The sequence below is a fragment of the Cupressus sempervirens genome, chromosome 3, assembly GCF_028749045.1.
Source record: "Cupressus sempervirens isolate cs-2001-9-10 chromosome 3, ASM2874904v1, whole genome shotgun sequence".
NCBI classification, from domain to species: domain Eukaryota; kingdom Viridiplantae; phylum Streptophyta; class Pinopsida; order Cupressales; family Cupressaceae; genus Cupressus; species Cupressus sempervirens.
The window spans coordinates 479,654,554-479,798,732 of record NC_143120.1 but is presented as its reverse complement, the minus strand read 5'-3'; positions in this window follow the sequence as shown (position 1 = coordinate 479,798,732).

The window sequence follows — 144,179 nt, the reverse complement described above, 5'->3', positions numbered from 1 at the left end:
TAATATTTATTTAATTTAATAATAATAAATTTAGAGTTCATTTTTAAATAAATGCTAAATAATATTATTATTTAAGTTAATAAATATTTTATCAATTATACATTCAAAAATAAATTAAGAAGTGAAAAGATATTAATTTATTAAAAGTTTCAAGGTTGCATGGTGTATGCATGATATTAAAATAAAAGAAAATTAATTTAAAATATAAAACACGTGAATTTAATAAAGATATTTTAATTCAATAAAGTACGCATGAGATTAAAATTTAATAAATTAATTTAAAAAGAAGTCAAGTGAAAATTAAATAGAGATATTTAATAATTCAATAAGCGTGCATGGAAAAGAAAAAAGAAAAGAAAAAGAAAAGATAATGAGTAAAGTCTGGTGAGCAGAAAGTTCTTTGGGGTGAATGCACAATTAGTGCCCCAATTTTAGAAGAGAACTCCATATCACAATTTGGGGGTTCATTTTCGAAGGATGGCAAATCTTGGAGGAGGAAGAAATTTTTAAAAAGGAGAAGGTTCTGAGAGGAGAAATTTTCTCTATAGTTTCTTGGGGCATAGCAATTAGCATCAGTGTCTAAGTAGACGCTTGTGATTTTTGCATATTTTAATATGTTCTTTCTTTCTTGTCTTCATCGTGTCTGTTGAACATTTTTTTGAAGAATTTCTGTAAAGAACGTTTCAATATTGCTTTTTGGTATATATGTTGATTTTCTATGTACGTAGAGATCGAAAAAAGATAAACTCAATTAGAAACCCTCATTTTGGTAGATGAAAGAAATAAAAAAATTATTATGGGAAGGGTTTGAATTAAAATGAAAATTTTAAACTAAAAATTTGATGGGTTCGCTATATTTTTCCACCAGATTAATGCTGGGATTGTTTATATATATATATATGGGAGGGGCTTGACTGTTTTATTTTTAAACAAAATTCTGTTTTATATAAATTATATATGTATTAAATCTAATAATTTTTTTTTTTAAATTAAAAAATTAATTGAAATCGTTTTAGGAAATGGGTCTTTGTTTATTGATTTTAAAAAAATATATATTTTTTAAAAAATAATATTAATTTAAATTAGGGAGGGGTGGGTTTTACCCACCCCCTACCCCCTTACTTTAACACTAAAAGCTATAAAAGTTGACAACAGTTGTTTGCAACCGTACCTGCAACTATGGTCGTAGTACGACTTTGATAGCAGCTGTATTGTTATGACTTGCTGTGATTTTTTATTGCATTGGAATTTGTTTATATATATATATATATATATATATATATATATATATATATATATATATATATATATATATAATATTATAAATTTTTTAAATATTATTTATTAATAATTTTAATAATAAGTTTTATTTAATTATTAATTTAGTTATTATAAAATTTAATTAACAGTTATAAACAATATTAATAATAATTTTTTTAATATCATTATTAATTATTATTTTAATTGATAATATTTATTAACAAGATTTTACTATTACTTTATTATTTAAATAATATTTATTAATAAAGTTTTATTATTGTTTATTAATTTAAATATTAATGCATTTAAATATAGTTCATTTTTAATTAATGAAAATATTGATAATTTTATTAATTATTAATGACTGGTAGTTATTAATATTTTTATATAGTTATTTATGTAATTATTAATTAATTTAATTAATTGATAATTAAAGTTTTTCAATGGAGTTTTAATCTATTTAATTATCGATAATACTGATTTTAATATAATTGTAAATTATTTTATTTAAAAATTGATAGGTATTATTTAATAATTTTAAATAAATAATTACCTTTGATTATTCTGGAAAAAAATACTTAAATCAAATAGAGGTAATTGCACAAAATATTTAAAATAAGAATGGGTTAACTCATAGGGTAAACTGAGAATCTCTTTTACCTGAAATGTACTTTGAAACAAAAATTAAAACCTTACTTTTAACTCAACCCCGTGTTTTCAAATCAAACCAAAACTTTGATGCCTACACTCTGTTTTATGTGTGTTGTTTGTGTTTTGGGTTTGGGTTGACTAGGGTGTTGACCAGTTTAGGACATCTACCAGAGGCTTGGGAGTTATGTGATTGTGATGTTATGATGTTTGATCTCAATCTTTTATACTCAACCATGGTAATGTGTCTGGTATGCTCTATGAGATGTTTTGATGCATTAATTGTTATTTCTTTCCAGTGTTCTCTTGTGAAACTAAGGTAAAATGTATGACCTACTTTACTTAACCATTTTTGAGTCCTCAATCAGTTATATTTGACTTTTTTCCTAGTCATTTTGATAGGATTAAGGTGTTTGTTTTCTTTTTTCTTGGTGATGTCATGTTATGACATATTTGACTTAACCATTATGAGTCTTTGATCAATATTATTTTTGAGGATGTTTTTCAGTTGCTCGTATAGAACTGATGTGATTATTGTGAATTATCTTTTGATGCTTTCCAATCACTTGTATAGGATAGAGGTGACTTTATATGATTATTTGATTTGTGATTTTTTGAGCCTAGGGTAGGTTATCTATATGTATGTTGAGAAGTGGCTTGCAATGGGGGTCAAGGCCCTAAGTGGCTGCCAAGGTAACCCATTGTAAGTTGTTTAATAAGTGAAAACACTACACTAAATGGGAATAAAATGAACCTAATAAGAGTCTTTGTATGTTCTCACCCATGCCTCAAGTGCTAGTACAAACTAGGATGGGAGTAGAGAGAATGCTTGGTTGCAACCTTGCATCCGTAGTATGCCTTGTCAGTACGAGAGGATACTAGTGGTCGCATAGGGATCACTAAGGGGTTGGGGTCCTCAGAGACTACTAGGGTAACTCTAGTATGATTTGTGTGATGACACTTGACCACTTACATAGTAGCTTTCTTATGTGTTCTATGTGCCTCTTGATTTAGATATCGACTCCTAGACTTAGAGAGTACTTTTGATATTTGGTTTGATATCCTTTTTGGGACTTGAGACTATCTCCTCAGCATGGTGGACTGGGCCATTTAGGTTCCATGCAGTTGGGTGGTAGTTCTTTTTACTCTTACCATTGAGATTCGTCTGTGGTCACCATGGCTGGAGCATTCCTTGTCTACATTTCCTTTCATTCTATCTATGTATTATTATGATAGATGGTTATATTTCATGATGGATGTTTATATCTTTTATGATGGATGGATGTATCATGTATGGTGGATGGTTTCATTTGTTTTATTGTACTTTTATCATGGATCCGAGGAGGATGATGTAATTCTATTTCTACATATATATATACTTTTAAGCCTTTCATACCCTATGACATGTATAGTGGATGATTGAGTATTTCAAATTTCATTTTCCAAGAGGCATTTAGAAATAATGTATATTATTTAAATGGACATTGGAATTTTTAATTATTCTTTCATATAGATGCGGTATTTGATGGACTTAGCATTAATTAAATTTAAATGTGATTCAACATCTTGGGATCCTTAAGAAATGTAACCTGTTATGTATGCTTTTAGTTGAGTGTATGTTATTGCTTCCGCTACTATGTGTTTGATGTGTATTATTTATCTTTCTTGTTCAAAGAAAAAAAATGCTACCAAACTTAGTAAAACTTTAACTTATTTCTTTTGGATCCCTTGGCAAGGCGTTACATTTGGTATCAGAGTCTGAGTTTCTACATTGGAAGCTCTGGGTATATTGGAACGCCACTAGTGTTATCTAGTTGAACAAAAATAAAAACTTTAAACTATTATATATATATATCTATATCACATTGAAAACTTGAACTAGTTGAACTGAAATAGAACTTAAACTTTTAGTTGTATATTTTTCATACTTAACACTTAAACTTCAAAACTGAAAAATTATACTTAAACCTAAATATAGGAAAATTGAAAATTGAAACTTTTTTTTTTTTTTCAAAACCATGTCTCTTTTATATAGATTCTTATAGAAGTATGCTTTATGGTTGTTTTAGTATCTTGTATCTTGGATATTATTGTAGGATGGTATCTAGGATGAGACCTTCTATTAGAGGTTGTAGCCTTGGCCATGGTAGAGGCTATGGACAAGGTAGCTATCAATATACATGAGTCTATCCATGAAGGCCCCATTCAGGAAGCGAATAGGGAGGAGCATATTAGTGAGCATCAAGAAGAGAGCCATAGAGAGTAGCATACCAACTCTAAGGAGATAGATCTAAGGAAAATTATGTGAACCATCATTGATTACCTATCTCCTATTCATGATTAGGATAGAGAACATCAGGTAGGACATGAGTGTAGACCTAGGTCTAGGAGCCCTTGGAGGGATCATCATAGATCCATAGTATCTACTCAGATGAAGGACCTTATGAGGTCCAAAGTTAAGCCCTTTAATGGGCATGGTTCGGGTTATGTAGCTGAGCAGTGGCTTATTGCTCTTGACAGAGTTTTCGCTATGCAAGAATTTGACAGTAATGTCAAAGCAAAGTTTGCTATTATGAACCTAGAAAAATTTGGAGCCACTTGGTGGACTATCGAGGAAAAGAAGTTGGGCATAGACATGAACAATGTTACATGGGAGATATTCTTGGAGAACTTCTGTGAGTGATTCCTACCAGAGGAATGGAAGAAACATAAGGCAGATGAGTTCTATAACCTGAGATAGTATACTATGACCATTGTAGAGTATGAGAGCAAGTTCTATGAGCTCATGCCCTTTTAGGGATTCATTAACAACCCAATATAGCTAGCACAACATTTCATTAGAGGCTTGAACAACCGTATAGTTGGGGGTGTTAAGGTGTTTGAGCCTAAAACCCTCAAAGATGTGGTACATCGAGCCATCCTTTTAGAGTAGAGTGTCAACCTTAGACATGAGTGTTTTGTGGGAGTGCCTACAACATTAGGATCTAAGGGAAACCATAACTCAGGTGGAAATAGGAAGCCTCCTTTTCCTAAGGGAAATCAGAACTAGCAGTAACCTCAATATTCATAGCAACAGAAGGGATCATACCCTCAAGCACAGAGTGGTGGCAGTAGTTCTAACTCCAAGAACAACCACAATGCATAGCACAATAGGTGAAACTAGTACACTCAGCCTACGTAGAGTAGCCAATCTTTTGCTAGTAGGGATAACCACTAGAGGTTGAATGCACCTCCTATAGGGAGAGGATCTATTAGAGGCATAGGATGTTATACATGTGGGTAGGTTGGACACATTGCAGCCCACTATCCATAGAGAGCACTTCAATATTCAGGTCCTAGGCTAACAACATCTGAGCCAACAATCAAAGATGTAGGTAGAGGTCATAGGGTTTTTGTAGCAGTTGGTCACCATTAGGCAGACCATCAGGGGACTATGATTGAGACTACATGAGCTATCTAAGGTACACTTCTCTTTGTATTGTTTGATTCAGGTGCCACAATTTTTTTTATTTCACCATCTCTAGTTGCTAAGTGTAAGTTGGAAGTGGTTAAGAAAGATCGAGGTTGGCAAGTTGAACTAGCCTTAGGCACTAAGGTTTCCACAAATTTTGTAGTTCATAAGTGGAAGCCTGGCATGGGAGGGTTTGTGACATCAGTTGACCTTCAAGTTATTCCTCTTGGATCCTATAATGTGGTCTTAGGTATTGATTGGCTTAGCTCTCATAGAGCTAGTATAGACTACAAGAAGAAGACCATTGTGTGTCAAGATGACCAAGGGAAGGATATGGAGATTGTGGGGATAGTGAGACCTATATCACTATGGATGATTACCACTATGCAATTAAAGCAAATATTTTGTAAGGAATATCAAGTATTTACTATTATGGTAAGTGAGCTAGATGAAGAAGATCCTACAAGAAAGACTTTGGACCACCCTATTCTAGAGGAGTATTTGGATGTCTTTTCGAGTGAGATTCTGGGCATGCCCCCAAAGAGAGATATTGATTTAAGAATTGACCTCACACCAGGAGTAGAGCCTATTAATAGAGCTCCTTATCATATGACCACTTAGGAATTGAGTGAGTTGTGCCTACAGCTAGAGGAACTTTTGGCCAAGGGTAGTATCTAACCTAGCATATCACTATGGGGAGCTCCAGTGCTCTTTGTGAAGAAGAAGGATGGTTCTTTATGCCTTTGTATTGATTATAGACAACTGAATAAGGTGACAATAAAGAACAGGTATCCATTACTAAGGATTGATGATTTATTTGATCAGATCAAGGGAGCTATAGTGTTCTCCAAGATCGACCTTAAGTTAGGATACCATCAGCTTTGCATCAAAGAAGCTGTCATTCATAAGACCACCTTCTAAAATCACTATGGGCACTACAAGTTCACAGTGGTACCTTTTGGGCTGACAAATGCTCCATCAATTTTCATGTGTCTGATGAATGGAGTGTTATGTTCTTATCTTGATAGATTTGTACTCATGTTCCTTGATGACATACTGATATATTCTAAGTCCTAGAAGGTGTAGACACCTAAAAAATCCTTTAGAAAATAAAGTATTTTTATTTTTTTGAAAAAGTTTCTGATGACATCATCATTAATTTATTTATTTATTTATTTTTATGTCATTAAATCCCTTTATCTTAATTAAAAATATTTAAGTAAGGAATCCCTCCCAAAAATATTCAAATCTTATTTAAATATTATTTCCTTATTTATTAATTATTTAATTAATAAATTGACCAAAAATTCTAAAATAAATAATTTATTTATTTTTTGCTCAAACTTGGTCAATTTCTTTAAGACCACTAACCTCTTCCAAAATCTTCTAATCCTTCTTTAATTTCAATTAAAGGCTAATCCCATCATTTTCTACCCCTAATATCAACTCAAAATATTTAATTAAGATTAAATATTAATCCTCATATTTACTAAAAATGTTTTAATGAATATCTCCTCAACCCAAACCTTTAAGATAAATAAACTTTATTTATCCTCATCCTAGAAAGTTCTAGACCCTTCTAGAAGGTCTTCATCCTCATCCTAAACCTATCTCTGAACCTCCATTTTAGCCTATTCCACCCCATCCACCCATACTAACCAAGCTTAGCTACTAACTCACCCACCCTCATTGAATGCCATCCACTTGCATATCTCTAACATCCCTAATCTAATTCTAAATCACCTCTAATCCCCCCTAACCTTGTCACATTCCCTAAGCAAGCTTAAGACTTTCCTAAACCAAGCAAAGTCAACAATCTCAACTCCCTCCAAAATATCTCAACCACCCAACCATGAATGCTCTTACAAGGTCATAAAGACTCTTACAAGCCCATTCATTGCTCTTACAAGTCATTATAAAGATATTATCCCTTGAGCCTCCTTTGTTGACTCATTCTTGCCCTTTCCTCCATCCACTCACTCTATGACATGTGTCACTCCCTGATTGATTGTAAGGAAGCACAATCCATGTGCTCTCCTCTCATGCAATCTGAGCCCTCCATGATCTTTTTCCCATCCTTGCATCTTAGGCCTCAAACCCTCAAGCCATTAGGCTATAAATTGAATCCCCTCCTAAGCCATTTCATCACAATCCTTGAGTTAAAATTATAATGCTAGTTTGAGAAGCTAAAGCCCTTAACCATACCCTTATAATGCCAAATTGAGAACTCACAAAGCTACCAAATTGCCATTACCCATCCCCACTATTGAAGAAAACTTGAAGCCCTTTGAGCATACATACCAATCTTTTACTTAGACTCATCTACAAAGTAAAGAGCTAATTCCTATTGGGAGAGTCCATTCATTTGGCTCACATTCCTAATTAAGGTTTCCTCTTTAGTCTCTCATATATGTTATATTGATCTTGTTAGTTAATGCTTTGTTTTTTTAAATAGATTAGTGTTTCTTGCTAACATATCAGTGTATACATTTTGGCATGCCTAGTGGGACCCCACTATGGGTCATTCATTTATCCATTTCAATCCATGTTTTATTGTTGTAAACTAACAATCTAACATTTTTTGTTGTTTGAGTGGGTTGTAGGGTGTTTCTCTTGTTTTTGCAAGTTGAAGAACGCATTTGGGAAGACAAGTTACCCTCTAAAATCTAAAAATAATTTTTTTTTAAAAAAAATTTGGAAAAAATTGTGCCCATAAGTTTTGTTCACGCGCAGTGTCATCTACGCAGATTGGCGTCTACGCCTGGTGAACTGTCGTCTCCGCTAGATCAACTGTCATTTTTGCAACTTCAACTGGCATCTCCAAAGTTTGGCATCTCTGCCTGATGTCCTGTTGGCTGCGCCACCACCAAACTATCATCTCTGCAACCTCAACTGTCATCTCCGCAGTTCAGCGTCTCTGCCTACTTTTCGGTTGTCTACACCACCAACTCAACTATCGTCTCTGTAGTTCAGCATCTCTGCCTACTTTTTGATTGTCTGCGCCACCAACTCAACTATCGTCTCCACCTACTTTTCGATTGATTGCATTGCCAAACTAAACTGTCATCTCTACCTCTCTCTCTATCGTCTCTGTAGATTAGTGTCTCCATAGTTCAACGTCTCCGCAATTTGGCATCTCCGCCTGGTGAACTGTCATCTCTGCCTATTATTGTTGCCTATCTGCACCATCATCATTTTTTTTTTAGCATCTCTGTTCCTACACTTTTTATTTTAAAAAAAAGAAAAAGAGTATAAATCAAATTTTAACTTTTGGTGGTTCCATAGAGTAGAGGTTTTTCTAAGCATTTTTATGCTTAGGAAAAAGAATAAAAAAAGTTAATTTTATTTTCCTCATAGTTAAGCTTCAATTTTTTGAAATTTTTGGGTTACTAATCAAATTGGCTTTTGTAGCTTTACAGATTAGAGCATCTATTAAACCACTAATCATGTTTCTTGCAGGTTCTCCTTACATGGTTTAATGCTCTTGAAAAATGAACTTGAATGTTTAAACACTTGTCTTTGAATGCATGTTGCTAAGATGAACTTGCATGCTTAAACACATTTTTCTTTGAATGAATGTTGCTCAAACAAAATCTTGAATGTCATAGATTAAAATCAAATTTTTTCTTGGAATGCATGCTTAAAACAAATAAACACAATCTTGAATGCAAAAAATCAATTAACCATTGCAATATCTCACACTTCAATTTTTGGGCATAAAAAGAACCTAACTCCACATTTAAATTTTTTTTTAAAGTTATAAAAACTAATAAAAATGCTTTGAGTGAGTTTTTTGTTGGAATCACCTTCTTTAATCACCCATCATTCTAACCATTGGTTGCAATCTTAGTGCCATCTATGGGGATGGGTCTACCTAAGAAGGTGTTAAGTGCTCCATAAAAATCAAACTCCACTTGTGTTTTTATTAGTTTTTCTAAGTTAGAAAATTATTTGAATGCACATTAGTCTCGCTAACACTTCATTTGAGCATAAAAAAATTGAACAAATCTTGACGTGGAGGGCCTCCAGGTGTGCGCTTGAAATCGAATTTCACACATCTTTGTTTTGGGCTTAAAACAAACTCACACTCAATCTTGAATACCTTAAAGAAAAATCAATCGATACTTGACGTGGAGGACCTCCGAGAGCGCAAGTTTACTTTTGTTGACCCTAAATCTTCTTGGTGTATTCATTCTTCGATCAATTTTACTTTTGTTAATGCTTCAAGTTGGAATTGAACATTTGCATCCTAAACATGTGTGTTTGCAAGGTCTAGATCAAAAAACTTAAGCGTCAGTTGGAAAAGAATTCTGTCTTTTAGCCCAAGATCATCCAAGTCTTCTCTCCCCTTGTCATCTTTCGAGGCCATCTTGGGTGCATAAGATTAAGATCCAAAATCTTGTTTAAGTTTTAGGAGGCCTGCTTGGAGATTTCATCACCCCTTGGGATGACCTCAACTCCAGCATTCTGACAGAGTATAAAGATTGGGAGGTGAATCCAAAGACACCTCTCTTGGAATCAAGATTTTGTCGCTTGGGCTAAGCCGCAAAGAACTTTATACCCTTGAGAAGTAAAAGAGGAGAAGTGGGTTACCTCTCCTCTCGGCTGTGTGACATCTTTTTGGTTTCATTTACAGATTTGAGCCTTACGTACCTTGGGTATATCGAGGACTCCCTAGCTAAACCAACTGTCAACCTTGTAGACTCGAGTGTTAATGTGTTTGAAGTGACTGATCGAAACATTTGTAAAACATACACACTCCTTGGCGCAAGTATCACATTCTGAGAATCAAAAACTTCTATCTAGTTTTTCCTATCTATTGCTTGATTTTTTTATTTGTTGAATGAATGTTTGCCAAACTTGGTCAATCCTAGCTTAGGGCATACTTAGCATAGTCACTGCCTATTTCAAAAAGTTGAACAAGTTGAAGTAAAACAACCGAGATCTCTCAAAGCCAAGAAAATTTAGGAATTTATGTTAGAACAACCCAAACCCAAACAGAAGTTTCAGAAAGCCAAACTCAAGCCATCTCAGGTATACCAAGAAATTGCAGCTAAGAAGAAGGAAGTAACACCAAGCCCTTGAATTGCCAAGCTCCACAAAGCAGAAGACAAAGCTGCCAATGAAGCCCTTCAAGAAGCCTGGTTAGATTGCATTATCAAATTTAGCAAACATCTAGGAGTTAACCCTGCTTATGCCTTACCAACTAGGCATGATTTCTATGATTAGACCCCCTTATTTCTCCACATCTTCTTGCATAAGCTTCACTTTAGAGTCATCTTTGTAGGAAAGCTAGCCATCTTTAGTTCTCCCCTTAAGCATTTTAGCTCATCCATCTCATTTAAAACCAAACCATCTAGCTAGCAATCCAAAAACTTCACATCCAAGCCTTCAAAATTCTTGTCACCTTGCCAAAAGTTTGCCATTCCTACCATCTTGCCAATCCACCAATCTCACCAAGGTTATCCCTTTGACAAAGCTTTGTCTAGGGTAATCTAGCTTTGTCACTTGTTATCCCTCATCACCTTGAGCTAATCCACAAGTGGTCAATCTCATGTTTTTCCTAAAAGATCATTAGTCTATCCTTAAAGTTGACATAATCACCACCAAGCTTGCACATAGGAAAGTAGATCTTTCATGCTTTGGCAACATATCTTTGAAGTTAGAATCCCCAACCCAATCCTCCTTAGGTTTGTCATATAGCTTTGCCTCAACTTAGGAAATCATTTGCATAGAAAAGCCTTCCCCCTTTGCATCCATCGGCATTGTTGCATCTCATCCCTAGGAACATTTTCATGCCACCCATCACTCACTTAGCCAAGAAGAAGAAGGAAACAATGGAGCCCTATCATTTGGATCAAACAACATCGCTCCCCTTGAGCACTCAACTATCCCTCAACCCAAAGAACACTATACCATCACCTACTGACATTGAAGCTTTCATGAACCAACCAGGAACTACAGTATTGGTGAACACCATTATAGACAAGAACAAAGAAACAATCATGGCTAACTTTCGAAGGGACAACATAGGAGCCTTCAACTTTGGAAGACCTCCTCCCTTATCAGATCCATCTCACCCATTGTTTGGAAAACTCCCACCACCCATAGGCCCTTATGATTCAAATTATCCTCAATATGTGCCAAAAGAAGAGTCTCAACCCACCCCATATGATCCAACAGACCCAGACATACCAGCCTCCACCCAAGTTGAAATCTCCATTCCACAAGCCAATCCAGCTACCACCACTCCACCATTGGTCCATACCACTCCATCCCAAACCCCCTTTGCCCAAAACACCTCATCATTCACTCCCTTCACTATTGTTGCTGCTGCTCTCCAACCCAGCCTTCCAAATCCACCCATCTCCCAAATCAATGCCAGTATCTTTGGCCAACCTCAGCAATATACAATCGGGATGCCACCCATGGGGCCAAGTAATCAACCTTTCATCATCCCCAGCTTGTTTACCTCAACTCAGAGCACAATTCCATCATTTCCACTAGGTCCTTGGAGCTCAATTCCATCAGCCACAAATCCAAAAGCTACTACCCTCACTCCACAAAGCTATGAAACCCCACAAGCTACTAACAATGTTCTGCCAAGCTCTCATGTGACCCAAGCTCCTGCCACCACTCTACCAAGCTTTCAAATCTAGCCACCAAGCTATCAAACCCCATTAGTTCCATTTCCAAGCTTTCAATTCCCACCACCTCCACCACCAACTAATCCATTACCTCCTATTACTAACTATTTTTCTATGCCACTTCTAGGAGGAAATCCACCACCACCAATTACTTGGCCTCTTTTTCCATGCAGATACCTTCCCAAATGGGGGCACAACCCACATATATTGGTCAAACTCCTCAAATCCAAAGTCAAGTTCCACAAGCTCCCCGATCCTTTCCCCAAGCTTCACAACCATCTTATACCTTACCTCCACAAAGAAATCCATTTATCCCACAACCAGCCTACATCCGTCAATCCCTATCCCAAATTCCATACCAGTAGCAAGCCTTGCAACACATGCACCAATATGTGCCACCTCCACCTCAGCAACCCATCATCCACCATTCAGTTGCCCAAGCAATGTACAATCCCTACCAACCTATACCTCAAAGCCATCCATGTTCCATTGCCCCATCTAGCACATACCTACCTCAGGGCATTCCTAAATTGGGGGCACCCCAGCCATCACCCATTAATTTAGAACGGGAAGCCATGAAGACAGCTTTGAAGAACATCCAAGAGGGAAATGATCCAAAAATCTTTAAGTTTGAGAATGTGTTTCCTTACCTATTTGACAGAGCCACTACCATGACATCGTTTCCCGAACACTTTGAGATACCCAAGTTTGACAAATTCAGAGGAAAAGGAGACCCTGTCACACATATCAAAGAATTTTACATGCACTGCCAAGAAGTGGCATATGGTGATGTCTTCCTCTTGCATCTCTTTCCCAAAAGCTTGGTCGGACCAGCTCTTGAATGGTTTTATAGAATCCCATATGGCACAATTAAAAACTTTGCTGAATTGTCTGAGGCATTTGTAGCCCAATATGCACATCTTGTTGAAACAGAGCTATCAGTAGTTGATCTTGTCCACACTAAGCAAAAAGGTGGAGAAAGCCTTCCCGAATATCTGCAAAGATGACAAACCCTTACCACCCGCATATCTTGCACCTTTCCAGAGCACCATTTGGTGAAAATATTTATTGATAATGCCCATCCCAGCTTGGCTCACCACATGACCATGAACTGTTTGCAGAACTACAAAGATATCAAAGAAAAAGGAATGATCCTTGAGCAAGGACTCATTAAAGATGGTGTGGTCAAGATTTACAAAGAAGCCAACCAAAATCAAACACATTTAAATGACAAGTCTAGATAATGGAACAAAAACAATCACGTTGCAAGAGATGGGGTTATCGATACGAGACATGTGAATATTGTTGGTCCTTCCCAAAACCAATCCAACCCACCTTATCAACCAAACAATCAAAAAGCTATCAACTACCAAAAATAGAATAACCAAAGCTAACAAAACCACAATCCAAGATCCAACTTTCAAGGGTCTAGCAATCAAGCTAATGCCATCAATGTAGCTACAGGGCAAAAGCCCAGATTCCAACCTGCACCTAGAAATTGTAGGAGTTGATGAAATCCAACTCCGCAGTCGCCAAGATCACCTACATGCAAATAGCTTGCTGAAGAGAAACCGAAAGAGCAAGAGCATGAAGCAAACAATGCAAGAGGAAATATTTCACAATAGGAAAATGAGATTGCTATGTGAATGGAATCATTTACAATGAGAGAGAGACCGTTTAAAAAGGCCTCATGGAAGCTTGTAGAACAAGCTGGAAGGAGGTAGAGGACAAAAACGACAACTCAGCACATATCCTCAAAAAGTGGAATATGCTAAAAAAGGAGAAAACTCCCGAGTTGTCAACAACAACCACTACATGCATTAAATACTAAATATGCATTAACCTAAGTAAGCTTAAGTAATAGAATAAATAATTAATAATTAATTATTTACTCTAACACCCCCCCTTAAGTGCAACTTAGGGGAATGCCTTAAGCTCCTAAAACTAAGATGAAATGCATAATGGGTCCCGACAATGAGGCCATGTTAGGTACCCATGTACAATGCAAGAAGAATGCAACCTCTGTAAGCGAGGAAAGAGAGAAAACCACATGGGAAAAACCCTCCCCCAAAAAAGAGGTAAAAACAACATGCTAAAAAAAAACATGAAGTGAAGGAAGGAAGGCCTCAACCAATCCCCCCAAGGACAACTTCCGCCAGAAATGTTTCAAGAGACTCTCTCAAAACCATAAGTACAACCAGCCCCCCCAAGAGAATAGACACCAAGCCCCCCCCATAATGATGGAGCTCCTGTAGAAATGATCGAACCAATGAAATTCCAATTCGGAAGGAACAAAGGCACGAAACAAGGAAATCCCTGTGTGAGAGGAGCAATTGGAAAGCCTAGCTGATGTCCAGAAGAGAATGTATGAGGAACCAAAAAGGGAATCCCCAAGGCAGGTGTGATGACATTGTCATGAATGTCCACTGAAGTATCTGCAACAAGTGTACCTGGAGTCTCAATAAATGAAGCTGGAAGATCAGGTAGAGCGGAAGGAGAATCTTGTAGAGAGGAAAAGCCCTCATCTAGTTGTGGTGTGGCAGTCAAAATAGGGATCTCAGGAACAATACAAAGGTTCAAGTGTCCTGACTGCACCACACGATGCTCCTGCGAAGGAGATGGTGGACCAAAGTGTGAGAAGGTATAGAGATGAGTGGAAGGATCAACTGCCCCTGTAGCAATAAGATCTCCTGTAGCACGATCTCGAATGAAGACTGAATCAGTAGTGAACTCAACTGTCTTCCCTGATCCACTGCGTGTAATCTGAGAAATTGAGAGAAGGTTGGCAGACAAAGATGGAACATACAATACATCATTGAATATACCATCTTGGATGTGAACTGAACCTTTCCCACAGACTGGTAATGCAGTGTTATTCCCCATGAGAATGTGAGGAATAGGAGAAGCCTCAAGAGTGGAGAAGACACCTTGAGAAGATGTCATATGGTGAGAAGCACCTGAATCCAGTATCCAAGGAACCTGTGAAGAAGATGCAATAGAAGCCTGTAATGCATGACCCTTTCCAAGATCTGATGTAGATGTTGAAGAGGTGGAAGAAGCCTGAAAAGAAGACCCTTGTGAGGTAGAAGAGGATGGAGAGGAAATAGTGCTCTTCTGAAAGAGAGCGTGCAAATCAGCAATCTGTTTCTCATAGCCATCACATCTCTTCTGAAAACAACGTGCCTCATCATGAGATCCTTTCCCACAATAGGAACAGGTAGGAGTTGCGGTCTTCTTTTTCTCCTTCTTGTTAGAAGATGATGAACTAGTAGAAGAGGGATCTGATAGCTGCTTCAACTTCTGTTCCTGTGTAACCTTGGAAAGAAATACCTGTGACTGAGAACTTGAAAGTGAATCCATTTGAGTAATCTTCGATTGTTCACGGGTTAACCGATTACAAAATATCTCAAATGAAGGCATCCTATGTCTATCACCCAAGGCATCCATAGTGGAGTAGAAAGTGGAAGAGAAGATTTGATACTGTCCCTTTAACTTTGAGAGTACCAAAAAGATACACTCATCATCTATTTTGTTCTTCCCACAGCACTGCAAAAGTGTACGTAGAGATTTGAACTTCATCAAGAAGTCCTCAATGGTGGGAAAGTGATCAGGTGTCAAAGAAGTCAATTCTGCATCTAGCTGAAGTGCCTGAAACTCATTTACTTGTCCAAACAAAGTCTGAAATCTTAGACAATAAGCCCGTGGAGTAGTCAAACCATCCAAGTGAAACAACAAGCTGTCTGAAATGTTGAGTGCAATAAGCCCCATGGCTTCATCCATCTTGTTCCTGTGTTGTAGAATCTCAAAAGGTCGTTGGAGATTAGGTTGATGCTCATCCAAACAAGACCATAGACCTCTTGACATTAGAAGTCTAGTCATTTGTGCCTTCCATGTGTGGTAGTTGTGTGGTGTGAGACGGGATATAGATGGATCCGCCATTGAGAGAAAGAAGAAGACAGAAGTAGAAGGGTCTTAACTGAAGTAAATGACAGAAAAGAAAGATACCCCCCCACAAACGTACAAAAATATCTCCCAAATACCACAAAAAAACAACTAAGGAAAGCAAAAACTGGAAAGGAACCTGGATTTGTTGATGCAGAATAGGAAATAGAAGCCTTTACTTTGACACAAAAAATGGAAGCTCAAACGAACTCAAAATCGTGCAAAACTAGTACCAATGTGTCCGGCTCTGAGTCAACTTTCCGACGCTTCTTTTGGATCGGAAAAAGACCTCCGTATGCTCAAGTTATAGCCAAAAAACCAACTGCTGCTCCAAAAATACACTTGCAGGAAAATTACAGATACTGGCATAAATTTGACGGCCGTATGCCCGTCACAGACCAGTTGCCGGCAAAAAAAATCCGATTACCGGCAAGGTGATGTCATATGCTGGGAAAGTGATGTCAGCGCACCGGAATATGACGTCAGCACATCGGTTAGCAGCCACGTGGCGGTCGGTGGTTGGAGAGGCCGCAGGGCGGCGGAGCAGCGGAAACCGCTGGTGGCGGTGGCGCCCGGGAGGAAAACCCGGCGGCGCCGCTGTCTACGATGGTGGAGGCTGCTGCGCCCGGGCGGCGGACAGGAGGAGGCCGGGCAGCGGCGGAGCCGGGAGGAGCCGCGGCAGAGCGCGGGCGGCGCGCGAAATTTTTTTTTTTTTAAAAAAAAAAATCCGCGCTGCGTCCGTACGATCCGTACGGCAGCGAACCCGGGATCCTCAAAAAATCGCCAAAATTGCCCTGTCTCCAAAAACGAAAAGCTTTATATGAATCCTGACTGCAAACGGCCTTCTGGATCCAATGGTGATGCCCGTTTGGGCTGAAAGTGCTCCAAAAATTCGCTCTAGCCCTGATTTGAAGAAAAAATGCACAAACAAACTAGGGTTTGTGACTTCGAATCACGGCTTCACAAATCCTTCAAACAAGAAGCAGCAGGGAGGCTCTGATACCATGTAGGAGTTGATGAAATCCAACTCCGCAGTCGCCAAGATCACCTACATGCAAATAGCTTGCTGAAGAGAAACCGAAAGAGCAAGAGCATGAAGCAAACAATGCAAGAGGAAATATTTCACAATAGGAAAATGAGATTGCTATGTGAATGGAATCATTTACAATGAGAGAGAGACCATTTAAAAAGGCCTCATGGAAGCTTGTAGAACAAGCTGGAAGGAGGTAGAGGACAAAAACGACAACTCAGCACATATCCTCAAAAAGTGGAATATGCTAAAAAAGGAGAAAACTCCCGAGTTGTCAACAACAACCACTACATGCATTAAATACTAAATATGCATTAACCTAAGTAAGCTTAAGTAATAGAATAAATAATTAATAATTAATTATTTACTCTAACAGAAATTATACACCCCTTGGTGAACCTTTGGATGTCATTTTTGAGAAATTGACTAAGGAAAACCTCATCAAATTTCCTCCTACCTAAAAAATTGACCCAAGCCAATCCAAAGATGCATGGTACAAAGACAATGAGTACTGCAAATTTCATAGGGTAAAAGGTCACACCACCGTTAGATGCATGAAACTAAAAGATTATGTCCAAGACCTCATTGATTGAAAAGAAATCACCGTTGGTGCCCAAACCTCTCCCAATGTAGGCTTACAGATCTATCAAAATGCTTTTCCTCCTTACAACAACCAAAATCTTAAAAATCACCTATCCAAACCAACAATAACAACACCAACAACTGCCAGCCAAACCAACAGCATGGGAAGAACAATGACCACACTTCATCCTATATAGACTATGGTAGCCTCATAGGTTGTATATCCAAGAAAGAGCCTTTTGTCAATGTTATCAATATCTAAGGACCAAACAATGAGTGTGCAGTCACCACTAGAAGAGCGCAATTTAACATCACAAGCCCACCCATTTCACTAGCACCATCAGCTCCATCAAAAATCTAGTACAATATCTTGGAACACCTCGGGAACATGCCAGCCCAAATCTCCATTTTAGACCTTCTTTGCACTAGTCCTATGTACAAGAACATCCTTGACAGTTCTCTCATAGAATCTTGTGTCCCTTTAGATATCAATGCTATTGATTTTCGTAATCTTGTTGGACACCTTTCATCCTCATGTGCCCTATCATTCAAACCCACCGACATACCCGCGGTCGAGCCAGATCACACCCTTCAGCTCTGCATAGCCATTATGGTATCCAATTTTTTCATAAAAAGAGTAATGATAGATAATGGATCAGCCTTGAATATTTGCACCCTAAAATTCATAAAACAAGCTAGGTATACTGAGGTAGATATCATTAGTGAGGTTATCACCATCAAAGCTTATGACAACTTGGAAAGAACCACAGAAGGAACTATTTTGCTGCCAATCAAGGTTGGGCCAGTCATCCAAGAAACAATTTTTCATGTTATTGATCTAAACCTACCATTAAACATCCTCCTCAGTCGCCCATGGATTCATGCCATGAAAGCCATTCCATCCACTTACCATCAGTGCATCAATTTTTTGCATTAGGGCACTAAAGTAACCATCCATGCCAATCTAGAACCCTTTGCTTACTGCAATGCAGTGAAGCTTCATATGCAAACCATTTCCCTAGAATTGATATAGGCACAGCCATCGCTAGCTCATCCCACACTTGTAATGACCCAAAAAGCATCCTCGCCTCCACCCTATCTAACGTAAAGATCAATAACAAAGGTTGTGGAGAGTATAGTCTGTCAGATGCATTTGCTATCAGGGCACTCCCACTTGATCCACACGCCCATGGATGACTGACATATCACAAAGCTAAGGATATTCCACCTCCTCGATACAAATAGTTTTACCCAACAACCTTTGTATCCTTGAAAATCCCTCTTCATGAGGAGCTCACCCCAGATATCAACAATTGGTTACATAAGGATGCACCTCCAAGAAATCAAGCATGCCTTGATCACTTTAGCCAGAAGTATCCCCAAGAACATAAGCTCATCACTAAAAAAATGGAACTATCAAGTTGGTGGTCTAGGACCAGAAGAAAGAGGCATGCAGTGCCCCATCGAAACACACAAGTGGGAAACGAAGTCAGGTATTGGCTTTGGCATACCCATAACTAGGGCACCAATATGGATAGTCACGCTTTTTTGAACATTCATCGTACCTTGTTGAAATCGAAGACATTCCTGAGGAAGTTGAAAAGAGAGCCTACGATGATATCCCAGACCAAATATTCCTTGGAGACTCTGTTCTCCAAGAACTATCCATCCATTTCATTGACCTACCACTCGCCCATTCACAACTCATAGATTGGGACCAACCAAGCATCATACACATTGATGAGTTCACATCAGAAGAAGCACTTTTGAGATTCATGGGAGCTGAAACTCCTCACAAGAAAACAAAGCCAAATTCTACCTATATCTATAAGCTAGATCCCAAGGGGTATTTTGGAGAAAATCCCCAACCTAGTTCCGATACACCCAAAACTAGAACTAAGGTGAATCTAGGACTAGCTAAGGTAGCAAAGAGAACCCCTCAACAAAAAAATCTAGAGTCACAAGCACAACATGAGGATTTAGCATTGCCTCCTCAAGATAATCGACTAGAGGTGTCTTCTGTTCTAATTAAGGATACTAGAGAAGTCAACATCGGTTCTTTAGAGATCTCCAGACTTGTTCATATTGCTACATCCCTATCACAAGACCAAGCTGACCTCCTCTTTGAGGTCTTAAGAGAGAACATTGGCCAATTTGCATGGTCATATCAGGACATGCCAGGACTTGATCCAAAGCTTGTAGTTCATCATCTTGCAGTCGATCCAAAGATCAAGCCCATCAGACAAAAGCTTAGAAAAATGCACCCCAAGGTGGGATTACTGGTCAAAGCTAAATTAGAAAGAATGTTAGCTGCTAAGGTTATCTAACCTATCAACTACTCAGAGTGGATCTCCAACATGCTCCCCATCACTAAGCCTTCTTGTGACATCAGAATCTGCACTGATTTCAGAGATCTTAACAAATCTTGTCCAAAAGATAATTTTCCCTTACCCAACATAGATATGATTATAGATCTTACAGCTGGACATGAAATTATGTCCCTCATGGATGGATTATCTGGGTATAATCAAATCAATATTGTAGAAGAGGATCAACATAAGACAACATTCACTACCCCTTGGGGAACCTTTTGCTACAACATGATGCCTTTTGGCCTAAAGAATGCAGGGGTTACCTATCAAAGAGCTATGAAAGCCATTTTTCATGATCTCATTTATAGCATTTTGGAGGATTATGTGGATGATATCTTGGTCAAATCTCATACCTTCATGGATCATCTTGTTGACTTGGAGAAAGTCTTTGATAGGTTAGCCAAATATCATCTCATGCTGAATCCCAAGAAATGTGTCTTTGGAGTCACATCTGGCAAGCTTCTAGGCTTTATAGTTTCTAAATGATGTATAGAGATTGACCCCAAGAAGGTCAAAGCTATCTTAGACATGCCTCCTCCCCAAACATTGTGACAACTTCGCACTCTTCAGGGAAAGCTTCAATCTGTTCGGTGCTTCATCTCCCAGCTTGCAAATAAGTGTATGCCATTTTCACATTTACTAAAGAAGGATGAAAACTTCAAATGGGATCCTTTATGTCAATGTAGCTTCGATCATCTCAAGAAGTATCTCATCAATCCCCCTATCTTGGTTCCACCAGTTCTTGGTCATCCCTTGATCTTGTACATATCAACAACACCTACTACTCTAGGGGCACTTCTAGCATAGCTCGATGACTATAGTAGAGAAAGAGCCATCTACTACATCAGTATAACCTTAGTTGATTATGAACTCAATTATACTCCTATGGAAAAAGCTTGTTTGGCAGTTGTTTTCTCAACTCAAAAGCTTCACCACTACATGCTAAGTCACACCATCCAACTAGTCTCTAAGATTGACCCACTCAAGTATATGCTCTCCAGAATAGCACTTATAGGCCGTTTGGCCAAATGGGTTATGCTCCTTAGCAAATTTGACATCCAATATGTGGACAGAAAGGTAATCAAAGGGAAAGCTATAGTAGATCACCTAGTTGATGCACCTTTAATAGATGCATATCCTTTGATCATAGAATTTTTAGATGAGCATATCTGTCTAATTGAAGAACAACCCCCATGGAAACTTTATTTTGATGGCTCATACACATCTCATGGATCAGGGGCAGGAATATTGTTGGTCACACCTCAAGGAGATTACATTCCAAAAGCCTTCAAGCTACAATTCCCTAACACCAACAATATAGCTGAATATAAGGCTCTCATAGCAGGATTAAAGATAGCTACAGAATGGAACATCACTGAGTTACAAATCTTTGGCAATTTTCAGCTCATCATCAAGCAAGCCCCAAATGAATATCAAACCAAAGATGAAAAGCTATTACCTTACAAAGAGCTAGTTGATCAGCTAACCCAACATTTTACAAAGCTTCAATTTACACAAGTGCTTCGAATATAGAACAAAGCAGAAGACGCTATGGCTACTATCGGCTCGCTCTTGGAAATTCCCCAAGTAGCTACACAGTATGAGTTTTTAGTTGAGTAGCTCCTCACACCTGCCTATGCAAATGATGACTCAAATCGTGTTTGTATCTTGGTTGGTCACCAATCCCCTTAGTACCATGAGATTCACGCTTACCTTAATGCTGGTATCATATCCCCTCACCTCACACATAGCCAACACCAGAACCTCATCCAAAAATCATCCCACTATGTTATCATAGTCAATACCCTTATATCGTCGGGGTTATCATGACACTCTCTCTTGATGTTTAGATGAAAATGAGGCCGTGATGGCATTAAAAGAAGTACACTCTAGACTTTGTGGTGCCCACACGAGTGGTATTGTCCTCGCGTGACAAATCCTTAGAGCAGGCTACTATTGGCCTACCATTGAAGAAGACTCCTGTGACTTTGTCAGAAAGTTTCTCCCACGTCAGTAGCATGCAAATCTTGTGCACGCTCTAGCACAGGATCTATAGCCTATTGCACCGCCTTGGCCTTTTGCTTGTTGGGGCCTTGATCTAGTTGTAACTATCACACCTCTCTCATCTAATGGACATAAATGGATAATAACAACTATAGACTATTTCACTAAGTGGGTGGAAGAAGTCCCCCTAGTCTCAGCTACAAGAGTTCAAGTCTCCAAGTTCATCTTGTACCACATTGTTTGCCGCTTCGGCATCCCATCCACCATCTTCATCGACCACAGAGGTAACTTTGAAAATCTCAACATGGAAGAACTATGCACTTCCCTCCATATCCATCACCACTTTTCTAGCCCATGTTTCCCACAAGGTAACGGCTAGGTAGAGGCAACTAAAAAAACCCTCCTCAAAATCCTAAAGAAAGTTGTCAATGATTTGGGTCGCAATTGGCACCTACAAATAAATCTAGCCCTATGGGCCTATCGAACCTCCTTTTGTACATCCACAGGAACAACTCCATACTCCCTAATCTATGGTGCCAAAGAGTAGCTCGGCTCACCCAGCTAGATCTCTTAGACGAGAAGCGACAACAAGCCTATGATCATCTCATAGTCTATCAAACTCGTCTCAAAAGGAATTTCAATAAGAAGGTGCTTCCATGACACTTTCAGTCGGGCAACATGGTCCTCAAAGAAAACATGAAAGTCCAAGTAGATCGAGAAAAGAAAGGTAAGTTTGAACCTACATGACATGGTCCTTATGTTGTCATTGCCTCCTTTGGCTCTGGAGCCTATCAGCTATCTACACCAGAAGGAGAACTCTTGAATGATCCTACTAACATCATTCATCTCAAGTAGTTCTATACTTGAAAATTCTTGGTGTACCCAGCTTTTAAAAAATACAAAAAAATAGTAAAGAGAAATAAGCATCCAATGGTGAAAACTTGGCAATTCAAGCGCCTTGGATAGGTACCTTGGTGAAAACCTAGTAATTTAGGCACCTTGTGTACTAAGACTAATCCATTATCTATCACTATCCTATCCCTCATCCATCCACTCACCATCCAATAAAACACCTGCATGTTCCCTTGGTGTTCCAACCAAATATCCAAAATCTAATGAAGCTTGTAAATACCTCTTGTACAGCTTGTAAATCTTGTACCTCAGCTTGTAAATCTTGTACCCTAGCTTGTAAATCTTGTATCATAGCTTGTATATCCAAATCTTGTCCAAAGCTTGTACCATATTCCAACCTATATCATATGCCAAAGCTTGTATCCTATCACATGCACACAAAGAATCTCATTTTAACTTAAGCTTTTCACAAACCGTCTACCTATCTGCCTATCAAATCCATCCAACACACTCTAAAACATTTCCATCTCACAAAAATCAAAACATAAACAACCTTGTACATTTCTAACCTATCTTGGTCTATCAGCTTGTACATCTTCTTTAGCTTAGTACCATTATATCTATCCAGCTTTCGTGTCCTTGATCAGCATCTTGCACACATTGCACAACCCTTGATTAGCTATTCCAATGCATCCTTTAGCTAGATATCCTATCACCAAAGTGTTATCCTTCTTAGTTCAGCTTGCCAGACACATCACTCATCTAGATCCATCAGCTTAGGTGCTCTCCAGTAGATCCTTGTAGGATATAGCTTTCCTTATGTTTGATCTTGGTCCATTAGTACCTCATCCTACCCATCTCGTTGGCAAACGGTTCTCTTTTGGATTTTCACTTTCTTTTGATTTAGAATCTTCCCTTTTGGGTCTTGAAGTATCTTTTCCAAGCAATATTTTTGTTCCCTCCTCAAAGTTGTCATGATCTTCCATATCGTGGTATGCTGCGAATAGGGCACTCTAAGCATATGGTTTTGATCAAGTCTTTCATTTGTTTCTTTTTTGCTTGTGGGTTACTCAGTGTCGGTTCCATGTTGTTTCCTTTGAGTTTCATATGTGATGCTGGGGAAATCCTTGCATGTTTGTTTTGAGTCAGTTCGTCAGTCCTCTGGACAATTGGTGAAAAGGCCTTGATGTTCTTGGTAACCTTGGCAATTAACCAACAGTCCTATAGCAAATATAGTGCTCAACTACATGGTGGTACTTCTCTTTGAAGTATCCCCTTGCTCAATAAGCTTCAATGGATTTCCTTCATCTCCATTATCCCCCATCCATATCCAGCATCTGTCTCTCCTACCCCAACTTATGCATCACTATCTCTTTGAATCAATCTTCACTTTTAGCTTTAGGGATCCACAATCCTAGTCTTAGGGATCCACCAATCCAATCAATCCACCAAGCCTCATCTTTCAAGATCCACAATCCTAGTCCTAGGGATCTCCGAAACCCATCTTCTGCCAATCTGACTCTTTGAAATTATGTTGCATTAGCTTTATAATCCCCTCATCCTTCTCCCTATCTTGGATTCTTTTTTATAGCACTCTGCTCCTTCATCCTCCACCTTCCCTAAAGTCTTAAGCTTGCTTCCTCTTGTACCTCTAATTCTCCCTTTATCATTCTCTCGTAGTGAGAGTTTGAGCTAATTCAGCCCCTTCTCTTTGCCAATCTGAGTCTCCTTACTCATCCCAAATTCTTGTATTTTTTAAGAAATTGTTGAGCCTCAATTTCTCTTCTCGTTTCCTTCTTGAGGGGGCATCTCATAGTCCATTCTCTCCTCTTCTGCTCTAGCCTTGGGCATCTTATTTTCTTATCTTTGATGCCATGCCACTTGCGGCATCACATCAAAGAGGGGCAAAATGTAGACACCTAAAAAATCCTTTAGAAAATAAAGTATTTTTATTTTTTTGAAAAAGTCCCTGATGACATCATCATTAATTAATTAATTATTTATTTATTTAATTTATTTATTTTTATGTCATTAAATCCCTTTATCTTAATTAAAAATATTTAATTAAGGAATCCCTCCCAAAAATGTTTAAATCTTATTTAAAAATTATTTCCTTATTTATTAATTATTTAATTAAAAAATTGACCAAAAATTCCAAAATAAATAATTTATTTATTTTTTGCCCAAACTTGGCCAATTTCCTTAAGACCACTAACCTCTTCCAAAATCTTCTAATCCTTCTTTAATTTCGATTAAAGGCTAATCCCATCATTTCCTACCCCTAATCCCAACTCAAAATATTTAATTAAGATTTAATATTAATCCTAATATTTATTAAAAATGTTTTAATGAATATCTCCTCAACCCAAACCTTTAAGATAAATAAACTTTATTTATCCTCATCCTAGGAAGTTCTAGACTCTTCTAGAAGGTCTTCATCCTCATCCTAAGCCTATCTCTAAACCTCCATTTTAGCCTAATCCACCCCATCCACCCATACTAACCAAGCTTAGCTACTAACTCACCCACCCTCATTGAATGCCATCCACTTGCATATCTATTACATCTCTAATCTAATCCTAAATCGCCTCTAATCCCCCCCAACCTTGTCACATTCCCTAAGCAAGCTTAAGACTTTCCTAAACCAAGCGAAGTCAACAATCTCAACTCCCTCCAAAATATTCCAACCACCCAACCATGAATGCTCTTACAAGGCCATAAATACTCTTACAAGCCCATTCATTGCTCTTACAAGCCATTATGATGGGTCTTTATGAAGATATTATCCCTTCAGCCTCCTTTGTTGACTCATCCTTGCCCTTTTCTCCATCCACTCACTCTGTGACATTGTCACTCTCTGATTGGTTGTAAGGAAGCACAATCCATGTGCTCTCCTCTCATGCAATCTAAGCTCTCCATGAGCTTTTTCCCATCCTTGCATCTTAGCCCTCAAACCCTCAAGCCCTTAGGCTATAAATTGAATCCCCTCCCAAGCTATTTCATCACAATCTTTGAGTTAAAGTTATAATGCTAGTTTGAGAAGCCAAAGCCCTTAACCATACCCTTATAATGCCAAATTGAGAGCTCACAAAGCTACCAAATTTCCATTACTCATCCCCACCATTGAGGAAAACTTGAAGCCCTTTGAGCATACATACCAATCTTTTACTTAGACTCATCTATAAAGCAAAGAGCTAATTCCTATTGGGAGAGTCCATTCATTTGGCTCACATTCTTAATTAGGGGTTCCTCTTTAGTCTCTCATATATGTTATATTTATCTTGTTAGTTAATGATTTGTTTCTTTAAATAGATTAGTGTTTCTTGCTAACATATTAGTGTATACAAAAGGAGCATGAGGAACATTTATGTTTGATTTTATAGTGATTGAGAGATAATCAACTTTATGCCAATGTAGCAAAGTGTGATTTCTTTCAATTAGAGCTACAGTACTTAGGGCACATCATATCGAGTGAGGGTATCTCTGTAGACCCTATGAAGATCTAGGCAATAGTGGATTGGCCTACACCCACTACTATGTCACAAATTTGTAGTTTCATGGGTCTAGCTGGTTATTATCGATTTGTCCAAAACTTCTCCAGAATAACACATCCTATCACTTCCCTTCAAATGAAAGGAAAGAAGTTTATATGGATAGAGAAATGCAAGGAAGAATTTTGAAAGCTCAAGGAGCTTTTGACCGGTGCACTGATCTTAGCAGTACCTAATCTAGTAGGTGATTTCATGGTGTGTACAGATGCTTCCCTTGAGGGAATTGGAGTAGTTTTGATGTAGAATGGACAGGTGATTGCATATGAATCGCGCAAGCTCAAGGATCACGAGCTGAATTATCCTACACATTATCTTGAGTTAGCAATGGTAGTTCATGCCTTGATGAGGAGGAGGCATTTCTTGTTGGGGCATAGATTTGAACATCACAACGATCATTGTAGTCTCCAGTACATTTTTACACAACCTAATATGAATGCTAGATAAAGGCGATGGATGGAGTTTTTATGTGAGTATGACTTCGAGGTGAAGTATATTCAGAGGAATGAGAATGTGGTGGTAGATGCTTTGTGTCATAGGAGACATGTTACTTTATCTATGACTCTTAGTGTTGATTTGAGGAGATATATACTTCAAGCAGTCCCTACCAATACTTGGTATTAAGAGGTGTGTAGAGAGATATATTTAGAGATACCATTGGAGGGTAAGTTTTAGACTATGTCCTAGAGTTAGATGGCCTTTCAAGACATTCAAAAAGGATCTATGTGTCATTACTGGATGAGCTTCACACATTGATCCTATCAGAGGCCCATCGTGCACCTTACTCAACACATGCAAGTGTCAAGAAGATGCATGTAGACTTGCGACATTTATTCTATTGGATAGGGATGAAGCATGACATTGCTAATTTTGTGGCTAGGTTTCTGGAGTTTCAGAGAGTAAAAATAGAACACTAGCATCCGGTAGGGCTTTTACAACCAAATCTCATTCCTTCATGGAAGTGGGACATCATCTCTATGGACTTCATAGTAGGATTACCTATGACTACTTGTCATCATGATGCTATCATGGTCATCGTTGATCGGTTGATTAAGGTGGTACATTTTTCACTGATAAGGTTTTCCTACACTATAGCTTCTGTAGCTAATGTCTTCATGCATGACATCGTGAGACTACATGGTATTTCCTACAAGATCATTTTGGATAGGGATCCTATATTCACTTTTGCATTTTTGACATCATTGTAGCATGATCTTGGAGCGCAGTTGAATTTCAGTTTGACATATCACCCAAAGACTAATGGACAGATAGAGAGAGTGAACCAAGTATTGGAGGATATGTTGAGGATGTATGTGATGGATAGATAGACTCATTAGGAGGACTATGTCTACCTAGTGGAGTTTGCTTACAACAACAAATATCATAGTTCTATTGGCATGGCACCTTTCCAGGCTTTATATGGTCGTACTTGTCATACACCTTTGATTTTGGACAGCCTTGAGGATTGCATCCTATTAGGTCCTAAGATGCTTCGAGATATGGAGCAACAGGTAGTGCACATCCAAGAGCACTTGATTATGGCACAAGATAGGCAGAAAAAGTATGCCGATGCACATAGGATGGATAAATAGTTTGTTGTAGGAGAGAAGGTTTTCTTTGAGTGCATCTACAAAAGAGGCCGATCCATTATGGAAAAGGTTCAAAGATAGCACCTCGCTTTGTGGGATTATTTGAGATTTTGGAGAGGATTGGTCCAATTGCCTATCGTCTTTCTTTACCACCCAGCCTAGCTTGCATTCATGATGTTTTCCATGTTTTAGTACTTAGGTAGTATATTATTGATGTGGTACATGTTCTTGATTGGAATGTATTGCAGGTAGAGGACAGGCAACTGGCTTTGGAGTCGATTTGCATTTTGGAGCAGCGAGAGTTGACCCTTAGGGGTTGAACCATAGAGCAAGTAAGGGTCCAATGGGACCCTACTGACGACTCATCAGCTACGTGGGAGGATGCATCTAGATTATGAGATTTATATCCCTACTTGTTTATAGGCTTCCAGGAGTAAGCCTAATTCTAGGGGGGTGGATGTAGTGCCTACCCCTAGTTTACATTTTTTCTATCATTGCTAAACTCTTTTAGGCTAGTGTTATGTTTGATGATTAGTAGCATTATTTTGAGATTATCAGATGTTGTTTCAAATTTAGTTGATATATGATGAGATTACTTGGTACTCTATATTTCATGTATGCATGATGATTATTACAGTGTATTTTTAGTTATGGATGATGTTTAGTTAATGGATTATCATATGTGTTTTCTTATGGATACTTATCCCATACTGCATGTGTATGGTGTGTGTGTTTGTTTTTTTTATGTATGGCATTTCTGATGTGGTCTTGAAGGAAGGGAGTCATAGTCACATGCTAGTTAGGATCTACACAATGTACCACTTCTTACCATTGCTTATTTAGCTTAGCATATATTGTGTTTGTATTTGCATGGATTTTATGTAGGTTACAAGTACCGGGTATCAACTTCCCTGAATTGCCAGGATGAGTGTACCCTATTGCATTATCTCAATTGTAAGAGAGGGGAGATAAATTTTTAAGTCCAAATCCAAAACCTTTAAGCCATTTGTCCTAGAAAATTAGGACAAGTATCTAAGTTGACTACCCTCTAAATGCGTTGAATGATGTTAATTCATGATTATAACCCTTTAGTTTGATTTTGTATGTGTTTTGCTATGATGGGTTTTTGTATTTAATTTTATGAGTCTTTGGTAAAAAATTTTATTAATTAAGTCTAATTAAAAGATTAAATTAATGATTTAATTTAATGAAAATTATTATAATATTTTAATATTTAATTATATTTAATTATATTTAATTAATTGAGAAATTAATTAAATAAAAAGAATTAAATTTGAAGATAAAAATTATAAGAATAAATTTAGAATGTGATAATATTTATTTAATTTAATAAAAATATATTTAGAGTTCATTTTTAAATAAATGCTAAATAATATAATTATTTAAGTTAATAAATATTTTATCAATTATACATTCAAAAATAAATTAAGAAGTGAAAAGATATTAATTTATTAAATGTTTCAAGATTGCATGATGTATGCATGAGATTAAAATATAAGAAAATTAATTAAAAAGATAAAACAAGTGAATTTAATAAAGATATTTTAATTGCATAAAGTGCACATGAGATTAAAATTTAGTAAATTAATTTAAAAAGAAGTCAAGTGAAAATTAAATAAAGATATTTAATAATTCAATAAACGTGTATGGAAAAGAAAAAAGAAAAGATAAAGAAAAGATAATGAGTAAAGTCTAGTGAGTAGAAAGTTCTCTGGGGCGAATGCACAATTAGTGCCCCAATTTTAGGAGAGAACTCCATATCACAATTTGGGGGTTCATTTTTGAAGGACAACAAATTTTGGAGGAGGAAGAAATTATTAGAAAGGAGAAGGTTCTGAGAGGAGGAATTTTCTCTACAGTTTTTTGGGGCAGCTGTTGAGGATTAGTACTATCTATAGGCCTCCTTTTCAGGTTGAACTCCTATCTAGTTAGCGGAGCTAAACACTCAATATTCTGTCTGGGTCATGGAGCTTACCCATAGAATAGTTAGGCTGTCCCAAAGCTAAACTATCTAGCCGTTCCTTGCCCTCACCCATCTCCCTTCCTTCCGGAGCCCCCTACTAACTACACTTGTGATTTTTGCATATTTTAATACTCTCTTTCTTTCTTTCTTTTCTTCGTCATGTCCATTGAACATTTTTCTGAAGAATTCATGTAACGAATGTTTCAATATTGCAAATTTCTAGTATGCATATTGATTTTCTGTGTATGTAGAGATCAAAAAAAAAAACTCAATTAGAAACCCTCATTCTAGTAGATGAAAGAAATTAGAATATTATTATGGGAATGGTTTGAATTAAAATGAAAATTTTAAACTAAAAATTTGATGGGTTTGTTGTATTTCTGCACTAGACTAATGCTAGGATTGTTTTATATATATATATATATATATATATATATATATATATATATATATATATATATATATATATATATATATATATATATATATATATATATATATATATATATATATATATATATATATATATATATATATATATATATATATATATATATATATATATATATATATATATATATAATGTTTTGTGGGAGGGGCTTGATTGTTTTATTTTTAAACAAAAATCTTTTTTACATAAATTATATATATATATATATTAAATTTAATAAAATTTTAAAAAAGAAAATTAAAAAATTAATTAATTGAAATCGTTTTAAGAAACGGGGCTTTGTTTATTGAATTTATAACAAAATAATTTTTTTTTTAAATATATAAATTTAAATTAGGGAGGGGCTGGTTTTACCCACCCCCTACCCCCTTACCTTAACACTAGTAGCTATAAAAGCCGATAGCAACTGTTTGCAGCCGTACCTATGACTGCGGTCATAGTACGACTACGACAACAACCGCATTGTTATCACTTGGTGCAATTTTTAATAATATTGGAATATTTTTTTTATATATATTAAATTTTAATATTATAAAGTTTTTTAAATATTATTGTTAATTATTATTTTAATTGATAATATTTATTAATAAGATTTAATATTACTTTATTATTATTTAAATAATACTTATTAATAAAGTTTTATTATTGTTTATTAATTTAAATATTAATGCATTTAAATATAGTTAATTTTTAATTACTAAAATTATTGATTTTTTTATTAATTATTAATGACTGATAGTTATTATGATATTAATATAGTTATTTATTTAATTAATAATTAATTTAATTAATTGTAAATTGATTAAGTTTTTGATAATTAAAGGTTTTCAATGGAGTTTTAATCTATTTTATTATCGATAATACTAATTTTATTAAAAATTGTAAATTATTTTACTTGAAAATTGATAGGTATTATTTAATAATTTTAAATAAATAATGAATTGTAAATTTATATTAATGCATATTAAATAAATATTAATGAATTTAAATATAGTTAATTTTTAATTACTAAAATTATTGATTTTTTTATTAATTATTAATGACTAATAGTTATTATGATATTAATATAGTTATTTATTTAATTAATTGTAAATTGATTAAGTTTAATTGATAATTAATTTTAAATAAATATTAATGCATTTAAATATAGTTAATTTTTAATTACTAAAATTATTGACTTTTTTATTAATTATTAATGACTGATAGTTATTATGATATTAATATAGTTATTTATTTAATTAATAATTAATTTAATTAATTGTAAATTGATTAAGTTTAATTGATAATTAAAGTTTTTCAATGGAGTTTTAATCTATTTAATTATCGATAATACTAATTTTAATAAAAATTGTAAATTATTTTACTTGAAAATTGATAGGTATTATTTAATAATTTTAAATAAATAATTACCTTTGGTTATTTTGGAAAAATTTACTTAAATCAAATAGAGGTAATTGCACAAAATATTTAAAATAAGAATGGGTTAACTTGTAGGGTAAACCGAGAACCTCTTTTACCTGAAATATACTTTGAAATGGAAATTGAAACCTTACTTTTAACTCAATCACGTGTTTTCAAATCAAACCAAAACTTTGATACCTACACTCTATTTTATGTGTGTTGTTTGTGTTTTGAGTTTGGGTTGACTAGGGTGTTGACTAGTTTAGGATGTCTACCAGAGGCTTGGGAGCTATGTGATTGTGATGTTATGACGTTTGATCTTGATCTTTTATACTCAACCATGGTAATGTGTTTGGTATGCTCTATGAGATGTTTTGATGAATTGATTGTTATTGCTTTCCAGTGTTCTCTTGTGAAATTGAGATGAAATATATGACCTACTTGACTTAACCATTTTTTAGTCCCCAATCAGTTATATTTGAATTGCTTTCTAGTTGCTTTGATAGGACTGAGGTTTTTGTTTGCTTTGTTCTTGGTGATGTCATGTTATGACATATTTTCCTTAACCATTATGAGTCTTCAATCAATATTATTTTTGAGGATGCTTTCTAGTTGCTCATAGAGAACTGATGTGATTATTATGAATTATCTTTTGATGCTTTCTAGTCACTTGTATAGGACTAGGGTGATTTTATATGATTATTTGATTTGTGATTTTCTGAGCCTAGGGTAGGTTATCTATATGTAATATCGAGAAGTGGTTTGCAATGGGGGTCAGGGCCCTAAGTTGCTACTAGGGTAACCCATTGTAAGTTGTTTAGTAAGTGAAAACACTACACTAAATGGGAAGAAAATGAACCTAATAATATTCTTTGTATGTTCTTGCCCATGCATCAAGTGCTAGTATAGACTAGTATGGGAGTAGAGAGAATGCTTGGTTGCGACCTTGCATCCATAGTATGCCTTGTCAGTATGAGAGGATACTTGAAATGTCCCTTTTCTGATTTTGTATGATATTTCCAATCTTTAATCAGATCTTTAAGATCAAACAACTAATATCACAAAGATCCTCCAAATTTCTCAAGAAACCCCAAATCGAGTATGCCAGAAATGGTGCCAAAAGCTTCACAGCTTCACAAATGCAGGACAAAAACTATGCTCATCGGGCTCTCGAAATTAACACAAAAATGTCCGGAAACACCACAAAAACACTAATAAACTATCTCAAAAGTTCAGTCACGTCCCAATACATATATTCAGCTCTATTTTAACAGCTTAAAGTCTGAAATACAGCAGCAACCAAAACTGATATGAAATGCTCAACTGAAAACACCAAACTCATGCAAAAAACACACCCAAAAACCCACAAATCTACACTTTTCAGCACAAAGGCAAACTCTGTATGAGCATGCACATGGAATGGCTTCAAACTCCCATCCTTAGCCTTCTTGGAAACCTGCAAACTCCCGTTCTTGGGTCTCCCTGGAAACCTGCAAACTTCCGTTCTTGGGTCTCCTTCTCCACAGGTTTGGCAGCCCTCTGAAGAATAACAAAGAATGAGCAAAAATCAAGTTCTCCTCCCGGCCCAAAATGCCTCCAAACCCCTTAAAAGAGGCCATAACCGTAACTCACGTCCAAGAGAGGTTAATGAAACATATTTTAATAATAATTTTATTTATTAGTCCAACGGTTTCCAAAGATTAACCCCCCTTTTTTCGAAACTTCACTTTCTTGGGCTTGCCTGTCTTAGCAAAGATTATTATTTTTTTATTATTTGAAAAGGGGACATGAAAAGTCCTCCCCTCCCCAAACATTTCTTTTCCTCAAGCAATGGATGAACAATAAATCAATCAATCCACCTGGATCCCAAATGTAGTAATGATCTATACTACTACCAATTAGCACAGGCTCCTGCAATATCCTCTGCAATATGACCAAGAGGAATCCATAATCAAACTGACAATTATAGCTCAACCAAACTCCAAAATCACCACCACCATAGTCAAAAACCCATGAGACACAAACTCTTAGAACGTCATAACCCAAGTAAAGTGGAAAAATCAAACTGCCAACACAATAAATACCATCAACGCATCCCACTGGCCTATACGAAATGTACAATCCAACTCTGCAACAATGGTGAATGCTCTCATATGAAACTATACCAAGTATGGAGAATCCACACACTGTACAACTCCTGCAATCAACACAACTCTGTAGATCATCGGCCACTGTCTCATAACCATAACTCCCATGCACCCCTGATGGTGAAAAGCCATCACAAGATGAACAACAAGAAATGGAACCCAAACCAAATTTTCCTACCATCAACTCCTCAACACAAGGATCAATTGCTAATTGATGTACATACCCTGCTGAAGCATCACTCCAAAACTCCTGCTCTAAGTCATGTATTATCAAGCTATCAACTGTAGGACCTATCACCATGTCATGCCCATCACAACTCTCATCCCGAGGCATCAAACTATTCCATAACTGATGATAAGCACTAGGAACCAAAGTACATCTCTATATCATAATCTCATTAACATGGTCATCAAAGTTAAATTGATGAGCGTACCTCATAGTGTAATGCCGATAGAATGCGCCAATCTCAGTCAGTGGCTCAGACTGTAATCCAGATGAAACTAACTGCAATTGATCATTAACCATGTTGGAATTGACTACTATCTCTGAAGATATCACCAAGGGAGTAGTATTACTAGTAGGAACCATGCCAACTGTTGACTCACCAACATCACACATGCTCTTTGATACATCTCTAGTCTCTGTGCCATCAGTACTAGAGGCCACCACCATGTCAGGCATACAACAATCTGCTACAAAACCCAACTCAACTAAACCTGACTCTAGTGGGAATGAACCTGATATGCCAATGTTAGTATCAAGGATGGATGCATCCCCATCTCCACTGTCTCTGAAAATCTCAGCCATGGACATCCTCGGATCACCAAACACCATAGCTTGTGACTGTATAGAATCAGGTAAAGACTGTAGCCACTCTAACTCCATGGTCGCCTTAGCCAAATGAAACTGTGACTCCTTGAAAGCCAACTGTGTACTCTCAAGAATCTCAAAAGTCACCTCAAGTTGCTCAGTAAGCTCACTCACCTCATCTTCCTTGGCCAACAATGCATCATATGATGTACTGCCCCACTCCATAAGATAATCTCTATCAGCTACCAACTGCATATAATTTTGTCTCAAAGTCTGAATAGCCTCCCATAAAGAGTGGATCTCTGTCAAGGAAAGATAACTACCTTCCTGCTCATCACTAGTAGGAGAACACCATCCATAAACTGTTAACAACTGACGAGCAGCATCAAAATGCTGGCAAGTGATAGCAATGTCTCGATCACTAACTCTTAACTGATTAGGCACATGATGGCACTGGCTTGACTGTCTCCTACAAACCTCCTCTGATGCACTGTCTAAAGGAGTATCCTCAAAGTCACTAGTCTCTAGAGTATTACAATCCATACCCTGTGAATTAAATCTAAAGCTCATATCAACATACGGAGTATCAAAAACATTAGCACTACTGTCCAACTCCTCTATACCCAAGGAAACTAAGTCTTCAAAACTGCCCACTACATCCTCCTGGATGTCATCAATGCCAATATGATCCTGGGACTCATCTGTACACACTGCCAAATATGAAATATCATTAACACATTCCAACAAATATGGTCGACTAGATATATGAACAAAGCCCAACACCGGTGTATAAAAACTAATACAAACATTGGATAAGCTCCTGGCACAAGAAAAGACAACACCGTGCAATCTACTAATCAAATCCATGGTAGCACCCAAACAATCACTGCTACCAAAAAGTGTTAATGATTTACAGTCAACTGAACCCCAAATGCCAATATAAGAATCTCGAGTCCATATCTATAAACTAGAATTAGTTGGTAACTCAAGAAAAATCCTGACTTGAGTAATATGACCAATACCAACTAACTCCACATACCTGTCATGATGAGATAATGTAGTGACAATACTGTCTTCACGCACCTTCAGCTGGCGGGATAAATCATTTGAAGTACTACTAGCCTCAACCTCATGTGATGAAGCATCTAACTGTGCCTGGTACTCCCTCTCAGAAAATTCATGAATGCTCAATGTCTGCTCATCTACACCAGGTATCTCACCATCATGCACAACAACATCCTCATAATCATCATCCTTGAGGTCAAATCTATCTATCACTCTTTGACTAAAATCATCAAATGTAGTTACCTGATCATGACCTTGAGTAGTCATTCCATGATACCACCAATCATAGGCTGCATCTTCCAAGTGTAGACTGGCAATTTGAACAACATCACTCTCCTTCATGGGGTTAAGTGTGAAGAAGGTCTGTAATTTTTGTAGCCATGCTCTAGCTGAAATTTTATTTGTTCCATCAAAAGTAGGTGCTATAAACTTGCTTATTTTATTTTTGAGCTCCCTTCCACTTATGTCATGCTCCCTTCTATACTCTTTATTGGGCATCAAAGTGTTCATCATATCCACATATTCTCTAAAAGGAACTGAACTACGAAAGTCATCATCTAAGCCATTATAAGTAGCTCTTAATGGAATCACGTTACCTGTAACCTCTTCCATAGGATTAATGGTTGGATTTGGTACTGGTGGCTCATCTGCAGGCAAGAAAATAGTTTTGGTTGATTTAGATGGTGTGGATTTCAGATTTCTTGGCTCCTCTGAAGTGCTCCCTTTCTCATTAATAGATGCAACTCCTTGTAGTTTTTCTGTCAATATTCGCAAAGCCTCTCTAGTTTCTGCCAAACTATCCATGGTTTGCTTCTGAGTATTTTGGATGTCTTGGAAGAATTTATTTGCCATCTCATCTGGATCAGCCATACTTTTCCCTTCCTTGGATTTTGTACTTCTACTTTCAACTGGAGGTTTGATCAAAACTTCTTTATTCTTTTCTCACTGCAAATATCTTTTTTCTCTTTCACTTAGTTGCATGCAACCATAAATTTTGACATGCAGCTGATTAGAAGCAACATGCAACCACCAAATTCACCAAGAACTAACATGCATATGATTAGAAGTAGAATGCAACCATAAATTTTGACATGCAAGATTTGGGTAGTTATCAAAACTGACATGCAAGATCTGGGTAGTTGTCAAAACTAACATGCAAGATCTGGGTAGTTGTCAAAACTGACATGCAAGATTTGGGTAGTTGTCAAAACTGACATGCAAACTTCTACAACCACCAAATTCACCAAGAAATAACATGAAAATGATTAGAAGTAGAATGTAACCATAAATTTTAACATGTATCTGATTAGAAGAAACATGCAACCATAAATTATGACATGCAAAATCTGGGTAGTTGTCAAAACTGACATGCAAGATCTAGGTAGTTGTCAACTTCTACAAACCCTCAGGCTGGCAAGATCATGGCTCTGATACCACTGAAATGTCCCTTTTCTGATTTTGTATGATATTTCCAATCTTTAATCAGATCTTTAAGATCAAACAACTAATATCACAAAGATCCTCCAAATTTCTCAAGAAACCCCAAATCGGGTATGCCAGAAATGGTGCCAAAAGCTTCACAGCTTCACCTATTATTAATAAATCTGAAAATGGCCATTTTTACAGATTTTTCAGCAGCATAACAGCCTACAAAATGACATTTCTAGATCTATATAGCCTTTACACAACAGCTCACAAATGCAGGACAAAAACTATGCTCATCGGGCTCCCGAAATTAACACAAAAATGCCCGAAAATACCACAAAAACACTAATAAACTATCTCAGAAGTTTAATCACGTCTCAATACATATATTCAGCTCTATTTTAATAGCTTAAAGTCTGAAATATGGCAGCAACCAAAACTGATATGAAATTCTCAACTGAAAACACCAAACTCATGCAAAAAACACACCCAAAAACCCACAAATCTACACTTTTCAACACAAAGGCAAACTCTGTATGAGCATGCACATGGAATGGCTTCAAAATCCCATCCTTAGCCTTCTTGGAAACCTGCAAACTCCCATTCTTGGGTCTCCCTGGAAACCTCCAAACTCCCGTTCTTGGGTCTCCTTCTCCACAGGTTTGGCAGCCTTTGAAGAATAACAAAGAATGAGCAAAAATCAAGTTCTCCTCCCTGCCCAAAATGCCTCCAAACCCCTTAAAAGAGGCCATAACCATAACTCACTTCCAAGAGAGGTTAATGAAACATATTTTAATAATAATTTCATTTATTAGTCCAACGGTTTCCAAAGATTAACCCCCCTTTTTCTGAAACTTCACTTTCTTGGGCCTGCCTATCTTAGCAAAGATTATTATTTTTTTATTATTTGAAAAGGGGACATGACAATACTAGTGGCCATACAGGGAGCACTAGGGGGTGGGTCCTAAGAAACTGCCAAGGTAACTCTAGCATGATTCATGTGATGAAACTTGCCCGGATACATAGTAGGTTTCCTAAATGTTCTGTGTGCCTCTAGGTTTAGATGTCAATTTATCTTGGAACCTTTGAGTTAGAATAATTTTAGGATTTCCTAGACTTAGAGAGTACTTTTGATATTTGGTTTGATATCTTGTTTAGGACTTGTGACTATCTCCTCAGTGCAATGGGAGTGGGCCATTTAGGTTGTATGTGGTTGAGTGGTAGTGCTTTTTACTCTTACGATTGAGATTCGTCTATGGTCACCATGGCTAGAGCTTTCCTTATATACATTTCCTTTCATTCTATCTATGTATCATTATGATGGATGGTTATATTTCATGGCAGATGTTTATATTTTTTATGATGGATGGATGTATTATGTATGGTGGATGGTTTCATTTATTTTATTTTACTTGTATCATGGATCCGAGGAGGATGAAGTAATTCTATTTCTACATATGTATATTCTTTTAAGCCTTTCATACCCTATGACATGTACAGTGGATGAGTGAGAATTTTGAAATTCATTTGCCAAGAGGCATTCAAAACAAATGTATATTATTTAAATGGACATTGGACTTTATAATCATTCTTTCATATGGATGTGGTATCTGATGGACTTAGTATTAATTAAATTTAAATGTGATTCAATGTCTTGGGGTACTTAAGAAATGTAACCTATTATGTATGCTTTTAGTTGAGTGTATGTTATTGCTTCCCCTACTATGTGTTTGATGTGTATTATTTATCTTTCTTGTTCAAAAAAAAAATGCTACCAAACTTGGTAAAACTTTAGGTTATTTCTTTTGGATCCCTTGGTGGGGTGTTACATGAGTGTTAAATGAGCTCACTCAATTAATGAAGGAAATATTGGATGGACTCAGTGTTAACTAAGATCACTCGACTACCAAAGGATCTTTGTGAGTTTGCAATGTTAACCAAACTTTTGTTGATTAACACAGGGAAATTTTTCTGAGTTAGTGTTCACCTAGTTGGGTCAACTAACAAAGAATTTTCCTATTTTGGCATATGAAGCTTAATTAATTTATCTATTGATTCCAGCTAACTAAGATGATAAATTTTAAGTATTCCAAGTTGTATTCTAGCTAACTTGACAATAGGAAAGATACAAGTATAAGGTCAATTTGTGAGGTAATGTGTGTGAAGAGAACACTAATGAATCTAAGGATTTCTCTAAGGAAGTGAATCTAGAAATAAGAAGGATGTGTTTGAGGAACTAAAAGTATATAATCAATTAGGAAGGATCAAGTACAATCTAGAACAAAGATCTGTAATAAAAAAGTTAGTTGCATCTAAGTTAGGTCATCTCATTGTTACTCTCTAACCATTATAGCAATGATCTAAATCTCTTAATAGAGTTGGCTTAACAACTATTTGTAAATCCTCTAACAAGGTGGCAGTTATGTTGAATTATCTAAAGACCTCTAATAGGGCCACTCCTAATAGTGTGATTAAATTTTTTAACTGGGTCACACCTAATAGTGTTTTATAACCTTTAATAGGGTTGGCTCCTAATAGGGCTCACTTTAGAAGAGTGAAAATTAGTAACTAGTTGGTGGTTTTCCCAAATTGGGTTTTCACGTTAAATTTTGGTGTCATATGTGTTCATGTTATTTCTCTTATGCTTGTAATTAAGTTAAAGTAATGATAATCACTAATAACATCTTAATTTATGAAAAGATAATTTATTACCAAGTATATTTAGTATCTCCGAGTGACAACATTTTATTTGTGTTTGTCGAACATTAGCAGTATTCAGCTTTCAAAGTTTATTTTGTACTGACATCTAAGGGATTTGGGATTTATTTTTTAGTAATTGATTCACCCCTTTCCTCTTAGTTACTCTTATATTTTCAACAATTGGTCTTAGAGCTATTTTGGTGTTTATAGCAAAGGTTTCAAGGACTTAAGCTAAAGATTAAGATGTCTTACAAAACACAAATTCCCAAGTTGAACAGAGACAAATTTGCAACATGGCAAGAACTTATGAGGTTACATCTAGCTACTATGAGTGATTTAGGTTGCAATTATCTTGATACTAAATACAAAACTCCCACTAGAACACTATTAATTGAAGATGTTGTTGAAAAGAAGAATCATAACATCATGATAATTGGTATTGCATCTGTTCTCAATTTTGCTGAATTTGATGAGGTAAAAGACTATAAAACTACTCATGAAATGTGGACTAAATTGAAAGATATCTACAAAGGAGATGACAATGTAAGAAGAGCCCAAGTAGAATGTCTTAGAGGATTATTTGATCAAATGAAGATGAGGAAGATGAGAATATTGCAAAATATGTGGAAAGAATCAAGGCTCGTGTAAGTGCAATCAAAACATTTGGAGGAGATGTTAAGGAGACAACTATTATAAGCAAGGTACTCAAAACTCTTCTTCCTATCTATGCAATTAGAGTGTCTACTATTCAAGAAATGAGATGTGATCCAAATAACAAATTAACCTTGGATGCTCTAGTTGGAAGACTGAAAGATTTTGAATTAGACAACTATGACAACTATGTTCCTATTTCCAAAAATATTGAGTTTGCATTTGAAGCCAAACTCTCACTTAAGGAAAAGAGCAAGAAATCAAAGGCCAACCAATTAGAAAGTGAGGAAGAAAGTGAAGAAAGTTCTGATAGTGATCTTGAAAGTTTTGAATCCCTACTTGCAAAGAAATATTCCAAAGGTAGAGGAAAGTACAAAGATAAAAGTCCTCTAATCTATTTTTCTTGTGAAGAAGTTGGTCATATTGCTACTAGATGTCCTAATAGAGAAAGCAAAGATGAAAAGAAAATCCACAAGCACAAAGGAAAGAAGGAATTCAAATATCACAAGAACTACAAGGGAAAAGGTAAGAAATCTTGTTTTATGGCTAAAGATTCTGATAATAGTGAAGATGAATTGGTGTATATTGTTGTAAAACATGAGTCTAATGATGAAGGAAATAAGATGGCACTTATCTCTCATGTTAGAAAAAAATATACATGGATTATTGACATTGGATGTTCACACCATATGACTGGAGATAAAAAAAAATTTGAACATTTTGAACATTATGATGGAGGTAGTGTAAGATTTCGAAGCAATGAACCTTATTGCATAAAAGGAAATGGTCATATCTCATTAACCAATGAACTTATATGTGATAATGCCTATTAGGTTGAAGGACTAAAGCATAATATACTAAGTGTGGCACAATTGAACAACATTGGATTCAAGGTAGAATTCATGAATGGAAAGGCAAAACTACTAGATGAAAAAAGGAAATCTAGTTGGATCTAGCAAGCAAACAAAAGATAATCTATTTTATCTTGATCTTAGTGAATGTTCATGTTTTATTGTTCAAGTAGAAAAAATTTGGTTATGCCACAAAATATTATGTCATGTAAACTTTGATACTCTAGTTAAGATAAGAAAACATAGAAGAGTAAGAGGTATTCCTAGTTTGAACAAATCTGATATGGGTTTATGAAAGAATTTCCAAATTGGTAAGATGGGAAAGACTAGTTTCAAAAGAAAAAATTATCAGTCATAAGAAGTCATAGAAATTGTACATACTGACTTATGTGGACCTATTGGAATAGAAATTTATAGTGAAGAAATGTTTTGTATTCTCTTTTTTGATGATTTTTCTAGAATGATGATTGTAATGCATCTAAAAGAAAAATTAGAAGCTTTTGAAAAATTCAAATGGTATATGGCAAGAGTATTAAAAAAAAAATTGGAAAGAGATTGAAATTTTTAAGATCAAATAGAGGTTGTGAATTCATCTCCAATGAATTCAATAATTTTTGCATTGAAAGAGGAATTAAAAGACAAGTATCAACCCCTGGTGCACCACAATAGAATGGTATAGTTGAAAGAAGAAATAGATACATCATGGATTGTGCAAGAACACTAATGATAGAAAAGAATGTTGCAATCAAATACTGGAAGGAAGCTATCAACACTATAGTTCATACTTTGAATAGAGTTTAGTTGAAGAAAGACTCAAATCAAACTCCCTATGAACTATGGTATGACTATAAACCTAATGTGAGTTATTTGAAAGTATTTGGAAGCAAATGTTATATCCTAAAAGAATCTAGAAAAGGAAAATTTGATGTAAAAGGTGATGAAGGCATATTTCTAGGATACTCCTATAGAAATAAAGCATACAAATGTTTAAATTTGTCTATTCATAAAATCATAGAAATTGCATGTGTGAGAATTGATTACTTTTCATAAAAGAGTGAAGAAGAAAGCCACAAAGAGCCAAAGGATTATAGAAGATTTGTTTACTATGAACCTTATACCCTGCCAAATCTATCTAAAAGAAAGGAGACTTCTCCTTTCGAGTCCCTAAAATTTCCAATAGTTACTGAGTTCCAAACAGTGCAAATTGAGTTATAATCTGAAGGACCCAAGTCACAATCAGAAGCTACTAAGGTAGTTCAAACTAAGTTTGAAGGACCCAAGTCACAAACAGTGAGACCTGAGCTTGATACTAAAGTTCATGATTAAAATAGTGGAACTCATATCAAATCCAAAGAACTTGTGTCGGCAAAGTATGTTAGAAGGCATCATGCAACTAATTAGACCATTGGAGACAAATCTAATGGAACAATGACAAGAAGAAAATTGAAAGGTACATGTTTTTGAAAAATTTGAACCAAGAAATAATAAAGATGCATTAGATAATGAAAGTTGGGTTGAAGTGATGAATGAAGAGATCAAATAGATAGAGAAGAACAAAACTTGGACTCTTGTTCCTAAACCCAAGGATAAAAATGTAATTGGCACAAAGTGGGTATTAAAAAACAAGCCAAATGAAGATGCAAAATTGTCTAGAAACAAAGAAAGATTGGTATTGAAAGGTTATTCTCAAGAAGAGGGTATTGATTATGGTGAAACTTTTGCCCCTGTTGCAAGATTAAAAGGTATTAGAACTTTAGTTACATATGCAACTCACAGAGGATTTAAAGTGTATCAAATGGATGTTAAATATGCATTCTTAAATAGAATTCTTGATGAGGAAGTCTACATTAAAAAACCAGAAGGTTTTATAGATCCTAACAAAAGAGATATGATCTAGAAATTAAACAAAGCATTATATGGTCTCAAGCAAGCTCCCAAAGCTTGGTATAGAAGACTACATAACTATTTGATAGAAATTGGTTTTCAAAGAATAAATGATAATAATAGCCTGTATATCAAAGAAGGACTAGAAAAAAAGATTGTGATGGAAAAAATATTCATTGATGACACTTTATTCACAAGAAATGATGACTTGTGCAAGAGATTTTTAGAAGAAATGAGCAATGAATTTGAAATGTCTATATTTGGAGAGATAAAATTCTTTGTTGGATTACAGATTCAATAGAAGAAATATGGTATCTACATCACTCAATCCAAATACATCAAGGAGACACTAAAGAAATTTGGAATGGAAGACTTAAGACCAGTTGGAACCCCTATGTCTATTGGACATAAGATTTCCAAGAATGATGATTCCAAAGAAGTAGATCAGACCACATACAGATCAATGATTAGAAAATTACAGCCTATAGTGCATACAAGGCCTGACATTGCATTAGCAGTTGGTATGGTGGCAAGATTCTTAGCAAATCCTAGAGAAAATTGCATTATGGAAATCAAGAGAATCATGAGATATCTAAAAGCTACTGGAGAGTATGGAATATGGTACAAAATCAAAGGCACTCTAGACTTAAAGGTATTTACTAATGTTGATTGGGAAGGAAGTCTTAATGATAGAAAAAGTAACTAGTGGTGGAGCATTCTTTCTTTGTAAAAGACTAGTGTCTTGGACAAGTAAGAAACAAAATTGTATTTCTCAATCCACAGTAGAGATAGAATGTGTGGCAGTAGTAGTTAATTGTTCTGACATTGTTTGGTTCAAACAACTATTAGAAGGAATGAAAATAGAGACCAATAATCCAATAGTCATAAATTGTGCCAACACCGGTGCAATCAATATATCTAAGAACCCAGTGATGCATACCAAAACAGAGCACATTGCTATAAAATATCACCTCTTAAGAGAATTGGTGCAGGATAAAGTAGTTAGATTGGAATATGTAAATACAAAAGAATAGATTGCAGACATATTCGCCAGGCCATTACCTAAGGATGCATTTATGTATCTAAGAGGTAAGCTAGGGATCATTCCCCTATTTGAAGCTCACTAAATGAAGTTTAGTGATGCATCAACCAGAGCAAGTTGAAGATCAATCAGTTGATGTAGTATTGACAAGGGCATATTGCAAATGAATCACTACTTAAGGTACAAATTCATACTATCTGAATTGTTGTCTTTGGCATGCATTGTCAAAGAGGGAGAAGTTTACTTTATATCTCATAGAAAAAAATTTTACAAAGAGGGAGAAATTTTATGGAGAGATATCAAAGAGGGAGACTAAACTTGGCAGAAGCTTTTTGACAGAGGGAAAAACTAAAGAGTTCAGACAAATAGAGGGAGTTCTCTCAATGAATTTAGGGAAATGTTCTCAAATTTTCATTATGTTATGTCATGTTGTGTTGTCATCAATGCCAAAGAAGGAGATTTTTGGATATAATTAATTATTTTTTTATTGTCTTTGATGTTACACAAATGTCATATCATTATTAGTTAGTGTATGCCTAGCTCACTAGGATAGTGAAGAAAGTTTTATGCATCTACTTCCTGTGCTTGCCTAGTTCAAAAGATAGTGTCTACTGAGTTCACTTGGACATCAAAGGAAAGTCTACAAAAGATGAGTGTTAATCAAGATCACTCAATTACCAAAGGATCTTTGCAAGTTAATAATGTTAATCCAGCTTCTATTGGTTAACATAGGGAAATCATTTCTCAATTGGTGTTTACCGAGCTGGGTTAACAAAGGATTTGCCTATTTTGGCATATGAAGCTTAATTAATTTATCTATTGATTCTGGCCAACTAAGATGATAAACATTAATTATTCTAAGTTGTATTCTAGCTGACTTGACAATAGGAAAGATATAACTATAAGGTCAAGTTGTGAGGTAATGTCTGTGAAGAGAACAATAATGAATCTAAGGATTTCTCTAAGGAAGTGAATCTAGAAATAAGAAGGATGTGTTTGAGGAGCTGAAAGGATACATTTGATTAGGAAGGATCAAGTACAAGCTAGAATAGAGGTCTATAATCAACAAGTTAGTTTCATCTGAATTAGGTCATCTCATTGTTACTCTCTAACCATTGTAGCAATAATATAAATCTCTTAATAGAGTTGAGTTAACAAGTATTTGTAAAACCTTGTAACAAGGTGGCAGTTCTATTGAATTGTCTAAAGACCTCTAACAAGGCCACTCCTAACAGCATGATTAAATCCTTTAACTGGGTCACACCTAACAATGTGTTTTATAACCTTTAACAGGGTTGGCTCCTAATAGGGCTCACTTCAAAAGAGTGAAAATTAGTAACTAGTTACAATTGATGGTTTTCCTAAATTGGGTTTCCATGTTAAATCTCGATGTCATATGTGTTCATTCTATTTCTCTTATTATTGCAATTAAATTAAAGTAATGATAATAACTAGTAACATCTTAAGTTCTACAAAGCTAATTCATTATCAAGTATATTCAATATTTACAAAGTTACAACATTTTATTTCTATTTGTCGATCGAGCATTTAGCATTAGCAACATTAGAGCATATGGAAGGAGAGAAACAACTGGATTTTTAGAGATAGGGAGGAGCCAGCTTTGGTTATTGGAAGGAAGATCTTTAGTAACATAAAGGAAAATATTTCTGTGAGAAAGGGGGAGCTTTTTAGATAGGAGGTAGGAAGAAGGAGAAGGTAAAAGACAAAATGAGAAAAAGACAGGAAGCCAAATGGCACCTCCCCCCTGAAGGTTGGCACAAAGCCAACTTCGACAGAGCCTCCAAGGGCAACCCTGGATCCTTAGGTAGTGGAGGTGTGGTTAGAAATGAAAATGGTGATAGTATTGCAGCTTTTTCTCTTTTTTTGGATTTCCAAACAAATCATTTTGTGGAAGCCAACGCTGCGTGCAATGCAGTTAAGCTGGCTTTTGAAATTGGGGTCACCAATTTATGGTTGAAGGGGGATTCGAGTAACATTATTAAGTGCATTAATGGCAATTTGTATCCTTCTTGGACGATTGCAAATCTTATCAATGAGATGAGAGAGACACTTACCAAATTCAAAAAATTCCATGTCACCAATACTTTTCGAGAAGCTAACCCAGTTGCCAACAGGTTGGCAAATATAGGGGTCAACACAAACCAAAAAATGACATGGCTTCCCCGAACATCTTTTCTGGCGAACTTCAAGTCTCTGATTGACTTGGAGAAAATCCAAGGAAGTACGGATCATATCAAGATGTAATTATGAATATGAAAGGGTTAAGATATATGGGTACTTTTCATAGTAGAAAAATCAAAATTCATAAATGTAGATATCATACTATGATTAATTGTCATGCTTTGTGGGTTCTTCATTGCATTCATTTTAGGGGAAACAACAGAGTTATTTTTCTCTACTCCTTTCTCAATCTTGTTGATCCTTTCTAGTCTCACAGTGAAGAGCTTATGAGTAAGGCAGGTGCACAGAGTGAGGAGATGGTGGGTGAGAGATGCAGAAAGGAGTCGGCGGGGGACTTTAAGAAATGGAGAAGTAGGCTGAAAGTTTGGGAAAAGCTAGAAGAGGGTGGGGTAACCAAGTATCTCATGAAGCTGCACAGTTATGATCATGAGGTGACTAACAGTATGGTGGGTCATGGAAAGAAGGCAGGGTTAAGGTGAATGGCAACAACTTTTGAATAACGGAGGAGGTTATCACAGCTGTCATAGAGATCCCAATCGAGGGTTTCAAATTCTTCAGGGATAAGAAGCTCTCAGCCAATGTGGTAAGGGATTTTGTGGAGAGTGAGAAGGAATTGAAGGTGTTAAAAAATCTCAACACCTACTATGTCCCTGACTCCATGAAGAAATGGTGGAGGTATGTGCTGAAAGCTGTCATTGAATATATCACTTTGGACCTAAGGTTTGATAGAGCCTGCACCCACCACTTTGTTATTTTAAATCATTTTCAGAAGAAAGCCAGAATTTCTTTTCCTTTTTATTTGTTAACCTCTATGAGTAAGGCAATGGACAGCTTCAAAAAGAAGCCCATTGCAAACCCAGCTCTGCATGAAGGGTTGTTGCTTCTTATCCATGAGCACTTCAAAGCCCAGACCATTAGTAATGCCCCCCCTTAGACTGAGACAGTGGAGTCTGGAAGTTCCAGTTACTCCTCTAACTCAGATGACATTTAGAGCCTTAGTTCTGAGAAAGGTAGAGTCTCCTCCTTAGGGAAAGTTGTGACTATTAAAAAATCCCCCTCCCCGATAACCCCAAGCAGAAAAAGCCCTAGGGATCTTAGGCAGAAGCAAGCTGAGAAGGCTGAGGAGGGAAGCAATGACGATGAGGAGGATCTGAAGTCTGAGGAGGTGGTGAAGGAGACATAGGAGGAAATAAAGGTTGATAGTGGAAGGAATAAGCACAAGAGGGAGAGCCTGGAGGATGTGCGCTCTCATTATGAGGAGATGTCCACGCTGCCCCTTTGTCCTGTCCATCTCCACCCTAAGGATCAGAAAGAGGAGAAAGCTGGGTATGTGGAAGGGGAAGTGCAAACCAATGACAGGAGGAAAGCATGGATTAATTTCAATGTCAAGACCGCCAAAATGGGAATCTTTAGGGAGGCCATGAATCCCCAAATCCTAGTGGATAATCAAGAAGAGCAGTAGCTGAAAGAATTAATAGATCTGGCGATTGTGGCTATTTCGGACAGAGCCAGGGAGATAGGGATGAATATCTTAAATAATGCTTGCAACAACATGATTGATAATTTTAGATCAATCAAATGGCTCTTCCACAAGCTCGAGGAGGTTAAAAACCAGGTGAAACACATTGAGGCAACAAGGGAAGGAAAGGATGCCAATAGGAGGATAGACTCAGCCGATAGGCTCACTCTGGCGGAACAGAGGATACACAATTTGGAAAACTACAATCACAACCTTGCCAACTAGATGTTTTCCTTGTTAAGATCCATCAACAAAACCATCATCTCTCTCATGGGTTGGATCAAAGATAGAGAAAAGCATGAAGATGAGGATGGAAATGACAGAGACGAGGCCAGAATGAAGGACGACCCTGCAAAGGACAACTCCACTCCTACACAGGACCAGGGGAATCAAAGAGGTCAATAGATAGAAATGGAGGAGAATCAATAGGCCTTTGAGGCTACTTAGGTGATGCAGGATATGGAGCAAAAGAACAAGGAATAACTCTTTCTTGTTCCTTTGTTTTTCACTGTATTTTGGCTTTTTGTGTTGGCTTTTGGCCGTGGCTTTGTCTGTTTCCTTTTCCTGGTCTTTTCTCAGAACTTTTTCCTTTGGCTGGGCTTAATGCTTATTATCAGCCTTTGAACTTAAACTTTTTTGGCTGGGCTATCATGCTTATTATCAGCCTTCTTATGTACTAACTTTTGAGTTTCAGGTTCCCTGTAAAACTTGTTTATCTAATCAAAAACATTTAGCTTTCAAAGTTTATTTTGTACTAACATCTAAGGGATTTAGGATTTATTTTGTGTAACTGATTCACCCCTTCCTTCTTAGTTACTCATCTTATATTTCCAATAGGTATGACTTCCGATTCAAATTATATTCTAGGGTTTCCAAGTTCATAAGTTGTCCATGATGCTATCCCTTTTAACACTATACTAGATCAATCCTTAGGAGAATCTAATTTTGAATTTAGAGTTAATAATACTTAATTCTGGATATTATCATAACCTATTTAGAACTAGTTAACAACATTAAACATTTATCATTAGACCAATCACAACATTGTCCCACCTTCTAATCAAAACCCAAACCATTCTATCAAGTTATCTAGACAACTCTAGATCCATTACACATTTAAATCTTGATATAGCCTTTTGAAGTAATTAAATCATTACTATTTGTCATTTGATTTATTTACAACATTAACATCACTTTAAAACATAACTTGATCCCCTAAACAAGTTATCTAGTCAATTATGTCTTAAATAATTAGATCATCATATATTATCACTAACTAACTTGGTGATACCTAGTATCCAAAACATTAATAACATTAGGAATTATAGGTAATTCAACATTTAATTGAAATGATATAGTAACTAGAGCAATATTCCAAAAAATAGAGCGTCATTTACCACTTAAGTAAATAGGTTTAACTAACTAAAATGATAACCATTAAATCTATAAACCTAATCCAATAATAATCATATCTAAACATGCAATAAAACTTTAAACAAAACAATTAAATAAAACCAAACTTTAAGCTTACTATACTTATATTTATTACAACTAATTTTAAATCTAACACTAAATGCTAATTAACTTCAATATTTAACAAAATCAAAAGTCCTAATTTTAACCTACTATCATTTACATCTAAAACATACTAAACCCAACAAACAACTAAGTGTACTAATCCTAACATGATTTAAACTAACCTTAAGAAAAACATACTAATTAAATACTTAATACTAAATAAAACTAAGCCACTTACTAACTCCACCTAACCAACCTACCTCTAACTAACCCCTTACCATTTTAATCTAACCTTAATTAAAACATACAAAAAAAATACAATTAAAACCCACTCACTAACCTTCCCCCTAACCTTACCCTAATAACAAAACCCAATCGCCCACTTCCTAACCCCTAAGGCCACTTGGCCACCACCCCACACTTCTCCCAAGAAATATGCATGACATCCCAAGCAATCCAAGTGCTGCCCAAGAGGATTGTGAAATCTAAGACACATACTCATAAAGGGGGTGGCCGAGAACAAAGTAGAGAGAATTAAAAGGCAAGTTGAAGGTAAGGATTAATTTTTTTAATGAATTTTTACTTTCCTAGCTCAAGCCAATCTCACACCTACTTTGGGATAAGGGAAAATTATGATGTCATCACCTTGTGTGGGGTTTACCACCAATAATGTAAAATCAACAAAAGAGACAGGGCTGACATAAGGTATAAAGTTAAAAATCTTTAAGCATCCTTATTCTCTTTTTTTTCCAAATCAACATGTCAAGTAAATTTAATAGCACGTGAGGAGACCTAGGAGGCATTTTTGGAGGGAAGGGAATTAAGAGTTATGGCTTAAAGTTTAGTGGGTGATAAATTTTGTTAGGTGGAGCTTAGGATAGACATAGGATATCTAGATATTGTTTTTCTTTTGTTTATTTGAATATCTTAATTTCTTTTTAAAATTTCATAACTAATATTTTAAAAGATGCCAAGATACTAAAGGGAATCTAAAGGAATATCTTCTACTCAAAAAGGGGATAGAAAGTTTTCCCATACAATGGGCAAAGAGATTTTTGCTCTAAAATGATGAATTTTTTCTCAATTCCCTTTTTTTTTCTAAGTGTTGGATTTTCAATTTATTTAGTTTTCAAAGCAAGGGAATTTTTATTTTTCTATGTTGCATTATTTACAACATTCTTATCATTTTAAAACATAACCTGATCCCCTAACCAAGTTATCTATTCAATTATGTCTTAAACACTTAGATTGTCATATATTATCACTAACTTGGTGATATCTAGTATCTAAAACATTAATAACATTAGGAATTATATTTAATTCAGCATTTAGTTGAAATGATATAGTAACTAGAGCAATATTCCAAAAATAGAGTGTCATTTACCACTAAACTTAATCCAATCCTAATCTTATCTTAACATGTAATAAAACCTTAAACAAAACAATTAAATAAAACCAAACTTAAAACTTACTATACTTATATTTATTAAAACTAATTTAAAATCTAACACTAAATATTAATTAACTTCAATATTTAACAAAATCAAAAGTCCTGACTTTAACCTACTATCGTTTACAATCTAAAACATACTAAACCCAACAAACAACTAGTTGTACTAATCCTAACACAATTTAAACTAACCTTAAGAAAAATATACTAATTAAATAACTTAATACTAAATAAAACTAACCCACCCACTAACTCCACCTAAACCACCTACCTCTAACTAACCCCTTACCATTTTATTCTAACCTTAATTAAAACATACAAAAAAAAATACAAATTAAAACCCACTCACTAACCTTCCCCCTAACATTACCCTATTAACTAACCCTAATCACCCACTTCCTAACCCCTAAGGCCACATGGCCACCACCTCACACTTCTCCCAAGAAACCCGCATGTTGTCCCAAGAATTACAAGTGTTTCCCAAGTGGATTGTCAAGTCCAAGACACATACTCATAAAGGGGGTGGTCAAGAACCAAGTAGGGGGGATTAAAAGGCAAGGTGAAGGTAAAGATTATTATTTTTTATGAATGCTTACTTGCCTAGCTCAAGCCCAATCTTACACCTACTTTGGGATGAGGGAAAATTTGTGATGTCATCACCTTGTGTGGGGTTTACCACCAATGTAAAGTCAACAAAAGAGACAGGATTGACATAAGGTATAAAGTTAAAAATCTTTAAGCATCCTTATTATCCTTTTTGCCAAATCAACATGTCAAGTCAATTCTAACATAGTGCACATGAGGAGACTTAGGAGGCATTTTTGAAGGGAAGGGAACTAAGAGTTATGGCTTAAAGCTTAGTGGGTGATAAAGTTTTTTAGGTGGATCTTAGGATAGACATAAGATATTTAGATATTATTTTTTCTTTTATTTATTTGAATATCTTAATTTCTTTTTAAAATTTGATAACTAATATTTTAAAAGATGCCAAGGTACTAAATGGAATCTAAAGGAATATCCTTTTTCAAAAAGGGGATAAAATTTTTTCCCATTCAAAGGGTAGAGAGCTTTTTTCTCTAAGATCATGGATTTTTTCTTAAGTCCCTTTTTTTTCAAAGTGTTGGATTTTCAATTTATTTAGTTTTCAAGGCAAGGGAGTTTTTTTTTTTGTGTTGCATTATAGCATATATTTTGATGTAAAGCTTAAGCATTCAAATAGGAACATTTTTCTTTTTGATAATTATGAAAATACAAAACAAAGTAACATTCATAAACTCAAATTTTCTTAACATAGCTTGAAATCAAATTGCATAATTCTATATATCATCATTTCATCTAATTATAATTTAATCAAATGAATACAAATTTGAACTTTAATAATTTCCATACGAAAGGTAAAACATCATTGCATCCATTTTTCGATAAACCTATGCATATAAACTGAATTATAAGAAATATCATATGCAAGGATAATACTCAATTGTTTCAACATACATGGACTAGCCACTTCTCATTCATTTTATTCAATCGTCTAATTCAAGGACTCCCTCAAGAAACAAACAAGGAAGAAAACCCAAGATCATAATTACTTTTAGAAAATAATTTTAACAATAAAATGTTTACAATAGGATCATTATCCCTGGGAGAAAAATCCCAAACATCTGAATTGAAACAACAACTCTTAATTCCTACTTGGCACCATAACAAGGTAACCACTACAAAATTTACAATTTCATCAAGGTGACCATGGAGAAAATGAAATTGACTGGGAGACAAATAGATTTACATGAAGACACATTCAACCCATTTACTCACATCCTAGGCTTGCAAAATAGGTTCATCATTGAACTAGACTAGGGAGAAGGTTGATTTTTCCAGGCAGGAGAAATCAATCACAACACCATAATAGATGCCCTTTTGAGGCTAATATCATAAGAACTTTTGTTCTTTCACTTCTTAATTTTCCAAAATAGGACATGGTTTGTACTGACAAGTAAGGGCCCATAACACTCTACTCTCTCCATCTTCTCATCATGAGGAGAGAATCTGCACTACCTGGAATCCAACCGAAGCCCTCCTCTCATACATGGACACTTCTGCCCTACCAAGGGTGAGTAATGCTGACACAACCCTTATAGTTTTCTCTAAAAAATTATAATGTAAAATATGAAGGAAAATATTTAAATAAAACCCATCACAATCTCATCCCTAACATGTTCATCATACATATTAATACACACACATGCAACAACCTACTTTGAAAAATGAAACACAGCATGAAGACATGAACTTGACAGATTCCTACCTTCACCAATGGTCATGGCAACTAGAATTTGAGAAGAGCTATCCTTCCTCTTCCTTCAATCCTAGCTTTACTCTCTAAATGTAGAGATTGGGTGAATGATCTTTCACCCTCAAATATGTCACTAAATAGGCTCCTAACTCAACCACCTACAAATTGCAATAACTCTCCACTTGACTAAAGGCTTCTAGAGTCTTTTAACTTAACCTCATCATTAAGGTAAACTTCATGGTGGAGTATAACTTGTCAAATTCATCGTGAAACTCCATTTTCTGCACTAAAGAAAAAATTGGGATATTTGGGTGATCACAAAAGTCAACAAAAGGGGCTAGAGGGGTAGAAAATGCGCCTAGCCCATACATATACCTCCTAGGCACTTAGTTTTCATAATTTTTGGCCTATAGGACTATTTAGGAACCTATTAAAATTGCTTGAAATAATTTATCTTTCTAAAAACCTTAGGAATGCAAACTTATCACTAAACTCTGATTAGGGTAATTAACCCTGATTACCCACTAATTAGAATTAGGTCACTAACCTAGTCCAACTTAGATTATTTGGTTGCTTGGCTAACCCTTATTATCATGGTAAAATGCATTTACCAGTCACAAGTGTCAAGTGACACTATAAGATCACTATTACAAAATATTAACACTTAACGATTACAAAATGATACACACATTTAGTTTACGATACAAATAAAATATGAAAGGCTCAACCCTAGTTTTCACAAATAGTACATAGGGTCTAGTTTTGATTCTCCGTTAGATTTCCTGGCTAATAATCCTGTAGAATCATTTGACACATCAGTAGATGGAGAAAAATCACATATACATATTTAAACTTATCTAGATAATCACATAAATCAAAACATCAATCTTTCATATAAATAATTGTTATCTCATTTCTGCTCATATATTTAACCATTAAAAGTTTCATAATTAGCATAATATAACCTATTCTTTAATTCAAAACAGAATACTAGAAAAATCATCATTAGACATGTATATATTTAAATGTCATAAACATTGTCAATAGGGCATACTAAACTATCTGAATGCATAGAACCTAATCATTAAGGTATCCTAATCAACACCATCATCAAAAGGTGAAACACCTCATAATATTGTTAGTGAAATTTAATGTTTAAACAATCAAGAAAATGTAGTAGTTCTTGAATTATGAATTATTTAAAACATGAATGTATCAACAAATCTCAATTTTCTTTTGGACATCTAACCATAAAACATTACTTTTGCATCCATTCTAATTTCCTATAAAAAAAATTTAATAGAGAAATTCATATTTAATAAGTACATGTGAGGAGGGACCTCACATCCTCCCCCACTAGCCTTTGACTTCCTCCTGGAAGTCACACAACTAAAATGTTCATTCCAAGATAGACGTTCTCTAAACTTATACTAAAATTTACTCCTATTAAAAGAATGATGATACATATTGAGGGATGATAACATAATTGCCTAATTGCCATTACTAAAAGCGAAGTTCAGTTCACCATTTTGACATGGGTACATTTTCTAAGGTCAACACTTCTTCAAACATATTGGTCACATATAAACAACATTCTAATCTAGTATACTCTAATAATAATATTATCATAAGATATTTCAAATTCCACATACCCACTCATCAGGGTAATGATTGTATGAGACTCCCTCAAATGAGTTTTCTTATAATGCAACTTGTATCTTTATTAAGGTTAAACACTTTTACTTTAGAGTTTCCACGATGTACTGATTCTTTGATAAGACACTAAACAAGTCCATCACTACAGGTGTACCTTTTTCATCTAGAAGTCCATTAGGTTAACTTAGAACCTTCACAAATTTTATATTGGTGTGTAGGATATGTGCACCAAGTTGTGGTGCCAAACACATGACACATGCAATTTTTTTAAAAAATTTTTTATAAATGGGCTGAAAACCCACAACCCATTTTATTCTATTTGCATTTCTCCTCAACAACATGCACACGGATTAAAGAAATTGAAGAATTTTGTCATTCACCTCCTCAAAATGCCTCCTCATTACCGAAGATCAAGATTAGGATCACATAGTATGTTTTCTACTCTTGCTTTTGCATTGTTTTATATTTTTTTGCATTGTTTTGTAAGTTTTTACACTGTTATGTAGGTTTTTTTCAGTTTTTCTTTAAATTTGTTTATTTATTTAGATTGCAATTGGTTTCTTATTAGGAAATGTGAATAATGAACTACCAAAGCCCTAGTCGGATCAACAAAATTAAAACAAAAAACCTCCACAAGATCCAAATCAAAACCCTCCACAAGATGAGAATCAAAACCCTCCACATCAAGAGCAAGAAATTCTGTAACCTGCATCGATTAGAAGATCTCCTCCTAGCACCCAAGATAACATAATAAATGAAATAGAAAGAGGGAAAAATGAGTTAGAAGCACTCATTAGTAGGTTGAAAGCCGGTGGACAAACCAATCTGATGAGAGTATAATTGGCACCCTCCCTCGAGTCCATTATGACCCATGTAGCTTCTGTTAGTGGTTAGTTGAATATTTTGCATTTTAAGAGGGATGAAAAAAGAAGATATTATGCAAACAAATTATCATATCAAGATGTTAAAAAAAAATGCAAAAGGTAGCATTTGTGCATTGTTTAAAAATCTTGGAGAACAAGATACTATTAAACATACAACTAAAAGGTGTTGGCATTAAGTTATGCTTGCCATTAGTGACAAAACTTATTCATAATTGTGTATGGTTACCAAGTTCATCATTCAATCTCCAGTGTTTAGTTAGCATTCAATGGTTGCCAAGTGAGCTCAACAATTCAATAGTTCACACCGAGCATTCCAAAGGCTACTGAGTGAAAATAGGTAGTGTGAAGTCTAGCAGTTATCACCGAGTAGTTAGTGGTTACCGAGCTTTGCAATGTCTACTGAGTCATTAGTTTTTGTAATGTGAAGCTAGTGTCAACCGAGTGATGGATGAATACCAAGTGCAAGCAAGGTAAACATAGTATTTAGTTTCTACCGAGTTACACTATATCTACTGAGTCTCCAATGTTTACTGAGTTCAAAACCTATGTTGAGTGATTAGTATGGACCAAGCCTCTACTTCTACCAAATGCATGACAGTCTTGAGTAATGTAGTGGACGGCGAGTATCAAAAGGTCACCAAGTTAGCTTTCAGAACCTAAGTTTCTACATTTGGGTTGACTCAATAATATTTGTCTTAACTTGTGTTTTGGTCGACCTTGTCAATATGAGAATTGGGATGGTATTTATGTAATGTATTTTATCATACTCAAGTGTCTAATAGTGAAGTAATGTATTGAGAAAAGTGAAAAGTGAATGTAATGATCAACTTGTGAATGTGAATCAGCAATAGAAGCAGAGTATTCAACAAGGTCAAATAAGGAGTAGTCAAGTTAAATCTATCACAAAATGGTGATCAACATTTCAAGGATCTAATCAACAATCAATTGTAAGTTAGATCTATTGTTTCATTCTAGCAGGTGAATCATAATTAAATCCTTTAACAGGGTAGACTTAACTGTCTTTTCTTGAATCTCTTAACCGAGTGTATACTTCATTGTATGTTTGTAAAACATCTAACAAGGTGGACCTAGCAGTCCTATTTGCTCCTAACAGGGTAGATCATCAGAAGTGATCATTGTAAGCCTTGACAGGCCAACTTTATACTGAAGTTTTGTGGATATCATCCCCATCCCAATTTTACTTTCTATTTGGAAGGTTTCTGGGTCACCAAATATTGTGTTCATGTCCTATGTATGTTTATCTTTCAGTTTCTCATGCATGCAGTAGATTAGATGAATAAATGGTGAATGGATTATGTTGGTTAAGTAGTAAATTAATTTAATATTTTTGAGGTTACTAATTCACCCCTCCCCTCTCACTTTCTTAGTTAGCCTTGATTATTTTCAACAATTGGTATCAGAGCTTTGTGGTTCTTAGGATAAAGTTTGATAACTTGAGCAAAGATCAAGAACACTAGAGATATTCAGACTTGACAAAGCTATTGACAATGAGAAGCTAGATCTGGAGATGGCCATAGCTCAACTCAAAGAAGCAAAAGAGCATCTTTCCCAATCTAAAGAAGGAAGGGACTTGCAAAAGAAATGAATGACCATCAATATGTTGAAGAAAAGATTGAAGACTTTTTCCCTTCAAGTAGTTCAGATGAAGCAAATGAGGCAATCAAAGAACTCCTAGAGAAGAATGGATCCCTACAAGAAAAGGCAAGAAAATTGAAAAGAGAACAAGAAATTTAGCCAATAAGATTGTGTGAAATTTTGGAACAAAGAAATATGGAAAATGAAGACTTGGAGGCAAGGACAAATGCAACTCAAAATCAATCCCTTTAGCAAGAAAGTCTTATCAATCAACTCTCCAATGCAAATGAGGAAATCATAAATCTAAGATCTAAAAATGAAAGGCTAAGGAATGATTTAAGCACTAAAAGACAAATCAATGAAAGATTAAAAGTTGGTCTAAATTATGAAAAGAAACTCAATGAAAGAATAATGAAATCCCAAGTAGACATGGATCAATTAAATCAGCAAAGTGACCAAAATCTTTATAAGAAAAAGGGAAAAGGAAGACTTGGATACAAAGAAGAAGGTGAATCCTCCAAACAAGGTGCTCAAAGGAATTAAAGACCTCCTTGCAATCATTGTGGCAAGATAGGCCATACATCAAACAAATGTTGCAGCAATGGAAAGGAAAAGTTCAATGGAAAATGCTACAATTGCAGTCAACATGGTCATAAAGCTAGTGAATGCAAGGAGAAACCAAAGTTTGAAGGTAAATGTCACAAATGCAAGAAAAGAGGTCACAAGGCATCTAAATGTAGATCTAAACCATTCAATCTAGCTAAACACTTTGTAAAGGCAATATTTGGTTGGGACTACAATACTTGGTGTAAATGTCATTACTATGGAGAATATGAACACATTGGCATAAACTATGCAAGGCATCACTTGAGAAAGAAGGATACTACAATAAGATGTTATGCATGCACTGGACTTGGTCATATAGCTAAAAATTACATGAATATAGGTAGAGTTGAAGATGAAAAGAAAGATAAAGCTAATAACAATAGGAAGCAGATGAGCCAACAGTGGATTCCTAAATCTACTAAAAAAACCAGTTCAAATGATGGCCATGTCACTCAAGAAGTGGGTGACTACACCATTTCCAATTAAGTTCGTAAGGAAGAACTAGAACTACATTCTCAGGGTCATATCTCAAGAAGTTCCAATGAATGGAAGGAAAGATCCAAATAAGTATTTCAAATACAGAGGGATCACAAAAGTCATCAGTAGTCTTCAAGCAAGGCTAGATCATACCGAGCAAGGTTGGGAATAACAAGGTTTTGTTTGGTCAACGAGTTACAAGGTTCTACCAAGTAATCTACACAAATAGTGGATGGCAGCCTTTCAAGCACTATGTCATTATGGATCTCTTTGTACCAAGCATTAATGGAAGGTTTTCATCAAAAAGGTAGAATTATGACTTCATTTTCACCACAAATTTAGTATATCTAGAGCAGAGCAATTTTCAAAGCATCTAAGTGATCTTGAGAAAAGTTTGTAGAAAAGTTTTTCTTAGTCCACTGAGAAACCATGGTATCCACTAGAAACAATAGCAAGACAAAAAAAGGTTTAGAGATGTTAGTGCGAGGTGTCAAATGGAAGGCCCCAAATTTCAAACTAGTACCAGTGATTGTAGAATCACTCAACCCTTATGGACCTTAGTCTCAAATTCTATAAAAGGTACTCGTAAATGATATTCATAATCATTTTAAATGTGTTGCGCAAGAAATTGGAACCCTAGAAATGGATAGTGCCCTAGGAGAATTGTGTGTGGATGGACCCCTCAAACTCGAGCATAAACATTTAGAGAAGAAAGGCTTGACCCACATTCTGCACTTGCCAAGAAACTTCGAAATCAAATGGATTAGGTATATTTTGAGTCATGTGCATAATGGTGAGTTGTGGTTAGAACAACCAATCTTGATAACAAAGAAGATGATTCACAGAATCATAGGTCTCCCTATGCTCAATAAGTTCAAAGTTAGCAAAACTCTAGGTTGGGATGAGCTATAGAAGAAAACCCTAGCCAAATGGGATGACAAAGGACTAAAGATCAGAAATGTATCTAATGTAGAACTTAGGTTTGGTATTCATATCATTGCACATAAGATATATAGCTCTAGTTGACTGAATAGTGTGTCGTGTGAGGCTATGGACCTAGCATACATAGTAGTAAAGAAGAATTTGGAATATGATTTGGTAGATTTGATGTTTAAATAGTTGAACAAGAACATGGATAGTATAAGGACCTCCCAGAATAGTCCATGTAAATTTGGGTCTTTGCTAAACTATTTGTTCTTTTATGTACAAAATTTTTTCCCTTCCAAAAGATCAATGGTATGGAGAAAGGATACTCTAGTTTTGTACCAGATTAATGAGTTTATTATAGAAATGGGTGAGAATTTTGATAGCATAATGGACAAATATTTTGAAGTTTTCAAGAAAAAAATGAATAATAGATTCTGAATTCCACCAAAACTAGTTGAAGACTATAAGGATGATGTTTGTTTCATGGTTGATTGTGACAAAGTGTATATTTAGGTAGTTAGGCCCAGAATTGGGGTGAAACCTCTTCCCTATGAGGTTAATATTGATGAAACCAAGGAGATAATTGAAGCCCTAGTGAATGAACTTGTAGATCCAAAGTTACCCATCTTTGGAACTTATGATGAAGCAAAGGCCAGAATAGAGCTTGAGATCTAGCTACCACAGGCACTAAGTAAAGGTAAGAGGAAGATAGCAAAGTTAAAAGAAACAAATGCTCCTCTTATGCTTACCAAGGGAAAAGGAGAAGAATCTGAAGAATTTGAAGATGAAGAGCAGGAATCAAAAAAGGAGGAAGAGCCTATGAAAAAGAAAGGTAGGGTGATTATCACCAAGCCACCTAAGGCCTCATTAGTTGTGTTTACCAAAAGATCTAAGAAGAAAGGAGATAGTGAGGTTGTGTTTAATAAGCCTCCTCCCACTTTTCAGGAAAGGCTCAACCAATTAAGAGTAGGTGCTAGAATCAATAACTTCAAAGCACTTAAATATGAAACCAAGACTCCAATAGAATAGAAAGAAGTTGAAGATCTGATCATGGACAAGTTAGGAAGATGGAAATTCTCTCCTGATCAGTTTTCTTCACAAATTCTTGCATTTTTGCTAGATAAGGTCAAGGTTAGATGGGAATTAGCTATGTAGATAGCCAAGGATATATTTGAGCAATCTTTGAGATAGTTGCTACCGAATCTTACCAATGCTAAGGCCAAGGAAGCAATGAAGAAAAATGGAGAGAAGATGATGATGAGATCTCATACTTGTTTGATTTTGGTGAAAGATATTAAGCATGTATTCAAGGATGCTACAACTATGTGGAAAAATGTTTATCATATGCATAAACCTAGTGAGGATCCAATGGAAATAAATGATGATGATGATAGTGACAATGAAGAGGATAATACACGTTGTGTCACTATTGATGCTAAGGATTATTAGGAATTGAAGGATGGTGAAGAAGAGAAAGAGGAAGAAGTTGATGAGAAAGATAAGGAAGGAGCTAAAGAAAATGATCCAGTTAGGATAGTTGCACAAGTTATAGCCTCCTTTCCTCACTTTCCTCCAAAAATTGCTACATCATTAAACATGGAGACAACTTCAACAAGTGTGATTAAAACTACAATAGATACATCATTTGCTCAATTACTATTTGCTACCTCTTAGCTCCAAGTATCACTAATGGAAGTGTCTACCACTTCATCCACTAAGCTGCAACCCTCCTCTTCTTCAACTCCCAAGTCAGGGACATCAGTAGTATGTATAGCATCCAGTTCTACAATTTTTTCTACTTCAATTTTGCATGATCCTATAAGTAGTTTATTTGTAAATACTTCTATTAGTGCTCCTATTGTATGTACTTTAGTCAGTGTTCCACCTATGATTAGTTCAATTTTGGGTAGCACATCAATTTTGGATTCTGTTAGCACTCTAGTCAGTATTGCTTTAGTAGGCCCTGTACAAGTTTTCATGGCAAGCCCTATTATTGCTACAATTTTTTCTGTTTCAAAGTCCAAAGCATTAATGTCAAAAGTAGAACCAAGGACACCACTTAAACTTCTAATTATTGGAAAATAAATTGATGAAGAGATAGACTTGGATAAGGAAATTGAAGTTTCTAAGTTGGATTTTGACAATGCCACCATGGAACAAATGAGATTGGTCAACCAACTTCTTGAATAGAAGGCTAGGCAAAAGTAGTTAAGAGAAGAAAGGGATAGAGAATATCAAATTATAGAAAGTACAAAGAATATCTTGACAAAAGCCATAGGTGTGGATGTTGATTCATCTCAAAATATTTTGCTACAGTTAGAGGAAGTAGTAAATAAGTTCAATGAGGACTCTACTGGTCAAGAAAAGTTCATAGAAAAAGTTCAGAAAAAGTTTGACAGTAAGGTGCTTGAGCACATTGCTATTAATCAAGTAGAGCTTTCCTCAATTTTGCCTAATCTTGAAAATTCTTTTACAAATATAACATCTCTTTTTTCCAAGCTATGTGATTTTACCAAATACACTAAGGAAATCAAAGAAAAATTGAATACAATAGATGAGGATCTGAAGGCTAGTGCTCAAAAGTTGAAGCTTGACCCTAGCTCAAGCTCAACACATCACATAAAGGTCAAACTTCTTTCAAACATGCATGCTAAATTGTTCAGAGAGAAAGCAAGGATTAGGTCTACATTAATAGACATCAAAAACATGATCCTACCAATCATGGACACAATGTAGAAACATATTGCTTATTCAAAAACATTGATCCATGATAATAACTTTTCTATTGTAGATCATATGATTGAACTTTCAGTAGAAGTTCAAGTGGCACTTCAAACTTGAAAAATTTTGCAAGATAATTAGGATAAGACATTAGCTCTTATTCTCAAGGTATGTTCTAATTTTCTCTCACATTTCAGTGTCTCTATATAAAGTATGATGTATAATTGTTTGTCATTACTATCAAAAATGGGGGAGGAAGAGATATTTGTGGAGAACCATATGTAAAAAATAGAGAGAGACGTGTATATAAGGAAGATAGATATTTGTATATACACTCAATATGATATTATATGGTATGTACATTGTATGGGAGAGATATGTGCAAATGCATTACAAAGACAAGTTTTGAAATTTTTTTTAAAAAATTAGTATGTCATTGTACATAAGTTTTAGCTAATAAGTGTTTTCGTCACTAGTGCCAAAGGGGGAGATTGTTGGCATTAAGGTATATTTTCCATTAGTGACAACACTTATTCATAATTCTATATGGTTACCAAGTTCATCATTTAGTCTCCAATGTTTACCGAGCATTCAGTGGTTGTCAAGTGAGTTCAACAATTCAACAGTTCACATTGAGCATTCCAGAGGCTACTAAGTGAAAATAGGCAGTGTGAAGTCTAGTAGTTATCACTGAGTAGTTAGTGGCTACCAAGCTTCATAGTGTCTACTAAGTCATCAATTTCTCTTATGTTAAGCCAGTGTCAACCAAGTGATGGATGAATAGTGTTTACCGAGTGCAAGCAAGGTAAACATAGCGTTCAATTTCTACCAAGTTACACTATATCTACCGAGTCTCTAATGTTCACCGAGTTCAAAAGCTACATTGAATGATTAGTATGGACCAAGAATCTACTTCTATCGAATGCATGATGATGTCCAGTAATGCAATGGATTTTGAGTATCAAAAGGTCACCAAGTCAACTTTCAGAACCCAAGTTTCTACATTTGGGCTGACTCAGTAATATTTGGCTTAACTTGTGTTTTGGCCGACCTTGTCAATAAGAGAATTTGGATGGTATATATGTAATGTATTGTATCATACTCAAGTGTGTAATAGTGAATTAATTTATTGAGAAAAGTGAAAAGAAAATGTAATGATCAGCTTGCAAATGTGAATTAGCAGCAAAAGTAGAGTATTTAGCAAGGTCAAATAAGGAGCAGTCAAGTTAAATCTATCACAAAAAGGTGATCAACATTTCAAGGTGAGCAACAAAAGATAGTCAAGGAAGCTCAGACTATGCAGGAAATGGAGAAGATAACTAAAGACTAGTTTTCTTGTCTTTTGTCTTTTCGTCTTCCTGACTTTTGGCTTTTGGACAGGCTTTCTGTAGTCTGTTTTAGTTTGTTTATTTTCTGGCCTTTCTGTGGGCCTTTGTTTTGGGCTAGGCCTTCGAGCTTTTTTTTTAGTTGTTGGACCTTTGTTTTGGTTGGGCTTCTTTTGCTTATTATTAGCCTTGTTTTTGTAAAACTTATGGGTTTCAAGATCCCTTAAAACCTGTTTATCTTATCAAAAACATTTCAAGGATCTAATCAGCAATCAGTTGTAAGTCAGATCTACTATTTCATTCTAACAAGTGAATCAAATTTAAATCCTTTAACAGGGTAGACTTAACAGTCTTTTCTTGAATCTCTTAACCAAGTGCATACTTTATTGTATGTTTCTAAAACCTCTAACAAGGTGGACCTAGTAGTCCTATTTGCTCCTAATAGGGCAGATCATCAGAAATGATCATTGTAAGCCTTAATAGGCCAACTTTATACTATCATACTGAAGTTTTGTGGGTATGATCCCTACCCCAATTTGACTTTCTATTTAGAAAGTTTTTGGGTCACCAAATATTGTGTTCATGTGCTATGTATGTTTATCTTTTAGTTTCTCATGCATGTAGTAGATTAGATGAATTAATGGTGAATGGATTATGTTGATTAAGTTCTAAATTAGTTTAAAGTTTTTGAGGTTACTGATTCACCCCTCCCTCTCAATAACCTAGCTAGTCTTCATTATTTCCTACAAAATTTTACCCATCCATTGGTGCATACATGATGGTATTAGAAATAACTTTTGGGATAGATGGTGGATGGTCTTTGATGCTCCTCCCTGCAATAATCAAGCGGATCTAATGTATTTCTTAAAGAAATTGTATTGTGAATTTTTCCTTAGGGAGATCTTCAATTATTTTGATATATTAGAATCTTAGGGTAGAGGTGGGGGGTCATCATTTGAGAGGCTAGGGGAAATTGTGACCCTAATGTAGTTAGGGCACCTGTTGTCAAGCCATAGGGTGAGCATGTGATTATTCCTTGAGTTATAAAGGAACATGTAGAGACTAATAATCTAAGGACTATCAATGCTTTGACGTAGACCTTCATTCATTCCACAAGTCCATTAGTTGAGGAGGAGCATTTTGTGTGTCACGGTCACATTTTCACATCATGTGGATCCTTATGCACATTTGACAGTCATGTTACAGATAGTATGGATGATGGGCTAGTCACTGATGAGTTCTTGAGTGACACATTTGGCATTGACACATAGGTAAATTACAATTCTAATAAACTAATTTGATCACATTTTATATGTATAGTGAATGACTAATTAATTAGCATTTATTGACATTGCTCAAAATTTAGGGTAAGAGTGTTGTTGGCCCTAGTACAAATTCATCGGCCCCATTTTTTGTCCTATCAATGAGTCGAGAGGTATGCATCAATTTAATCATTTAAATTAATACATATATTTATTAAGTAATCATATGAAGGTTTGACAAAAAAATTTATGTATGTACATCAATTCTCTACTAGACCATTGGCATTCACAAGGGACTCTGAGCCTAGGCATGATATGAGCTTCATAGAGGTACATTTGTTTCATGTTAATTTAATTCATTTGATTATGTTTGTTTTATGTTTTATGTTACATGTAGATTTTATTATATGACATGCAGTTATTGTCGTCTGAGTCTCCTGTCTCCTCCTCATCTTTGCCAGTCCATTGATCATGGAGTTGTTGCAGTGATGGCTAGTTCAGAGCCATTAACCGAGGTATGAAAGAATTTTCTTGGTTTTAGTTTTTGTTTATAATAGTTAGTATCAAAATTTCTAACGTTATTTATAAGTGATTATATTGATTGAATTTTTGTAGGGCCTTATTACACCCTATCATCCATGAGCCTTTGAGGTGGATGTACAGAGTGACTATTTGGTGGCGGTAAGAAAATAGTTAATTTTGTGTGTACATATATTTACTTTCACTATATAATAATTATTGATTCATATCTACTTTGTTTCTATCAGCTTGAGTTAGAGAAGAGCCTAAACAAGAGGATAAGTGGGTGTGTGAGGAAGACCCCATCATCCCCATTATCTCCCTCCACACGATGATTGAAGACGTCTAGGGATTTTTTTTCTTCCCCTCATGGGAAGGAGAAGATATAGTTGATAGACACATATTTATAGACATTAGTGAAAATATATGTTGGATTTTATATTAGTGGACATATCCAATATACATTTGATGTCTATATGACATTTTATATTTGATGTATGACATATATTTGATGCATGACATTATTGGCTAATATATGATATGTTTGTTCATGTATGACATTATTGGTTATCATAATATATTATATTTTTATTCATTTATGAAATTATTGGTTATCATAATATATATCTTGTTTTTCTTGTTTATGTTTTAAGTACATTTCATGTATTTCATTTTAATGTAAATTGCATCCAAAATTATGCAGAGTGTTCACACCAAAAGCTAGTGGATTCACAACAGGAACACTTTTAAGGAAAACTACCTTTCCCACCTTCGTAAGTGTCTTTAAAGACTCTTTCCAACTTGGTCACAACATTGAACAAACTTCTACCCAACTTCACAAAACTACTTGATCACTTTCCCTATTCAAGACTTGGGAAGCAATAAGAGAAAAATGAGCAAATTTGAGAAATGGATCATAATCAAATTTTTATTTCAAACTAGCATCTTAGACACTTCAAGGAACACCTAATAACTATCTCACAAACTTCATTCTATCATATATTACATCCTTCCAAGAGATTCTTCAACATCGTATGAGTGAAAACAATCTTCCAACATCCTATGACTATATTTTCTTTGCAACAGCATGTAATTTGCTTATTTTCGGACAAATCTTCACAAAGGGAAGTGATTATGTTTCAAACCCATGAAATGGCTATTAACACAACCAATAAGATCCTTAACTTTTGAAATTTTTCTTGCTTGCTCTTCTTAACACTTCTATCTTGTTATTTAGGCTATCCCTTAGCAATTTCGTGCTAGGAACCCTTCCCTAATCTAATGACTCATCCCTTAGGTTACTAATTTCCCTATGGAAATGTTTGCCTTGACTTTTAGGCCAAAATAGTGACTCTTCTAAGGATGTTAAATGACATCCAATACCCTAACTACCACACCTAGGTCCAATGACCCTTATTCTACCTACAAGGCTCACTTGCAACATAACACAAAAAAAATGAAAAGATTAAGGCCCGATGACTCAAGGTGACTTTGCACCTCTCTCTCTCTCTCTCTCTCTCTCTCTCTCTCTCTCTCTCTCTCTCTCTTCAATCTAATGAACCAACTAGATCTTCTCTATATTTTAATGACTCAAGTATTGCCTCATGGTCTGACTCGCAAACTTTCCAAAGAGTCTTATTATGTGGTTTTTCACCATATTATCAAGTGTAAATTTGATGTGACAACAAGGTTTGAATAATGAAGAATCTTCCTCTCTATTTTCTAATCCTCGAATAACAACAAGTTAGGGTTCTTCATAGAATATCTTCTAAGCCATGTGCTAGTTACAACCACCGCACTGATATGGTACTCTAAACCTTCACCATCTATAACCGAGTGATCCAATTTTTGTTTGGCTTGGACACAATGACACAAATAATAATATGTCCCTTCTTCATTGTCTTCAAGTGCAATAATAGAAAAAACATGGCCTACAGTGATAAATGTACAAAATGTAGTCATTAATTTAGAAAATACTTAGGTAAAAGTTATAAAGTTACATATTGAAATTATAAAGATACATATATGTGTATATATATGCATATACATACATACATACATATATACATACATACATACATACATATATATATAATACCAGGTTACACTAGATTAGACAAGTGATCAAAATCACTGGACAAATTCATCTCTACCATTTGTAGTGCTTGTGGGGGACAATAGGTGTCAATTGGGTCCAAAACTAATATATCCCATTTGTTCACCTGTTCAGTTGACTCACACTCATCCCAATTTTCCTCTGTACATGATGGACAATAACATGCCATTTTTTGTGTGTGGATACTCCATGAACCTACATCATAGCTTCTAAAAGAGTGTAACTCACTTGATTCTATTAGTGTAGAATGATCCTCATATGGTGCAATGTTAGTATTATCTATCAACCAAAAAAATGTATGAACTGTAGACTCACCTTCCTTACCTAGACCCATTATAGTGTTACACCACTGGACAATGGATTTTGCATCTATCAATATTGCTCCATCATTGTACTTTAGTTCTTCATGAGATAATTTTTTTGATAAATGTGCCTATACCATCATGCTCTCCCTTTCCATGATCAACCTTTGTGAAATTCCACATATATTGAATTCTAGACAACTTATGCATCCTACTCAACCAATAGAACATCTGTGCATTTTTGAATTAAGATGTGTAATTGTCTGACCAAATAATGTGCTGATGATATGGTATGCCCCTATTATCCAAATCTCCATAAAATAGTTGAAAAAAATCATGTATAAACTCCGTAGAATGTGATCGATCATTGTTGATGTAAAAATGGTACTCCTTAAAAATCGTCCAGTCATCCTCTATACTTGTAGGTGAATGCATGAATGTTATGTGAACAAATATGGAAATCTGTTGAGAAGTATAATACTTTCCTTGCACCTCATTTTGTGGTTGTCATGTGTAGTTCTCTACGAAGTCTACAACTAAAATAATGGTATCTAGTAGAAACATATCCTTTCACAATATAATTGCAAATCCAGCCATCAAGCTCTATGTGTATGCCTTGCATACCTGTAAATAATTTTTTAACAAAAAATCTTCATGAACTTATACACTAGAATCATTTCAATGACTAAATCACATCTTTTACCCTATTTCCCATCTTTTAGAGCATATGTCACTGTCTTATATTTTTTGTAATCTACTATTTTATTTCCAATTGTATGTGTACTATCCATATCTTCACAAGTTGATATAAATTGCAAAGAACCCCAAAATAAGCATGTACCATCCAAGCATGATGTCTTGTAAAATTGTTGGTCATCCCCTATTTCACATAAAATGCTGGATATGAATTCTCTTAAAGATCTAGGTGGCTCATTCATGTCACAATCCTACAAAAAAAACTGAGAATGCAAAAAAACACATATATGCCTAAAAACATCAAAATGGTTAGAAAATTCAATATGTATCCTACAACAACAAGTTGTGTTCGTGTGATTTATCTTCACATAAAAATGTTTACCCATCTCAAAAAATATTTGACTTATTCAAATTTGAGGATACATACCAATAAATTTTGCAAAAAATTGTGTCTTAATTGAGTCCAAAAAATGTTTCGAATGTAGGTCGCAATTTTGGCTACCATTCCTCCTTCTTACAACATCTCTTTTATTAGGGGAAACACGTGTTATTTGTCCAAAAAATTTTGATCAATGATTTCAAAGCTTCACTATTTTCTTGATCCTTTCATGGTAGTCTATCGCTAAATGTCCATAACTCATTTTTTTCTAGATCTTCCAATCACTCATGCCTTACCATGGCTCTCCTTAGAGTACCTCTACTGATTTTCAATATTTTTCTTGTCTTTCTCACGAGTCGAGCTTTCTTCATTTGGGTACTTACTATTGGTGTAAATAAGTATTTACTATTTACACTTTACTTAATTTTACTTAGATTAATTCATTATTTTATTATTTATTAGTTAGTCACCTAGGAGTATGCGTACTCTTGTGAGTTTTCATGTTGACAACATAAGAGTTAGCACTTTATTTGAGCACATGGTGTCTAGAACATCTCTACATATGAGACACCTTGTCATACTTATCCTCTCATTGATGCAAATATATTCATGCACAATGGAGGACATGTGCTTAGTTGTCATGCTTATCTCTTAGTTCTTTCTAGAACCATTCTAGATGCATGTTAGAGACCTTTATATATAGGCACTCCTAATGTGTATGTACATGTTTTGAGATATTGATTCTCATATTGATCATGCTCTTTTGGTTTACTATTGTGCTTATGCTTGAGTTCCTTGATCTTGAGTGATTTTTTTCTAAGGCAAATTCTTACATGGTATCAAAGCTATACCAAATTCTTACACTTACTATTGTTGATGTAAGTACTCATCTTGTGATATTACTATCTTTGGTGCATGATTTAGAACCCACTTTGTCATAGGCACTCACTAGATTCTTTACAATATTTTTTTCATTTGAATCATCCATTGTTCTTAGCCTAAGAATCTTCATGATTGGCCTAAATTTCTAATTTCTAATCATTTCAACAAATAATTGGCATTGACTTGTAATATTTAATTCTTCAACAAATAATCTCCACATACGATTAACTTTTCTTTGACAAGTACACTTGTTAATCTTGTTAGGCATTGATTTCAAAATGTTAGTATCAATATCAATCAAATATTTTGGTCTTCTAAAACAAATTTTAGAAGGTGTTATAATCTCTTCCATTCCCTCAACATTTTGAACATCAATATAAGGTTGAGTTATTTGCATATTTGAACTAAAGATGATGTGCCTAGGCAATAAGATGCAAAAGATGGAATATCACCTGCTTGATATGTTGATGATGTGCCTCCAACATGACATGATGGAGTGTGTACATCATCAGATCTACAAATTAGCATCTCTTCAACATGAGATGATGATATGAATCAAACATTGGAAGATGGTGTAGCTTCACAATTCAATTGTCTTCTTGAGCGTAACAGTCTCATTCATTCTCTATCTTTCCAATTCTTCCTCTTTGTTTATTTGTATTGGTGGTTCTTGTTCCTCTTCGAAAGTCAATTCTTTATTATAGCTTTTCAATTTTCTTTTTTCATGTAGTAGTTTCATTTTATCTCTTTTAATTGCCAAATCTCTCTCCCTCTCTTCTATTATTTGAGTTTTTGGTTTCTTCCTTGGCATGATGATGATTTCTATATGTCAAATTATTCAAACATCTGAATTACTTACAATTTGTAAATTACAAATCATTCAAATACATATACAAATTACAATTATTTCAATGAATACAATATATATTAAATAACTTGTCAAAATTTTAACCATTTCCAAATAACAAATACAAATTTCAATGAATTCACTATATATTAAACAACATGTCAAATTATAATCAAATTTTTCTCTATATAATAACAAAGAATATTTAAAAAAGATTGCACTAACCTTTTCTATAGAAAGAATATTCAAAAAGCCTTCAAATAGTGTATTCAATGATTGAATTTGATGTTTTCTAGCTTCAAATAGAATGCAAGAATGTTCAAAAAGCACTCAAATAGTGTTTGCTAACTTCCAACAGCATGAAACCCATGTTTCCTATCGGAACAACAGAATACACAATAGACAAAAAGAAGAATATGGAGCAGTAGGGACCCAAACTTTTGTTATGACTATTTTTTGGTGCTTTCATATAGTTCGTATGCACTATAGCGCGTACACACTATAAAGCATGTACCCACTATGTGAAAAATAATCTCTCATCATCCCCCATCCCCTACTCTCTCTCACTCTCTCTCCTCTCCCATCCCCACCTCTCTCACTCTCTCTCCTCTCTCATCCCCTACTCTCTCTCTCAAGCTACTCTCTATCTATCTATCTATCTCCCTCTCCCACCACCTACTCTCTCTCACTCTCTCTCCTTTCCCATCTCCTGCTCTCTCTCCTCTCCCATCCCCTACTCTCTCTCACTCTCCCTCCCCCACCACCTACTCTCTCTCTCTCTATCTATCTATCTTGGGCTACTCTCTCTCTCTCCCCTCTCACATCTCCTACTCTCTCTCTCACAGACACACATGCCCATCCTCCCTCTCTCTCTCACTCTCCCTCTCCCTCTCCTACTGCGTACTCTCTCTCTCACTCTCTCTCCCATCCCCTACACTCTCTCTCCTACACACACTCACATCCCCCCTCTCTCTCTCGTTCTCCCTCTCCCACTCCCTCTCCCACCACCTACTCTCTCTCTCTCATTCTCTCTCTCCCATCCCCTACTCTCTCGCTCTCCCTCTCCCACTACCTACTCTCTCTCTCTCACTCTCCCATCCCCTACTCTCTCTGTCTCTCTCTCCCCCTCTCCCACTACCTACTCTCTCTCACTCTCTCTCATCCCCTACTCTCTCAATCTCTCTCTCTCCCATCCCCTACTCTCTCTCTCGAGCTACTCTCTCTCTCCTATCCCATCCCCTACTTCTCTCTCATAGAAACACACTCCCACCCCCCTCTATCTCGCTCTCCATCTCTCACTCTCTCTTCCACCACCTACTCTCTCTTGCTCTTTATCTCTCTCCTATCACATCCCCTACTTCTCTCTCATAGACACACACCCCCACCCCCCTCTCTCTCGCTCTCCCTCTCTCACTCCCTCTTCCACCACCTACTCTCTCTCTCACTCTCTCTCTCCCATCCCCTATTATCTCTCTTACACAAACTCCCATCCCCTCTCTCTCTCTTGCTCTCTTAGTTCCACTCCCTCTCCCATTGCCTACTCTCTCTCACTCACACTCTTTCTCATCCCCTACTCTCTCTTTCTCACTCTCCCTCTCCCACTCCCTTTCTCACTACCTACTCTCTCTCACTCTCTCTCTACCATCCCCTACTCTCTATTACTCTCTCTCACTCTCACTCTCACTCTCTCCCTCTCTACTCTCTCTCTCCAATCCCCTACTCTCACTCTCTCTCCCATCCTGTACTCTCTCTCTACCACCCCTACTCTCTCTCACACTCTCTCCCATCCCCTATACTCTCTCTCTTACACACACTCCCATCCTCCCTCTCTCCCTCTCCCACTCCCTCTCCCACTACCTACTCTCTCTCATCCCCTACTCTCTCACTTGGGCTACTCTCTCTCCCCTCTCCCATTGTCTACTCTCTCTTTGACACACACACACAAAATCCCATCCTCTCTCTCTCTCTCTCTCATCCCCTACTATCTCTCTCACACATACTCCCATCATCTCTCTCTCACTCTTTCTCTCCCTCTCCCACTCCCACTGCCTACTCTCTCTATCCCATCCCCTCCTCTCACTCTCTCTCTCTCCCATCCTGTACTCTCTCTCTCTTCCACCCCCTAGTCTCTCTCTCACACTCTCTCCCATCACCTATTCTCTCTCTCTTAAACACACTCCCATCCCCCTCTCTCTCCCTCTCCCACTGCCTACTCTCTCTCACACACTCTCTCCCATCCCCTAATCTATCTCTTAGGCTACTCTCTCTCTCCCCTTTCCCATCCCCTACTCTCTCTCTTTCAAATACACACTCCCATCACCCCTCTCTCTCCTGTCCCATCCCCTACTATCTTTCTCTTCCACATAGACTCACATCCCTCTCTCTCTCTTTCTCTCTCTCTCTCACTCTCTTTCTCTCACTCCCTCTCCCACTGCCTACTCTCTCTCCCACTCTGTCTCTCCCTCTCTACTCTATCTCCCTACTCTCATTATCTCTCTCCCATCCCCTACTCTCTCTGCCACCCCCTACTCTCTCTCTTACTTCCTCTCGCTCATCCCCTACTCTCTCTCTCTCCCCTCTCCCATCCCCTACTTTCTCACACACACACACACACTCCCATCCCTCTATCCTCTTTCTCTCTCTCTCTCTCTCTCTCTCTCTCTCTCTCTCTCTCTCTCTCCCCCACTCCCTCTCCCACCACCTACTCTCTCTTTGTGTCATCCCCTACTATCTCTCTCTCATTCTCCTACCACCTACTCTCTCTCCCATCCCCTACTCTCTCTCTCTCCCACCCCCTACTCTCAATCTCACTCTCTCTCCCATCCCCTCTCTCTCTCACTCTCTCTCCCACCCCCTACTCTCTCTCCCATCCACTCTCTCTCTCACTCATTCTCCCACCCCCTACTCTCTCTCTCCCATCCCCTACTCTCTCTCCCACCCCTACTCTCTCTCTCTCTCTCTCTCAATCTCACTCTCTCTCCCATCCCTTCTCTCTCCCATCCCCTACTCTCTCTCTCACTTCCTCTCTCTCATCCCCTACTCTCTCTCTCTCTTTCTCTCTCTCTCCCCTCTCCCACCCCCTACTTTCTCTCTCTCACACACACTCCCATCCCTCTCTCTCTCTCACCACCACCTACTCTCACTTTCTCTCTATCATCCCCTACTCTCTCTCTCTCTCATTCTCCCACCCCCTACTCTCTCTCCCATTCCCTCTCTCTCACTCCCTCTCCCCTCTCCCATCCCCTACTTTCTCTCTCTCTCTCTCACACACACTCCCATCCCCCTATGCTCTCTTTTTCTCTCTCTCCCCCACTCCCTCTCCCACCACCTACTCTCTCTCACTTTCTCTCCATCATCCCCCACTCTCTCTCATTCTCCCACCCCCTACTCTCTCTCCCATCCCCTACTCTCTCTCTCTCCCACCTCCTACTCTCTCTCTCAATCTCACTCTCTCTCCCATCCCTTCTCTCTCTCACTCTCCCATCCCCTCTCACTCTCACTCTCCCTCTCCCACTACCTACTCTCTCTCACATCCCCTACTTTCTCTCTCACTCTCTCTCTCCCCCATCCCTTACTCTCTCTCTATGTCTCTCCCTCTCCCATCCCCTCTCTCCCACTCTCCCTCTCCCACCACCTACTCTTTCTCCATTTGCCTTCTCTCTCTTCCACCCCCTACTCTCTCTCTATCTCTACCTCTCTACTCTCTCTCTTCCATCCCCTACTCTCTCTCTGTCACCCCCCTACTCTCTCTATCACTCTCTCTCTCTCTCTCTCTCCCACCCCCTACTCTCTCTCACAAACACACTCCCATCCCTCTCTCTATCTCCCTACTCTCTCTCTTTCTCTCCCATCCCCTACTCTCTCTTTCTCTCTCTTTATCCCTCTCTCCCTATCCCACCTCCTACTCCCTTCCCATCTTCTAATCTCTCTCATTCTCTACCCTCTATGCCTCTCTCCTTCCATCTCTATTGAAATTTAGGTCTTAATAGTGTGTGCACACTAAAGCGCATACACACTAAAGTGTGCAAGCGCTATTAAGACCCAAATTTTAAAAACCTTTAAATAGTGTGTGCGTGCTATAACATGCACACACTATTTAAATATTTGTATTCTACTAAGCCTAAGGCTTGATTTTTCTTTGGGGATCCAACCCAAAGGTTTGGAGTCTCTAAACTGGTCTGAAACATGTTTTGTTGCAAACATACAAAAAATGATTGAATTTTTTTGTGTGCTCTCCTTCAAGTTTCCTTGTGATTGACCATCAATACAATTAGGTTACATGACATTTTAGGTCTTTGTATTATCTATATAACCATATAATTTATTTTTTATTTGAACTATTTCAAGCCTGTCCACTATAAATTTTTTTGAATGTATGTCCGTTTTTTGTCAAAAACCAACATGTACTAATTCGGCTGTAGATTTTAGCTCATTCATCAAATTTCACAACTTAGTTTTTTAGAAACTAGACTCCATTCTACACACTTTGGAAAAAGGAAGTTTTGATTTTAGATTAGTTTTCAATCATTTCTAGGGGAGCACACATATATTTCACATTTTTGGGATGTTTCCAATTTAAAAAATCATAAAAAATAAACATTATAAAATTACCCAAAAAATTTGGGATAAACTACAGAGTGTTAGGTAACTTTTGACCAGAGTGAGAAAAAAAGTTAAAATTTTAGGGGGGGGGGGGGGGCGGGGGGGGTGTGGGGGGGCACACTTTGTACTGTGTTATATTTTTTCTAAATAAATAATACCACTTTCTATGGCCCCCTTTTTTGAGGACCTAAAACTAAACCATTTTGAAAAAAACTAGTAGTTTAGAAACTAGATTCAAAGGACTACTACTTTTATTTTTGTCATATTTTAAAATTTTGAAAATAACTATTTCAAATTCTTGTTGAAGTTCAAAAATTGTTGATTTTAGAAAAGAAAAAAAAGGTGCCCAGTTATACCCCCCTTTTGGCACCACAACTTGGTGCACTCACCCTGCAATCCATTACTCATAATAGTCCATGTATATCACTAGTCCTATTCTCAAAGTCCTTGGAGAGGGTGAGGCATGAATGCTCTCACTAATAACCCCATACCCTAATGCTATGCATCCACTTGATTGTTAGGAATCCCTTTGGTAGGCCCATCATATGTCACTTTGCCAATACAAATTCACAAGAAAGTGCCTCAAAATTTAAATTCAACATCAAGGATGAAATATCCAATGCAAAAGTTTGAAACAAAATAAATAAAGAATGGCCACAATAGTAAAAATTTTAATCAAGAAATAAAGACATGACCTAGAGAAAAATAGAATCACCAATAATAAAAAGTTGGCTACACAAACCCACATCACATTGTTGGAAAAAAGGAAGAACATTAATATGCCAATATCTAAAATTAGACAAATAAGGAACTAAATCCAATTACTTACAAAATTTAAATTACTAACGTAATGTGGTTGTATCAGGGTCACTTAGGGAAAAGAGGAATCTTAAGTCTTCCAAATACATTGGAGGGATCTTAAATTGAAATTAGATGGTGGTCTAAAGATCATGTCACTCAACCTATGATTGATTCTACCTACTAAATACATAGCTCACTTTATCAACATTGCCCTATGATTAGGGTTTACTGTACTAAGGGGTTTGGTCTGATCAAAACTTGCTCAAAAGTGCAAATGCAAGGATACTAAAATGAGTCCCCTTCCATCCTCTTATTGTTACATTGGTTTCTTTTTGAAGAATCTAAACATGTGGGGACATCATTGTCAATAGAGTTGTACTTTGAGTTACAATTACAAAACCAAATTTCTTATCTTTTATTCACTATAATTATATATTAGGGATCCTACCCATAATATTTCTTAGATCAAATTCACCATAATATATCAGTTGATGTTCTGTTATCAATCTCACCAAATTTGGTAAGATCCTACATACATACATACATATATATATCACTATCTTGTATTATTTCATTGTTTACACAAGTTCTAATTATCATCTGAGAATGCACTGAATACTATTATTCTTATCAATAATTCTATATTTCATGTCTCCTAGTCATAAATGACTTATGAATTTATCCTTAGGTTGCAGGCTTGCAACTAGTTAGGTATAAAACCATTATTAGGATGTTGTCAATGTTTACTTATTCATTCTTACAACTATCTCCTTGCTATCGATATAGGTCATCATCATTGGTCTTATCATGCCTCATGGCTTATAATCATCTTATTAATTAACTTTGATACCTAAACCTTTCGTTCTTATTAGGTTGATGACTTTATTGCAACTTTACTTTCTCTAAATTGTAGGGTTATAATTGATCCAATAATTTAAATATGAGAGTCTATGAGCATTTACTTGATAGATAAAATTTAGTATTACTCATGATTATACAATAAGCCTGCTAACATAATTAAACTCACATAATCCTATCTCAAAAGTTTGCATTTTCTATCTTATCAGTTCAATACTATGCATTACATACTTCTCACCATTTAATTTTGTTCCTACCACCATTTTAGATAGATTTATTCCCCATTTAGGATTTTATTCCTCATATTAGAATGAGATACTCTCTTTCTTTGTGTGTTCCTAGCTATCTCTCTTGTTGAATAGCTTTTCACATTAGTAATAGGACTCCATTGCATCAATCAAACATCCAACACCTTGCACATATTAGAAGCCTCCTGAATGGTAGCCATGCCCATCAAAGCTGTATCATCCACAAATTATAGGTTTGATTGCACAAGAAGGCCTCCTCCCCATTGCCAACCCTGGATGAAGCCCCCTTCTACATTCCTTTTTATCAACTATCCCAAACCTTCCACCAAAAGATGAAACAAGTAAGGAGAAAGGGGGTCACCTTGCTGTAAACCCCGAGAGGCACCAAAAAGATTAGAATGCTCCTGATTAATCAAAACTGAGAAAGAAGTTAAATTCACACAACTCATAACCCAAAAAATCTATTCCTCCTCAAAACCAAAGGCTCCCAAAACCTTTTCGAGGAATGACTAATGAACTCTATCATAAGCCTTAGCCATGTCCAGCTTTATGAACATAGCCTTATCTTTAGAGTTGGCCATAGAATGAATAGTCTCAGTAGCCACAACCACCCCATCCAAGATTTGGCGACCTACCACAAAGCCACTTTTTTCTTCAAAGATTAGTAGTGAAAGCCACTTTTTTAACCTATAAACAATCAACTTAGATATAATTTTATAAATAACATTGCAAAGAGAGATAGGGCAAAATTGACTTATCTGATCAACCCCTTCCCCCTTCGGAATGAGAGCAAGGAAGGTAGAATTTAGGGCCCAAAGAATTTTCTTATTCTTTTGGGATTCTTGAACAACTGCCAATAAATCTATCTTGATAATGTCCCAAAATTCCTAGAAGAAATCAATCATAAAATCATTTGGACCCAAAGCTTTTCCTTTTTTCATCTGAAAAATAGTCATCTCTAGCTCCTCCAAAGATATGGCACTCATAAGATGCTCTTTCATTTCCAAAGAAACCAAAGAAGGAATACAAGAGAGGACCTAAGCCTCTTCAACTGAGTCCCTCTATGAATCCTCCCTAAATAAAGAAGCAAAATACTGCATAGCTTCACTGGAGATATCTTGAGAAGAAGAGAGAACCTCCCCCCTATCAGTCACCAAAGTTGATATAGAATTACCATTTCATCTAGCCTTCACCAAATTGAAGAAGAAAGCAATATTATTATCACCCTCTTGAAGCCATTCAATTCAAGCTTTTTTCTTCCAAAAAGATTTCCTCTCTTAGCTCCCATTCCTCCAAGGTTTTCAAAGCCCTAGCTTCCTCTCGCAACAAATACTCTAACACTCGATCCTCCCTAATCAACCTGGTAATATCATTCAACTCATCTTGAGCTGCACTTTTTTCCTAGAAAATATTTCCAAAGCAATGTATATTCCATCATTTGAGCTAATACTTAACATATTGTAGGAGTTTAGCAAAAAAAAATATTGATGTACCAAAGGCAAGTCTACCATCCTTCCACCACTTAGCCACACATACATATAGGTCTGGGTCCCTCAACCACATGAGTTGGAATTTGAAAGGTGGCCTCTAAGGAAATTGGGTAGAAGAAATAGCTAACTTAATGGGCCAATGATTCAAACCTCTCCAATCTAATATCTCAAAATTGGAAGACCACAATCCGCCCACCAAAAAATAGGAAACCATGAATCAATCTAGTCATTTAGCAATGCAACTATCTCCCACCCTTATATTATTCCAAGTGAATTGGCCATTGCTAGGCTTGATATCCAAAAGATTGAGTGCTGATATATTATCTCAGAGTAGCACAGAAGAGGGCTCAAATCTTGCAATACCTCCCTGTATTTTAGATAAATCAAGAATAGCATTAAAGTCTCTAGAAATAATCCATGGCAAATAAGGAAATAGACCATGAACAAAATGAATATTATTCCATGCAAGAAGTTTACCTTGGAACTCAACAGGAGCATAGGCATTGGAAAAAAGAATAGATTCTCCCAACTCAGGGCATAGAGAGACCAAGGATAAGGAGGACCTAAAGGATATCCACCATAAAGTTTGGATCTTTCTTGGGTTCCAAAAGCATGCCACACCCCCCAAAGATCCCTGAGCTCCAATGCATTGACATTTACCATTCTTCCACAATTTAGGTGCTATACTCATCATGCACTCAACAGAAACCTTGGTCTCCTAAAGAAAAAGAACATTAGGGGAATTACTTCTAACCAATTCTTGAACAACTTTTTGTCTATGGCCATTGTTCAAGCCCCTTACATTCTATGAAATAATGATCATTTCGGGGGAGTTGAAAAATGGGAATCCAAGGTCTTAACAAATCCTAACTCCACCAAAGTCTCCCCTATCATCTTAATCTTCTCTAGGTCCTTTCATCCACTTTTCTTTGAAACCCCCTTGTTTCCATTCTTTTGAAGAATACCCAGATGAGGAGAAGACTTTCCATGCTTATCCATATCTGAAATAGTAGTTCATGTAGGAAGGGTAGTTCCCTCTATAGACACCTAAAATTGTCCAAATCCCCTTTTCCTAACCAATTAAATAAATATTTATTATTTATTTAACTCCCCTACCTTTAATTAAATAAATTTTTATTTATTTAATTACAGTTGCCTTATCTTGATTTAAATAAACTAAGGTTCATCTAAATCCTAGCTTTTCCTTGATTTAAATAAACTAAGGTTTATTTAAATCCTAACCCATTCACTTTAATTAAGTACTTCATTTACTTAATTAATCCCTTTCCTAATTCCACTTGGAATTAAATATTACATGTAATCCTATTTGAGCACGTGGCTCCTACCTTTAACCCTCACCTAACCTCACTATCCTAACTAACCCATCTGGCTAAACCTACCCAGTTCCTTAATCATGCTTTCTTTTCCTAATCACCTTGCTAATTACCTTTTAATCCTAAGTGTGTGCTCACACATGTGTGAGGGATGTCTCGCATCAGAGTCAAGGTCCTCACACATGCGTGAGAAGCCATGCTTCTCACACCTCTTGCACACTTGTCCTCTTGCATGAGAGTCAAGGTATCTTACACCTCTTGCACACTTGTCCCCTTGCATGAGAGTCAAGTTGTCTCACACATGTGTGAGAAGCCATGCTTCTCACACCTCATTGATCATGTCACCATCAAAGATTGCTCACACATGTGTGAGCATATTGCCCCCTTTGAATTGGTCAAAAACCTAATCCATGTGGAGACTACTTGGCCTCCACCTCATTGACACCTCATCGATCCTAAGAGATCCTAACCCTTCATCTTGCCTTTAATCTTAGTCATCTGTTGCATCTCATTTCCTATAAAAGGAGAGGCCTCCATCTACCTCATTTTTATGCTGCAGAAATTGTGAGCAACCACATCCCATAAGCAAGGAAATCATCAACCACTTGGTGATTTGTGAGGTTTACATAGTGTTATTTTGATTTCATGTTATGCTTATTTACATGTTCTCTTGCATATTTTGAGGTTTGCATAATCATGTAGGAATAGATGTTAGTTGCTTAGTGTTTATTCCTTAGTTACATTTTTATGCAATACACCCTCTTCTGCCTGTCCCAAATCAACATTTGACCCTAGAATCACCTGAGCCCCTCCCTACCCATCAGTGACCATGGGCATGGCAGATTCCACATGTGGAGTAGGAGGAGGATTGGAGAAGGCAATCTCCAAGCTGAAATCCGCTACAAATTGATCCACACTAATAAATCCTGGATTAACTTCTTGTTGTCCCAATTCATCCAAGACCTCAAATCTGTTAAAAGTATCCTCATCCTGTCCCTCCATCAAAATCCTCTTCTATCCTCTATTTCAGTTACAAGCCTTAACCTAAACAAAACCCTTAGCATCCTTACCCTCGCCAAAAACTGACTTCTTCCCTTTATTAGCACCAAGAGCATTATGAGGAGGAGGTGGAGGCTGTTGCTCCACTGTCTTGACCTTCGAGCATCTTTATAGAAGGTTGCCATATTCATAACACAAGTGGCATCGGAAAGGAAGGGTCTCATAATCCAGTTCCTACACCCAAGAATCTGAGCCCACACACATTTTCACCGCATCTGGCAATGGTCTACTCAAATCAATTCCACACAAATTCGAGTAAAAGTCATAACCTTCTTACTAAGGGTTTGTGTTGAAGACCCCACTCGCTTCCCCAACATCGATGCAAGCATATGAAGAACATCCTCCTGATAGCACTCTATTGGAAATCAAGGTAACTGAACCCACACTGGAACTCAATTTAGAAGCTCCTCAGAAAGATTAAATCCTACATGCCATGACTTAACAAATAGCCCAACCTAGTTGTAAAAATAGGGCCTGCCTTCAAAAACCCTATTGTGATGAGCCATGAAGATGAATGTGACCGTGAAAAAGTTATTTGCAAGCAACATGACCTCCATTTTCCCCTCTGGTTCCCAGATTCTCTAAGCCCAATTTTCCAAAAACTAAAGAGATACTCTTAATCCCAAAAGTTTGTAATACAGTGAATGCTTAAAATAATATTCAACATCCTTAGCAATCATTTCAAAAGGGATTACTAGTTTGGGTCTTTCTTTGCATCACTCAAGGCACCCATTAATCTTTGTGATCTGAGATCCACTAGGCGAGCTCGATTCCATAGCTCCTAAAATTTGAGAAAAGAGGGCATTATCAAACACCCTCACCCCTTGTCCCAACGGATGCGTATCCATCGCATCATGCAAATCTATGTCGGTCACAGCCCCAAAAGGCTCACCCCAAGACATAGCCACCCACTGGCCTGGACTGATCATCACAAGGGACCTCCATCCAAGCTCCTCCAAAATAGAATGACCACACTTCCCACAATAAGGTGGCCAAAACAAAGCAACTTGCATGTTAACCACCATTTTCTGTAGATAACCTCCCCCACACAACTAGACATTCACCCCCCACCTTTGCACGCACAGGAAGAATAGGAATAAGCTAAGGCAAGACTGCCCTAGCTCGGCAATAGGTTACAGAGAATGCCATCAGTCTCCTCATCTAACTTATTATTCTCATATTTTACTTTATGAGTCTTTGGTGAATTTCCTATTAATTAAGTCTAATTAAAAGATTTAATTAATGATTTAATTTAATAGAAAATTATTATGATATTGTAATATTTAATTAATTGGGAATTAATTTAAAAATAATAATTAAATTTGAAGATAAAAGTTATAAAAATAGATTTAAAACGTGATAATATTTATTTAATTTAATAATAATATATTTATAGTTCATTTCTAAATAAATGGTAAATAATATTATTATTTAAGCTAATAAACATTTTATCATTAGTTTTCGAAAATAAATTAAGAAGTGAAAATAAATTAATTTATTAAAATAATTGTTAGATTGCATGATGTATGCATGAGATGAAAATATAAGAAATTGATTAAAAAGATAAAACAAGTGAAATTAATAAAGATATTTTAATTGCATAATGTGTGCATGAGATTAAGATTTAATTAATTAATTGAAAAGTGAAGTCAAGTAAAAAGTAAATAAAGCTATTTTATAATTTAATAAATGTGCATGAAAAAGATTAAGAAAAGTTAATTTAGAGTTGAAGATTGGTAAGTAGAGAGTTCTCTCCAGTGAATGCACAAATAGTTCCTCAATTTTAGGAGAGAACTCCATATCACAATTTGGGGGTTCAGTTTTTAGGACCTCAAATCTTGGGAGAGGAATTTTTGGAGAAGGGAAATTTTTAGAGAGAAGGTTCTGAGGAACACAAATTCTCTCACGAACTTCATGTAGTTGTTGACTTAACATCAATTCTAGGTAGGATCTCATGGTTTATTTGTATAGTAGTTTGCACCCTTCAAACATATGTCTTCTCTGTGTCTATTGTGTGTGTTGGTTTCAGAATGTTTTAGATTAAGATCCTTGTATGTGAATAATTGTTCTTTGATTGAGAAATATATATTTATGTGTTGGGAGTTTGAAACCCTCGTATTGGTATTATCATTCTTCATTTCTTAAAAATAATATCTATGAATGGACCTAGTTGAAAATCTCGCTGAGTTTAATTTAGAGGATTTACATTTTTGTACGAATAGGGTTGAATATGAAATCAAACAAATGTGAGAACCTATTTTGTAATTGGATGTTGAAATCGGGTTTTTGGCTGAAAAGAAAACAAATTTTATTGTTTAGAACTTAACTAATTAATCTAGGTTCTCATTCTAGATACGTATTGGAAATGTTTATTAAAAAAAAAAGAGAAAAAAAAAATTATATATATATATATATATATATATATATATATAATTCAAAATGAAGGGAAATGTTTTTATTTATTTTTAAAATTATATTTAGAATTTATTGGAGGGGTATTTGCTTTTCTTTAAAATTCATAATTATAAAGTTTTATAAAAAAAAATAAAATTAAAATGAATTTAAAAAAAATAAAAATAAAAAATAAAAAATATTATGGGGGAGGAGGTTTTACCCCACCCCCCTTCCTTTTCCCATGGCATTGTATTGTGCCGACATGCGTAGACTGAGCTATTGCACTCAACAACAGTACTAACTATTGCCGACAACAACAACTTAGCCTATAGTCGCACAACTATATAAAAAGCCAGCGGCTTAACATATACATAGGGTGTTGTTTTAAATTATTATTTTTTTAATTATAAATTTTATTATTAATTTATTATTATTTAATAAAAAAAAATTAATAATTTTATTTTTATATTGATAATAATATTTTATTAATAAGTTTTATAATTTAAAATTTATTATTATTTAATAATTTTATTAATAAACTTTAATATTAATTTTATTAGTATTTAATAATGTTTATTAATGAGTTTTAATCATTAAATTAATTTGTAAATGAAATTATTAATAATGTCATTAAATATTAATATTTAATAGTTAATAAGATGTTTGGAAGTAATAGATTTATTTAATTATTATTAATAAATTTGATTTTAATGTAAATGTTAATTATTTATATAAAATCAATGGGGATTATAGATAATTACCCTTAGATCATTTGGATCAATGGACTTAAAAATCGAAATAGGGTAATTGTAACATTGTTTAAATTTAAGAACGAGATAATTTGTAAGGGTAAACTATGGATTTTATCTATTTAAAACATATGTCTAACTGGAAACTAAAAACCTTACATTGACTCAACAATATTTTTTTCAAATCAAACCCAACTGTGAGATTTTCCTATTTTCTATGTGATGTCTATGTTTGGGTTTTGGGTTGTCCTAGCTTTAACTAGTTTTAGGATGTTACCAGAGGCTCGGGGGTTATGTGATTGTTATCAATCTTTTTAAACCCAACCACATTGATAATGTGTTTGATATGCTCTATGATGTGTGTTGATCTATTGATTGTTGGTGCTTTCTAGTGTTCTTGTGTGACGTTGAGGTGAATGTATGACCTATTTGACTTAACCATTTTGGAGTCTTCGATCAATTGTATTTGGATTACTTTCCAATCACTTTTATGAAACTAAGGTGTTTGGTATGATTTGTTTTGGTGATGTCATGTTATGACATATATTTGACTTAACCATTTTTTAGTCTTTGATCAGTATTTTGGGATGATTTCCAGTTGCTCGTAGAGAACTGATGTGATTATTGTGAATTATCTTTGATGCCTTCTAGTCACTTGTATAGGATTGAGGTGATTTTAGTATGTTTCTTTGATTTGTGATTTCATGAGCTTAGGGTAAGTATTCTATATGTAATGTCAGGAAGTGGCTTGCAATGGGGACCGAGGCCCTAAGTGGCTACCAAGGTAAGCCATTGTAAGTTGTTTAATAAGTGAAAACACTACGCTAAATGGGATTAAAATGAACCTAGTAAAAGTATTTGTATGTTCTTGCCCATGTCTTGAGTGCTAGTACAGACTAGGATGGGAGTAGAGAGAACAATTGTTTGTAACATTGCATCTATAGTATTTGGCCGCATAGGGATCACTAGGGGGTTGGGGTCCTAAGAGACTACTAGGGTAACTCTAACATGATTCATGCGATGACACTTGCCTACTTACATAATAGGTTTCCTACGTGTCCTTGTGTGCCTCTAAGTATAGATGTCAATTTATCATAGGACCCTTGAGTTAGAATACTTTTAGGATTTCCTGGATTTAGAGAGTCCTTTTGATATGTGGTTGATATCCTATTTGGGACTTGAGACTATCTCCTCGGTGTGGTGGGAGTGGGCCGTTTAGGTTCCATGCAGTCAGGTGGTAGTGCCTTTTACTCTTATCATTGAGATCCGTTTGTAGTCACCGTGGCTGGAGCTTCCTTGTTTGCATTTCCTTTCATTCTATCTTTGTATCATTATGATGGATGGTTGTATCTTATGATGGATGTTTATATCTTTTATGATGGATAGATATATCATGTATGGTGGATGGTTTCATTTATTTTATCGTACTTTATATCATGGATCCGAGGAGGATGATGTAATTCTATTTCTACATATGTATATTCTTTTAGCCTTTCATACCCTATGACATGTACAGTGGATGATTGAGCATTTTGAATTTCATTTGCCAAGAGGCATTCAGAACAAATGTATATTATATTCAGGACTTTGGACTTTTAATTATTCTTCCATGTGGATTTGTTATCTATTAGACTTAATATTAATTAAAATGTAAATGTGACTCAATGCCTTGGAATCCTTAAGGAATGTACCCTATTATGTATGCTTATAGTTGATTGTATGTTATTGCTTCTGCTACTATGTGTTTGATGTGTATGTTAATCTTTCTTGTTTAAAAAAAATGTTGGCAAACTTAGTAAAACTTTAGGTTATTTCTTTTGGATCCATTGGTGGGGCATTACATAATACCTCTCAAGTGATAAATTATCGAGTAGACCAAGAGCGGGGAATGGGAATGCTCCTCGAAGATATGCAAGTCACCTTATGACTTATCCAAGAACAATCTCCTCATAGGTCTATATTGAACTCACATCCAACAAAGGTGTAGGCTCCTTAGACTTTTTGTTGAAATCTAATCAAGAGTATACATCTCAACAATATGTCTCTCATCTCAAGAGAAATATAGCCTCACCTAAATCTCCAAGTATCCACAAGCACCTATAATCAATCACTCCATGCAAAACTCCACTACAACATATCACTATCATGAAGCATCAAGCAAATGATCAAAGTACTCAATACCAAGAAACTAGACCAAGACCAATGTCAAAGCTCCAACCACAGAATCAGGAACATAAACATGACATCATAATCTAAACCATTTCCTCCAAAGAGATAACATGCTTCATGTGATCATATCAAATAACTGTATCATGTCACAACTCTAAACTAGTAATGAAGAGAAAACTATGACATAAAAGCCACCATAATAACATATCAAATTAAAGCATAAACAACATCTCTACTAAAGACCCCTTGAATCCTAAAGATGTCAACATCTCCAATCACATGAAGATACCATCTCCAACTAGTGAACCAACAAATATGAAAGACCCTTTTGTAGCAACAATATCTAAGGAATCCTCCAACATCTGCAACACTAAAGAAGATCATCCATCACCATATGATGGAAAAAAATACAACCACTACTAAAGCTCCCACTAAAACATGATACCAAGCTCTCCAAGCATATGACACACCATCCTCCAAATCTGAAAATCATCCAAGCCGACACATCACACTATGTGAAACCAAGATCTCCACATTAAGGAAATTCACCATGCTTTAGGACTCCATAACTGACTATCCAAGTACTCAAATATCATCCATCATTTCATCCCAAAGCAACCACACGAATGCACAAGTGACCACAAAAAAGGCCAACTAACAAGTCTACACCAACACTAAATCAAATATAGTGGATATAGACAGTCTACATTTAAGTTATCCCACTAAAATTAAATGGGTTACCTACCCACCTAACTACATAACTTGTAGTTGTAGATCCAATTATTGCAACATGCAAACCCACTATCACATTAGTGACATGTACAAATGAGATCAAATAGAATAATCATGCAAACAATATGACTCAAACACCAGATCAAATACAAATCTAATTTACCAACCATGTTCACATCGAGCACCATAGTCCAAGAATCCAACAAAGCATCACCACAAAAATGTTGAGTGACTGATCAAATACCAACATCTCCATGTAGAGAAAGAAAAACACCTCCTCTCACCATGCACAAAGAATACATGCATGTAGAACTACAACTATCTCATCTGGTACCACTCTAAAGGAACAAAAGTTAAGAAAATAGCTCTTCAGTAGATCCACAAAAAATCACAAATTTTTATTTTAGCATGCAGAACCTACAAAAACATTGTGTTTAAGAAAACCCATGCACATCCATGCCCACTTCTCATCTGGAAGACTCTAAATCTGAAAAAAAAATTACCAAACAACTGAACCTAGAATAATGGATTATCACAGATGAGCATCACCATAGATTTTTTTTTAAAAAATCTATAAACCCCTCAAATACAATGAACAAGAATCCAAGCCATGCATGTATAAACATCCAAGAGGGAAACATAGTACTAGAACTCCAAGTCCACTTGTAGTCCAATCCCACAACCACTACTAGTACATGCATCTGAGAGAGATAGGCTATCCAGAAGCTTCCAGATCATCCAATGATCAACTCCATAACCTCTATGCATTCTAGCTAACAAAAGAGACACCTTCAAACACCCATACATCAAGAGTTATTTTGTTGTCAACCAAGAGCTCCAAATCAATGTCATTTCAACATGACCAACTCTATTTTCTCTCTCTTCACCAGCCTTCAAGAAATGTTTGTTGTCTCCTAAAAGAATAAATCAACTACAAAACTTCCACTCATCAAAGGATTAATTATTAGCCAATTTCTTCAAAACAAACTTCTTCAAGCTCTGCAAGCTAAGAAATCTTAATAGAAGAAATACCCAGAACCAGAAACTTTGTGAATCCTCACATGCAAGCAGCATGCAATTCACAAAACTGAGCTCTAATACCAATTAAAGAGAAATGAAATCACCCCAGAAAGTCATCTAAGATTAGTATGCACATCCAATATCCAATAATTCTTTGAACAACTTTTAATAAGCAAATATGAGTGCATACTACTATGCCATAAAAATAGAAATAGACATAATTGATTTCCCACAATTAAAACTTTAAAGGAAAGTGATTGCAATTTACTGATCTAAATAAATTTCAGCAGCATTATGACATACAGATTATTATTCTACAATCATGAAACTAGAATAATGAGACAGAATAGAGAACACAAATGTACATGGGGAAAACCTTTTCAGGTAAAAACCCCACCCTCCAAACCATCAAAATAATGTATTATTCAGCAACAAGTTACAATATATTTTCAACCTTCACATGGAGATTCTAGAGAAAATCCGGTAGCATAACCTTGTGCAAATAACTTCTCATCTATCTTTTAATTCTCTACAACAATGCTTTGTACTTTAGAGTTTTTCATACAAGAGAAAATAGCTTCTAAAGCATCTACATTCAATGCATCTACAAATTATTCCCTTGCATAAAACAAAATATAAGAGAATAAATCACCAAAAAATAGAAGCTTTCTATTTTCTACTCTAAGTCTTTTCTTGTAGAAAAATCCTGCTTCATTTAGCAACTTTCCAAGAAAGTACAAATAAAACAATAAATCGTGGTAAGACTGAATTACCTTATCCCAACAGATGCGGGGAGCTGGAAGGTTGAAAAAAATTGAAATGACAGGAATGTTTTGTGACATTGAATATTTGTGACTATCCCAAGCTTCAAGAGGTGGCAATTCCTCAAGGTACAAAATGCATTGAGAGGATTATAAATGGCAGTTGTCAAGATCTAAAATAAGTGTCAGTAATTTTAATGCAGCAAAAGTATTAATTCTGGATCGCCCAGAGCTCCAAGAGCTACCCGTTTTTTCAGAATTGACATACCTTGAGGAGATTTCAAATTTTACTTGTGGGAAATTGGAGAAAATAATTTTGCCAACTACTCTGGATCGTCTTCATTTGAATGCTTGTAGAGTGCTGAAAAGCATATCAGGTGTATCCTATCTCGGGGATCTTATAGAATTGGAAATTTCTCAGTGCTTGGAGATTGAGCATGAATTGTCTCTTGATGAGATGGATTCTCTGGAGAGGTTTACAACTGATGAATGCCGAAAGTTGAACTCTTTTTGGTTGTATAGGTGTCAGATTCTTAAAAGACTGTCTGATAACTTTGATCAGGTAGTATTACACGTAAAGGAGTGTCCGGAGCTAGAAGGTCTGACATCTTTCATCTGTCTAGCCTACCTTGAGTATATTTGCATCTTCACCTGCAGAGTATACATTTAGAGGGTTGTCAGAAGTTGAAGGAGATAGATACCAAGTATTGTAAGAATCGACAAAGCATAACTTCACCGATAACACTCACCAGTCTCTCTGTTCAACCGTTGCATAGAATTGCAAAGTTAAGTGGGTATCGATGATCTTACAAGGTTGGATGTGCTTTTTAATTACATAGAATTGAAAAACCTTTCTAAAATTGTTTTGCAAGGAATACTTTCCGTGGGAGAAGAGATATACGACATCCTTCATAGAATTATTCATTTCAATCTTTGTTATAGTTTTAAGAGTGATTCCTCCCAAAAACTGTCAATCGACGTGATAGATCTCAACCTACAGAAGGCAGCACACAATGTTCATAAGAAAGAACTATTTATGTGAAACGAAATAGAAAAATGTGGTTTTTTCACTTTTACTAAAAATATTCTCTGTGGCTATATCTTCGTATCCGATAGCACCTTGCTAATTAGAATATTTTTTGTTTTAAGTCTGAAATTATATTCATAAATGAATTCCATTCAAAAGTGATTTCTAACTTGAACACCTAGACAAATCAAATTTTTGCCCATGGTAGAAAATCAGTTGCTTGCATTGCTTACACAAGTTTCAATTCTGACCTAACTTGATCAAAGACCTTCAAGATAATGTGATGATACTCATCCGAGTTCAAAGAAAGATAGCATTGAAGGAGGCAATCAAGATCTTTGGATAAATGTATATCTTTTTCTGTGATCATCTCAACCATGGATTCTCTGAAATCTTTGTGTGGGTCACAAGATGATTTCACCTCTGCAAAGCTATCAAACACACCTTTCTTCTCAGCAGATTCCCCTGATGCACAACCACTTTTCTCAGACATACTATCATTCTCCAACCTCTCATCGCATCTTGATTTCTTCTCCATCTCTGTAGACTCCATACCATAGATTGGCACCTCATCTATGCTTTCTTCCTCACCAGATAATCCCCCCATGTTATTAATAAGCAGTGAAGAGCTACAGGTCTGAGAAGTTGAAGACTTAAGATGGGTATTCATCACAAATGGGCTCTGAGCAACTTCAAATATTTGGGCTGTCAGAGCTTGATCCTGTCGTGCCATTATCACATACTCAGAGTCTACATCTTCATTGTGAACAGGACTAGGGGAGCCAGCAATACTAATGTAACTACATTGAAGAAGTTGCTTGCTCTGGTGCTTCCAACTCCTTTTACTACATCCCATTAACTCAGGGCCCAATTGGGAATGGTCAAACTTCTGTATGAACTCAGTACTGTAACTCTCCTTGGCTTCCTGCTGCAGTACCAACATGGGTTTTTCACAGTAGAAGTTTTCATTCTTTACTTCTTCATCATCTTTCCAAACCCTCTTACTGCATTCCATTAACTCAGGGCCAATTTGGGAATGGTCAAACTTATGTATAAACTCTTTACTGTAGCTCTCCTTGGCTTCCTGCTGCTGCAGCACTAAGTTGGGCTTTTTATGGGAAAAGGTTCCACTTTTATGTTCTACATCATCTTTCCAAACCCTGCTGCTGCATTCCATTAACCCAGGGCCAATATTGGAATGGTCCAACTTCTCTATAAACTCTTTACTGTAACTCTCTTCTTCATCATCCGAGAATTCACTACTGCTGGAAATGTCATTCCTATCTCCTGAGCTCCATACAAATCCAATTGTTGCTGTACAGCTGCAAAGTGCTCCTACAACTCTTGAGTTCATGAATGCAGATATTGTGCCCTTGCTTTCCATTCCCCTACTAACAACCTCTTTCTGTTTTATTGGCTGAGGTTGAGACTCTTTGTGATTGAGATGCATGGCATAAACTCCTCCACAACCACCAAAATCATAAAATCCAGCTCCACTCAAACTAAGATCAGAGTCATTTCCCCTATTAACAACCTCTTTCTGCTTTAATGGCTGAGGTTGAGACTCTTTGTGATTGAGATGCATGGCATAAACTCCTCCACAACCACCAAAATCATAAAATCCAGCTCCACTCAAACTAAGATCAGAGTCATTTCTATCTCTACGAATGCTTCTGCATTGAAGAAGTCTTCTCTGGCTCTCTCTGTATCGGCCAAAGTCTCTGAGCTTGTAGAACCATACATTGGGCATCAGATGAAAAAGTCTGAACCTTGAATTTCCCATGAACTTAAAATTATCTTTGCTTCTGTTTCAGAATCATGAATTCTGATACTCCATGAATATGTTGGAGACTTGTATTCATATTTAGCTGGAATTAAATATTAAAAACCTTTCCTACATTATAGAACCAGGCTGGTCAAAAAGTTGGAAAGGTGAATTGGGTTGACTGGATCAGAGTAGGAACTATATGGATTGGGCCCATTCTCCAGAAGTGGATATGATTGCACCCATATGCTTACACAAAATCTCTACTTTACAGGTATATTTTGGTACAAAACAGAAATACATTTGACGAGTACTAGGTAATGTACAACATTGGAAAGGTGCCTTTACAGACAAATCGAATTTCTTCTTTCCATACAACAAATAGTTTATATTCCACGGGTAAAGGTCCAGCTTGTACATTGTTCGTTATTGGGTGATAAGTCTTAAAAAGTGCAGACCATTTACTTTTATGCCTGTTGAAACTGGATTATAAAATTGGTAAAGGTTGTACAGCTTAATTTATATTCTTCACCCTATAAATTGAGGGTTCTAAGAACTTATCCAACAATATCTGTCAGTTCAAAATAATAACAAATGTTGTATTGATTAAGCTTTATAACACTATAGTGTTCTAAGTTTCATTTTTCATTAGTAAAAAATCATTTCGAAAGGAACAGGAGAAAGGCTAAAAAACGCTTGGCCAAAATTGCAAAAAGGGGAATTCATTTCCAAGAAAAGGTCTAAAGTAGTTTCATCCCATTATTATTCACACTTGGAAGGAGAATGGTCATTACAATGGGGAATGCAAGATTCTCATTGTATTTCAAGCTTACGCTGTTTCAGTTACTTGTAGTTAGAAGAAATCATTGACGGTCTATTTGTATTATAGAATTTTAAATTTTTTTCTGAGAAATTTATTTTTCATAACATATAGGTGTCCTGTAGGAGCATTGAAGAAGGAGTATGCTGCATACAACAAGGGTAAGGAGAATAACTATTGACATCTCATAATCTTTTGATAGGAGAAACTCAATTTTGTCTTGTACAATATTGGTTTGTAATAAAGTTCTAACTTGTGGCATAACTAATGTGGCAGCCTTATAAGTTCACTTAATATATAGCCACTTAGGCTGTAATGCTTGGCTTAGGAGCCCACAGAAATTAACTTTATTACAATGTTTACCAAATTATTTTTTTAATAAAAATGTTTATACAACAATATTTATAAGAGTACAGAAGTGATACATTGATTTCCTAATAACATAGATTACATTCCTCTAAAGCTCCATAACGAAGAATCACATGTATTTAATTTTTAGTTAATTAAATTAGTTATTTAAGTTAATTTTAAAGTCACCATTACATGACCATATCAAAACATCATTTAACTGCGTGAACCATTATTACAATATAAATTTCATGATTAAACTGATTTTATTTTAGATAAACTTGATACATGACATCCACTGCACAACCGACACGACATGTCCTAATAATCTAAGTACATGTAGAAATGTAATGATCATAAGGATCACAAAGATGCAAGATACATAAATTGGATACAAACTATGAAGATAAATACAAGTCTCCAAGTATGATGAACGTGAGTATACAGATACATCAAGGAATCTTCTTGCACTGGTCCATATCTGTCAAAGAACTCATATGGTAAGAAAAATCAACTACCACCCAACCATGTGGAACCTAAATGACTCACTTCCATCGTGTTGAGGATATAATTGCAGGCACTTGGTTATCAGTCCACACAGATCATGGAAAACTAGGCAAGGGAGTCTTGAAATTTCTCTTACACAATGGGTACTAAATGCACAAAAGAGGTGGTATACTAATTTCTAGAGGCAATCCAATAACACATGTAGGGAACCTAAGATGTATATGGGTAATGTCATCACATGATTCATTACAAGTTTGTAATGAAGACCTAACATGTTGTGGCATAACTAATATGGCAGCCTTATAAGCTCACTTAGCGTATGCTACCTAGGACATAGTCTTGTAATAGTTTGGGTTAAATTTCATGTGTTAATTGTTTTGGAGTGTGTTAGGCCATTGGGAAAGATCAAAAAGAAAAAAGGCTTTAGTTAGATAGATGGTGGAAAAAGTTGCAAAACTTGCCAAAGTTGCATCATTGCAAAATGAGCTCAACTTTGTAAGATTTTTGTAAAATATTTCTTTATGATTGCCACAGCACCCATTTGACTGTAACAATGGAGAAAATATTTTGAATTCCTTTCTTTAGGGTTGAGAAAGTAAGATCCTTCAAGTAGGACGATGTTTCAATCATGTGGAAAGATTTGGATGAGAAGAAGAATTAAAAACTATGTTTTCCCTTGCATTTTTGTTGTTGCAGAGATCTATACGACCTTGCATGTATTGGTAGAGGATAGAAACTCATTGCATGTGGTAAAATGGTCTATTGGATTTCATTTGGTTTTTGTTTGAGCTCTTGAAGTTATTGTAGGGGTGAGAAATTGGGATTTTCAGACAAGTCTGTATGAAACCCGTTGTGAGGGTTTTAAATAAAAATGAATCTAACTTAGTCCCCCTTTATTTGATTTCCACAACAATTGGAGGGATCCTAGTTGGAGTTGTGTTCTTTAAGATTTCAGTATTCATTAGGTTTCATTTCCAAGGATAAAATAGTATTTTGATGCCCTAGGTAGACATAACCATGTGTCCACCTACTGAACAGAGCTAGAAACGTGGATATCTCGAGTTGGGTATGGAGCCAAAAGCTCAAATTCTAGATTTAGGCATGTTTTAAGGACCTCTAAAAGTTCCAATTGACAAGAAGTATGGGGTTCGTCAATATTGGGGCGTTGTTTCACAAAGGGGGGCCTAATTAGTGTTATTAGGCCTTCTACCTTAGTGGACATAGAGGTAGGAGTTTGTCTATTGTATAACTAAAACTTAGGAGTCTTTTGTAACTCTTTAAAGGGTATATAAATCTATATTTTAATCTATAAATCCTTTGGAAATAATTGGAAAAAAATTAGGAAAATTAGGGCTCATAGGGCTACTAGAATTTGAGCCTACTAAGTGGAACCATGTCTTTGGAGGTAGTGGGTGCTTAACCCATGGGAGAATCTTGTTGTTCTAAACATTTCCATGTTATCTATACAATTTCAAGGTTCTATGGTGAGTGGGTAATTGGTTGCAAAGTTGGACTCCATTTTCACTTGCTTCATCTCCAAGTTCAATAGATGGAATCTTAGAATTGAATGAAGAAATGGAGGTAGGTTGGGGTATGGTTGGGAATCGGAAAGTGATTTTGTTGAAAAGTTAATAACTAATGTATGAGATCTCTGATGTAGCCTAGTTGAGTGCTAATCCATCTAAGTTTTCTAGAGTTGAATGCATCAAAATTTGGTGCCAGAGAATTAAGTGCATTCCTTTGTGGAAAGGAGAATTGTTTCATGTCAAATAACAAGTCTATAGTTGGAGGAAACAAAATGTGACCGATGTAGAGACTGCTAAGAAGGTAGAGGAAGAAGAGGAAGAAAATAGGACATTGAGGGAAAGATTGGAGTAGTTGGAAAGTAAGTTGGACTAGGTGGAGAGCATAGTTGATAAGAAAGAAGAAGAAAAGGTGGTGAAAGAAGTAGAAGATGATGATGAAGTCCTTGAAGATGCAGAAGACAAGGTACCCAAACAAGATAACTCTTTCATTAAAGAACTTCAATCTTTAGGTAGTAAATCATTGGAGCTACAAATTTTCAATGGAAAGATGGAGGCATAATTAGTCCTAGAATAGATTGGGGCTTTGGAAAACTACTTTGATTGTGAGAAGATCTTAGAGGAACATAAGGTCAATACAACCAAGTCAAGGATGAAAGGAGTTGCACTCACTTGGTGAAATTTCATCCAAGAGGCAAGAGTTGAAGAAGACAAGAAGAATATTAATTCATGGAACTAGATGGTGACCATGGTAAAGAAAACATACATCCCTGTAGATTATGAAGTCCAATTACATTAGAGAAGGAAAAACCTCAACCAAAGGGATATGGATATCAGCACATATACAAAGGCATTTTAGAAATTGAGTCTAAGATTCAAGACCGTAGAACCAAAGTTTGTTAGAGTAGCAAGATATCTAAATGGATTGAGGTGAGTATCCAAGAAGACTTGCAACTATTAAGTCCTAATACTGGTAGAGGAATAATAGAGACAACATTCAAAATGAGACAACAGAACAATAATAGAGGTAGAGGAAGGAAACCATTCAGAGGAAGAGGAAAATCTAGAGGAAGATGATCAAACTATTGGTCTCAAGTTGAGAATAATCAAGAAACTACAAAGACTGGAAATATTAGAGGGAACATTAGAGGAAGACAGCCTAATTTCAGAGGTAGATCACTAGAGAGGTTTAATGGACTAATAAAATGTGTAACGCCCCGCCAAGGGATCCAAAAGAAATAACCTAAAGTTTTACTCAGTTTTCCAAACATTTTTTTTTAATTTAACAGAAAGGTAAATCATTCACATCAAACACATAGTAGCAGAAGCAATAACATATAATCAACTAAAAGTACACATAACAGGTTACATTCCTTAAGGATCCCATGACGTTGAATCACATTTAAATTTAAATTAATACTAAGTCTATCAAATACCACATCCATATGAAAGAATAATTATAAGTCCAATGTCCATTTAAATAATATAAATTTGTTTTGAATTCCTCTTGGAAAATTAAATTCAGAATGCTCAGTCATCCACTGTACATGTCACAACGTATGAAAGGCTTAAAAAAATATACATATGTAGAAATAGAAATACATCATCTTTTTTGGATCCATGATACAAGGTACAATAAAATAAATGAAACCATCCACCATACATGATACATCCATCCATCATAAAAGATATAACATCCATCATGAAATATAACCATCCATCATAATGATACATAGAAAGAATGAAAGTAAACGCAAACAAGGAAGCTCTAGCCATGGTGACTACGGATGGTTCTCAAAAATAGTTAAGTCAAATATCTCATAGCATAAATCTTGTCATCCCACAACGGCACTGAAAACAGTAATCAGCAATATAAACACACTCTACATAGAGCATACCATCACATACATGGTTGAGCAAAAATAATCAAGATTGAGTCAGCATGATACCACACTCACAAAATTCACAAGCCTCTGGTAGACATCCTAGAATTGGCCAATAATCTAATCAACCCAAAACCCCAAACATAAACATTACACAAAAAACAAGATGCAATTTTCATGTTTTTGGTTTGTTTTCGAAATCACATGGTTAAGTTATATATGAGGTTTCATTTTCGTTTCAAGTATGTTTTCAAGTGAGAAGATTCTCTTTTTTTTTTAAGTTAACCCATATATTTATTTGAATAAAATTAAGGTTTTACCCCCATAATACGTGAAATTAATTTTCTAAAATTTACTAAGTGTAAATATTATATTTGTTTGAGTTTGCTAAGGTAAGATTCTCATAGATTTCTGATAAAATAATAGTAATTCTACTAGAATCAGAATTTAAATAATCTTTAATAAATTTTAAAAAAATCTCCCATCTAGCTAATTTTAATAATAAATTAAATTAAATTCATTTAAAATAAACTAATATCTTTTTATATAACATTTAATTATTTATCATAAATTTATTTTAAATAAATTAATAACTTTTAAATGACATTAATTAATTATTATAAATTAAAAACTTTTAATAAAATTTATTAATAAAATAATATTTAAAAATTAATTATAATATATAATATTTAAAAAATTAATTTAATTAAATTTTAATAAAGTTAAAAACTTTTTTTTTTTAAAAATTTAATAAAGCGATTATAGCCTGTCGACTGTGATTGAAGGGTTGTGACCCGTTGCGCCTGTCGCAAGCCTATGGCCATGACAATACGCAATACTATTGTTGTCGCAGTCCTATGACAGTGTCAGTGGTCGTGCATGGGAGGTAAGGGGAGGTGGGATTAAAACCCCATCCTCCATTTACTATTTGTTATTATTATTATTATTATTTTTAATTTCTTTTAATTTTTTTATTTATTTAATGTTTTTCATTTTAAAAAAACATTTTCAAATAAAATTTGATAAACATCAAAATTTATTAAGATAATCCTGTTTTCTCAAAAAATAAATAAATTAATATATATTTTTTTTAATTCAAAATCTAGCATTAAATCTGATAGAGTAAATACAAACCCCCAATTATTATTATTTTTTTATAAAAAGAATTCTTATATTCATTCAAACCACTCCTAATTTATTTCTCATTTCTTTAATCTATCAAAAGAGAGTTATAGTGATCTTTTGATTTTCCCAATGAATTGAAGATTAAATATTCATACTAAGAATGCATATTACTAAAAACATTCATCACAAGAATCCTTAAAAAAAAAACATTCAATAGACACGATAAAGACAAGAAAGAAAAGAGCATATTAAAATATGTGAAAATCAGAAGCGTCTACCTGGACACTAATGCTAATTGCTACGCCCCAAAAACTGTAGAGAAAATTTCTCCTCTCAGAACTTTCTCCTTTTTGAAAATTTCTTCCTTCACCAAAATTTGCGGTGATTCGAAAATGAACCCCCAAGTTGTCGTATGGAGTTCTCTCCCAAAAATCAGGGCACTAATTGTGCATTCAACCTGAGAGAACTCCTTGCTTACCAGACTCCAACTCTAAATTAACTTTTCTTTTTCTTTCTTTTATCTTTTCCATGCACATTCGTTAATTAATAAATTTACTTTATTTAATTTTCACTTCTTCTTTTTAGATTAATTTATTAAATTTAATCTCACGCATGCATCATGTAATCATGAAACTTTTAATAAATTAATTTATTTCTACTTCTTAATTTATTTTTCAATGTTTAATTTGATAAAATATTTATTAATTTAAATAACAATATTATTTAGCATTTATTTAAAAATGAACTCTAAATATATTATTATTAAATTAAATAAATATTATCACATTCTAAATTTATTCTTATAACCTTTATCTTCAAATTTAATTCTTTTTATTTATTTAATCTCTAAATTAATTAAATATCATTAAAAAAATCTATTAAATTAAATCATTAATTAGACTTAATTAATAGAAAATTTACCAAAGACTCATAAAGTAAAATACGAAAACCCATAATAGCAAAACACATACAAAATCAAACTAAAGGGTTATAATCATGAATTAATGTCATTTGATGCATTCGAAAGGTAATCAACTCAGATACTTGTCCTAATTTTCTAGGACAAATGGCTTAAAGGTTTAGGATTTGGACTTAAGAATTTATCTCCCCTCTCTTACCATTGAGATAATGTGATAGGGTACGCTCATTCTAGCAATTCATGGAAGTCGATACTTGATACCTGCAACCTGCATAAAATCCACACATGTACAAACATGATATTCTAAGCTAAACAGGCAATGGCAAGAAGTGGTGCATCATGTAGATCTCGACTAGAAAGTGACTATGACTCCCTTCCTTAACCACATGAGAAACGCCATACATAAAGAAAACATACACGCACACCATACACATGCAGTATGGGGTAAGTATCCATAAGAAAGCACATATGATAATCCATCTAACTAAACATCATCAATAACTGAAAAAAACACTATAATAATCATCATGCATACATGAAATATAGAGCACTAAGTAATATCATCATATAATCAATTGAATTTGAAACAATATCTGATAAACTCAAAACAGTACTACTAATCATCAAGCATAAAACTGGCCTAAAAGAGTTGGGCAAAAATAATATAAATACAAACTAAGGGCAAGCACTACAAAATGCAACAACTATAATCAAGAGGTACATATGGCTCATAAATGCCCTCATAAAGCATGAACAAATTCATATAGTGAGAGGAGAACCCACTTAGCAGAAGAATTTGGTAATCTTTATTTTTATGGATATCTTGAGAAGGGAGAAGCCCTTATGATGAGGAGGGCACTTTTAAAAGTCCCCACACAACAAGAGCCACCTCATGTAAAACCAATCTTTAGAACAAATTGTAAATCAGGGGGAAAGTATGCAAGGTGTTGATTGATTCAAGATCAATGGAGAATTTTGTATCTCTTGAGATGGTTGAAAATTTGAAGTTGAGGAGAGTATTGTCATCACTACCTTACAAAATTTCATGGTTCAATAGAGGAAAATAGACCCTAGTAGAACAATCATGGGTTGAATTCTAGATTGGTGCATATATAAGGCCATGATAGTATTATTTAAGAGCTAAGCATGATGGTGTCAAAAATTATTGCACTATAACCAAAGATGGTAAGGTGATTGAATTACTACCATCGAATGAAAGCACTCAAGAAGAATCAAAGCCTAGAGATGCAAAGGCCATGGTGATGGGGAAAAGAGAACTTCTCAAGGAAATCAAGGGTAAGAAAGATCCACTTTCTACATTGATTCCCATCCTCACAGATAAGGTACATTCTAAAATTGTGAACCAAACATAAGTAAAAGAGGTAGTAACAAAAGAGAGTTCAATATTGAAGGTAGAAAACTCCTTTGAAAAGAATCCAAAAATAGATGATGAAGTATCCCTAATTCTTGAGAAGTATAAAGGGATAACTATAGATGGAATGACCAAAGAGTTTTCCACCACCGAGAGAGATCATCCATTGCATTGACCTCATCCATGGATCTACACTTCCCAACAAGGCTGCCTATAAATTAACTCCATAACAAAATGAGAATATGACAAAATAGATCTAAGAACTACTTGAATCAGAACTAATTGGTAAGAGCTTGAGCTCATATGTAGTACCTAAAATCTTAAAAGCTAAGAAAGAAGAAACATGGAGGCTTTGCAATGATTATAAAGCACTCAACAAGATCACTATAAGGTACATATTTCCCATGCCTAGGATAGAACATTTACTTGATTGTTTGGGGCATGCACAATACTTTTCCAAGATTGACCTAAAGAGTAGTTACCACCAGATAAGAATTAGGCTAGGGGATGAGTGGATGACAACTTTTAAGACCAATGAAGGACTATATGAATGGAGGCTCATGAAAGAGTTCCTTAAGGATTTTGCAGGAAATTTTGTAATAGTATACTTAGATGACATACTAGTTTTTAGTAACACAAAGGCAAAACATTTAAAGTAGTTGGACATGGTGTTGAAGAGGTTGCCTAAGGAAAAAATGATGATTAATCTGGAAAAATATACTTTCATGCAAGAAGAATTCACATATCTTGGCTTCATGATCTCTATGGGCACCCCGAAGATGGACAAGGATATGAACATTATACTTTCTTTTCCTACTACTATGATAGTTGCAGTAGCTTGAAGTTTTCATAGCTTAGCAACATTTTACAAAAACTTTATAAGGAATTTTAGTTTAATATGTGCACCCCTTCTAGACACTATAAAAGGGGACCAAACATGTAAATTTGTTTGGACAAAAGCGGCTAGTGAAGCCTATGAATTCCTTAAGACCAAAGTAGTTCAACAACTAGTTCTCACATTCCTTGATTTCACTAAGGTTTTCCACATAGAGTGTGATGCTAATTATGTGGCCATACAGGGTGTAACTAGTCAAGAGGTAAAACCTATAGCCCTTTTTAGTGAAAATTTTAATGAAGCCAAAAAAAGGTATTCCTCTTATGATTTGGGCATGTATGCATTGGTCCAATCACTCAAAAAGTGGAGGCACTATTTACTACCTAAAGAGTCAATAGTTTACATTGATAATCAGGACCTAAACATCCTGAATAGCCAAGACAAGATCACCCATAGACACTTAATAGAAAGAAAATATGGCCTATCCTTAATGAAAATGTCCAATAGGAAAGATCCAAATTAATTAAGCACAAGAAAGTGATCAATGCACAAATGGATCATGTAATGAAGAATAAGGAGAAAGGAGGTCCTATGGTCTTCCTATTTTGAAAAAGTATGTGCTTAAATATTGAAATAGATAAAAGACAAATACTTACTTTGAAATAGGATAAATTTGGAAAATGTTGATTTCTAGTATCTATCTACAGTTTCAGGGATCTCTACAACTTATTCCAGACTAGAAATGTCGAGATGGAGAAAACCTAGAAAAATTTTGTCCTTTTGAAGGGAGGTTGACCTTGACCCTGATAGCAGGGAACAATCTTACCCTAAAGCACAATTACACCCAAAAAAGTCAACCTTGACCTACACTGCTATGATAGAATTTCTATTCGTGGATCCCACAAGTTCAACAAAAAGGGTATCTAAATTGTCTCTTTAATTCATTGTTCCACACTTGTATTTGTAATAAAAATGGTTTTGTTGTTTGGATGAGGGGTTTGCCTTAGTAAAACCCCAGTTTGGAATCAACCTTAATATTGGAATTGAAATGAGGAATGCTAGCAAATAGTAGAAGTAAATCTAACAATGAAGCTATGATACTCAATATATATGCAATTGTATTTGAAATGTAAACAAGTATATGGATATGAAAGCTTGAACATAACATTAGTAAATGTAAATCAAAACCTCCATGATTGTATGCTTTGAATCCACCTTGATGAAAGAATGAATAGATCTTGAAGATGAACAAAGGATATTGAAGGAAGATCACACCACCATAATGGTTAGATCTAGGGTTTGAATGATGAATCTTGAATGCTTGAATCAAATCCCTTCAAAGGCTTGAATGCTTCAATCCTTGATCTTCAATTGAAAAATTGAATGCTTGAATGATAGAATGCTTTCTCACTTGAAAATTGATGCTTGATAATGGATTATAGATGCTCTTCATAAAAAATAGATAATAACTTCACTCATAGATCATGGATGCACTTATGAACCATGGATAGCTTGTAGATGTCAAAATGAGGGAAGAAGACTTCCTTATATAGAGATCTAGGGCACAAACTCCTAGAGAAGGCTGACATGGGAGCATTAAATCCCAATTAACCTTAACCCCTATAAATGGACCTGGATTAAATGTGATTTAAGAGTCTACCATTCTGAAACCTGAAACAACCAACCTAAAAGCAGAAAAATGGAAATTTTTGAAGCCCAATATCTTAAAACCTCTTAAAATTAAAAAATGGACCTGGGGTCAGGGATGAGGTTGATCCTTCCATAGATCAGGGTTGAGATCATCCTTGACCTAGGTCAGGGTCGAGGTTGACCTTGACCTAAAAGGTCATCCTTGACCTAGAAAGCCAAAGTCCCTAGTTTCATAGAGAAAGTTGTCAGAAATAGGCTGGAAATAGAGGGAGAGAAGAAGAACAGGGGAAAAACTATCAGATCCATGCAAAAAACCCATTCAAGGCACTTGACATGATCCTAGACCACTTACTCAAAGGACTAAACACTCTTAACATGGAAGTGCTTCCATTTTAAGATGATACAAGCACATTGAAGTGGGTTGAAACATTGCAAGCTTTCACCTTCTCTATTAAACACAAAAAGGGAGTTGAAAATAAAGTTGTTCATTCCCTTAGTAGGAGAACATTCACTATCTTTGAGATTCAACTTAAAATTATAGGAATTACAACTTTAAAGGGCATGTGTGCAAATGATAATGACTTCAAGGAAATGTACTAGGCTTGTATAGAGTTCAATGACAAGTGTAAGCATGTGTTCTCTAATTTTATGACACAAGAAGGGTCAACATTCTATATGTTATCTATTTTACATGTCATCTATTTCATTATTGAGGTTGACTTGTTGGAGTTTGTTCTAGAGATCGAGTGGGTACACGAGATCAAGTCTTTGAGCTATTTAAGAAGCGAGAATATGAGAAAATTATAAGATCAAATATTGACATTTTATGTATGTGAAGAAGTGGGTTTTTGAGGCCAAATTTATGATACTATAGTGTACATGAAACTATTCTAGCATAGTTTATGTTATTTCCCAGTTTATCTTTTAAATTATAGTCCATTTTGGGTAGTAGTCCTTTTTTCTATAATATGTTGGGTTGGAGCCCACTCTTTTGGATCTAAGAAATGTGCTCTAGGATATAAGCCTTAATGAATGTGCATTCTATTTTTCACCTAAACCTTTAACATGGTTATTACTTTTGCAAAGCAATTATTTGTGGTTTCCATCTCCACTATGGTTTTTCCTTAATTGGGTTTCCACACCAATATCATGGTGTCAAAAACATGTAGATGTTTACTTTTCTTGTTATGATTTACTTTTTATTGTGATTGGTTTATGGTTATACAATTAGTTGAAGAAGGTTAATTTTTGTAGAACATTGATTCACCCCCTCCCAAGTATTCTTCAATATTAATAAACCTCATAAAATAATAGAAAAGAGAGAACATGTAGGATTTTTTTAATCTTCTATTAATGTAAAATGGTGGTCAAATGTACCACAAAGTTTAGAAATCAATGCACACATGGTAGGAGAATGACTCAAATGCCAATTTTTTGTTATCATATTAGAATGATTGGGCCCAAGAATAGATTAGATATCATGAAGGTCAAATTATTTATAATTTTTTTCAAGTGAATGCATGTAAGAAAAATAAACTTTGACTAAGTTTGGATAGAAGGTCTCTAATAAATCATGTCTAATTTTATGATTTTAGAAAGCTAACATGCAAAATCTTGCCAATTATACATTTCTCTTTGCACTACTTCTTTTTTAATATCAAAAAACAATCTTCTTCCAAGTGTTGAAGAACTAGTTTTGCAAAGGACACCTTAGATGCATGGAGCACCTTAGATGCATGGAGGAAAGTCTCATAGTTTCATGTCTTTCCAAATACCTTTTTCAATATATAGTTGCCTCAATATTCTAAACAATAATTCAATTCTACAATCTTATTTATAGTCTTCTATTATGATATCCAGTTATATAAACCTATCCACCAAAGGCATACAAAATCTTAATTCATTCTCCTTTCAATTTAATATGTTATATTATCATTTTTATTAAATCAAATATCAATTAATTTATATATTTAATTCAAAAAAAATCTATACTTGCATACTAATAGATAATCTATTAGTAATAGGTAATCTAATGGGGTTTTGTATTTTGTTATAACTCTATATAATTGGCACTTTTAAGATAATACCAAACATAAAAAGAATAAAGGATTTTATCATGTTTAATAAAATCATGAATGATAGTGATTAGAATATATTCTCAATGATATCTAATGCTACCTAACTTACAAATGAGATACAAATTCTAATTTGAATGTATGAATATGTTTTCTTTATGATCATAAAATTTTGATTTATAAAGTAGGCCTAAGAAAAATTAATTTTGGCTTCTAATTATTTCACAAAATTTCACTATTATCATTATTTATTAGTTGTAATCATCTTTAAAAGGAAAAATATAACTCTAATTTTACATTTATAATAATATTAGCGCTTGCACCTTTAAAGGGTGCAAGGGTTAAGATGATAGTCTTATATCTAGTTTTGATGATGTTTTCGAATAGTTATTACCATGTTTCTTATTATAATTAAGTTTTGTAGTTTCAGTTAAATATTTAATAGAATAATTCCATTTTTATTGCTTTATGTTGTCTAAATATTTACATTTTGTTTAAGTGCAATATGATTTATGTGAGTGTCATCTTTTTTCTTTTGTATAATTGTATATGCATTTTGGAGTATGTGTAAAACATGAAAGCATGTTGAATAAAAATTATGTCTATGATTTCATCTAGATATAGATGTAAAATTCAGACCTTACCTCTCAATTACACCAATATTCATTGTTTCCTTTTTTAGTGTGAGCCCTTGATATTTGTGTATAGTGATATCTCATAACATGGTAATTGGAAATTTTCTTCCACTCCCCAAAGTCCATATTTCTATATTCTTATGTCTCTCTCTAATTCACAAACTCACCCTATCCTACCTTTATATTTTTCTTATTCACACACATAGACTCTTCTTTCTTTGTCCCTATTTCTATCTTATTTTACCCCTCTATTTACGTTTCACATCTCTCACTCTATATTTTATTTCCTCTATTTCTCTTTAAATTATTCTACCTATCTATATACTATTCATATATCCCCTCATATATCTTTAGCATTCTATCTCTTCTTCAATTCCCCCCTCTCCTCTTCACATTTCACTCCCTTCCTCTTTGTCTCTCCATAACTATCTCCTAGTTTGATATTCATAAAACTCTCTCTCTCTCTCTCTCTCTCTCTCTCTCTCTCTCTCTCTCTCTCTCTCTCTCTCTCTCTCTCTCTCTCTCTCTCTCTCTCTCTCTCTCTCTCTCTCTCTCTCTCCCTTATCTCTTCCATCTTTTTCCTCTATTTCTCTTTAAATTATTCTACCTATCTATCTACTATTCATATATCCCCTCATATATCTTTAGCATTCTACCTCTTCTTCAATTCCCCCCTCTCCTCCTCATATTTTACTCCCTTCCTCTTTGTCTCTCCGTAACTATCTCCTAGTTTGATATTCATAAATCAATCTCTCTCTCTCTCTCTCTCTCTCTCTCTCTCTCTCTCTCTCTCTCTCTCTCTCTCTCTCTCTCTCTCTCTCTCTCTCTCCTTATCTCTTCCATCTTTCCATATCCCTCCATCATTTTCTACATGAATTTGACAACCTAGCTTTTTAGAATTAGTATTTCAAATTCATCTCTTCCCCCTCTCTCCCTACTACTTTTCATCTTTATCTCTATTTGTTCATATTTTACTCTTTTATATATCCCTTTCTCTCTATCACTCTAATTCTTTGTCTATTTTTATTATGTGATAAATGTCATCATGGATAAAAATATAAGAAAACATGGAAAATAGTAGGTGATCCCATGATGACCTAGAATTAACAAGATAATACATGAATGAATGATATGTTTATCTTTGAACAAATATACAAGTATGTAGGAAAATTATTCATTTAAATTCATTAAGATGCACTTATCTCATGCAAGATAAGTTCATGTTTATCAATATTAAACTACACAATTGATAAAATTTATATGAAGTTTGTTTGGCTTGTGTGTAATTTTAGAATTTGGATATATTTTACTTCTACACTTATGATCAAAATATGAGATGAAAATTGGTCTTTATTATTCTAGAATGAGTTTTTTAAATATTTTTCTATCTATCTACCTACCCACCTACCTCTTTCACCTCATATATCCCCCCTCTTATCTTCACACTTCTCTCCCTCCTACACCCTTGTTATCTCTCCCTTCATAACTATCTCTCACCTTGATATTTGATTTTCATCTATTGATTATCGATAGTTTCACCTTTCTAGATCTCTTTTCTCTCTTTCTATTATTCATATCACTCATTCCCACTCCAACATATCTCTCCTTATCTCTCTATCCCTTTAACTATCATTTCCTATATGAGATGGACAACTTAGATTTTTGAAATCAATTCATATTACTCTATGTCACTGTATCTCTTAATCATTTCCTTTCCATCTCTTCTTTTCAATGCACGTATCACTCTATCTCTACCTATACTCACCAATCGGCTCCTCTCCCTCCACTTTAAAATTGTATATATACACTCTATCCAAATATTTTATAATAAGAAATGAATCAAGCTTAAAATGTTACACATGCTAAAACACCATTACACTCTATCTTAAAATGTCCACTTGAATGATGTAAGTTAGTATCCTTGTCAAAACTCACCTAAACATATATACAATTACATGTTAACTGTAATGATAATGAATTCTTTAATACTTCTTAAGAAAATTGTGGAAAAAATTCACATAGAAATTTTATATGATAATAATCAATTAGGAAAAAAAACTATATTTTATTTTAGATTATTATCATAGATTTTAGATTTTTATATCTAAATTAATAGAAATGTGTATAGCTCCCTTAAGAAAGAAGTGAAGTTAACCCCCAAATTATGGAATATTTGTACGATAGGATTGTAAAAGGTAAACAATCTAGAAAAAAAGTAGTCATTCACAAAACATAACATAAAAGTCTACAATAACTTTTGTAGAGATATTGTAGAGTACAAAAAATTCATGTTATTATAATAGAATTATGTAATAGTGCATTGATGGAGGAGCATCCTGGGTGTAAGAGAAATCTTGCATAATCCAAAAAAAAATTATTTTCAAACTTTTCTATTTTAATAAGGACTAGTAGACAGGGTGGTTACTATTTATGAGAGCTTACTATTTTTATTAAGTTTCTCATACAAGCTCAGAATGTTCTCATTTTCTACATAAAGGTTCATTTCAGAATTATAAGCCTACCATAAAAATCTCATTACTCCAACTTAAGTATCTGAAAAATTATTACAAATTTTCGGTGGAAAATTTAGGAGAAAAATCTTCAAGCTCACCATTGGAGGCCTTAGAGTGATTGGATGAGGTTTGAAAACTTGATGGATGGGCGCTTGCACAATTTCAAACCTATAGATCAGGAGTTGGCATTTTTGAAAAGTGGTTATAATAGCCAGTCAAAGCAATAGTTCGAGAGTTATGGACTTCCAAAGTTGGGCTACCCAAAATTTCTAAAATAATTTGTCAACGATATATTTTAGCCAACTCTATATGTATTTTTAGGTTTTTTCGGCCCTAGGTATTAAGTTTGAGCATCTAGAACTTTCTCGAGTAGCATAAAAATTCCTATTTAAGAAGGGCTCGAACATTGTCTAGAATAGCTCTAGATGATAGTTCATAGCTTGTCTTGCAAATTACTATAATGAAGGTGCTCATGTGGGTTAGCATATTGTAACTATGAATTTTGTAATTTCGCATTTTCAGTGATAATAAGATGTCCATATTTTATTCTCACATTTTCTATTGTTTCTTTGTTTCTACTATGAGTTTATTGTATTAAGGGGAGAACCCTTCATCAAGTGGTATTAGAGATAGAGTTCTTGAGTGTGTGGATAGATTATCAATTGTGAGGTAGTTTGTACTAGGACCATGGTTTGGGCTAAGCATGTAGAAAAATTGCCAATTGTTGAAGCAATATGCACTAGGGTTTCAATAGAAGTGTGAAAATTGCTCCACTAAGAGAGCATGCCAAAAGAGTTTTAGGTGTTACACCTAAGGGTTTTAGAGCCCTCCAAACACAAATGCAGGCATTGGAAGAACAAATGCATAGAGGATGAAGTGGAAGAAAATGTCGAAGCAGAGGTAGTTCTGAATCGAGAGGAAGAGAGGCTTTTTAAGGCCATCTCCAAGATTGGAAAAAAAAATAAGTTTGAAGTTCCCACATTTTTGGGAAATATTAACCTAAAGGAGTTGATCAATTGGATCAATGTGGAGGAGTACTTTGAGTATGAAGATATTAAGGATCCTTATAGGTTCAAGTTTTTGAAGGCAAAACTAAAGAGACATGCAAAGATCTGGTGATATGAGGTTCAGTTGGAGCAAAATAGAAAGAAAAAGGACAAAATCACCAAATAAGATTGGATGATAGCTAAACTAAAGAAAAAATTCATTCTCATGGATTATGAGCTTGATCTATTGAAGAAGATGCAAGGGTTGAAGCAAGTAAGAAAATATGTTCAAGAGTATATTAAAGAGTTCTATCAAGTTCTCATTAGAACTGGCCATGTAGAAGCTGATAAGGAGAAATTAGCCTGTTATCTTAATGGGTTAAGGCCAAGTACTTAGGATGAGTTGATTTTGGTTCAAATGAAAAATATTGAGGAGGCATACAGTTTTCCCTAAGACTTGAGGAAAAACTAAGCAAGAAGTTTGACAACAAGAATAGTGGAAGAGGTTGCAGTGGAAGATTCGGCAGATGATCATATGGAGGCCATAATGATGATCAAAATAACAAGGATGAGGTTGGAAGTAGCAGTCAAAACCATATGGGAAACAATTCCAATCATTTCCATGATCAGAACAATAGATATCAAAGAGGGAGAGATAGGGGACAAGAATCTGGAAGACGAGGCTTTCGTGGGAAATGTTTTCACTATAGAGAAGAAGGGTATAGAGCATTTGAATGTTCCCAACACCAAGGAAGGAAATATCAAAGAAAAAAAGGCTAGGCTAGAGTTGTACATGTTGATGAAGATGCTAGATCATCACATTTTAAAGATGTTGAAAGAGAAGAAGTCCTAGTTAACAGAAGAGTCCTGCTAAGTGGTGAGAGTGCACCTAATCAAAGAAGGAGTTTGTTTCACACAAGGTTGAGATGTAAAGATAAGTGTTGTGATGTGATCATTAGTGGTGGAAGTACTAACAATCTGGTGTCAGAAATGATGGTCACAAAGTTGAAGCTGAAAAGACAAAAATGCCCACATCTATACCATATTGCTTGGGTCCAAGATGACCACAAGGTCATGGTCAATGAGCAGTGCTCCGTGAAGTTCAAGATTGGAAGTTACTATGATGAGGTATTTTGAGATATCATACCTATGGACTTATGTCATATGTTGTTGGGTAGGTCATGGCAATTTGACAAGCATGTTGTACATGATGGGCAAGACAATACCTACACTTTGACCAAAGATGAAGTGAAATAGAAGTTGAATTCATTGCAAGAGAAAGAAGAAAACATATGTAGTACTACCACAATATGTTTTGTTGATGGAAAAGAGTTTCTCAAAGGTGTGAAGCATGAGCACATGTGTTTTGCTATAAATCCAAAAGATAGTAAAGAAGAAGTAGAGGAGGTACCTACAGAAGTTGAAGATATGTTGGGAGAGTTCTCTGATATTGTATCAAATAATGTTCTTGACGAATTGCCCCCAGTGAGGAAGATCAATCACTAAATGGATTTGGTTCCAGGAGCCATTTTTCAAAAAAAGGTAGTGCATAGAATGACACCACTACAAAGTGAAGAATTGAATACACAATTTCATGAGTTGTTACAGAAGGGGTTGATTTGAGAGAGTCTAATTCCATGTGTTGTACCAACAGTATTAGCACCAAAGGAGAATGGAGAATGGATGATATGCATAGATTCTCATGCTACCAACAAAATCACAGTCAAATATAGATTTCCATCGCTAAGGAGGGATGACATTACAGACTATTTGAGTGGGGCTGAGTATTTCACAAAGATATATCTAAAGAGCGGGTACCATCATATTTATATCAAAGAAGGTAATGAGTCGAAGACTACTTTCAAGACAAATGAAGGACTGTACAAGTGGTTAGTCATGCCTTTTAGGATAACCAATGCACCAAGCACTTTCATGTGGCTCATGAATTAAGTACTAAAGGATTTTTTGGGTAAGTTTGTCATTATTTACCTAGATGATATTTTGATCTTTAGTAAGACATTGGAGGAGCATTTGAACCATATTCACAAGGTGTTTGATAAGTTGAGGGAAGAAAAGTTGCTAAAAAACCTAAAGAAGTGCAGTTTTGTAAAGGAGTTGATGTACCTGGGATTTGTAGTCTCAAAAAAAGGTCCAAAATTGACCCAAATAAATTGAAGGCTATCCTTGAATGGCCTACTCCAAACAATCTGACAGATGTAAGATCTTTGCATGGACTAGCTAGTTTTTATAGAAAGTTCATGAGAGGTTTTAGCAGTATTTGTGGACCCTTGACTAAAAAAATGAGAGGGGATAGGAAAGAATTGAAGTGGATTGTAGGAGAAAATAAGAGTTTTAATATGTTCAAATAGAAAGTTACCGAGCGGCCTGTTTTAGCACTTCCTAATTTTAACAGGGTGTTTCAAGTAGAGTGTGATGCTAGTGGTACTGCAATAGGAGTTGTTTTGAGCCAAGAAGGTAGACTTGTTGCTTATTTTAGTGAGAAGTTGAATGATGCAAAAAAAACATTCTATTTATGATCAAGAATCATATGCTATAGTTCAAGTATTGAAGAAGTGGAAACACTATCTTCTTCCTAAGGAGTTTTTTTTGTATACTGGTCATCAAGCTTTACAATATTTAAATAGTCAAGAAAAATTGAACCAAAGGCATTTGAAGTGGATTGATTTTTTGCAGAGTTATACATTTTTTTTGAAACATAGGAGTGGGAAGTCTAATAGATGCTCTTAGTAGAAGACAACTTTTGTTGATAGAAATGTAGATAGACATGGTTGAGTTCAAGGAACTAAGTACTTTGTATCTAGACAATCCTAATTTTGGTGAAGCATGGAAGACTTTTACATAATCTATTACACTTGACAGGACAAAGTGGTTGGATTTCATGATCTAGGATAGTATGTTTAAAGGAAGCCAGTGGTGCATTCCTAGAAGTCCAATGAGAGAAAATCTCATCAAGGAGAAGTATACTGGAGGATTGGCTAGAAATTTTGGTAGTTATAAGTTCATTTTTGTGGTTGCTAAGAATTATTACTGGCCATAGTTGTAGCAAGATGTGAAGAATTTTGTACAAAGTTGCAAAGTATGTTAGGTGGCGAAAGGAGTGAAGCAGAATACAGGGTTGTATCAACCATTTCCTATACTAGAGAAGTTGTAAGAAGATGTCAACATGGATTTTGTTCATGGATTATCGAGGATGCAATGAGGGCATGATTCTATTTTTGTAGTGGTTGACGGGTTTTCATAGGGTACACATTTCATTCCTTGCAAGAAGACTAGTTATGTTCATGTAGTAGAGTTATTTTTCAGAGAAGTGGTGAAACTACATGGTCTACCAAAGAGTATAGTTTCAAATCAAGATACTAATTTTGTTGGATATTTTTGGCATACATTGTGGAAGAAGTTGAAGACAAATTTGAATTTTAGTTCATCACATCATCCATAGACTGATGGATAGACAGAAGTTATGAATCGCAGTTTGGGAAACTTGTTGAGATGTTTGGTTGGAGACAAGCCAAAAGGATAGGATCTAATTTTACCATAGATAGAATTTGAATATAATAATTCTATCAATAGGAGCACTATTAAATCACCATTCCAAATTGTATACAAGAATAGTCCTAGAAATGCTTCTGAATTGAGACAGTAGTGTTGAAGCAGAAGATTTTGTTGAATATTTGAAGAATATACATGAGGAGGTGAGGAAGCACATCATAAAGATGAATACATAGTATAAGGCTTAGGAAGATGCAAAAAGGAGGTATAAGGAATTTCATATTGGAGATGAAGTCATCATTCATTTGAGAAAGGAGCGTTTCCTAGTGGGTACATATAATAAGCTAAAGATGAATAAGTTTGGACCTTATAAGATAGTGAAAAAACATGATTTTGGAAATGCTTATGAAGTAGAGTTGCCCACTAAGTTGAATATTTCACTAGTATTTAACATTTCAAATTTGATAGAGTATTATGAAGGAGGTGATGGAGATGAAGTTGTAGAAGTGTAGTGAAGTATTCCAACAGCTATTTGGCTACAAAGGAGATTGAGGAGATATTGGATAGTCATGTTGGCAAAAGTACAAGGAATAGAACTTTTGAAGAATATATGGTCAAATGGAAAGGGAGGCCAATAGAGGATTCATCATGGCTAGCAAGGGAAGACGGACGTGACAGAGACACTTCTCAAATTACCTCGGGTATCTGATGCAAGAACATCCTGGGTGTAAGAGAAATCTTGCATCACCCAAAAATATTTTATTTTCAGTCTTTTCTATTTTAATAAGGACTAGTAGATAGGGTGGTTACTATTTCTAGTAGCTTACTACTTTTAGTAAGTTTGTCATACAATCTCAAAATGCTCTCATTTTCTACATGAAGGTCCATTTCAGAATTATAAGCCTACTGTTAGTGTAGTTTTTTATTTTTCCTATTTTGCTAGGTTTTTCTTACACTTTTAATAATCTCGCTTAGGTTAATAAAGCATGTCTTATTAGGTGAATGGTTGTGAGGTGTCACCTTCCCACATGTGAGCATCCATTAGCTATCTTGGGAAGATACTTTGCTATCTTTAGTCCGATAGATGGTTGCTCCTCATTGGTTGGTGTTGCCACCTCCTCCCTCTTCCTAGCCTATATAAGCATGCTACCTGGCTTGTATTTGCATCTCTTGTTTTTGCATCCTCTTAATGTTATTTTGTTTCCAGCATTTGCATTACTCTCTTGGAGACTAACTCTATGATGCTATTTTGATTTTGTATCATTTGCATTCATAGTTTAGATATTTACTCTTTGCACTAGTTTTCTGGGTTATTAATCTTTTCAGATTCTAACATGGTATCAGAGCTTTTCTATGTGCAAGAGTAGATTTTAGTTTCCTTATTTGAGAGATTCGGGGGGGCAAATAAACTTTATTGTAATTTTTTGAAAAATGAAGTATGCTCTTCTCTTGCATATTTGGATGATCCTGAGAATAAGAAAAGTTTTGACAAAAATAGTTTTTCTCTGGGGTTTCAATCTCAAATCTGACAACCAACTTGCATATTTGGAGTTTTCAATCAGTTTTGCAGGTTCCAGCATGCCATTGATGGACTTAAGAAGCTGATCCAGCATTTGCATGTCATATTTTGGTTGCTGGGGTCATTTTTTGATTTTTGGAGCCATTTTTTACTGTTAAAGGCGTCTGATTTACACTACAACAACATCTTTTGTACATCAGCAAGAAAAACGCTTTCTCAATTTTGTTTGTAGCCCCGAAAAACCATCTGGGTATCTTTTAGATTTTGCATGCAAGCTGTATATTTTGTAGAATCGAGCATGCAAAGCTACAGCCATACCCCTCTTCGTTGGCAGTCGCAGATTTGAACGCAGTTTTCAAATGTCTCATTCTTGCTCATACGGACTCTGATTTTGATGATTCTTGTTATGATCTTGGCTATTTTTTTGTGCTCTATCCACTAGTGGAGTTTTTTTTTATTTGCATGCATGAATTCTTTAGAAATTGCAGATTCTCGGCCATGACTGTGCACAATTCTCATTTTGGAAACTTTGGAGGATCATAACTTTCTCATACGACCTCGTATCGAGGCGATTCTTTTTTTGAAAGTGCATGATTTTTTGAGTAGATCGCAATGGTGCTATTTTTTCCTTGATTATTGTGCCCAAGCTTCACTTTTAGCATATGCTCTTCATGAGGAGGCCCTATCAGTTTTTCTTCCGTAACTTGAGCATACAGACGTATTTTTTCGATCCGAAAAATGTGTTGGAAAGCTGGTTCTGAGACGGAGATGATGGTACAAGTTTTTTTTATTTTTTCTATAGTCTGGTTGCCTATTTTGGCAGTCAAAGACAGATATTCTATTTTGTCTTCCAGGAGCCATATCTCGCTCATTCGGACTCTTTTCTGGGCTCACCAGATATCGTTGGAAAGCTGGTTCTATGAGTTATTCAGTTGCAGAGGTCTTTTATCCAGATTCTGCTCCAAGTTCTTTCTCCTTCAAGTTTTGCACTTTCACACTCTAGTGGATTACTTGGATTCTACAGGTCCTGGAATCTCTTCTTCTGTTCTTTTGGCTCACTCTTCTTTCTGAATTCTGAGCATTGTATGCTTCTATTCTATTGCATTCCTTTTTTTGTAAACGCACTGAGATAAAGTGCCTACTTTTGCATATCTAGGATCTTGTACACCTTGTGTTTATTTGTACTCGCACTCAGTTATAAAGTGCCATGGGGGGTCATGATGTTTTGCCATTTTGTGCTCATCCACCTTTGTCAAGTGAATTTTTTTTTCCACGACATTAGCCCATGCAGTGTTTCGGTGACACCGCCCTTTATCCTGTGCTTATACTTCTATTGCACTATTGGTGTTCCTGATTCTTCTTCTTGCAGATGTTTTTGGCATTGCATTTCAGTGTTCCTGTCACCCCTCTCCCTGTTCAGCATTATGGGGGGGTTCACTTGTTGTTCTATGCTTCTTTGGTTGATGGTTCGTGCCTTCTATTTCCATGGAGGTTCTACAGATCAACATTTTGACAGAGTTTGCAGCTTCATGCTTCAGAGATGCTTCATGCTCTTTTTTGTTCCTCTCTTTGGGACATTTCCTAGATTGGAGGCTTAGTTTCCTTCATCTAGTTCTTTTTCTTGTATTGGGTACCTGATTAGGCCTTGTTGCCGGGACCCATTTTCCTGCTTTCATAGCTTTGCTAGGTTAGCATCCACCTAAGCTTCGCTTATGGGGGGGTGTTAGTGTAGTTTTTTATTTTTCCTATTTTGCTAGGTTTTTCTTACACTTTTAATAATCTCGCTTAGGTTAATAAAGCATGTCTTATTAGGTGAATGGTTGTGAGGTGTCACCTTCCTACATGTGAGCATCCATTAGCTATCTTGGGAAGATACTTTTCTATCTTTAGTCCGATAGATGGTTGCTCCTCATTGGTTGGTGTTGCCACCTCCTCCCTCTTCCTAGCCTATATAAGCATGCTACCTAGCTTGTATTTGCATCTCTTGTTTTTGCATCCTCTTAATGCTATTTTGCTTCCAGCATTTGCATTACTCTCTTGGAGACTAACTCTATGATGCTATTTTGATTTTGTATCATTTGCATTCATAGTTTAGATATTTACTCTTTGCACTAGTATTCTGAGTTATTAATCTTTTCAAATTCTAACACCTACCATAAAAATCTGATTGCTCCAGCTTAAGTATTAGAGAAGTTATTGTAGATTTTTGGTGAAAAATTTAGGAGAAAAATCTTCAGGCTCACCATTAGAGGCCTTAGAGTTCCTAGATGAGGTCCGAAAATTTGATGTAAGGTTGCTTGTGTGGTTTCGAGCCTATAGATCAAGAGCTACCATTTCTAAAAAGTGGTTATAATAGCCAATCAGAGCAATAGTTCAAGAGTTATGGCCTTCTCAAGTTGGGCTACCCAAAATTTCTAAATTAATTTGTCAAAGGTGTATTTAGCCACCTCTATATGTATTGTTAAGATCTATCGACCCTAGGTATTAAGTTTGAGCATCTAAAATCTTTCTAAGTGGCATAAAATTTTCTATTTAAGAAAGGCTTGAACATTGGCTAGAACAACTCTAGGTGATAGTTCGCAGCTTGTCTTGCAGATTACTGTAATGAAGGTGCCCATGTGGGTTAGCATATTGTAACTCTAAATTTTGTAATTCCACATTTGTGGCGATAACAAGAAGTCTATATTTTGTTCTCGTATTTTTTTTTTTCTTTGTTTCTATTATGAGTTTATGGTATTAAGGGGAGCACCCTTCATCATGCATCCTTTTGAGGCATTTTATTAGAGAGTTAACAACTTTTCTTTACTATCCATGTTTTTCAAACATATCTAACATAATAGTTTCAACTATAGTTTTGAAAACACTATCTTTTGTATTCTTTGATGGATATGACTTTACACTAGGCTTTTTTATTTATTTGAATTTCTTTAACAAAACCATTACCTTCAATATCGATAATTTTTAATTAATATTTAATGCCAAGATTTTTTCATAAATATTCTTTGATTAGGTTATGGTTATTACTTATGTGACCTCCTCCTATCCAAATTAAATTTTATTTTTTCTATATTTCATTTTTAAAGAAATCTGAAATAAATTTTAATAGTAAAATCCATTTTAAAATTATTATTTTAAATACAAATAAATCCAAAGGTAAACCATCATCATTTTTATATTGCAATTAAACTATTCTAATTTTTAAATTGTTCTTTGTTACACAAAAAATCATAAATCTATTTCAATCTTCATAAAAGAATTTTGAAGGATCATAATTCCTTAAATAAAATGTACACTTTGAAAACTAGTAACAAACAAGGATCTTATGTGCTTTTCATTGTATAATATTTTTAAAACAATAAAATCATAAGCTAGTTCATAAGAAATTCTCAAAGCTAAAAAGAAAAACCCTTAACTATTTTTCTTTATTTATTTATTTATAAAAAGATAATATTTTTAAAATGAAAATGTATTCAATAATATACATGTTTTCTACAAAAAATTAAAAAATTAATAACATCTTCATTGTTGTCCCTTAGTCACTTAATAACTTAATTATTTTAACTTTTCATGTCGTTTAAGTTCCAGCTTACATAATCTTTGCCAATTGATCTTTTACCAACTATATTTTCTTTTGTACACATTTATTCATTAAAATATATCATTTATTTTTATATCTTATTATTGATTATCATTCGACTTCACAAATTTATCTAGAACTCGATTCTCTTATACAATATATATTTATTTATGCTCTATATATTGTTTGCTACATGAACATTTCAAGCCCATATCTCATGTTCATCCCAAATAATCCCTAATCTTTGCTAAAGTAATATAATTATGAGATGATCATAAAATACTATATAAAAAATACAATAAGCTACAACCTTAGATTTATTTAAATAAACAATATAATGGATAGTGTGTAGATTGTTTACTTTTGAAGTTTTTGATTTTATCCAATATTATTAAAAAATTATACTATTACTTGAGTCATGGTAATCACTAAAGGACAAAAATTTTCTTTGGGTATCTTGAATGGTTGGTATGAACTCCTGTCAAGCAATCATCTTGTATTGTTTTAAGTGGTAGAGTATATTTGTTAATTTGAGTACACATGTAAGATCAATATTAATATGTTTTTTTGTCTCTAATTTTTCAAATATATTTTACCATACAACTACTTTGATTTTGAAGTTTCCCAACTCTATATATTAGTGGAATAATTGGTTGCATTACATTTACTGGTAGTTAGGAATTATATATTATTGTCTATCAAAAAATTAATAATAACCAGATGGTCGATGATTTCTTTATTCTGACAGTCTAGAAGAATCTAACATCTAAATTACACCTCTTCCGCACCAAGATCTTCTTGGTTGGTTAGTAATTCATTTTCATTGTCTTGGTTTTGATTTAACCTAATTTGAATAAATCCCCAAAATCAAAGAATGACAATACAAAGACAAAATATTAAATAAAGTCACTACAAAATTGGTGAAATAGAATTTTATTTAAAGGTCAACTTCATGCAAACCTCATTGCGGATTTGTATTCCAACTAATCTACCTTAAACAAATTAGAGAGCTTTGCCAACACTTAATTTTGAAATAGCCTGCCATTCAATGAAACAAGACTATGGAGACTTCATTGGGCACTAACCCAATCAAAAAAAAACCTCTTCAAAATATGGTGACCATGGAAATGCAATATTTCTTGACAACATTTTTCTTTTATCGACGTTTCACAATGTTGGATTATCAAAACAATCCAATGACATGTCTCTTTGGAATATGCCTATCCACTTAAAAATAACAATTTTAGGATTCTTAAGAAACATGATGTTATCAAAATATATTGCTCATTATTCATATATCTTTCTTATTAATCACTTTTTCATTTAATAATTTGTCATGTACATAAAAACACCAAATACAAATGTTATATATTATACATAAACTAATAAGATTATCTGTCTTGTAATAGTATCAAGTTAACTAACAACATTGTTCGTCTTAAAAGACAAATTATCTAAAAGATAGTATCACATTCACTAACAAGATTGTTTATCTTAACATAGTATCAATTTAACAAATGAGATTGTTTCTCTTCAAAGACAAGCCTTCTAACTTAAATTAATATATTTCCTCAATTATATCAATCCTACTATACTTGGAATTATAGAGGAGTCATACTAGTATACAGATGATACAACAATTAAATAAAGGTACAAAAGTAATGAAAATATGTTGTTCATGCCCTTTTCCAAAAGCATTTATGTAAATGTCAATCTAATTTATGAAGGAAAATAAAAAGGTATCATATAAGCATAAAGTAAATATGCAATATCAATTTTACAATAAACTATGTTTTCTTATTAAACACTTTTCCATTTAATAATTTTCATTTATATAACAATGCCAAAGACAATTTTGTTCAATTAAGGTAAAAATAGGTTTTGAAGGGACCCTGAAACCTTGTACATAAGTCAAAAGCTTCCACTACATGTCTAGCAACCCAAAATAAAGCAATAAATTACCAAGCATAGCTCTATCCAAGACCAACATAACAAATATAGTTTTAAAAAGGTAAAAATTAAGTCCAAAATTTCTAAGAGGGATAAGTGAATCCCACAACTAACAAAACTAAAGGAAAAAGTAAGTTTTCCCTTTACTTCCCTTCTTATGGGATTGAAGGTTCATATCAAGTTGAGGATGAGACTTCTTTGAATGCTTTCCAACAACCAAGATCCAACCCTTATCAACCATTGCTTCTTTATTCTAGTAAGAAAGTGACACCAAAGATCCAACACAAGGATGAGATCCCAAAACTAAAAAAACACCAGTAGCACTAACCACTAAACTAGGGCCAAAATTAGGCTTTTAAGCTTTTTTTTTCCAAACTATTCTAGTTACCGCTTCCTCAAGTGCATCATGCTAAATAGATCCAACAACTTAAATACTTTGTTGATTAGCAATAGTAGACCTAGACACTATAGACACCTAGATCTAATTACATAACTTAAGTAATCTTATTTATTCATCACCTAAGGCATCACTGATTAAGTATTTAATATTTAATTAATTCAATGTCATCCCTTAGTCAATTAATCAACTACATTCCAATTGATAAAATTTAAATGAAAACCAAAAATCTAATTATCAATTAAATCATTATTCTCCTATTAAATTAAATAAATGCATAGATCTATTTAATTTAATTCCTAAAATACCCTTTTATTTAATAAATCATTTTAAATCAAATTCCCAACCTCTAACTATCCCTAAATCCATATCATTAGCTAAATCCAATCCATTCACCCATGCTCACCTCACTTAGCCAACTAATTAACCCACCTCATAAGTGCTAGCCCACTTGCATCATAATTCCCTCCTAAGCTAAGCCTAATCCCCTCCCTAAGCATGTGCACAACTTTAACCAAGGAGTAAGAAGTCTTAAGCCAAAGAAAAGTTAAAGTCCTATCTTATCTTTCTTACATTCCTATCCTAGTACAAACTTGTGCACCAAAACCCTAAGGTGCTAGTGAAGATCGCCCACCAGGATCATAACATCCCACCACACTCTGTAGTCCAGACTCTGGGTTGGATGTATGCCCATACGATGGTCTCTCCCTTGGTGTATAAGCCCCAAATGAACACTATAATGTTGTCATTGCCACTCACTCTAAGAGTTGAACCTGGTTAGAGGCTCTGATACCACATGTTACAAACCATTGTACTAAAACCATGAGGTTCTAGTGAAGGCCACCCACCAAGATCATAACATCCCACCATGCTCCACATTCAAAACTCTAGGCTAGATGTGTGCCCATACACTAAGACACCTAGTCTCTTGCTACCTTTATCTATTCCTAGCCAATGTTGGGAAGAGGTATCCATGGACTTCATCACTGGGCTTCCCAAATCTAAAGGTCATAATGTCATCATGGTAGTAGTTAATCGCCTCACTAAATATGCACATTTCATTGCATTATCACATCCTTTTATAGAAAGTATAGTGGCAAAATATTTCTTGGAGAATATCCAAAAGCTACATGGTACACCTAAGGTTATTATTAGTGATCATGATCCTATCTTTACTAGTCACTTTTGGAAAGATTTATTCTCATGTTTGGGTACTCAATTGGCTCATAGTTCTTCAGACCATCCTCAATCAGATGGGAAAATTGAAGTTGTTAATAAATGTTTGGAAGGATATCTACATTGTTTCACTTTAGAAAAACAATCTCAATGGGGAGATTGGCTACCTCTTATAGAATGGTGGTACAATACTTCTTTTCATAGCTCATCAAAAATGTCTTCATTTTTAGAACTTTATGGATATCATCCTCCTTCCATCACATCATCATTAAAGTGTCACCAAGAGTTTAGGTAGTAGAGGACCACTTTCTTCATCAACAATAGATACTTTTAGGACTCTAGGAGAATTTAGCTATGGCACAAAATTGAATGAAACAAGTGGACCAACATCGTAGTGGAAGAAATTTTGAAGTTGGGGACTGCATCTTCTTGAGATTGCAGCCTTATAAACAAATCTTAATGAAGCAAAAAAAAAAGAATAATAAGTTGTCTCCAAGATATTATGGACCATACCAAATCATGCAAAATATTGGTAGTGTTTCCTACAAGCTTGAGTTGCCACAACAACAAAGATACATCTAGTTTTTCATGTTTCTTGTTTGAAGAAGGTAATTGGGTAGAATATTCCTACTCAAACAGTACTACTAGAACTTGATGAAGAAGGAAGAATAATTTTGGAACCAGAGTGCATTCTTCAAACACGCACAAAGAAGCTAAGGAATAGAACCCTAACTCAATATCCCATCCAATGGAAGAACTTACTAGTTGAAGAGGCTTCAGGGGAGGAAGAAGAGTTCATTCAAAAGAATCCACACTTGGTTAGTATTGAGGACAATGCTTTCTTCAAGAGAGGGGAGATGTTATGCCCTTAATATTGTTGTATATAGGGTTATGAATAGTCAATTTGTGGCTGTCTTAATCCATAATTAAGTCATGTTATCATTAGTATATTATTATTTTGGTACGTAGGTCAGCCTTGGTGTTATGTCAAGTTGTGTCTTTTCAACCTAAGTATAATTAGGTATATATAGGAGGTTGTGAGTCTTATTTCAACATCATATTGTGAAGTGTATTCTCATTGGATATATTTGGAGGTTTCCCCATCGAAGTGGCCTATTACTCTCAGTTATTAACAAGTATTTATATAATATTTCATATGATTTCTTCTATTGTGCAAGTTATTTCATTGTATGTCCAAAGGACTTGAAGGCTCTTATATGAAATGAAGGCTCTTTAAAGCCTCTTACATCCCTCTTCCACACTCCTTCTCCCTCATAACTCCCTTTTACCCACCACTTTGACCATCCCCTCACATCCAATGTCCTTGTGACACTTGTTACAAGGCTATGGATTTGAAGAAGCATGATCCATGTGCTCCCCTTTCCTTGCATCCTAGCCCTCCCTCATCCTTCCTCCATCTTTGCATCCTGGCCCTCCATCCTCATATCCTTGGCATATTAATAAAACCATCTCCCTCATATTAAATTTCATGCAAACTCATAATGCCCCTTTGGAGAACAAACCACTAAATCACACCATAACCATGCAACAATTCTCACTCATCCTACACATCATGTTTTACCCTTTTGAAAGCTCCTATCCATCTTGAAGCTTGAGCATATTTGAGCACTCCAACCATCATTATGGACATATCTAAGCATCAAGGTCACACTTTGGGAGCTTACCATACTTGGTTTGCATTCCTCTTATTTGTCTCCTTTGTCCTCTCATATGTTTGTCATATTTATATAGTTTGTGAATGTTATATTTAGTTTTAACGTTCTTTGCACACTAGGATTTTACAACATACATTTTGGCAAGCCTAGTGAGACCCACAAATGGGTCATTCATTCATCTAATTTATCCTTCTTTTTTCTTGCAATATTACATTCTAATGTTTGATGGTCTTCAGTGTTGTGTGAGTGTTGTTATTGTTTGTGTAGGCTTGGAAACATGCTTACAAGACAAATGTCTACATCAAAAATTTCAAAAACCACTTAAAAATCCTTCAAATAGCACAAGAGGATTTCCTTATTTATTGTTTTAGAATATATACTACTTCTTGGAGTGCATCTATGAATTTTTCAGCACATTTGCACTTTTTTGTAGCGTCTTGTGAACACTTTCGTAGCACATCTACTAGGCTAAACAATGCATTTGATTATTAGAATAACAAATTTACAATATGAAACAATGTCTTAACTATAACACCCCACCAAGGAACCCAAAAGAAGTTAACCTAAAGTTTTACTAAGTTTGACAAACATTTTTTTTAAAGATAAACATGCAACAACAGTTATATAATAGTGGAAGCAATTAATATACACTCATACTGTAATAACCCTCCTCAAATCTGTCCTCAAAAAATGTTGATGAAAGCTCAAGAAATTTCATCAAACAATTCACATGCAAGGGACGTATGACTGATATAGTATTTCAGCTAGCTTCAAATGACTTTTTTACAATTTGCATCAATGAGAATCTTGTGCTAGAAGACTACAATAGACTACACAATGACCTAACATGAGTGTGCTACTAATTTTGACAATATTCAGTGCATATATATGCTCTAAGCATGAGAAATGAACACCTACAGCCAACTGGCATTTTTACAAACAGTTGGTATGCAAACTAACTAGCTGATAAATAATGATATTAAATTGCTTAAATGGCACCAGCAACTATTATCTTCTTAATTGCAATGAAAATTACAATGCTCATGAAATATGGCCAAGACTTTGGCATTTACATGGATTACAAAATGATAATGCTAGTATAATGCACACTTACAACTGAAAGCTTATAACACCCTAAAAACAATATTAATAAAGGAACCTGGTTGTAGATGGCTGTAATAATTTTCTTCAATGCTGCCCCTTCTGCTTTGCTTTTTCAAACTGCTTTTTTCGGCCTGCTTTTTCAGTTCCACTTTTTTCGTACTACTTTTTCGGCCTGCTTTTTCAGTTCCACTTTTTCGTACTGCTTTTTTGGCCTGCTTTTTCGATTCCACTTTTTCGGACTGCTTTTTCGTATTTATTTTTTCAAAATGCTACCCTATTGAATCTCAAGACCATATCTTTCAATGGCATCAAGAATTCCAGCTTGAAGAGATTTCATCCTTCAAACTATTGAGACATAATCTCCAAAAAAATTTCCAATTTCTTTGATATTTTCCAAGCCTACTTAAAAGAAGCTCTTCCATTTCTTTTATAGTGTTCTCACAAGAGCTCCATCCTTCGTTTTCTCAATGTGGGATAAAACATAACTCCCTTTATGTAACTTATGTCTCCAATGTGTTATAAAATAAAGGGGACTCTTTTAATTTAAATATTTCCCACAAACTATAGTCTATGCATTAATAAAGTTAAATATTTAAATTTAACTTTATAAAATAGCTTTATCAATGCAAAACAAATCTTATCAATGATAAACAAGTCTTCTTGCCGATGTTAAACAATTACCATCGACATACCGCTGCCACTAGATGTCCACCCATGCCCAAGATGACTTACTATAAATAGTAAGTATGCCCAAAGTTGCCTCAAAACCCCTCAGAAAGACCTACAACTGAAACTATCTAGGCCAAATGGCCTCTAAGCCCCTTTAATGTCCTGGTTAGCCTATGGGACGTGGGGAAATAGGCTAACGAAAACATCATGCTATGAATGCTAAAAAGGGGACATTACAGTCCGCCCTTCCCAAAATTGCTTATCCCCAAGCAATGGCCGAAAAACAACCCAATCAATCCACCTGGATCCCAAATGTAGTCATGAACTATATTGTTGTCAGTCAACATAGGCTCCTGCAACAACTTGTGAAAATTAACCAAGAGGAATCCATAAATGAATCATGAATCACGGTGCAACTGAACTCCAAATCGACTACTGCCATAGTCAGGAACCCACGAGGCACAAACTCTCAAAATATTAGACCCCAAGTAGAGTAGATCACCCAAACTGTCAACATAATAAACACCATCGACACAACCCACCGTGTTATGTGGAATGCACACTCCAACTCTGCTACAATAGTGACCACTCCCACATGAAACTGCACCAAATATAGAGAATCCACACACTATACATCTGTTGTAGTTAACACAACTCTGCAGATTATCGGCCACTGTCTCATAACCATAACACCCATGCACTGCTGATGGTGAATAGTCATTACACGGTAGGTAGCAAAAATGAGAGCCCAGTCCAAACCTATCTGCCATCAACTCCTCAACACATGGATCAAAAGAAAACTGATGAACATATCCTTTAGTATAATGCCAGTAAAAAGAACCAATCTTAGTCAAAGACTCACCCTATAGACATGATATGACCAACTGTGACTGATCATCAGCTAAGTTAGAGGATGATATAGCCAAGAGTGCAGAATCAACAACAACATCACTAGTCTCTGTGCCCTCCATGTCAAACATATCACAATGCTCAATTGCAGTGCCCAACTCAGTTGAACCTGCCTCCAGTGGAAATGGACCAAATATGCCAATAGTAGTGTCATGGATAGATATATCCTCATCTCCACTACCTCTATCAACCTCGACCATGGACATCCGCGGATCACCAGACACCATGGTCTGTGATTGTATAGAATCTGGTAAAGACTGAAGTCGCTCTAACTCCATGGTCACCTTAGCCAAATGAAATTGTGACTCCTCAAAAGCCAACTATGTACTCTCAAGAATTGCAGAAGTCACCTTGAGCTGCTGAGTAAGCTCACTCACTTCATCTTCCTTGGCCAATAATGCATCGTACGTTGTACTCCCCCACTCCATAAGATAATCTCTGTCTTCTACCAACTACATATAATTTTGTCTCAGAATCTGGATAGCCTCCCATAAAGAGTGGATCTCTTTCAAGGAAAGATAATTGCCTCCCTGCTCATCACTAGTAGGAGAACCCCATCCATAAACTGCTAACAACTGACGAGTAGCATCAAAATGCTCGCAAGCGATAGAAATGTCTCACTTGCCAACTCTCAACTGACTAGACACATGATTGTGCCGACTAGTCGAACTCCTATACTCTATCCCTGGTACACTGTCCAAAGGAGTAACCTTGGAATAGCTATCGTCTGTAATACTCGGATCTTGGGACTCTTCTGTAAACTCTATCATATCTGAGAGATCATCAACCCATTCCAACAAGAATGGTCGACTGGATATATGAACAATGCCCAACATAGGTGTGTAAAAACTAATTCCAGCATCAAACAAGTTGTTGGCATGGATGAGAACTACACTTGAAAAACTACTAATCAAGTCCATGATGGTGCAATAGATACTACTACCAAGGAATGATAGATATCTCTGGTCAAAACGATCCCAAGTACTAAGATAAGGATCCCAACATCTAATCCATGAACGGAAAACAGCTGGAAATTCAAGTAAACTTCTCACCTGAGTAATGTGAACAATACCAAATGACTTCACACACCTATCTACAATCTTTGAATTCGGAGTGTGAATGCTAGACATACTCATATCATCATCATGTGACCCGACTATAAAAGAAAACTGAGTCCCTTCTATACGCACTAAGTTTCGAATTGAACTCACCTCGAGAAAAAGCTCGTCCACGTGTCTCTCAGAATCCTGGAGAGCCAACTGAGTACACGCCAAGGAATTTTGAGTATCCTCTAGCTCATGAAAAAACCAATCAACCTCCTTCTCCTCCTTCTTCACTGCATCTTCCTTGATCTGTTGTAAGTCATCACAAGAAGAACCTGTTGTGACTCCTTTCTGTCTCTCCTATAGTTGAATCATCCAAATGTGATTCTAAATCAATCCATGTATCCTCTCATGATGAGATAAAGCTGTGACAATATCCTTGTCCCTTGTCTTCAGCTGGCTTGCCAAACCAAGTGAAGAGCTACTAGCCTCTGTCTCATGTGAAGAAGCATCCAATTGTGCTTGATACTCATTTTCTACAAAGTCCTGAATTCTCACTTTCTGATCAACTGTACTATCCTCAAACATGACAGTATCCTCAACTGCTATAACTTCATCCGGCCCAACTATACTAGAATCACTATCTATGTCAATCATGCAATCCGGTGTGCCTATGATATCACCTTCTGATGCAACTGGCTCAATTTGCACAACATTTGTAACCCCTTCTGCCTGTGAAGATGATGTAGATAAACCATTACTTGAAGATGTGCTAATGTCTCCATGTATCGAATCAGCATGTCTGTTAAACTCCTCATACAAGTTTCTGCCTGTCATAGGGAAGGCACGATCCTTAGGCCTATCAAAACATTCAATCAGTCTCTCCTTAAATTCCACATATGAGGTAATGTGTGCATGACCCATAGTGACCATACCATGATGCCACCACTTGTGTGCTAACCCATCCAGGTGAATTGCTGCATACTTAATAGTTTCTTCCTCAGGCATAGGGTTCATTTGAAAGTATGTGTCAAGTTTTTGAACCCAAGCTCTTGTTGTAGACTTCTCTGAGCCATCATAATATGGTAACTGAAGTTTCCCTACTTTCTTTTGTAGCTCATAGCTCTGGTTCCTGTCATGTCCACGTGGCATATGCTTCATCTGCACATCTATATACTCCCTAAAGGTGATTGCAGCAGTAAAGTCTGAACCTTCGACTTCCCAATCTCTCCTTAGTTGGTCCTATATATCAGTGATCTGGGGCTCTGGTACGGGCTGCTCTGGAGCTCTAGGAGGAAATGTTGGAACCATGGGCCTCGAGCTCACTGTCCTAGTTTGCTAGGGTGCATGATCGAAATTGTTCTCAACTTGTTTGCCTCCATTATGTGCTCCATCCTGATTATTACCATTCTGATTATTACCCTTCTGATTATTTTCTCCAACCACATTAGCATTCAACCCCATTTGACGAGCCATCATTTGCATCATAAGCTCAAATCTTTGACTCTGTTCCTGTGCTCTTTGCTCTGCTGATCGTTGTCCCTATGCTAAGGTGTCTAATAATTGTAAGAATCTTTCCTCTCCAGGATCCCAAGCATTCCTGTCTCCCATATTGCCACCTTGATCAAAGAATATCTCCTCTGTGTTTGTATGACTAGATTCTATGTCCACCTGCACGGATGAACTAGATTGTTTGCTCTACAGGTCTGAAATCCTATTTTCTCTTGCTCTAGTATTGCGAAAATTATAAGGCCCCTGTTGCATGCTCAAACATAAATGCTCTGATTTTAGTATTTTGACATTTTGTCAAACACTTTCCCCTCTATCTGGCTATTCCAAATTCCCTATAAGACCTCCACAGGATGGCAGGACTTATAGCTCTGATACCACTATACATAACCCTCTTCAAATCTGCCCTCAAAAAATGTTGATGAAAGCTCAAGGAATTTCTTCAAACAATTCACATGCAAGGGACGTATGACTGATATAGTATTTCAGCTAGCTTCAAATGACTTTTTTACAATTTGCATCAATGAAAATCTTGTGCTAGAAGACTACAATAGACTACACAATGACCTAACATGAGTGTGCTACTAATTTTGACAATATTCAGTGCATATATATGCTCTAAGCATGAGAAATGAACACCTATAGCCAATTGGCATTTTTACAAACAGTTGGTATGCAAACTAACTAGCTGATAAATAATGATATTAAATTGCTTAAATGGCACTAGCAACTATTATCTTCTTAATTGCAATGAAAATTACAATGCTCATGAAATATGGCCAAGACTTTGGCATTTACATGGATTACAAAATAATAATGCTGGTATAATGCACACTTACAGCTGAAAGCTTATAACACCCTAAAAACAATATTAATAAAGGAACCTGGTTGTAGATGGTTGTAATAATTTTCTTCAATGCTGCCCCTTCTGCTTTGCTTTTTCGATTTTCTTTTTCAAACTGCTTTTCTCGGCCTGCTTTTTCGGTTTCACTTTTTTCGTACTGCTTTTTCGGCCTGCTTTTTCGGTTTCACTTTTTTTGGACTACTTTTTTCGGCCTGCTTTTTCAGTTCCACTTTTTCGTACTGCTTTTTTGGCCTACTTTTTCGGTTTCTCTTTTTTGGACTGCTTTTTCGTATCTATTTTTTTAGACTGCTACCCTATTGAATCTCAAGACCATATCTTTCAATGGCGTCAAGATTTCCAGCTTGAAGAGATTTCATCCTTCAAACTATTGAGACATAATCTCCAAAAAAATTTCTAATTTCTTTGATATTTTCCAAGCCTGCTTAAAAGAAGCGCTTCCATTTCTTTTATAGTGTTCTCACAAGAGCTCCATCCTTTTTTTCTCAATGTGGGATAAAACATAACTCCCTTTATGTAACTTATGTCTCCAATGCGTTATAAAATAAAGGGGACTCTTTTAATTTAAATATTTCCCACAAACTATAGTCTATGCATTAATAAAGTTAAATATTTAAATTTAACTTTATAAAATAGCTTTATCAATACAAAACAAATCGTATCAATGATAAACAAGTCTTCTTGCTGATTTTAAACAATTACCATCGACATACCACTACCACTGGATGTCTACCCATGCCCAAGATGACTTACTATAAATAGTAAGTATGCCCAAAGTTGCCTCAAAACCCCTCAGAAAGCCCTGCAACTGAAACTATCTAGGCCAAATGGCCTCTAAGCCCCTTTAATGTCCTGGTTAGCCTACGGGACGTGGGGAAATAGGCTAACAAAAACATCATGCTATGACTGCTAAAAAGGGGACATTACACATACATCAACAACACATAAACATGTTACAACTCTTAAGAGTCACATGATGTTGAATCACATTTAACTTTTAATTAACACTAAATCCAATATATAATAAATCCACATCAATTAATAATATACAAGTATGAATCCATTTAAATAATATACAATCATCTCGAATGCCACTTGGCAATAATCATAATGCACCATAATCCACTGTATAGGTCACAAGGTATGAAAGGCTGAAATAATATACATCATAAAATAGATTACAACATCTCTTAATATCTTATGAACTCAAATGCAATACACTTAGAGTATAACCATCTATCACCGTACAGAGTATAACCATCTATCACCATACATAAGAACTAGAATGAAAGATTGTACAGATTAGGAAATTCTAGCCACAACATCGAATTGTTGGATCTCAATGGTATAAGAAAAAGCACTACCACCCAAACTTGTGGAACCCAAAAAGGTCCACTCCCGCCATGCTAAGGAGATAAACTCAAGTCCCAAATGGATAACAAAGTCAAAATTCAAAACTGACATTTAGGTTTGAGGAATCACCTAAAAGAAAACTATCTCAAAGGGGTACCAAGACACAAGTATCAACTAAACCCAAAGGCAACACATACACGTAGGAAATCTATTATGCATGTGGGCAAGTATCATTGCACAAACCAACTCTAAGGTTACCTAACTAGTCTTTTAATCCTCTGCCCCTTAGTGACTCTATGCGGCACTAGTATCCTTTCATACTAACAAGGAATACTAACAAAGCATGGTCACAACCAAGCATCCTCTCTACTCTCATCCTTGCCTATACTAGCACTCGAGGCATGGGTGAGGAAAACGATGGCTCTTATTAATTCATTTTAAACCCATTTAATGAAATGTTATCACTTATTAAGTAACCTACAATGGGTTACCTGTTAACCTCTTTAGGGCCTCGGCCTCCATTGCAAGCCACTTCCCAACATGACATATAGATAATCTACCCTAAGCTCAATAAAGCAAAAAGATCTCAAAAGACCACATACCATACATCAGTTCTTAAACAAGAAACTAACAAGCATTGAAATATCACTAATCAAAGATCAAGTAGACATAAACCAATCCATGCCATAAAATAAAATCACCAAGAACAAATCATACAAACACCTCAGTCCTATACAAGTGACTGGAAAGAAATCCAAATACAACTAATCAAAGACTTGAAAGTTATATTAGATAGGTCACACCATTCACCTTAGTTTCACACAATAACACTAGAAAATAATAACAATCAATAGATCAAAACACCTCATAGAGCATACAAGACACATTACCATTGTTGAGTATAAAAGATCATGATCAAAACATCATCATGACATCACAAAACAGAACTCTCAAGCCTCTAATAAACATCTTGACTAGTCAAAGCTAAGTCAACCCGACACCCAATAGTAAAATCACACATCATAAAAAGAGTACATACAAAAGTAACTTCATAATGCATTACATTTTGAAAACACATAAGTTCAATTTTCACTATAGATTTCCAAGTCTCTATTTTCATTTTCAATTTCGAAGTATTAAGGTTTATAGAGTTTTTGATATCCAAATAGGGTTTTGATTTACATACATCTTTTAACAATGTAACCCTATAAGTTCATCAATTTCACTTAGATAAATCGATCAACAAATTAAAAATAAATAGTTTAATTAAACCCAATTGATTTAACATTAAAACCTTGTTTAACCCAAACTACACAACTTACAACTGACTTAATAACACTAATGCATTTATTAAGTAACAATAATTATTAAATTATTCAAAATAATAATTATAAACTCATTAATAAATTATACTAATTTATTAATAACTATAATTATTATTTAATAATATAATAAAAATTATTTTAAATTTACTAATTACATTTTATATTAATTAAATTAATTATGAATATTAAAAATTATACTAACTAAATTAATTAATAATAAAATAAACTATATTAACAAATTTTATTAAATTAAAAATTTAATAAAATTTAAAATTTAAAAAAATATTTAAAACAATTCACATTTTAGGCCCGATAGCCTGCCTTTAAGAAGGATACCCACGCACGACATGCCAAGGTAGCCATAGCACTGCCAAGGCAATTTTTATTGCCTTTGAGCAACTCAACCCGCGTGCCATGGTGGAGGTAAAAAGGTGGGGTGGGGAGGTGGTGGCCCCCCACCCACCCAAATTTGATTTGATTTTTTATTTTTTTATGTGAACTTTGTTTATTTTTTTTATTATAATTACATTTTATTAAAAATGAAAAATAACATTTAAGTATATATTTTTAATTTAATCTCCAGGTATAGACCTAGAATACCACTTTTTCCAATGAATTCCTATTTTACTATTGTTTTATTTTATTTTTTCTCATAAGGATATAATGATTCTTCCAAACCTATTATTGAATTAATATAGGTCTAATTTTGAGAACAATCCCTAGCTGCTCACAACACGAGCATATTCAATTCAATTCTCGTTCACAAATGTTTCAATAATGAAGAAATAATAAAGATTTCTAAATTAGTGTTTCAATTGATCATATCGCTTATAGAGGTTTCTAAAAATGAAGAACAATCAAATTCATACACAAATATTTCCAACAAATGAAGAGCAATAATTCCAAAACTAGGGTTTCGATCTCTCAAAGCATAAACAAAAATTTCTAAAACAAAGAACAATAAACATGCATAGAAGGGTTTCCAACCCAAATAACAATCTGAAACCAAAATATGCAACAGACACGAAGAAGATAGAAGAATGAAAACCACTATACAAATAAACCATGAGATCCTACCTAGATCTTATGCTAAAATGACAATCACACAAAGTATGCAAACATTCCCCCTTTTCTGAAAACCTTCTTCCTCTGAAAATCGCTTCTCCAAAACCCAATTCCCTAAAAAACTTCTTCTCCAAAAATTGCTCCTCCAAAACTTGTGTAATCACAAAATGAGCTCTAGATCTCTAATAAAGAGTTCTCCCCTAAATTTGGGGCTCTAATTGTACAGTCACCAAAGAGAACTAAATGATCATTATATCTTAATATTTAATTATCTTTTACATTTTCATGCACATTTTTTACAATTAAAATATCTTTATTATATTAATTTGCTTTCTCTCTTTAATTAATTTATTATATTTTAATTTCATGCATAAGCTTTATGCAATTTAATTAAAATAAACTTTAATAAATTTTGTTTTCTCTCTTATTAAATCATTAGACACTTTAATAATATATTTATTAATTCAACTAATAATATTATTTAGAGTTTATTATTAAAATAAAACTCTTAAATAGATTATTATTAAATTAAATAAATATAAATGCACCAAAAATAAAATCTTTAAATTTAATTATTTTATTTTATTTTAATTTCTCAATTAATTAAATATAATTAAATATTGAGTTTCTTTATAAAATCTCCATTAAATTAAATCATTAAATCATCTTTTAATTAGATTTAATTATAACTAAAAATCACAATAGACCCACAAAACCAAATACAACAATTCAACTGAAGACAAAGAACATAATCAAACTCCAAGGTCAAAGTTACGAATTCACATCACTTGACAAATTTAGATGGGTAAACTAACTCAGATACTTGTCCTACTTTCCAAGACAATTGGCTTAGGGTTTAGAAGTCAGACTCAAGAGTTATCTCCCCACTTATACCATTGAAATACTATGATAGGGTATGCTCATCTTGGCAATTCAGGGAAGTCAATATCTGGTACCTACAATCTGCATAAAATCCATGCATGTACAAACACAATATTCTGAACTAAACAAGAAATGGCAAGAAGTGGTGCATCATGTAGATCCTGACTAGTAGGTGACTATGACTCACTTCCTCAACCACATTAGAAATGTCAAACATAAAGAAAACATGCACGCACACCATACACATGCAAGTACGAGGTAAGTATCCATAAAAATTGCATATAAATCATTTGTCTAACATCATTAAATAACTGAAAGTCACTAAATGAACATATATATCATCATCAAAAAAATCATGAAATAACTAAAATAACTAGTACTAATTTAACTCAAGACATATATTAACTGACTATGAAATACAATTAATCAATTATGGTAATCCACTGCCACTAATCATAAAATATAATAATAGAACAAGCCTAAAAGAATCTTGTCAAAATAAATCAGAAAAGTCAACTAGGGGTAGGCATTACATTAACAATTTAAATAGCACATTTGATAGTTTTAACAACACATTTGACTAGTTTGTTAGTACATCTATGCATTCTTGTAGCACAGCTAAATGTTGTAGCACATTTGCATATTCTCCACTTTTTGTTCTCACTATTGCATCATAAGACTTAAGAATTGTTTCTATGCATTTTGACAACTCATTCAATGTATTTCATTATTATTTTAGTGCATTTGACAACTATTTTAATGTCTTGATTATTCTTTTAGCACATTTGATTGTTCTTTTAGTAAATTTGACTGTTGTTTTAGTGTATTTGACTATTCTTTTAGTGCATTTGAAAGTTTTTGTAGCATATTTGATAGATTTTGCAATGCATTTGATAGTTTCTATAGAGAATTTGATAGATTACGTAGTGTGTATGATGTTTTTTATAGCGCATTTAAAAAACTACAAAATCCTATAGATCTGACTCTGCATTTCATCTTTGTGCAAGTGGAGCATCTTAGAAAACTGATATTTTACTAACATTGTGCTTGTAGGTTTCACTTGAGTTTTATTTTGTGCCAAAAGAATTCACTTGTATGTTAAATCATTGGTTTGATGAAATCACACTTGGATTTGGGTGTAACGAAATTATTAATCAAATCTTGAATGCAAAGGGCTAAAACTCAACCATAATTCAATCTTGAATGTTTTAAAGAAATCAACAAACACTTTGTTGGGATGAATGCATAGAAATCAAACAATTCTCAAATGCTTAAAAAGAATAAAAGAAACCCATATTTCATTTTGGGCTTAAAATGAATATTCCAAACACTTCAATTTAGGGCTTAAAAATAAAAATCACAAAGTCTTGAATGCTCTAAAGGAAAATTGCTCTTATTCCCATTTATTTTCAAAGCTTTCATGTGAACAATTTATTATGTTGACTCATTTTATTTTGTTGACCATTGTTGTCAAGTTTGAATAAATCTTTCATGTTAATCACAGGTGTTTTAAAAAATAGATAGGAAATAAGAACTAAAAGCTTCAAAATTAGAATTAACCAAGTGTCTTGTGTGTCTTAAGATTGTGCCTTTTGGCACATCCTTGAGTTATCTTTTATTTTTTGCAAAGTAGAAACCCTTTAAATACATGACGCATGCATCAAAAGTTATTAGCAAGATTATTCGCAATAACCTAGGAGTGCTTCTAGCGAGTTCATCATCCTCTAGGAAGCATGTCCCTTTTGGATAGAAGCTCAAACTAATAAACCCCTCTGGCTAGTATATAAATGAGAAGAAAGGTAATATTTTTTCTCCATTGGGAAAGTTTAGGCAATGCATTTTCGATGGTAGCTTGAGGTGGCAAAACTTTCCCATAATTTCAGCATGGTCGAAACAGATTCTTAAGTGAATCACATGTGTAACAACTATTTGGCTGACTCCACAAATCTAATTACAAACCAACTAGCAGCTACCCTTCCAACCTTACATCAAATCCAAAGTGACCATAGGGATAAAGTGTGCTTTGTGACATGACCTCATGGAAAATATTTTTTGAACATACACATATGTCAAAGTTGGTTATCAAATGTCCTTTTTGCCAAAAAGAGATCCATTATTTATCTCCCTCAATGTTGCTTTGTCCTATGAGGGATTGCTTGTTCACTTGATCGAAAAATATTGTCTCAAAGTCAAACTAGGACATACTTAGCATAGTCACTTCCTTATCATAGATTCATCCAAGCTTCCAAAAACATTGTCATTCTAATCACACCCATCCTATGTTGTCTTCCTCTAGTATCATCATTTCTAAATTCTTCCATCAAGTCCTCATTTTCTCCCAATATCCTAACTAGCCAAGTTTTCTTCATCATCTCCCACGCCATTTCTATCTTCCTCGGAGTCAATCCTTCCTCCTATTATGATCTTCATCTAAATTACATTCTGAGCTTACTTTTTATCCTAATTTGAGCTTTAGTGTTCATCCATATTCATCCTTCATCCCTACCCAAATCATCATCAAAACATAATGTCACAATCCTATTATGATGAGTTTAGTGGTCCCACCTATTCTCCCACCACATCCTATTCCAATGATGATGAAATTCTTGTTGACCATATGGGTATATTGAAAGCCTTAGAGGTCTTCCTCCAAACATCCTCCAAAATCCAAACATTTCTTCAAACATCCTCCAAAATCCAAACATTCCTCAAAACTACTCCATCATGCCTCCATTCATATTTTCTAGTACTCCTTATCATACCTTTGACAAGGGAAATCCATTATTGCACTCATATACACCTCCTTCCCATCTTGCACCCAGATATTCCCCTCACACATCAGTTATGTCTCCATCTTCCTCCACTTTCATATCCCAATCTCCACCCTTCCAAAACAATGGTACTAGCTACATCCCTAATCCAAGTCCACCATCCCAATATACTCCAAACCATTTTCCAAATCCTCCAACCAATCCTAGTTATACAGTACATCACCTTAATCCTCTTAATCTTCCCAGTCCAACTCATACATTTCCAAGGAATTTTATAAGGAAACCAAAAGAAAACTCATGTCCCACACCCATCATTCCTCTTCCATCATCCTATCATTTTCATCCCTATTTCATCCACCCCACTTCTTGATCCCCTTCCATCTCTAATCTCCCATCCATCAAATCCCTCCAAATCCTATCCACATCTCCTCCTCCTAGCATTACCCAAATCCCATGTAATAAACCTAATGAATCCCTCCCCCATCAACTCATCCCCATTGCAAATCCTCCCACACATCCATCTATCTCACTTATAGAAACCATCCATACATCTCCTATCCCACCACCCGCTTCAATCCAATCTTGTCAAGATCTTGTCCAAAAGCATGTTGAACTATCCACTATCCTAAATCATGATCCTCCCATTATACCTACTCCATCTCAAGATCCCACCATCCCAGTTATTCCCCTACATAATCCACTTTTACCATCCCCTCCATATTCAAATCCTACCATTATACCTACTCCATCTCAAGATCCATTTCCATCAACTCATCCAAATCAAGATCATATCCTTCCATCTCCTCTACTTCATGATCATACATCTTCTCATCATGATCTTTTCACTCACTATCTTCTCGTCATAAGCTTTTCATCTGGTATCTTCTCATCCTAAGCTTTTTATCCACTATCTCCTCATCTTGAGATTTTCATCTCCTATCTCCTCATCTTGATCTTCATCTACTATCTCTTGAGCTTTTTATCCACTATCTCCTCATCTTGAGCTTTCCATCATGCTATCTGCTCATTGGGATCCTTTTCCATTGTACTCTATCATATCAATCACATTGTTGTAACATATTAAGATTTTTTACATTGATCCTTCTAAATATCTTGGTTAGTTCATTGTATATCACACAGTTGGTCCTTATCTTCATCCCATTGTATATCTCTCACCTCATCATATCATCTCACATCTGATCAAAACCTGTAGTTCTCCTAGCTATGCAATTCAGGAAAGTCCTCATGCAAGATCCTTTGTCATCCAAGCGTTTTCCTAAAATCCCATCACCACTCTAGATACCACTGATAGATCCTTGTAGGATACATCTTTCCTCTCATCTGATCTTGGTCTATGTGTCTCCCTTCCTAGTGCTCTCTTTGGCAAAAGGTTATTTTCTATGTATTTACTCTTTGTTTCGATATTGCATTTCACTTTTGGTTCTTGATTATATTTTCTGAGCATTTTGGGTTTTCCCTCCTCAAGGTCGCCATGATCTTTTATATCATGGTGTGTTGTGAATGGGGCAATCTGAGAGAAAGGTCTTGATCATCTTTCGTCTTTGATTATTTTCTACTTTTGAGTTAGTTGGATGTGACCCTTGCATATTTCAAACATGTCAACGCTTATGGTTGAATGATGCACGTGGGAAATATCATTTTCTTGTGGGTTACCTAGTATTGTATCCATGTTGATTCCTCCCAGATTCTTGTGTGATGTTGGGATAGTCCTTGCATTTTTTTTTTGAGTCAGTCATATGTAATACTAGTGAAAAGGCCTTGATATTCTTCATAGCCTTGGCATGTCTCCAATATTTCTATATCAATAATAAGTGCTTAGCTACATGGTGGTAGTCCTCTTTGGAATACCCCCATGCTCAAGCTTCAATGGATTCCTTCACCCTTCCCTCCCACAAAATCACACGAATTTTCCAAAATCTTATCCAAGCATCCAATCCAATCAATCCTACAATCATGATCCAATGGATTTATCCACCTCACTAGTATCCCAAGTTGTCCATCTCCTTTCCATATTTTGTTAATCCTCTCTTAGTCAATCTGAGTCCTCCTGCTTACCCTAGATTCTTATATTTTTCAAGAAGCCATCAAACCTCACCCTCTCCTCCCACCACCTTCTTGAGGGGAAATCACATAGGACCTAGTCTCTCCTCTTTCTTCTCAAGATTGGGGCAACTTTTACTTTAAAAATATTCTTTATACAATCTATCTTCAAACATCTTTGAAATAATAGTGTTCTAACACTATCTCAAAGAGGGGCAAAATGTAGACACCTAAATATAATTACATCACTTAAGTAATCCTATTTAGTCATCTCCTATGAAATCATTGATTAAGTATTTAATAATTAATTAATTCAATGCCATCCACTAGTTAATTAATTCAATTAATCAACTATAGTCCAATTGATAAAATTTAATTGACAATCAAAAACCTAATTATCAATTAAATCCCTATTCTTTTGTTCAATTAAATAAATTTACAAATTTATTTAATTTAATTCCTAAAATCCCCTTTGATTTAATAAATCATTTTAAATCAAATTCCCAACCTCTAACTATCCCTAAATCCCTATCATTAGCTAAATCCAACCTATTCACCCATGCTAACCTCACTTAGCCAACTAATTAACCCACCTCATAAGTGTTATCCCACTTGCATCCCTCTAACATGTCACTTGCATCATAATCCCCTCCTAAGCTAAGCCTAATCCCCTTCCTAAGCATGTGCACAACTTTAACCAAGGATCAAGAAGTCCTAAGCCAATGCAAAGTCCAAGTCCTATCCTATCCTTCTTACATTCCTATCCAAAGGACTTTAAGGCTCCTACATGACTTGAGGGCTCTTTAAAGCATCTTACATCCCTCTTCCACACTCCTTCTCCCTAATAACTCCCTTTGACCCTTCACTTTGACCATCCCTTCATATCTAATCCCTTTGTGACACTTGTCACAAGGCTATGGATTTGAAGAAGCACAATCCATGTGCTCCCCTTTCCTTGCATCAGCCTTCCTCATCTATCCTCCATATTTACATCCTAGCCCTTCATCCTCACATACTTGGCCTATAAATGAAACCCTCTCCATTCATAATTCATATCAACTTTCATGTAAACTCATAATGCCCCTTTGGAGAACAAACCACTAAATCAAACCATTACCGTTTAGGAAATCTCACTCACCCTACAGACCATTTTTTTCCCTTTAATTGAAAGATCCTATTTTTCTTGAAGCTTGAGCATATTTGAGCACACATCCAACCATCATTTTGGACATATCTAAGTATCAAGGTCACACTTGGGGAGTTTACCATACTTGGTTTGCATTCCTCTTATGTGTCTCCTTCATCCTCTCATATGTCTCCTTCGTGCTCTCATATTTTTTTCATATTTATATAGTTTTTGAATGTTAGATTAAATTTTAATGTTCTTTGTACACTAGGATTTTACAAGCTACAGACACCACTACAACCTAAGGGTTAAAGCTAGAATGAAAAGTAGAGCTCATAACCATCTTCTCTAAACTAGTTATATCAACTAACACTACCTTATCCAACATAGAAACAACTATAGGAATCCCAACCCCATTTCTATAGGATTTTCCTCCTTATGAGAGGTATTTTTATTAATCATATAGTGCTCTTGTAAGGCTCCCTTCCCCCATGAAGTGGGCCTCTTAGATTTAAATCTAACCATATCATAGTTTTCTGCCAAATAACCTATTTTGAAGTAATCTCTACATCTAAATAGAATATCTTCATAATCTAGAATCTATATCCAGAAACCCCTTGGTAAAAAAATTTTAATCTTTTCTAGAAAACCTTTAGATGCATCAATGTCAACAAGAATCCAAGTGTAGGTAGAGTGAAATAAATCAGAAGATGCAGAATCTACCATTTAAAAATATCTTAAGGCTTCACCCACTTCTTCAAGATCAAAATTTGTCCAAATATGTAGGGGAAGATTAGGAAGGAAAACCCAATAGGCATCTTACAAAAAGATTCAAACGAAGTATTGAAACCTTGATGTCATAGCCTAATCATCAAGGGAAATTGATTTAAGTAAAAAAGTGGTCACAAAGAATAAACCTTCTATCATTAGGGTTATTGAATCTGGTAGTTTAGAAATTATTTTCCAAGGGGTAGATTTTTCCTGAGTCAAAAATATGTGGTTCCCAATTCTTGGTAATCGAAGCATGGAGCCCCAGAAGTGTGGGCTAGAAGACCCTAAACTAAGCAATTGCAACATCCATAGTGAGGACCTCAGTCCAATGCTCAATATCTAATATTATTTCTTTAACAATAGTCAACAATAGAGAGTTACAAGTAGGAAAGAATTTAGATTCAACCCTTCTAGTAATATCTTCTAAATCCCCACTAGTGATAATTATTTGGCCATAAGAGGATCCATTGTTACTAATTGGCCTTGCAATATTCACTCCATAAATACACATTGCCTTGGACATAGTAGGGGAAACACCCTTCACAAAAGGCAGTTCAGAAGGAACCATCGAAGCTACCAGACCATTCTAAACCATGAATGTGGTAAGGGGAGCCTTATCTAAGCCCCTAACAACATCATTGAATGTAGGGAAAGAAAGGCCCTTCACATTCATTTTGATTAGCTTCGAGGGAAAATTGATTCCCAAACCAACAACCATCAACCCATTCATATGCACTCTTGGAGAAAATCCACACACAATAGTAGCAACTGAAGAGGATGAAATGTGATCTAAAGACCCTCCTTCACTCATGATCAACAAAGCCTATACAATAGAAATTTTCATAGTATCCTCTACAACAAAAACCCAATTTAGCTAGCAATAGTGTTTGTCTTAAAGGAAAAACTATCTAAAAAATAGTACCAATATAACTAAAAAGATTATTTTTCTATATGTTGTCATTGATGAAAAATACACCTTATTCTCTTAAGCACTTAATGACTTCTAGATATACCAAAGGTTAGAATTGAATGTTAGCTAAGTATGGGGAAAAAAATAAGATATTGAGTCAGTAAATCGATCAGTGTAGATAGGTACTAAAGGGTATTATTTTATACAGTTAAGAAATATTTACACAAACTATATTAGGTACCTATTCCTATGAACAAAAATTTTTGTGTTAAACTATTATCAAGTTATGGAGATTTGAATATCAGGTTGGCAATGAGGCATGTTGAGTAGTGTCAGTCACTACTTGAATTGATCAATCATCCTAAAAAATCAATGATCTCATCGATTTGATAATTATTCTTGGTAGAGCCAACGTTTTTGTATTACATATGTTTTTGGTTGAGGTTAGCAAGAATATTTAATCAATGCAATGGTCAATATTTTGCACGTTATCTATTCTACTATTAAGGCTAACTCATTGTAGTTTGTTCTTGAGATCATTTATATGAGATCATTTTTTGAGTTATGTGAGAAGCAAGGAAATGAGAAATTTATAATATGAGATATTGAATTTTTATGTATGCAAAGAAGCTATTTATTGAGGTCATATGCATGATATTATACTTACATGAAATTATCATAGCATAGTTGATACTATTGCCTAGTTCATCTTTTGGATTGTAGTCCCTAAGAATGTGCACAACTTTAACCAAGGATTAAGAAGTCCTAAGCCAAAGCAAAGTCAAAGTTTTATCCTATCATTTGTTGAAATTTGATTGAAAATATCACTATTCAAGAAGGGAGATTGTTGATAAAGAATGTTTTCAATCATTATTTTTTCACTGATGTCAAACCTACTATTTTTTGGAATGACAATTGCTTATAAGATCCAAGTACTATCATTTAGTTGATTGATGAAGAGGTTTTAATCAATAAGATGTAACAAAAGCACCTAAGGGAAAGGTTGAGTTATGGTTTTGTAATGAAGTACAAGGATCAATTAAGACAATGGTAAAATGATGTATTGATAATATACTTGAAGATACAGAGGTTGGCTACACTTAGAAACTTTAGAAGAATAAGTTGTAACAAAGCTATCTACAAAGCTTGACTAAATTCATTAGTGGATGTCAAGCAAGTTAGTTCATGTCGAGAAAATTATCAGTAAGTGTCGAGCAAATTTAAAACTTAGTTGATGTCGAGTGAATCCATAGTATGTGTCGAGCATCAGTAAAACATAGTTGGTGCCAAGTAACACAGTATGTGGCGAGCATCAGAAATTCAATAGAGCCAAGCTGCTGCATTATTTGAAAAGTCAAAGACTCACTAGATTTGAGCTGAAAAGTTTGTTGCCTTGAATTTTGTGAACCAAATAGAAGATAAGGATGATGAGCTGGTAGCATAGAATTTTAAGTTAAACCATTTTTGGGTGAATACAGGAGGATTCTTCATGACATTTCTAGAAGAAACAAGATAAGGGGTAGATACATTGTATCTTACCTAATCCATTTCAACCAAAATTAAGAGCAAAAATATTAGAGCGAGAATATTTCGGACTTCTATTTAAGGACTTATAGGCCAAGAAGCAAGAGAGGTTGGTTGGAGATAGTATGTGGTCTTAAGGAGGAGGCATCGAGAGGGAGGAACAGAGTATAGAGACTCTACTTTGATAAGTGGCCATAAAGGAGATTGCACTAGCACAACAAGCAAGGAGACTCAAGGAGACAAAGCTTGAAAGGAGGACAAGCTATTAGAGTTGTAGAGACTAAAAGCCAAGTAAATTTGTGTGTTGAATTGAGATCTAAAATCTACAAGTTATGTTGTGAGTTGTATAAGATCAAAAGCCCTTATTGTTACTCTTTAGCAATTGTATTAGTTAGGGTAAAATCCTATGGAATTAGGTTGGTTTAATAGCCATTTTGTAAATCCTTTAATAGGGTGACATTATAAGTAAATGTTCTAAAGTCCTTTAACCAGGCTCACTTCTAACAAGGTGGTTGAAATCCTTTAACTAGGTCACATTTAACAGTGTGGTTTAGCCTTTAACAGGGTAGGCCTTTAAGAGGACATCACTTTAGAAGGGTGAGAATTGAGTAGCATGTTACAGGTGGTTTTTCCCAAATTGGGTTTCCACATAAATCACTGTGTTATGTGTTGATCTTTCATGTGTTATTCTTGCATGTTGATCTTTTAGTAACTTGCTAAGATGAATGTTTAGCTTGGATGTATGATTAGTTTAATGGGCTCACTAGGTTAAAAAGTTTTATCAGGACATTTAGACCTTGAATAACTGATTCACCCCCCATTCTCAATTATTCTAAAGCATTTCTAACATCCTTCTTACATTCCTATCCAAAGACCTTTAAGGTTCTTCCATGACTTGAAGGCTTTTTAAAGCCTCTTACATCCCTCTTCCACACTCCTCCCTCATAACTCCCTTTGACCCTCCACTTTAACCATCCCCTCACATCCAATCCCAAGGCTATGGATTTGAAGAAGCACAATCCATGTGCTCCCCTTACCTTGCATCCTAGCCCTCCCTCATCCTTCCTCCATCTTTGCATCATGGCCCTCCATCCACACATCCTTGGCCTATAAATTAAACTCTCTCCCTTCACAATTCATATCAACTTTCATGCAAACTCATAATGCCCATTTGGAGAAAAAATCACTGAATCACACCACTACCATGTAGTAATTCTCACTCGCCCTACACACCATGTTTTTCCCTTTAATTGGAAGATCCTATCCATCTTGAAGCTTGAGCATATATGAGCACACATCCAACCATCATTGTGGACATATCTAAGCATCAAGGTTGCACTTTGGAAGCTAACCATACTTGTTTTGCATTCCTCTTATGTATCTCCTTCATCCTTTCATATGTTTATCATATTTCTATAGTTTGTGAATGTTAGATTTAGTTTTAATGTTCTTTGCACACTAGGATTTTATAGCCTATAGACACCACTACAACTTGAGGGTCAGAGCTAGAATGAAAAGTAGAGCTCATAACCATCTTCTCCAAACTAGTCCTATCAACTAACACTACCTTATCCAACATAGAAACAACTATATAAATCCCACCCCCATTCTCTATAGGATTCACCTCTTCATGAGAGGTATTTTTATTAATCATATAGTGCTCTTGTAAGGCTCCATTCCCCCATGAAGTGGGTCTCTTATATTTAACTCTAACCATATCATACTTTTCCACTAAATAACCTATTTTGAAGTAATTTCTACATCTAAGTGGAATAT